Source organism: Molothrus aeneus, chromosome 10 (assembly GCF_037042795.1).
Source record: "Molothrus aeneus isolate 106 chromosome 10, BPBGC_Maene_1.0, whole genome shotgun sequence".
In the NCBI taxonomy this organism is placed as follows: Eukaryota; Metazoa; Chordata; class Aves; order Passeriformes; family Icteridae; genus Molothrus; species Molothrus aeneus.
The window spans coordinates 23358707-23502885 of NC_089655.1; positions in this window are offsets into that span (position 1 = coordinate 23358707).

Genomic DNA, 144179 nt, shown 5'->3' on the forward strand with positions numbered 1-144179 from the left:
CAGCCTGGCCTTGGGCCCTTCAGGGGTCCAGGGGCAGCCACAGCTGCTCTGGGAATTCTATCCCAGCTCCCCACAGCCCTCCCAGCCAGGAATTCCTTCCCAAGATCCTCCCATCCCTGTCGGGCAGTGTGAAGCCATTCCCTGCGTCCTGTCCCCCCATTCCCTCAGAGATTGTCTCTTTCCATCTTTCTCACAGCCTCCCTTAGGTTTCCCCCTTCCCATTCTTTGCTGCCTCCCAATCAAGGCACAGAAGAGAATTTTCCTCACCTGCAGTGGGAAAATCACCCACAGTTTTGCCGTGATTCCAGCAAAGCCTCATTCTCCCCTTCCTGCCAATAACAGGGAGCTTTTTCCCCTCAACCCCCAGTCTGGGTGGTCTCAAACCTTCCTGTAGGAAAATCCCTCCCTTCTTTGGGAGTTTTTCCTTCTGCCAAGTCCCATCCATGAGCAGGTATTGGGTGTTCTGCTGCAAGAAGCAGCTCAGGGCTGTTCTTCAGCTCAGTTTGAGTCAAGCAGAGCTTGCCCAGCTGTGGAAATGCCAAGGGAATTTCCACAAGAGCTCGGAAAAGACAGAACTGGGGTGTGGTAACACCTCCCCTTCCTTTGGGATTTTGAGATTGTGGCACGTGGGTGAGGAATTCAGGCACTGCTTTTGGAAGGAGCCAGCTTTGGTTCAGCTCCTGGCATTAGCACAAAAAGAAAAGAAAGGAGATAGGATGGGATCACCAGAAAACATCCCAGCTCTGTGCTTCCTGCAGGAGAGTGCAGTTCCCTGGATTTGACTGAGCAGATCAATGAAGAAAATATAAAAAGAAAATATAAAGAAAATATATTAAAAAAAAGAGAATAAAGAATATATAAAATAAATATAGAAAGAATAGATAAAGAAGATATATATATATATAAATATATAAAGAATATATGATATAAAGAATATATAAAGAAAATATAAACCCTGAATTTCTATTGCAGCACTCACCTGAAATCCAGCAGAATCCTGTTCAGAACTGCCTGTCTGGCATGGGTCAACCCCAAAGCTGCATGTTTTTCTGGAAATAAAAAGCAAATATAAAAAACTGGTAAATGAGGAGATCTCCGTGGTCTGATTTTGTCTTTCTGAGACAAAATTCCAAGGCTTGTGTGCTCCACCTGGAGAAACAGAGGGGATCAGAGCTGATTTAAAAGTTCTGGCTCTGCAGAGGCTTTGGGAAGGCAGCAAAGTCAGTTCTTCAATTTCAGATGTTCATGTGGGTAAAGATTTCCCTTCCACCTCCAAGAACAAATTAAACGAGGGTTAAAATCCCAAAATAACAGAATTAAGGTCAGGAAAGAACTTAAGGTGGAGAGAAACCTTTTACAAAGACATGAAGGGGACAAGGGGGATGGTTTCAAACTGCCAGAGGGCAGGGATAGATGGGATTTTGGGAAGGAATTTTTGGCTCCAAGGGCAGGGATAAATGGGATTTCAGGAAGGAATTCTTGGCTCCAAGGGCAGGGATAAATGGGATTTCAGGAAGGAATTCTTGGCTGTAAAGGCAGGCATAAATGGGATATTGGGAAAGAGGATAAATGGGATTTTGGGAAGGAATTCTTGGCTGTGAGGACAAGGATAAATTGGCTATTGGGAGGAAGGATAAATGGGATTTTGGGAGGGAAGTCTTCGCTGGGAGGAGCAGAGATAAATGGAATATTGGGAAGGAATTCGTGACTGTGAGGGCAGGAATAAATGTGATATTGGGAAGGAATTCTTGGCTTTGAGGAACAGAGATAAATGGGATTTCAGGAAGGAATTCTAGGCTGTAAAGGCAGGGATAAACAGGATATTCAGGATATTGGGAAGGAGAATAAATGGGATATTGGGAAGGAATTCTTGGCTATGAAGAGCAGGGAGAAATGGGATATTGAGAAGGAGGATAAATAGGATTTTGGGAAGGAATTCTTGGCTATGAGGATGGGAAGGCCCTGACACATCAACCCCTGTCCTTCATCTATTTCAGAACCCAAAAGTTTGGTTTCCCTGAGTGCTGATAAGCACTGAGACCTTTTGTGACTCTCAGAGAATTTTCCCACTTCCTTTTAATCTCCACCAAGCCCGAAGTTTCGTGTAACCCGTTTTAAATGTGTCACCAGAGAGTTTATTTAGCTACAGGCAGCGTTTTCATGACGGGGTTTGGTTTTTCTTCCAAGCTGATAAAAATGGAATTAGCAGGTATTAGCAACTAAATTAGTCAGGAGGCATTCATGACAAAGGAACCTGCTCAGGTTCACTGAAGCAGATATAATTCTCATCACAGGTAAAGTTTTTTTTTTTTTTTTTTCAATAAGTTGTTTGTTTGCATTGCTTTTCAGGTATTATTTCTTAAGAAATTAATTCTTCTTAAGCACAGCTCAATGAACTCAAGAACCTGCCTCAGACTTTTGTTCCTCCCCATCCTCTCCCTTGACTCCCAGGTAAAATGTCTGCATTCCCTGGAGAGTTTTCCATTCAGCCTCCAGAACAGCATCGTTCCCAAAGCCTCCAGAGAAAAAGGAGTTATGGAGCAGCAGCTGTGGATAGAGCAGGTTCAGGCTGGTGGAATTCGTGCTCTGCTGAATTTCTTACAAATTCTGGGAAAACAGCGACTTTGCACATCACAGCACTGCAGCAGGAGTTGTAAAAAACTGGTGCTGAACCGGGGTATGAATTGGTTTTCCCAAAAGCTGCGCTTGGTCTCAGCTTTGCTGGTTCAGCTATCACCAGATGAAGCAGCATTCAAATAATCCGTAGTCAGGATGGGAAAATGCACAGAATTCCACCCAAATTTAAGGACAGAGATAATGAATTCCTTTGGTTGTGACACTTCTATCTTCAAATCTTCTGTACAATACCATGAAAGTGAGACCATCTTAACAGTAAATGAGCTGGAGGGCAACTCTAAACTGGGAATGACACATTCATATTTTTCCTTCAAGCTTTTAAGCATCTCCACTAATAACTAAAATATTTCTGAAATGGGCTGACCTTTACATTCTGTTGGGGGAAAAAAAAAAGCTTCTTTTCTTTTGGGAAATGCCTCCCTCCACTGAATCATTTCCAAGGCTCCAGGCAACTCTCATATCAAATATTCTGTTGTTACAACTGTTTCTATCATTTTATAAGTGGACTCTGAGAGAAATTAGCCCTAATGGATAAATTAAAATATTCCAAGAAACTCTTGCAATTTATGTAATAAAACACAAGTAGAATTTGTGAGTTATTTGATCCAGGCCTTCAGCCTTGAGTGATTTCTGTCATGGGACTGAAAAAAGCTCAATGGGAAGGTCCCAAGCCCTGAGTGATTGGGTTATGAACACCCTCAGAGAAATTATTTGAGGGTTTTTATCTGCATTTCAGCTGCAGCAGTCATTGAAATATTTGTCCAAGATAGCTGAGAATGATGATTAAAATAGACAGAACGTTCATCAATGTTTACCAGATAAATATTTCGCAGATCAACAGAACTGAAATGTCAAATGCTGACAGATCTGTTCTTTTCAGTGCAGTATCTTGGATTTGACCTAATGAAAGGATGTGACAATTCAGTGAATGAGGATGATAACAAATTAATGTATTTATTGTCATTATTAGTGAAAAATGTGGGAATGAAAACAAGAACTTCCTTTGATTTAATTACATTTCACTGCATTAACTGTGAAATCATCAGCCCATTGGTTCTCTGAGTGAAATATTTTAGTTCATTTGAGGCTGGCTAAGTGTTGGAGATAAAATATTCTATTTTAAATGCTGTCTTTGGCCTCTATAATCCGGAGGGTTGATTAGTGGCAATCAATAATGAGTTACCTGGTCATGGTCCGAATGCTCAGGGTGATCCCTGGAACCTGGAAGACAAATGAAATAATTCCATGAGTTAGAGAAAGCTGTGAAAAGTTTGTCTTTACAAAACAAAAGAGGACATGAATAGAGCGCTGAATTCTTGGATAAACAGAAGCAAAGCAGCAGAAAATGTTTTTTAAAAAATAATAATCAACAGGATATTTGGACTGAGATCTTCAGCCACTCTGAGGAGCACCAGAGGCTGGACCAAGCCCAGTTCATCCAACAAGGCTGCTCCAGTCTGAGCCCTGGAAATTGGGCTCCAGAGTTTGTTCATTCTTCCCATGAACAGGGATGTGTTCATTCTTCCCATGAACGTGGATTTCTGAACCAGCCTGAACACGCAAGTGCAGCATTTCATGCCTGCTCTGGGATACCCTGGCAGCTGAGACTTGCCCATGGTTTTGTGCACCAGAGCTGCTTCCCTGCCTTTCACACCAGTGGCTTATTCATATTTATCTGCTTTTATCTCTCCACTTCTCCCCTTGCTTCCCAGATTAAATTGTGACTAAACTCTTAAAACATGATCAGAACCTGCCTTTATCACCAAGATTTCCCATGCAGGTTCTTCTCTGTGACCATCCCCAGTCTCTACAAAATCTACAAAGGAGAGATTTTATTCCAGGTGTTTAACCCCTGATTTTTAATACCACAGTGCCCGCTTAATAGAGCAAAACCAGAACCATCCAGTGACAATCTGGGTCTGCCAGCCAGGCCTCCTAAAACCTCGTTAGCTTCTCTCCCAGGAAATCTGGGAGCTGGCACCTGCTGCAGGAGCAGCTGTTCCCCCCTGTCCTACAGATGGCTGTGGAAAAGGAAATCAAATCCCCGCTGCCCTCAGACCTTTCATGGAAACTCTGCAAAATCCTGAGCTGCCTGGGAGCCTCTCCAGGACCAGGCTGGCCTTTGTGGGGACACCAAATTTCCAGGAGGGGACAAATCCCAGCTATGGGTCACAGGTGGCATCCACAGCTCCTGCCCTGGAGCCAAACCCAACCTTCCTGAGGGCCAGAACATCCCAAAAATAGAAATAAAAATAATCTTACAAACAAAAATAAAAATATTCTTAAAAATAAAAATAATCCTTAAAAAAAGAAAAATAAAATTATTTAAAAAAAAACCCAAAAAATAAAAATAATTTAAAAAATTAAAATAATTTAAAAAATAAAAATATTAAAACCCCAAAAATAAAAATAGTCTTAAAAATAAAAATAAAAATAAAAATAATCCTAAAAAAATTAAAAATAAAATTATTAAAAAAACCAAAAAATAAAAATAATTTAAAAATAAAAATAATTAAAAAATAAAAATATTATAACCCAAAGAATAAAAATAAAAATAATCTTAAAAAAACAAAAATTAAAATAATTTTAGAAATAAAAATAAGGATATTAAAAAACCCCCAAAATAAAAATAATTAAAAAAATAAAAATAATTAAAACTAAAAATAATTTAAAAAATTATTTAAAACATAAAAATAATTTTTAAAAACCAAAAATAAAATTAAAACCCAAATTTAATTTAAATTTTAAAAATTAATTTAAATATCATAAGAATAAAAATATCATCTATATGATATCACCTATTTCTACACATAGCACATAGACAGAACTCTTTAAATAGGTTTCATATTCTCCATATGAAATAATTTATACAAACAGAGGATATCTGTGTAAACTATCTATAGAAATAGTTTCTATAAGGACAGAATTTCTGTGTAAACTATAAAAATAGTTTCTATAAAGAGAGAAACACTAAACTATTTAGGGTGTATAAGTGTGTATATAGATATATAAATAGAATAAACTATATTTAGATTGTGTAGAGAGAACTTTCTAAATATACACTGAATTTAAGTATGTGAAAATAGAAGACTTAAGCAGGAAAGCTGGTTTATAAAAAGAATTCCACAGTAAAGCACTTCAGTGAGCCAGCAGCAGCTCAGGGGTACCTGGGAGCGTGAGGCTGCTGCAAGTTCAGTGCTGAGAAAAGCAGCGTGGGCAGGTTGGAATCTGGGGATTCACTGGGGCAGCACAGCACAGGTTGGTTTAACCCCACCTGCAAGGTGTCAGAGTGTTCTGCATGCGCTGCACCTCCAAAAGAGCCAGGATTGTCAGGTTCCTGTGATGGATCTAAGCGTCAAAAATCCATCATTTGTGGATTCATCTGTTCAGAGATCCGTTCCACCCCAGATTACAAGCACCAAAGTGACCACACCAGGAGATTCTGCTCAGCTTCTGGCAGATTCCTCTTTTAAAGAGCTGGGAAAACAAGTGGTGGCTGCTGCTGTGGTGGGAACAGATGTCTGCCATGCACCCCTGCACATCCTAACAGGAAAACCTGGATTTGTCAGCAGTGATGGATCATCCCTGTGCTGCTCCCCAAACGTGCCTCTCTCACAGCTCTGGAAGAGTGGCCTTGAAACTCTGAAACCTTTAGCAGCTGAGACCATTCCCTGCATGATGGAGTGGCTTTTTCCCAAGATGATCTTCTTCCAGGTGAGGGAAGAGGAGCTGCCTGTCCCTGCTCCTCCCAGCTCTCCCATATCAAGACAATTTCCCCTTGCCAAAGTTCAGACACCACAGGACAAACTCAGTCTCTCAATCCCCTTGTCCATCTCCTTGTCACTCCTACTTTTAAATCCTAGAAAAATTATGCAGCGGGACAAAGGGTGGATAAGAAGGGGAGAAACAAATAAAATAAGCATGCAAAATAGGAATCATTGTAGCAAAATAAAATCACAGAGTCACAGACTGGTTTGGGTTGGGAGGGATCTTAAAGCTCATGCAGTTCATTAAAGCTCATTAAAGCAAGGTCTCCATAACTAAATAGAGCTGGGCTAAGTGTGGATATGAGCTAAATTACTTGGGGAGATAAAAGAAATCCAGGGCATCCCCAGGGACACCTTCCACTGTCTTAAGGTGCCCCAAACCCTGTCCAACCTGGCCTTGGCCACTTCCAGGCATGGGACAGCCACAGTTTCCCTGGGAATTCCATTCCAGGGCCTCCCCACCCTCCCAGGGAACAACTTCCTCCAAACATCCCATCTAATTAAGCTCCAAAATTAACACCCAGAACTTCAGATTTCCATGAAGAACTCCTTAAAGGCCTCCCAAAAGCCAGGATCTCATTGACCAGAGCAGCATTTGGTTCATGCTCAGCACTGTTAAGCCTCAGCAATTCCTTTGTCCTTGCCTGGGCAGCTCAGCACTCATTAAATCAAGGTCTCCATAACTAAATGGACCTGGGCTAAGTGTGGATATGAGCTAAATTACTTGGGGGAGATAGAAGAAATCCAGGAAAAAGCAGATAATTGGACCTAAGTCCCACATGGATGTATTACAGCCCTAAACATTCAGATCCTTCCTTCTCCTTAAAAAAAACAAAACAACAAACAAAACAAAAAAACCCAAAAAACCCCAAATAGGACATCCAAAGCTGTTTATTCCATTTCTGTATAGATTTTTGTGGTGGGAGAATTCTCAGCTGTATTTAACCCAGCTTTTCCAAGGTCATGAAGCTGCCTTACAATTATTAGGTTGGAGGTGGTGTTTGTTTTTATTTAAAGTGGTTTAAATAATCGGAATAAACCTGAGTGGGGATGTGGAACATCCTCTCCAAAGCCCTGTCCTGCGTGACAGAGAGCATCCTGCTGCCACCTGGGTGCAGGACAGAGATTGCAAGGTGAATTTCCAGTGGATTTTTATAGGAAACCCAGTTTATATTGGTCCATGTTGCCTATATTTCACCCAGCTCTTCCTTCCTGGGTTAAATTGGAGCCATTCCAAATGAAGCAATAAAAGGAGCCACTTTTCCCCAAGAATTAGAAATTAAGAGCCAGATGAAACAACAGACAGTGTTTTTATCAAAATGTGCATTTTCCAATCAAGCTGGCAATTGGAGAGGGGCACTGGAGGGTTCAACACTAACGAGGCTGAATGAAAGAAGGAAAAAAATCCAATTTCTGAAGGTCCCATAATATTTTGCCCACTTGCCTTATCCCTCCCTTGCAAATGAGAGTAGAATTGATGCAATTTTGCCAACAATTGCTCTCCACACTGGGCAGAAATGCTTCCCTACAGAAACAGAGGCCATGCTTGCCCCTACAATGCAATTTTAATTTCACTTCTAGTGAAATTCCAGATGGATGGATGGGGCTCCAGCCCCTCTCTGTGGATGTGGCCCCTGGGGACGAGGTTTGATTTGGTGTTAATTTGTCCAGCTGCTCATTGATGGTTGGATTTGATGATCTTAAAGCTCTTTTCCAACCTGAATATTTCCATAATTCTATCTTTTCATACCTTAAATTGTCCTAAAATTCCCCAGAACCAGAGTTAATCCCTAAAGATTAAGAAAATGTCCTAGAAATGGATGAAAAAAGAAGAAAAATAATCAGAAGAAAAATAATTCTATAGAATAAACTCCAAACCTCCAGCAATTTCTGAGTGGGAGAATTCCTGAACAAAAATCTGTATTGAATATTAGCAGGTGAGTGATGTTGATTATAAGAGAAAAAAACCAAAAACCTTTTGATATCTTTTATGAGGTTTTCAACCTGTGTGCATTTTTTAACTCGAGTAAGAAGACATTATTTTAAAATATACATACAGACAAAAAAAAAAAAAATCAGGTTGGAATTTAAATAAAATCTCAACTTAGGGAGCAATAATTCAGGTGAAGCAGAAAAGTTTCCAGCTGAAATCAGCTGCCCTTTCCTCCAGGCAGAGCTCTCCATGCCCACGGAGTTTCACATCAGCTGGAGTCCTTTGGCAGCTCTTCCCCCACAATTACAGATCTGAGGCTCTGGCCATGGCCAGGGACAGCCATGGCAGGCTCCTGGTGTTATTCCTGTGTCATTCCAGCCATTGTGCAGATATTTTTAGTCTCAAATTTGTCACAGTCCTTCACCTGCAGGAAGAAAATGCCCTAAATGTAGTACAACCCAAATAGTGTCAAAAGCACCCGTTTTTTTTGAGTTGTTGGTGATCCTAAAATAACCTTGTGCAAATATAAAATGGAATTAGTTTTCCATATTGGGAAGGTAACAAAAAGGTGGCTGAGCCAAATTTGTAGACTTTTCCCAGAAGTTCATCTTTGTGTTCTAATTAAGTCTGAGGTGCCACATAATACAAAATATTTTTAAAATTTGATTCTAGAGATTTAGAACATCAGGACTTCTGCAAACTTGGAAACAAGCTCTGATGGCATCTCCTGGGACAGAAAAGACAATAAGTTTGTGGGTTTGACTAGTTTATATCCCAAATTATTCTGAAGTAATTGTATTTGGGAATTGGGATAGAATCTTCCCATTTTAAGGGAAATTTCCCAACCATTCAATATCAGGTGCATTTTACAGTTACTCCTCATGTCCAAAGATAATGCCAACAGAAATTCAGGAGGATGCTCAGCTGAACCCTGACAGGGAGGAGCAGGAGAGGCCTTGCCATTGGATTTTCTAATCTCCTTCCCTCCTTTCTGACAGCCAATCCAGCTCCTTTTTGTCCTGATAAAGGTGCTCAAGACTTTGTCTTTGCCAGCTCTCTCTCCCCTGACCCAATTCTTTTATCTGCAGGAGCAGCTTTCCATCACTGCTCACTTCCCTGGTCATGCACCTGTATTTTATATTGCAAATTTTATATTTTATACTTCTTATCTTATATTATATTATCTATATTTTAAATTATTTCATATTTTATTTTTATATTTTATATTTAGTATTATTATATATTTTATATATTTTATTTTGTGATTCCTCACTAAATTCTCACTCCTGCTGAATCCACTACTTGAGCAAGACTTGATTTTAATTCCCTGAAACAAAAAAAATTCCCTGAAATCCTCCAGCTGCATTCAAACACAAGGCATGGAAAAGAGTCATAAAAATCAGGGGAAAGAAACCAAATATTCCTCCTGACATCTCAGGCCCATCCTGACTGCACAAGCAAACAGTTCATGCCTCAAGACTTCAGCTTTGTCTCTAAGCCAGGGTGGAGGCTGGAGCTTGTTCCCTTGTCCATCAGTCCTGATTTCCAGAGACACACTCGGACCTGGCAATTTGTGTCCTTTCAAGGGCTTGGAGTAACCATTGAACAGAAACCTTCCCTAAAAAACCCCAAACAAAGCAAAAAAAAAACCCAAACAAATATTTCTGCAGAACAAAAAGAAAGTCAGGGCAAAGGTATCACCAAAACAAACCTCACTTAGAAGATATGCATCCATGGGAACCATTTAAATGGAATTTCCTGTAGCCTCTTCAAAGAACAGCTTCTAAATTTGTTTCTGTGTTGGACATGGGCTGTGAGGTCTCTTGGTTCTGTTGGTTTCTATAAGAGAAGGGAATTTATTTTGACTATTTTAATTTTAAAAGAAGGGAATTAATTTTAACTATTTAATCTTAAAAGAAGGGAATTTATTTTGACTATTGTAATTTTAAAAGAAGGGAATCTATTTTGACTATTTTAATTTTAAAAGAAGGGAATTTATTTTAACCTCTGGGGCTTGCATGTCTGGTCAAGCGATGTCAAAACTGAGGCACAAAAGTCCTGGATTTTTTCATGTGCCAACAAGTTTTCCCATGATGCCCAATGTTATCAAAATCCTCATTTCTTATCAGTATTCCTCCTCAGATCCCTTTTGATTGTAATTACATTATTAATTATAATAAAAGTGAGTAGTGAACTACAGCAGTATCATCCTGAAGAAATCCTTCAAATTAGGCTTGTAACAAATTCCCCCCTTTTTAATTATGAAGGGATTTACCAGGAGTTCAGAAACCCTTTACCTGTTTTATTTCAAACCTGATCAGAGTAAGACTTAATCCTCCAAAAATTCTGCTGCAAGCTGGCATCTGCTGTGATTCTGGATGTGCTTCATCAAAGAACAAAGCCAGAACTACAATGGAATGGCAAATGTAACAACTCTGGAAATATTTCTGATGCTTCACAGTGCTTCCCAAGCCCCAGCAAAGACAAACAGATGTTTCCCCACAACTGGAATTAAATCAGCAACCTCACAATGAATATTTTGGAGCATTTCTTTGTGCTTATTAAAGATTTGTACCAAATCTCTCCATTCTGCTGTCTCTGGTTTTGCTGCTTTGGGAGATGTCTCCAGGGGTGCTCCAAGGAGGAAATTTCTTGTCCCTTTCAGGAGCAAATCTCAGTGAAACTGAATTCCCTTGGCTCACTCATGGCTGCCCTTACAGGCCATCCATCCTCTGCTGTCCATCTGTCCATCCATCCTCTGCTGTCCATAGGCCAACCCTCCAACTTTCATTAAATGGATCCAACTGATCAGCTTGGGAGGCTTTGCCAAGAAGAAAAATGGCTTTTTCTTTTCCTTTCAAGATTCATCACCTCAAACAGAAATGCTCTATTGCGGAGCCTGACATCCACTTTTGTACCAAATTCAAAGTAAAAGGCTTTCTATGGGGTTTCTTAGGGGATTAAAAGACACACAATGCTCCTCTGTCTGTAGCCTCCCCATCATTTGGATCTTATCTCTCCCATCCCAGTATGAAAAGACTTCCCAAGTGGATGAAGAGCAGATGGCAGATGATTCTCCCAACTGGAGATGCCTGGATTTGATTTGTCACTCACTGAACAAAGCACTTCTGTGCCCCCATGAATAACCTGTGTGGTTTGGAGATTTTCTGGTGGTGTTTGGGCAACAGCTGCTGGTAAACAGAGTAAAAGCTTTGATCAAATATTTGGGGTTGTTTGGGGTTTATTTTAGTCATCAATGACTTCACTCCATTGCTGCTGCTGTCCCCAAGGTGTGTTCTGGTGCACAGCTCCACTGCAGCTGGGAAATCTTGGCTGGACACTGTCACAGACACATTTTCTGAAAAATCCTTTCCTGAGGCTTTTTCCTCCTGAGAAGCTGAGAGGCCTCAGGAACCAAATGTAACCAATGGTTATCTGCTGCTGTGGGATGCAACAGGTGCAGCTGGGATTGGTCTCATGGGGTTGTTTCTAATTAATGGCCAATCACAGCCCAGACTGTCACAGTCAGTCACAAGCTTTTGTTATCATTCTTTCTTTTTCTATTCTTAGCCAGCCTTTTGAGGAAATCCTTTCTTCTATTCTTTCAGTATAGTTTTAATATCATATATATCATAAAATAATAAATCAGCCTTCTGAAACACGGAGTCAGATCCTCGTCTCTTCCCTCATCCTGGGACCCCTGTGAACACGGTCACAGTTTCCCATTTCTAACACCTTCCTGAATTCCATTTTCTCTGTTCCATTAGGAAATGTCTGAAACCAGCACCCTGTGGGTTGAGAACCTCCTGCTGTGTTCCCTCATGATGTAGAGGTCATAAATCCTGGAGTATCCTGAACTGGAAGGGACTCAAAGGATCATTTATGTCCAGCTCCTGGCCCTGCACAGGACAATCCCAAAATCCCACCCTGTGCCTGAGGGCCTTGTCCAAACCCTTCCTGAACCCCCATTCTCATATAACCCCCATTTATATATCTGTTAATTTAATTTCTAGATCTGATAATAAATCTACCCATTATTATCTGATAATAATGCAGTGAATGCACAGGGAGATTTATCTGGCACTCTATATATCAAGATAAGAAATCCAGAAACCATCAGGACACCAGGAACTCAACTCACACCCTGTGCATGGCGGAACTGTGGTTCCATCACAAATTTCCTGCCATTTCAAAGCTCCTGGGATGACAAAATTAACAATTTTTTTTTGTAAGTAACTTCTCAAGCAGCACATTTTGGGGTGTTGAGGTTGGTGGTCATGAGAATTATCCCTTTCCCCCCCAGATTGTCCTACTCTTTCCAGCTTAGCAAAAAGATTCATTGTCACAAGTGCTCCACTCTGAGCAAAAACTTTGCAAATCCTTGACACAGCATCGATCACTTCTCCAGGCTTTTCTGCCATCAGAGCAGATGTCTAAAGCACGGAACCCATGCAGGGAGCCCTCAGAAGTTTCTATTGTTTCCACTGCCTGAGGGGCAGATATTTAAATTTTCTTAATATTGAGCCAACTTCATTCTTATCACAGTCGCACAAAACCACCACATCATTCAATAGATGTTGTCTGATCTAATTAATTCCATAAAAAGGCAGATTCTATTAGGAAAAAAAAAAATACAAATCTAGCCTTAATAGATGGCCAAATGGCTACAAACCACATTAGGCTGAAGGAATCTGATCCCATCTGTGATGGGAGGTGTGTGGAATAATACAGCCTGGACGCAAAGCATATTGAACAGAGCAAAACCCAGCCCAGAAGAGATTTACAGCCTCTAATCCACGCAAAAATCTGCTAAAATAGATCAGCTCTATCACATAACACCACTTTCATCTGGTGGCCAGGAGCCCTGCACCGCTTGGGCTCATTTAGCAGATCAGCCCCGTTCTGTTCCTGATTTCATGCAGGGATGATTAAGGATGAAAACTATCACAGGCACTTGGCAACAGCAAGAAATAAATAAATAAAAAAGCTTTGCTCCCTTTGGCTTTACCTATTTGCTCCAGAATTTAAAAACCAACAGGATTGAATTAGTCATGGACGATAATTGTTTTCTGGGGAAAAGAGAAAAAGGGAAAAAAATCCTCTGTGAGAGCTTTGGGGGTTTAGATTTTAGAAGTATTCCAAGACAGCAAAGTAAATTAAGCTTTAAGAGGCTGTGAGGGACCCACTGTCAGGAGATGTCACATCCACACTAAAATTAGTTTCTGTTGAGACTTTTTTCTTATTTGAGAGTGGTCCAAAGCTGCAAGTGGAGCAACGGGGAGAAGAAGTGCATTAATCAAACAGGATTTGGCACAATTACCTAAGCCACTTAAGGTATTTTTTATATATTCTATTGCAGCCAAAGCACCAGAGAGCCCCATCAGATGGAGTAAACAGCTGCTGGGCTGAGGATTATGGACTGCATTTTCTAAATTTACAGAGCTCAGACACCAGTGTGAGTCACCAGGGCTTGACTTTGAGCTTAAACCAAAGCCTCACCTGTCCCCAAAAATGAACCCAGAGCCCCCCTAGGGAATGGTGCTGCACAAGGAGCTCCTGCCAAACCCCACAGCAGAGAGAGGTTGGACAGGGAGGCAAAAACAGACAAAGCACCAGGATTGCTTTGAATTCTGTGAGTTAATAAACAGCAGAGGAGGTTTATTCCAGATATTTGGAGTTGGATGTGCCCAGATGTGGGCAAAGGAGGCTGAGAGGGGGTGAGCGTCTAAAACTGCCTGGCAGGAGGCTGGAGCTGAGTGGGGTCAGGCTCTTGAACAAGGGACGGGATGAGAGGAAATGGCCTCAGGTTGCACCAGGGGAGGTTTAGTTTGGATATTTGGAAAAATCTATTCAGTAGAAGGGCTGGGACAGGGCAGTGGCGGAGGGAAATGTGGTGGCATTCACAGGGGTCCCAGGATGAGGAGAGAGACGAGGATCTGACTCCATGCTTCAGAAGGCTGATTTATTATTTTATGATATATATGATATTAAAACTATACTAAAAGAACAGAAGGAAGGATTTCGTCAGAAGGCTTGAAAGGAATAGAAAGGAATGGAATGATAATAAAATCTTGTGACTGACCAGAGAGTCCGAGCCAGCTGGACTGTGATTGGCCATTAATTAGAAACAACCACATGAGACCAATCACAGATGCACCTGTTGCATTCCACAGCAGCAGATAACCATTGGTTACATTTTGTTCCTGAGGCCTCTCAGCTTCTCAGGAGGAAAAATCCTGAGGAAAGGATTTTTCAGAAAATCTCATGGCTACAGGGAAATCCCTAGAGATTTCAGGTGGATGTGGCACCTGGGGACGTGGGGCAGGGCTGGGGCATGGCTGGACTTGATCTTAGAGGGCTTTTCCAACCTAAATTACCCCTTATTTATTACTTGTTACCCCTAAATTACCCCAGATCTACCCCTTAGGGTAATGGGGTAGATTTGCTGTGTTACAGCACCTTGGATTCACCCCCAGCTCCCACTCAAAACCATCCCAGTTTCAGGCCCTGGCATCACCCAGCCCTGATGCCAAGGTGGAATAATGAAATATTCATCCCAGGCCCATTGTATCGCACATTTCTAGTGTGAAACAAACTGCAATATTTACAATAGTTTTCAAATCTGGATCTCTGGAATCCTTCTGTCTCGCTGTTTAATCAGAACATTTCAGAGAGGAGAAAATCAGAAGGCTCTAAGGTCTCATGCCTGTGTAGTTTCATTTATTTAAAAATTAATCATAGACTGAAGGAAAGAACAGTAGTCCATTCCCACAAGAACTGACTTCAATTCTGCTGCCTTAAAATTACTTTGTTGCAATCTTTCCTTTTAATAAAATATTCACAGTGATTTAAGGGTGACTGATGGCAGTGAGAGAGATTTATTACTATTATTTTTATTAGTATTATTATTATTTCATTGTTATCAAATTAAAGGCCACTTTCAGAGAGAAAAGTTCTTATTCAGCTGTGCTACTGCAGGTTTCCTGTGTTTATTTAGAAAACACAAGCTATAAACTCTGTAACAAGAGTATTTTAATTTATTTAATATCTATTCTCCCTGAACTATGAATAACAAACCCTGCAAACAGCAAAGACAAGAATTCAATGAGCAAAAAAACCATTTTTCACCGGCTTTTGTGCACAGGGACACTGGTTCTGGTGGAAAGCCTTCAGAGATGACTTCCATAAAAACAAAAGTCCTGCTATGTGCAGAGCTCTTGTGTTTGGGAGCATCATCCCATCCTGGATTCACATCCTTCTCCCTAAATTTGTGCTCTGAGAACTGCAGTGCACAAAAATGTCTCCTCTGGATGTATTTTGGGTAGGGTGGAAGGATGTGCTGCTTTCCCCCCCTACCCGTTTTCAATTTTTTAAGCCATCCTGGAGAATATAAACAGCAAGAAATCCTAAAATGACATCAGCTTTGTCAAGGAAAAATGAAAATAAATAAATGAAGGGTTCCAAATGTCCCCTCCCAGCTCCTGAAGTTACAGAGACTCACCGAAATCTTTGCTGCTTAGAAAACTTTCTCCTTTTCACGGCTGTGAGGAAAAAACTGGGAAGCATCTACTGCAAAAGAGCTGCAGAGACATCGTCTGGACCCTTGAAAACAGGAATAGTCTCAGAATTATAAATATAAGCCAGGTTCTTGTAGCCTGACCTACCTAAAGCTTCACTTGGAGGATGTCAGGGTACAAGTGGAAGCAAAATGAAGTTTTCCAAGAGAGATTCGGGAGCGGCAGCTGATCCCTGCTGTTATCCCAAGGAGGAAGAGGAAAAGGTCATGACAAACCCTGGGGTAGCTCCAGAAATCCTCACTCAGCTCCAGACAGCAAAAATCTGCTTAAAATTGGAAATATTTGTGGTTTTAAGTAGTAATACCTCATAATACCTTACAGATTTTTACATCCATATCTTCCCTTTTTCCCAAAGACCCCAGTCCATCATTTTGATAAAAATTCACCCCCAGTAGCTTCTCCTGAACTTCTCCACACACGTGGCCATAAATAAGGCAAACTTCCCCCAGCCTCTTCAGATGGCCTTGCAGAGCAAGCTGGAGATTGCTGAAAGCTGCTTTAAATTATAACAATTATGTCATTAAAGATGGGAATTCATAGCTCTTAATTGCTCTTAAAACCAGAAGAGCTGAAATCAGAATTTTCTGAAACATTTCTTCTACAGATGCCAAGTGTGTTACAGTTCATGGGTTTATTTTTCCATAGTTAAAATGTTGGATCAGGAGCAGTAAATAATGAGGTTTTCCAAAGAACCTAAAATTCTCTGTGCTCCCTAAATAAAGGTGGGCAGCACCCATTGACCCATTGGCTTGACTAACAGGTAAAATAAAAAATAATGATTTTTTTTTAGAAAATTATATTTTTTAGAAATGCTCCATGGCTCAAATGTGCCCAGAATCAGAAGTCAGCAGCCCCACAACGAGCACTAGCAATGCTTTCCCCACCTAACAGAAAATTCAAATATAAAACATGCACATGATGAGCTCTCAGCGTGGAGTGAAAGGAATTTCCAGAGACATCTACTGAAGAATAATTTGAAGAACACTTTCTTGTGTGAGCAACACGCTGTTGGAAGGAATTATTTATGCAAGGCAGGATGTGAGACTGACATATTATTATTAAACAAAAAGTTGCCGTCAAAATAAATGTATTAAAGCCTCTTGAAATGCAAGAACAGCAGGCACAGATCAGATGGGCCCATAAAACCCATTTATAAATCAGCAGCCAGGGATGAGGGGGGAATTCTACATTGTTCTAACAAATTGTGATCAATCCCTGGACGTGCAAACACGACCTGCTCCAAGGCTGGAAGCTGGAATGGATTAGGAGAGGTGGAAGCTGGAGAATAAAGAGCTTCTCTTTATCTTCCCACATTGTGGAGAAATGAATTAGGCATTGATAAGAACAGTCCTGAGAACCAAATAAATTCACATTGCATCTGTATTGAGGGTGAAGTGAATGCTGCTCCTTCCTCAAATGTCAATCTTTTAACAAAATGTTCAATTATCCCCATGAAAGAATCATAAGGCAGAGCTTGAGGTGACCTTACCCTTCCTGATCTTTTGAACTGGATAAGAAAAAAAGCATTTAAGTAATGTACAATTGCATTAGGAGGAGGTGTGGATAACCAAAATCCACAAGGGGCAAGTGGCACATACACAGCTGCAAAATAATTCCAAATAGACCCTTCCATGCCTGGACTGAGCAGCAATCCATGATTTCTGCTGAGGGATACATTATTTGCCATCACCCACGAGTGACTTTGGGGTTATTTGCACCCAAAGTACAATTAACTTACACTGAATTCAAGTGACTCATTGGTTTTAATTCATTTCATTTTGTCAGAAAGGCTGGGACATGGCTTTAAGCAGTTTTTTCTGTCCCCTTACATGAAATATCTTCCACTTGTCTCGACTTTCCTTCCCTTTCTGGCTTGCTTTCTGTCACTGGGGATTGTTGGGTAGATCCAGGGAGCTTTGAACCCTAATATTAAATGTTAATAATAAACGAATAAAGTGTTGCACCTCTACATTGAAATCGTACTTTATATAGGGAATTACAAACAACTGTGAGGGTGGATTAGGTGTGTTCTAAGGTGACTGTAGGTCAAACTCATGTCAGAAATGAGAAGATAGATTGGGTATTAGGTGGAATATTGGGAAGGAATTGTTCCCTGGAGGGTGGGCAGGGGCTGGGATGGGATTCCCAGAGCAGCTGGGGCTGCCCCTGGATCCCTGGCAGTGCCCAAGGCCAGGCTGGGCACTGGGGCTGGGAGCACCTGGGACAGGGGAAGGTGTCCCTGCCATGGCAGGGGTGGGGCTGGATGGGATCTGGGGTCCCTTCCAACCCAAACCATTCTATGATTCTATGAAAATTCTGCTTTTACTCCATCTGTTTAAGTTTAGGTTCTATTTTGATGTTTTTCCCAGTTATTTCTGCATAGGAAGGCTGAAGTTTTCAACCAAATCCTGGTTAAAACAACCAATGACCGCCTCTTCAAATACTCCCAATGTCAGAGGAGAACACAGGGGAGGGGGAAGAAGCTCTGGGGCCATTTTGCATTTCAGTCACATCCCCACCACCCTCTCTGCTCTGCCTGTGGAACAAGATCCTCTCTGCCTTTCCCACCCCCAGGGCTCCCAGAGCCACCGTTTGGGTTTCCAGCAAACCCAGACTCAGCAGCCTGAGCGATTTCATCTCTGAGCAGCACAGAAAAGAGCAGCTATGTCTGCATTTATTTTTGTTTGCTCATCCCACCATCTCTTCATTCCAGACTTGTCACCACAACTTGTCACTTCCTTCCTTTCAGTTCCTTGGGACACGACAAGTGACACATGGTAAATGATGGCAAACCTAGACACAAATATCCTCCAGCAGCAGACTATTCAAATTTCTGGAGCTCTCAAGATTTGATTTTTTTTTTTTTTTTTTTTGGAGTTAAATGTCAATTCTGAACTTAAAGCTACATCCCAGTTGGATAAATGTGATCTTAAAAAAAAACCATAAAAACATTATTTCAGGAGCATAAACCTACATGCAAGAATGCCTAAAACTGCCCACTGTTTAATCTGGTCTTGTTTGTAAAATACATTTAGGAAAAGATGTGGCCAAAAAAACAACCCACCTCCTTAACAACAAATTACTCAAGAAACTTTAGCTAATTGTTAGTTTTGAGGATGTGAGTGTTAATTACAGGTTTTATAGATGTGAATGGTGCAAGGAACAAACAGGGCTGTGCTCACCATGCTCATGGAAATACAGACAAGTAATAAATAAAAATAGAACCTTTTTCTAATGGAGAAATCCTCACTCTCCCATTTCCCCAGGAGAGGAACTTTCCAAATAAACACCCTCAGAACATCAACATCCACCCAACATCATCCTTGTTACACTCCTTACTCTGAAAATGCAAAATCAGTGTGTTTAATTATAAATATTTAGCCTATCAGACTGTTGCTCAATTAAATAGTTGAAAAAAAATTAAATATTCAAAAATTATAGCTGAACTTGTTGTTTTATTCCCTTCTCACTGCATGACAAAATGCACTTTATAATTACACCACAACTGTAATTTTTCTGTGCTTTCCCAGAACACCATTAGGAGTTTATCCATGGGTATGACACAAGGAATTTATTATCAATAAAAAAGAAAAAAAACAAGGAAAAAAAAAGAAAAAAAGAATAAAAAAGAGAAAAAAAAGAGAAAAAAGAGAAAAAAGAGAAAAAAGAGGAAAAAGAGGAAAAAGAGGAAAAAGAGGAAAAAAGAGGAAAAAAGAGGAAAAAAGAGGAAAAAAGAGGAAAAAAAGAGGAAAAAGAGAAAAAAAGAGAAAAAAAGAGGAAAAAAAAAAGAGAAAAAAGAAAAAAAATTAAATCAAACGCCACCAGATTTACTTGCACAAAAAAGAGGAATCCTCAGAGAGGTGGTAAGAAAAAACAAACAACAAATACTTTTGAGTGCCTGTTTCTCAACTTTCCCCCCCTTTTTTTATGGGATACACAACACAAGGAAAATACAGGGAGGAACAGTGCAGAAATTGAGATTATTTCCCTGTTCATGTTGAATAAGTGCTCCAAAATGACCTCTGGGCTGTGCCTAAAGTGAGCAAAGCTCTCTGGTGCGCTGAGCTGATGTGCCAAGCAAAGGAGCAGGGTTAATCTCTGCTGGCAAGGGCCCATTTCCAGCCCCCTGAGGTTCCCATTGCCAGGGACAGCTCTGCAGGGGTGGCAGACATTTAATCCCTTTGAGAACAGCTAAAAACAAAGTCTCCTTACCTTGCTGAGTGCTGCACACCAGCTCTGCTAATCCTTTACCAAAGTGAAATCTTTAGAGGCCAAATTATAAATTAGCAGAACACAGCAATTTGTTGTCTTATTATCAAAAAGTAATGGCAGGATTAAAAAAAAAAAAATCAATTTTGAGAGGGCTCTTTTCTGTGTCTGACTTGCCAATATTGCAAAACTGTAATTTCTCTTGTGGAAAATCTATTTATTGTGAAAATGCTACTGTATGCATTGGCTGCTTTTCCAGGAATTATATCCAGTCTTTTGCATAAACTGCTGTCATTTTGCAGAAGCAACAGTGTCTAGTGGTGAATCAAACCTGGTGAAACCTCTTCCTCCCCATCCTTTAACACTTAAGTGCTTTAAGAAGTTAATTATTACAGTCAGTTATTTAAAATAATGATGTATTACAGCCCTACAGAGAGAGTTTGTACCTAAACCCAAGGATTTCAAAACTTCTAAATATGTAGATGAACAATCTGACCCACAAAATCCCCACACTGCCCATAAATATTTGAACTTTCGAGGCCACTCAAGTTTTCTTTCTGAGCCCTTGTCTTTATTTCAGGGTTGCTTTTCTCTGCAGAAGAGGAAAGTGAAGTTCACGTGGAGAAAATCTCTCTCCTGGGGGTGCTCTATAATGAATGACTTGGCTTCTCTCTGCAAGTGCTTGTACTATTTTGAGACATGGAGATCTATTGGGGTGGTTACCAGCAGTTCCTTTTGTTGCAATTTCTGAAATGAAGCTTCTCATGTTTCAGGGAATAATTGATTTTTTTTTTTAATAGCTTTCCTGTAGCTGTATAACTAGTTTTATTCTGGCTTTTTTTTTTTTTTTTTCCCTTTGGTTCCTTTTTTCCTCCTCTCAGATGCTTAATTATGTTTTGGAATAGTACACAAAATCAAATTACCCAGCTGCTAGAGAGGTGGTTTCCTGGTATCCATCAGCATTCACAAAAGAGAAGAATGTTTTCATAATTTTCTCACAGACTCTCCAGTCATCTTTGTTTTTCTCCATTATCTTATTATTAAAATTGTCCTTTCAAAAACTGCAAAATCTTAGATTTATACAACATAAAATATTAGTTTTATCAGGATTAAAACTTTGTCTGCATTACCTTCCTTTGTGATCAGGTCCTTGCCAGGCCTCAGTGCTGTAGATTAATATAAATAATATTATTTCTATTCCTCTGAAGCACAGGAGGCTTCAGAGCGACTTGATAAAACCTCCAGACATCAAACCCATAATTTTGTGTCTTCACTGCAAATCTTCAGGCTGATGTTGCTGTACACACCAATGAGCTCTAACATACATTTAATATCAATTCAAATAATGCATTCACAGCACTCAGCACCTCCCAGAGCTCTTCCCTTTCAACAAAAAGCTGCAAAAACCCCCAAAGAGGACTTTAAAGCAACACATACCTTGTTTCTGCAGGTATTTTGAGCAGGACACAGGAGTGGGTATAGAAACCTGCCCATCCTCCTCTCTGCTGATTCTTCTCCCTCCCAGGGAGGGTTTTTATCAGCATCATCTGCTGGGGAATTGGTTTAAAATGTGGTTTAAAATGTGACAAACTGTGCAGGGGCTGTCCTGGATGTCACCAGCAGGGTCTCGGTGTGGTGCTGTTCCAGAGGGAGCCATTCCAGAGGGAATTGGGGTTTACAATAAGCATGGAGGCATTGAGGCTGGGAAAGAGCTCCAAGGCCACCCTGAACATCCCCAGTGCCACATCCCCGTGGCTCTGAGACCCCTCCAGGGCTGGTGACCCCACCAGGGCCCTGGGCAGCTGTGCCAGTGCTCAGCATTCCTTTCCATGAAGAATTTTCCCCCAGTATCCAGTCTGACCCTCCCCATGCCCAGGTTTTCATTCCCCCACACATGGATAACAAACAAGCAGAGAAATCACCACCTCAGTGCTTTAAAACAAAACTGAGCCAAATCCCAGACATGAGGGTGCAGATTGACACAGCCATGCCACAAACTCTCCAAATGAAAGCACAGTTGATGGCTGAAATCCCCCTGGACTACCAGAGGCAGATTTTGGGTAATATTCCTGACATCACTGCTATTGTTTCTCCCTATAATGCACTGACCTAGATCTGTTGGTGTAATTTTTCAGCTCCTAATACTGCTAATATTACTTTTAGACAGTGGTTTCAGGGCCCTTTGGAGATGAGTTCTTCAAAGCTGGAGCTTAATCCATTCTTTATTAGCTTCTGTAAAGTGATTACTTCTTCAGGGCTGCATGGAAGCACTTAAAGGAAATGAGCATCCTGCTCCCAAACATCACTGCCCCACTTCCGAGGCATTTACTGGAATTTTAACACTTTGGGCTTGACTGATGGGCACATAAAACAAGAGGAGACACGAGCAGAGAGGTTTCCCATGGTAAATGTGTTGACACTGTGACATTTTTCCAGCGCAGTCCCGGGATGTGACAGGTGCTCAGGGACTGATGGCCCATGACGGGCGAGCTGGAGGTCACTGCAGCTGCTGAGATGTCATTTTATTGTTTGCTTCCAAATGAAAAATCACTCCCTGCATGCACTTCATGGAGCCCTGGTGCAAGGAGGGGCTGGGGAAAAGCCACATCCCAGTTTGCCTCCCAATGCTCCTTCCACAGACAAAAAAAAAAGAGGGAGATCCAAATTTGTCAGGCTGCAATTAATGGGGAATTTTTCCTGTGTCCACGTGAATTGATTCTGCTAATTCCATGAAAACCGTGCTTATTAACACCAGGATGGTTTCAAGAAATACTTCTTTAAATAGCTACAGGAAACAAGAACTCTCTGTTGTCATGGAGAAGTGGCTGCTCCCAAGGCAGAGCCTGGCTGCCAACCTGACCACAGCTCTGTCATCTCACACAGCAGACCCAGAATAAGAAAGCAAACAGGTAAAAAAAAAAAAAAAAAGTAAAAAATCCAATTAATTCCCAAGCCAAAAAATGTGAATAAAACAATGAAATAACTCCTGGATGTTAAATGTTATCAATATCTGTGTATCAGTCCAAAGCAATGGAAGATCGTGGCATTATTTGGGTTGGAAGGGACCTTAAAAATCATCCAGGGACACCTCCCACTGTGCCAGGCAGCTCCAATCCCCATCCAACCTGGCCTTGGGCACTGCCAGGGATCCAGGGGCAGCCACAGCTTCTCTGGGAGTCTGTGCCAGGGCCTGAGAACAGCAGGAAACTGAGATTTATAAAAGCAGTTTTAAAGCTGGACAAACTTTTGAACCCATTTATCAAAGTTTTTGTAGTTCCCATCCCAAGGTGAGACAATAATAAATAGATAAAAAGTTAATTGCCTTCCCTTTAGCTTTTTTTAAGGAAAAAAACAAAATTATAGAGAATTTTTAAAGGAAAAGTTGGCATTGGGCAATCACTCTTGCAAAACCTTTCTAATTAATCATTCCAGCCTCCCATTCTTCACAGGAATGGGGAATATCCACGTACAGAGGCAAGACACTCATTTTAATAAAAGAAAATACCACATGCACAGGAATGCAGGGAGCTGGGTCTCCAAATCCTTTCATTTTAGGATAAAAACAGGGGACAAAGCTGCTGGGGAGCTGACAACAGCTTTGTGGGGACAGGGATGTGGGCAGGGTGCCCGGGGCTCACCCCATGCGGAAGGCAGAGCTCACCTGAGCTCTGAAAAATTGAAAAGAACTTAAAAATTAAAGAATTAAATTAATTTCTTCAGAATTATTATTTAAAAATTTAAAAATATTTTTTAAAAATTTAAAATTTAACAATTATTTTAAAATTAAATAATTAAAAAATCCCTCTGGGATTTTTTTTTCATTCAATATCTTTGAAATTGAACTTGCACAGTTCAGCAAACTCTCTGCTCTTGCCCTCTGTGGCTCCAGTTTTATGTGGCTCTGACTCTAAAATAATAATTGCAATCCCACACAGAAGTACTGTCTAATCTGGCAATCACAAAACAGAACCCAAACATTTTCCACTTCCAGCTTGACCAGAAATAATTTAAAGTTCTGTGAGAAATTCATTTCACTTCCACAGGCCTCAGTTTGGGACAGCATCACATTTATCCCTCAAATGTCAAATTCCCTCTCTGTATCTTCTGCTGAGTATAACAAAAAAAAAAAAAAAAACTACAAAAAAACCCCAACAAAAACCATCAAGGAGAAGGAAATCCTAATTGAAAATCCAACATCGTTGGTAATTTTTATGAATTTCCTCTGTTTTGGCAGCAAAGCCAAATAACGCATCATTTAATTTTAAACAACCTACTTTATTTTGGGGTAATTTGGGGTAGTTTTACCAGCAGGGACAACACCCCATTCCCTAGGACACAGCCTGAATGATGGCACAAAGGAGGAAAAGAAGGATTTTGCTGCTGCTGAATGCCTCAGGAGGGCTGGGGAGCTTCCATCTCAATTAAACTGCATTCCCACCTCCTCCTGCCTCACCAGGGAGTTCCACAGTGGAAAACTGGGAAGTTTTCCCCACCAGCCACTGAGGGACAGCAGCGGTGGATGAGCTGGGTGAGCCCTGGATTTATTTCCTTTTGGAAGGAAGCAGCACTTGTCCCTGCTCCAAGTTTCTCTCTCTCTCCAAAACATTTTGTTCCTCAGCAAAGCCCTTGGGGGGACTGGAGGCAACATCCATCAAAGCCTGACAATCCTACAACACCCAAACCTGGTCAAAATTGATGGAGAAGAGCAGCTTTTGTCTGTGCTAAGGTGACAATCGCCTTCAGCCCCAGAGCAGCGTCTGCTCTGAGTGCTCCTGAGCATCCGCTTGGGGTGAAATCTGAATATTTGAAACCTCCACAATTCCACGCCCCTGCCAGAAGATGAGGTTGGCTCCATTGAGAGCTTCCATGCTGGGAGCAAATCTGGTGGAAATGAAACAAGCTCTAAGCAGAGGAGGCTTTGTGCTAACAGCAACTTCTTCATCTAAAAATAAACTAAAAATCAGTGATATTTGGCCAGGGTTTGCCACGCTGTGCCTGCACGTTTCTTTCCATCTCTCCCAGCTGGATGTGGCTTTTCTGGTGCATTGTGTCAATCCTAACCCCACAAAAAGCACATCTCACAGAAGATCTAAAACTTCATTACAGAAATGGTGACTTCTGTGAGTCCTGTCACAAACTCTGTGCCACCAGAAAAAGGCAAAGTGCTCACAACATGAGGCAGTGCATCCAAGGATGTATTACCTGATTAACAAATGCATGGATGTTCCATTAATATCTACTAACATCTATGAATATCTATGAATATCTACTAATATAATCTATGAATATCTATGAATATCTATGTAGATATACATAGATATTCAAATATCTACCAATATCTACCAATATCTACCAATATCTACCAATATCTAATCTACCAATATCTACCAATAAATATCGACCAATATCGACCAATACCATCTATTGATATCTGCTAATATAATCTAATATCTACTAATATCTACTAATATAATCCATTAATGTCTACTAATATCTATTGATATCTACTAAGATCTATTGATATCATCTATTAATATCTACTAATATCTATTGATATCTACTAGTATCTATTAACATCTACTTTTGACAACAAAGTTAAGCCTAAAGAACAGCATTTTAGATGAGTTTGGTTCACAAGGGTGAAGCCCTTCCCGTGCCACATCACAAACCCCAAAGTGCAATTTTTATTGAATGTATCAACCCCGTAACAAAACCTAAAACCCATTGCCAGCAAATACCCATGCACAGCAAATCCAGCCCCATGTGTGGAACAGGCTGAGCCAGAAAATGGGGGCTTTTATAGGATCAGAGAGTGTTCTAAATGAGACGACACACTGATGAAAAGAGATGGTGTTTTCCCTGAAGTATTCCAATTCAATTTAAAATGGATTAGAGAGCACTCTGGGTGTAAGTGCTGCGCTTTGGGTGGCAATGATATTTCAGCTTTGTATACAAAATATTCCATCCCATCTCCTCGTGCTTATAAAGGCTCCAGAGCAGCCTCTGCTATCCACACTGCTATTAAAGCTGCTTCTTCTGATACATTAAAGAGTGGAAATGCTCTTTGGGGATAATCCTTCGTGTGCTCTTTGCCCCTTCAAAGTGCAGACAGAACCAGAGACAGACAAGAGCTCCAGGAAACACAAAGGATGTGGCTGCAATGGGTATCTACCAAAAATTAGCGCAAGAATTTTACTTAACAACTTATTTGGCATCTCAAAGAAGCCAAACTCCTCTTGCACGGATTCCAGATAATTTGTGAGGCTGTAATTTTGTTTTCCTTTACATAATCATGTGTATCCACGTATCCAGCCATTTCTTACTAAAAAAGGTTTTTGATTGAACACGGAGAAAAGAGAGATCCCAATGGAGATCCAGATTTCCTCAGTCCCCAGCACAGCAGGTCCTGTCCCAAGAAAATCTTATCAACCCTCCCAAAGAGAGCAATGCTGGCTTTGCCACCTAATGCACATAAACATTAATTAATAGAATCCTGGAATGGTTTGGGTTGGAAGGGACCTTAAAGCTCATCCTGTTCCACCTCTGCCATGGCAGGGACACCTTCACTATCCCAGGCTGCTCCAAACCCCACTTCTGGCCTTGGACACTTCCAGGGATGGAGCAGCCACAGCTGCTCTGGGAATTCTATTCCAGGGCCTCACCAACCTCAGCAGGAAACAATTCCTTCCCAAATTCATTGTCTTTTTCATAATTAAAAAAACGTAGAAACTGAGTTTAAACCAAATTTTGGTCCCTCACCCATGAGTCTTGATTTATGTTTACTGACTATTACAAAGCACCATCTCTTCAGGAGGTCTTTATCAAATAAAATCAAATTCTTGATACTTTATTGGACCCTAACTGTCAGGAAAAAAAAAAAAAGAAAAGAATAAAAGTTTAAAATAGCAAGTCAGGAAGATCAATGGAAAACTAAATGATATGCTGAAAATAGGACAGTGAGGTTTAGTTTTATTTTAAATTATCACACTGGGATTGAGAAGATGGAGTGCACATATTTTAATGGCTTTTGACTGACAGTTTCCAGGTGGGGAAGCTCCAAGCACCTTAAGAAATAATTCAATGATTCAGTCACTGAACTACTGCAGTCAAGACATCCTTTTAGTAGAGAAAATTTTATGTTAAGTTCTAAAAAAATCACAGAGCAAAAGGAAAAGTTTCATTCTTCCAGGAGATTTGTTTCAAGCATCCTTCATGTCTCTTCTGACCTGGGGCAAACCCATTTTTTTCCTGAGATGCTGCAGTGCTCAAGTCTAAAGAACTTCCAGGAATGCTCAGAAGTTGGGAATTTCTGTGGTTTGGTTGGAAAAGGTTTGGTGCATGATGGTAACTGGGCCCCTACTGACTGTTCTGGTGGGTGTTTGTGGGGATTTTTATTTCAGAAAATGAGAAATCAAATAGCCAGAAATGCTGGCTTTGATTGCTCCTTTCCCCCTTTTTAATTTTTATAACTGGAATTAAGAACACTTTTAGCTCCTCCACTGAACAGTTTAAACACGGTCACTCATCCATTTCCCTTCTGTGCTTTCACAGAATTCTGCTGGGTAGGAAAGGACCTTGTAAAGTATTTTATTATATCTAGAGAATTAACAGGGACTGAAACAAATTTTTCCAAGGAAAGAGGGAACGATGATGTCATAAATACTAAAATACAGGTCAGAAAGGTGTTTAAAAGTGGATTTGTTGAGGAAAAAATCACCCTTAGCATGGAAACCAGAACATCAGCATTAAATAACGTCCCTACTCAATATATTTTACATCCCTTGTCTCTTCCACACAACAATCTGAAGTCCTGACAGCTCCAATCTTTTATTTCATTTGCTCCTGACCTTTCTGATAATGCTGCCTGTTATTTCCTGTATTTGTTCCATGAATATACAACAACATTGTCCTGAAAAAATTGTGTTTGGCCCTCTCGGGGGTGTGAACATTGAATTGAGACAGAACTCCTCCAAGGGGTTTTCCTAGCAATGAGTGGGCTGCATTTTCTAGTTACAGATTTCTGCATTCAGCTCCAAAATGGGATTTTCATTGAAAAAAAAAAAAAAAAAGACTTACAGGTGGATCCCTGCAATCCAGCCTTCCCAAATCCTCCTTCTGCTGGCACCAAGAGCATGGCCATTCTCACCTCAATCCCAGCCCTTCTGCCCAGAGGGAATGATGCCTCAGGCTTTAACTTTTCTATTTTTCACATTCTGTGCTGCTTTAGTGTGTGGGTCTGAGCTTCACATGAGGGGATGGTGAGCTCTGTGCACAGAGCAGGGAGACAAAACAATTCCTGCTCCAGCTGGGCACCAAGGACAAATGATCCAAATCTCAGCCCAGGAGCACAAACCCCGTGGGCTGGAGAGAGAAAAACAAGCAGGGTGGGACTGCAGGGGCTAAAGCTGGGATGGGACAATGAACTGCAAGGTGCAAATGGAGCAGAACTGATCCAAGGCAGAGACCCCAGGAGCGCTCGTGCATTTTGGGGCCATTTTGGTTCATCCTGGGTGCAGCCCTGGCTGGGCTCTGGTGCTGCCCAAGGTGGATCCATGGAGGAGATCCTTGGAATGAATCCCTGCTTTATTCTGGAGCTCTGCCCAGCCTCTGCTCCAGGGCAGCCTGCACAGGGCATCACCAGCACAACTCACACTTCCCACAGATTTGGGAGTTTTCATTATATTTCATTTTCATGCTCAAGTCCTCATTAATCTCCTTATTCCATCTCAGCACATCCCACCTGTAACTCCATTCCCCTGTCTCCAAAAATTGCTGATGTCTCAAACCTCACCTCCACTTCCACATCATTTTTAAGCTCTCAATTTTATCTTTGGAAGGATGCCAAACTTCAGCCAGAACATGCATTTCTTACCAATCCCAAGTGGTAAGAAACTTCCTCAATTTTTCCCAGCCACACTTTTTAAAATTGACTTATTTTAAAATCACTTTTTATTTCAAACATAGCAGGAAAACAGAATTGAGGGAACACAAATGACCCTGTCCATGGCTGAAGGGGTGAACCACGACACATAACAAAAAAGATCTTTAAATGCAAACATTCCTCTCTCTTAAGGACTTATTTGGGGCTGATTCTGTCATAATGGCAGAATTTTAAGTGCAGAGACAGCAGAGATAGACCAGGAAAAAGCAATCTTCCAACCCCGTGTCATATTTTAACATGTTTTATGGTGCTTATATTAAATATAATCATTCTTATAAGACAAGTCATGGCTCAAGCCTCATCCAAAGGGATGCTGCCCTTCCTATTTCCATCAGTTTTGTCAGGGAACAAAAGGTTTGGCTCCAGAAAACCCTCGCTGGCTGCTCCTCTATTCAATAATGGTCTTTTCCCTGGTCAGCTTTAATTAAATGGACACAAAAGAAGGGTCAGGATTGACTTAAGAAAGCAGAAATATTCACCTGAAAGGAACTTGAGAATGAAAAGTGCATTAAAAAGTTGGGTATGAAACATGAAACAGGCTTTGTCGCTCCTTTCATTGCTCCTCGTTCCCCTCAAAGTGTTTTATAGAAGTTGGTTTTTCACAGCCGCCTTCAGAAGAGGATTTCACTGAAGGGTCTGACCACAGACGTTTCTAATGGAAAACTAAGCTATTTTCACTTTTCCTGATTTCTGCAGCTGGGCTTTATAACTTTTTTATAAAGACATCTCAGGAAGAAATATAAAAAAAAAAACTCCCAACACTACGCAAGTAAAAGTTTTCAGAAGTATTTTCTACTGAACTTGTTCAAGTAATAAATAAATGATATAGAGATGTGGATTTTTTTTTCAACTTTTTCTGATCCCCCATAAGATATTTAGGGGTTTTTGACTGATTATTTACTGTGGAGAGTGGGATGAAATGGTTCAGCTTTTCTTTTCTCTTTAAACCATCTTCTCCCTACTCCAGATAAATATTTGCTCCACCAAGACATCCAGAGATCTCCAGGATATTGGTTGGCATTAGTGGGATCTCCATGAAAGAAACTTTGTGGAGGATAAGGACGCAGAGCAACGAATCCATAGATTTAGGGAAAAAAATTAAACAATTTGGAAAGGCTTACCACAATGGACCAGCTGATGAAAAGCCCAGCACAGCTCTGAAAAGTAAAAACGTGCCTGATTTACATTTATATTGGGCTTTTTCTTTGCAATTGTTTTTGTATTCCTCCTCATCCATTCCAGGGCTGTGTTTTATTATTATCTATAAAGAAATAATAAAATATGGTGACTACTTTATATTAAAAAAAAGAGAAAGAAATACATAGGGTCTGGCAAGAAAATCTGTTTGCTTCAAGTGGTGAGGAAATAAATAAAATCTTAAAACTGAAAATCTCGGCTAGCTTCAAAATCTTGCCAAGTCCTTGCCCAGAGTGGGATTGTAGGAAAACAACACTGAATTCCAGCAGAGTGGGACAAATTGGGATTTGTTTTTAAAGAACTCTCCTGGTCCCTTGGGATGGGGACCCTACAATCCAAGGGACACACTGGAGGCACTGCCCAGGCAGGAAAAAGATAATATAATTTAATATTAATATATTAAAAGACATTTCTATATATAAAATATATATTAAAATATATAAATATAAATATGTTATATACAGATAAAATAGTTATATATTTATGAAAATAAACATATATAAGACATTTATATATATTTATATATTATATAAATATATATAAAAATAAACACATCTATAGAGAGCATATATATGTGTATATATACACATATATTATATTGTATATATTTTATATACACTATAATAGACAATATATTGTATGTGTATATACATACACACATTGTATATATTGTCTTTATATATATTTTATATATATTTATAATTTTTTAAAATATTTTTTATATAACAAAGACATTTCTCAATTTTAGAACCATATTAGAAATATTCCCAAAATCTCTCCTCCTCCCTGTCATCCCTCATTACCAGGCAGGTCCTGCCTGTGTGGGACACCCTGGATGCCCAAGTGCCTGCAATGGGATATTTCCTGCTGGAATGAAACCTGGATTGGGATTAAATCTGCCATCATTAAATCTTAGAAAAAGCTCTCTCACAGGAAACCAACTCACAGGTCCCCAAATTTTGGGGTAATTTTAAAACCAGCCTCCTTTAAAACCTCCCCTTATCATGGCAACACCTGTGTTAACCCCACAACTATTGCTGAGCAAAGGATGACTGCAAGAAACCTTTTATGTTTAAATTTAATATTTCACAGCTTGTTTTCAAGGTGGAAAGCATCATCTACAAGATGGAGCAAAAACCAGCTTTTCAGGCTTGATTTCCTCTGTCACACTTAAGGGCTTTGCTGGTGTTAAGTATCACAAGGGCTTAAAAAAAGCCCAGCTCCTGCTGCCAACACCACATTAAGTGTTCAAGCAAGCTGGAATTTACTGCTTTGGAACATATGGCTGTGAAAATAGGAGGGTGAAAAGGGCTTCCAATGTTTAGGAAAAGCAGTTTTATGTCATAACACGAGGAAATAAATACAGGCCAAAATTCCTAGAGGAAAAAAAAATCCCCAAATATTTATGGGAGCTCTGTGACTTAGGTGGTTACATATGCAAAATGTCTCTTGTTTCTTAAAGAAAACTAAAATTAAGCCTTCCAACCTGTGGGAAGGCAACTGAGTTTTGTTATTGGATCACTAAAAGGACAGCATATCCTTGGGGAATTCCACTACAACAGAGCTCAACTCACAAAATTCCAGGTGAATTCCAGCAAAGCTTGGATCACATCAGCAGGTTGATGTGGGGCTCCCAATTATTCATCTCTGATAATGACAGCTTGGTATTTATTTTGCAGAAGGGTTTGAGGGAGGGCTTTGCCAGGGGCTGCACGGACAGGCTGGGAAATGCAAATGGATCTTGGAATGTAATTATTGCAGTTGGAGCCCCTCTCACTCTGCATTGTTCACAAATTAGCTGCAGTGCCACAACTTTTAATGACCTCTTCACTTGCGTGGGAATAATTCCTGCAGCAGCCCTTTTTAGTTGCTGTAATTAAAGTAATTTAAAAGTTTTAACTAGAAAGTGCACTCAAGGCACAGGAACTGATAAAGGGAAATGTGGCTTCAAGAGCTCTTTTTTCCCCACCCCGTGCAGAGCTCCCACTGTGTCAGAAAATTACAGAATGTCCATCTTTCTGTTTGGCTCCACAACAAAGCATTTCCACCTCCTCACTCCTTGCTTTTCATATTTTTATTTTTGAATCCGGATGCTTTAATGGGGGAAGAAATGAAATCTGTTGCTGTGACCATGTGCCAGTATTAAATGGGAACAGAGGGCTGGAAGAAAGTTTGGAGCACAAGGAAGCCAAGAAACCACAGAGGGCCCTTCCCCTGCCTCAAAACCTGCAGCGTTTGTGGGCTCCAAAGTTATTTTTGCCTTTTGAGCCTTATGCATCTCTAATTAGTTTTTAATGCTGTGTTTGTTAACAGCCCATTCCTGCTGTTAATTTGCATATTGATTTTTTTCTATATAAAGATTATTCCAAGATTCCATGGATGAGCTTTACTCTCATATTTGTTCGATTGGGCCATGGAAAACATGAAAAGTGCTAAGTTTTAAAGATACTGAAGCAAAGGAAAAGACAAGAGCCAGGAATGATTCTCCAAGTCTAATTCTTTACACACACTATGGGAATGGGATATTCCTGAATCCTGACATTGGTACAGAAATCACACAGCCTGAATATCCTGAGAGGACCACTCCAAAAAAACTAAATTTCGATTTTTTGTGATGCTCCCTGCGGTCACCGACCACCCTCCAAATGATATTGATCAATTCCAACCACAAACCACTCTGAAACACTTTCAAGACACAAACTCGACTTAATTAACAAACAAAACACCAATATCCTAAAGGAGTTCTAGCGCTGGGTATGCCTATTGAAAAATATAAATTCAAACTCTTAATAAAATATTTACCAGCATAATTCATGACATTCCACTGCAGCCTACCTAAAATCCACGGGCAGTTATTGTTCCCAAGGAGAGCAGGAGGTGAGGCTGGGCTGACTTTTTGGCTTTTCAGTGTGTGCCTGTGAATAATCCCTCCAGTTTCAGTATTCTGCAGGTGCAGAGACACCGCCAGCGTCGTTTTTAATAAAACATTCCATTGTAAATCAAGAAACACTCATACACACGCCATAAACTGGGGGGGAAAAGGAAGAATAACATTTCAAAAGCCAAAGAGGCCATAAAAACTGGGTTTTACTGCAGGTGGTTGACCCTGGTTCAAGTTTAATTCACTCCAGAGAGGAACTTCTTTGGGAAGCAGCGTTTCATCCTGTTCTGTCTGGGCCTTGGCAATTCAGGGCTTGTTCTGCACTTTAAATAACAATTCCTCAGCCTCTCCATACAAACAATTAAAGTGCATTCATTAGGAGATTACTGCCCTATTAAAGCCATCAACCTCTGGCTGATAAATAATCAGTCTAACTAGTGCACTCGCCTCGTGGTTATAATTAAATCAGTTTGCAGTTGGTGGCGACCATTAAATAAAGTTAATGATGATATTCTTTTATTGGTTGGAGGCAATAATATATAACAAACATCAGGCAAGAGGGTATTTGGCCCTGCAATCAGAATTTGGGTAATTTTACTTTTGATTTTAAAAATTTCGGTACTAAGACTTAGCCTAGGTTGGCAGAGATAGAACAGGCAGAGACTCCTAGAATTTTTTGGGTTTAAAGGGAGCTTAAAGATCACCTCATGCCACCCCCTGCCAGGGTCAGGGACACCTTCAATATCCACATTTTAAATTTGGAAACATCGGACAATTTATCAATCAACAAAAATTGCTGTGCCAACAAAAAGCTGCTGTATTGATCCACAGTCTGTCCTCTAAATCACCTCAATAAAATCACGTAATGGGGAGAGAGTTCCTTGTTTCCATGGTGGTTTGAATTTCTAATTTTTTTGTTAAAAATCAATAAAAAAATTCAAGTTAACCTCATGGTTGGGGTTCCATTCCAGCTGGACCACAGCCCCACATCCCATATTAACTTGGGATTTTACTCCACTTGTTGTCTGCAGGACTTTTGTCACTTGCAGGGAACATCTCCCTGTGCACCTGCCACATGAACAACTCCATTTTCCCCTTAAACTCCTGTTAACTAAAACCTGTCAAAGAAAGCACCTGCATGCAGAAATATGGATTGGTTTGCCAAAAAAAAACAGCCTCAAAATCCTGTTTCTTTTGGATTAAATGTTTTTTTTTTTCAAGCTGAACAAAAAGCATCTTTCTTTTTGAGCGATATTTCTGTGTTGGGTAATTCTGCCTTTTGATTTTCAATAATATTGATTGAGCCATGGCACAGAAGAAGGTTCTGAAAGCTTTTCATTGCTCCCATTCCCATTCCATGGATTAAACTGCCTGTCCCACACCACACTCAAATATCTTCTGTATTTCAGAGCACAGTTTATGAGATTTCTCATATTTATTGCTCCAATTATCTCAGGCAGTAAACAGAGATGGTGCAGAATTCTGAAACTCAAAACTTAGGGACTCATGGAATTATTTAGACTGGAAAAGACTTTCAAGATCAAGAAGTCCCAGCATAAACTGTGTCCCCAAGGACCACATCCAAATATTTTTAAAATTCCTCCAGGTATGGTGGCTCCACCTCTGCCCTGCATAGCCTGTTCCAAGCCTTAACAATATTTTCAGGGAAGAAGGTTTTCCTAGTAATTCCCTAATTTCAGTGATTTCACCTCTTCCCAAGGCTGTGATCTCTATTTTTAAAGCTGTTCCTCTGTCACCACCTACAGAGATATTTTAGGGTGAAGAACCACAGAAGTTTTGATAAGAGCCATCACATGAATCAACACCCAAGGAAAGGAAAACTCAGACTATCAATATTTACAGCTCTTGAAAGGCCACTGTCAGGTTTTTATTTGGGAATTTGATGCATGCTGGGGGAAATAATAAACAAGAGAGAGCAACAATAAAGAAAAGGAGAAGTTAAAGTGCTTGGAGAGATCAATTCTCAAAGCAAGACAATGAAGTGGATGCAACATGAAATTAAAGTGGTAGCAAATCTCTCTGAGATTAGAAAGGAGCCTGGTGGACAGATGGATTGGGCAATCATTTGATAGGAATCAGTTTAGAACAAGATAAAACAGAAAAGGAGGAAAGGAAAGGGATGTTTTGAGTCTGACAGGAGCAGGTTTAGGGACAGGGAGGTACCAGCTGACTTTGGTGTTTATTTGGTGGCAATTGTTTCACCAGAGTGACACAGGAACAGAAAAGAGCTGAAAAAAGAGCTTGAAAAGGCAGGAAAAGAGGTGAAATTCAGAAGATGTAGGAGAAATCAATGCCCTGCTCCATGAGGAGCCATTTAAAAGGCAAACAGGGAAATCAAACGGTGAAAGAGTTGAAGTAGAGAAAGAGGAACCTGCAGAAAAATGGGAAGCAAAGGAAGTGAGAAACTTTTTTCCCTAGACAAGCCAAACCAAATAGAACTCATCTGCAATTAATAAATAATTAATTAGTCTGTGCTCCCCCCAGATCTGGCAGATGTGAACTTCCCTATGGAAGCAGCCACAATTCATACAAACCACCACGTGCCTCATTTAGGATCAGCTGGGAATCTGGGACTGGGAAATTTGCAGGCAGTGCCTTGCTGCAGGTTTGGGGTTGGGGATTTTAGTACCAAGTGCTGACATTTCCAAAAGCAAGGAGTTCAGGATAATATTGAGTTTGCATCTACAAAGTGGAGAAGTGTATTCCCAGTTTCACTTGCAGTGTTCAACCCCACAGCTCTTCCCAGTGAACAGAATATTCCAGGGGCAAATCCATGTTCCAATTTCATTCCTTTATCAACATATACATCATCAAGCAGTAACTGATGCACTATCAATGTTGATGAACTTTTGCAGTAATTGATGCACTAACCTGTTATTATATTTTTAAAATAATGACCTGACTTTTTTCCCCCTTGGAGACAAAATGCCAAAGCCACATCTCCACTTGCACCACTCTTAATTTCAAAGCAAAACTCTTTTCCATGTCACCTAAATATATCCATCATTTCTCTGCAAGCCTCCATAATCCCTTGCCAATAACACCTCCAATTTCATTTAGTACATCCTTCCCAGAAACTCCTGATGTTTTAAATCCCCAATCACTTTTCTCACTCAGCCATGTCTCCCTTATTCCAATAATTTCATACTTATGCTAAAACATCTGTAACTCCCATTCAGCAACTCGTTGTAGAAGATAGGCAGCTTTTCCCTCTTAGCTCTGCTTTGATTAACATCCTTTGCAGAGGTATTTTCCTCTGAACATTGTTAACCACTGGATAAATTACCTTGGGATTTAGGCAGCGACATCCAAATCTCTCTCCACCCTCATTACTCCAGCTAACAGAAGATGTGGAGCCATTTTTCAGTTTAGAACGCAGCTGATTTTTCCCCTGAGCTTGTGAAAGGCAGGCCCTTCATAAATATTATTCTGATTTTTCAGTTTGGTTCTTTTCCTGGATTTTTTTTTCCCTGAAATCACACCCTGCCCATGGCTGGAGGAACATCTACAGCATCTCCTTGGTGCTTCCATGAACACCATTCCTAACAATCTCACAGGGAGCCCCAGGGAAAATCTCAGGGTCTCTTGTGCTGAGCTGAAATTGAAGAAAAGTCCCAAGAACCTGAGAGTATTTTCCAGCTCTGCTCTTCCTGAGCATCCACTGCTCCATGTAGGAATCACACTCTGATTCTGGAACTTCTGGCAGGAATTTCCAGCTGCACGCTTCACAAGCACTGCTGAACACATCCTGCTTTCACAGCCAATGACGTGAGGTTTTACAGATTTAATACACATCTTATTTTATATCTGGCTACTTTGCAACATTAGAACAAATCCAATTATAAATAAAAGCTTTCAAACATGTTTTAGGACATGATTAGCAAACAACCTTACCTAGTGCAGGGTTTCAGCTGAAAAACGTGGAGAGGAGATATCTTGGACATATATTCTTGTTTGCTTTGTTTCCACTGGATTTATTTCCCTTTTCTCTACAGCTCTGAAAGGGCTGGAAAGGAACCTCAAGTACTCAGCCACTGAGGAAAAAAAAAAAAGTCTAAAGCTTAACACAGTTGTCCACTTAAAAATAGAAACTCCAGGCTGAGGAGCCCTTTTTATGCCTTCCTGGGTCACTCCCTCCTAAACTTTTGGTGATGCTCAGGCCCCTTTTCCTCAGGTGAACCAGCCCAGAGGGATTGTCTTGATTGCAGATTAGTGGCAGCCTGAGAGGCAGGCTCTTACTCACAGGAGCAGTGAGTTATGTTGTGAGTAAGCCAAGAGCCCTGTGGGTAACAGAGCAATTTTGGAGAACTCAGCTCCTGGTGGGTGCACAGGACTTCTCACCTTCCCAACAGCATATTTAATGTCCATGGAGAAGATAAAAAAAGCTGTATAATGGACAAACTCCCCCCAGAACCCCCCAAAACTTTCAGTAATTTAAATTCTGATTTTAATTTCAAATGTGGAGAAGGTCAAGTCACTAATTTGGAAGTTACAGTGGGATTTGAGTAAGGAAACTATGGCAGGTAACCTGCCAGGAATGGGAGCTCACACCTAATGGGTTACATATTAAATTGAATTTTAAAATAATATCAAGGATACTGTCATCCAATGTGTCACTGTAGAGTCAAGTCTAAAAATAACATTGCTTTAAAGAAATGCAGTAATTCTTTAATACTCCCAGTAATAATTATGTCATTATAAAAGTTATCAATTTTATCCTGCTGGATTAAAACTCACACAGTGCTTTTGAAGCTGGTGGTGTCAGAGGCACCAAAAATTGATGTAAGTGCACACAAGCAAAACACTTTGGGCAGCAGGAATGGAAAACACTGATCAAAATTTGGTACAAACATGATCAAAACCTTCCCACTTCTGATAAAGGACTCTGCTCCAACATGGAAAACCTAACACTCCAATCCTACTTTAAAGCATGGAATGAAAATACTGTACAAGGATATTTCTGGTCTTGCTGACCTTTTTCAAGTCTTTTGGACTCCTAAAAATTTCCTGCTGCTGCTGCTGCGTCATGACATGATCACAATGTCCTTCCTCTCCTCTGAGCATCTCCTGTGGGGTTTGGACTTCTGTCCCACACAAACAGCAGAGCTTTTGGAGAACACTTTCTGGCCTGGAGGATCTTTAACCATAAACAGAGGAGATTCTGTGGACTTTCCATGGGCTCAGTGAACATTCCCCAGCTGCTGCAAATACTGAGTGCATCACAACCCAGTGTGCAAGCTGGTCCTGAATCCTTTTTCCCCATTAGGAATCCCACAGAGCTGGGATGGCACTGCAGGAAAAGCAGCTGAAAAGAGGCACAAAGACGTCCAATGTTTGTTTCAACACCAGGGGAAAGCAAAACCCTTCAAAGGAGCTGGAGGATTTCAAATGAGTGGTCAAAATGCTGGAAGTGTTTGAAGAGAGAACTGAGCAAACATTGACTCTTCTGTGAGCTAACACCGAAATCCTGCTGGGGTTTGGAGCTGCCTGTTTAGAGCCAGGCAAAAATGATTCCTGTAACACATAAGGCACACGGGCTTCTTGTTAATTTGGTCTTCTCCTTCTCACCTAATTTTTGACACAATAATAAAATACAGATGCCAACAGAGACTGTGCTTTCTGACTTAGAGTAGATTGAAATGGTTCAAAAGTCTTGTTTGCTTGTGGCTTTTGCAGAAAATTGAAGTGCTCACAGCAAAAATAAACCTCAGAAGATTTTGTCACTGTTATGGTTGGGTTTTTTTCTTGGCTGATTGTACAGCTAATCAAAGTGTTCTCATACCACAAGAAACTTCTTATTTTCCATGATGTGATTGAATGAATTCGTTGCTCAGTTTTTTATGGACAAACCCCAGAGAGATTTTTCCATCCTGAGTGAGTTTGACTTGAGTGGATGGAAAGTTCTTGACTTGGGAGAAGCACGAAGCCCAAAAGGTCACCCCTGCCCACTGTAAGGTCTGACCATCACCAAATGACCACATTTGAGCTCCACATTTCCTAAAAGGCTTCTGTGGGATGAAGTTAGGATCAATTAGGATCACCCCTCAGGAAGCAGCACTCTTCATTCCAGTCATGACACAGAGTTCTGTTCCCCAAGGCCACCCCACATCCAATCCCAACTCATCCCTGTGAGGGCACTGCAGGACACACAGTGGGGACAGCTATTTCAGGAAGTAAATATGGAAGCTGAACAAGATGCCCTCACTGCTCCTCTTGTCCACACCCATCAGTTGGTTTATGCAAATCCTATGGAAAACCTGGAGGAGGGAGGACAAAATCAAAAGTGCTGACTCAGCGAACAGGCTTGTCAAAGGCACCCAGCACCTAAAAGCTGAAATTTGATTGTTGGAGTGCTCTTTTTGTGCCCATGATTTTAAACATATGGGATTTTGTCAGTATGTGCTCTGATTGGGTTCTTGGAAGGCTTCAGAAAATTCAATTTTATTGCCACGTATTTGAAAAAAGATTAAATAGTCTTCAACACCCTGCTATAAAACAAAGAGCTCTGGATATTTCCTGGGGCTATTTTGAATGGGTTAGTTAAGAACCATAATGCAGAGATTTTGTTCTTTGCTCAAACATCATCCATCTAGCTGGAAAAAGGAAGGGAACTTGGCATTTCTTGCCTTGTGGCCATTGACACTGGCTCTCAAGATACCTGGGCCATTGGCTCTATTGTCATGGAGCTGCTGACATGGCAGGAAAACCACATTATGCAGGATTTAGCAAGGGAACATTGGCAATCGTCAGGGGGAGATGTATTTTCTGCTCCTAGGGTTATGTAAGGCCTTTTATCTCTCTGTATGTAAATGTTCATCCCAAGACACTCTTATCCCATCAGATGTGTTGCTGATAAGATCTGTTTGAAGAGAGGGATGGAGATGGCCCAGTTAATGAACTGTTGTCAGAGGTAGGTGGGTTATTTTTGGGGACCACTCTGGAAAGAAAGTCTTAATCCGCCTCTTACCCACATATAGTCAATATATTCAGGAAAACTTTGCCTTGACAGCTCATGCTTTGCTTGAACTTTCTGTTTGGCACTCATGAAATGATCCTGACTCTTTGCAAAGTGTTTGAGCTCCAGGGAAAACCAAGAGTGAAACCCAAACCAAGAGAGAAATCCAACCCAAGACTGAAGCCCAAACCAAGAGAGAAACCCAACCCAAGATTAAAGCCCAAACCAAGAGAGAAACCCAAACCAAGACTGAAGCCGAAACCAAGAGAGAAACCTAAACCAAGAGAGAAACCTAAACCAAGAGAGAAACCTAAACCAAGAGAGAAGCCCGAACCAAGTCCCCTCCTTTCTCATGGCCTTGTTGAGTGCTGCAAGGTTCCAGTCAATGTTGTCCAGTGATGGGACCAGGGGGAATGGCTTTGAGCTGGATGGTGGATTTAGATGGGATTTTGGGAAGGAATTCCTCCCTGTGAAGGTGGGAAGGCCCTGGCCCTGCCCAGAGAAGCTGTGGCTGCTCTTGGATCCCTGGAAGTGTCCAAGGCCAGGTTGGACAGGGCTTAGAGCAGCCTGGGGTAGTGGAAAGTGTCCCTGCACATGGCAGGGTGTTGGAATTAGATGACCCAAACCATTCTATAATTCTCTGTTGGGGATAATGACATTTCTCCAGTTATTTTAAATTATTATTTTCTTCCTGCTTTACACCAAACATAAAAGTGCTGTCTGTAGTGTCAGTCCATCCTTTCTGACACTGCCTCTCTCACAGCACCTTCACCCCACAGCAGATCCCAGAGTGGCTGTGGCACTGACATGATTGATGAACTGTATCACCAGTCACTGGGTAATATTTAACATATTTCAGAACATCTGTCCAGTTAATGTGGTTTGCAAGAGAGCTTTCTGTCTTCTCCACAATGCAGTGACTCCCCAATTAATAAAAGGGAGCTAATTTTGGAATGCTTGGAATGAACAATTAGAAGCTCCATAAAGGCGTTTCTCTGTATGGCATTAAATATAGCAAGAATTAATTTGCTGGAGTAGTTAAAATGTACGTGACAGGATTTTAGTGGGAAAAAAAACATTCATGTAATGCAAATAAAAATCTAATCTGAAGAGTGGGAATAAAGCAGAATTTATGGTTGGGGACTGTGCTCACCACACACAAACAGTGTACTTGCAAAAGGGGTCTCAATTAAATACACTATATAAAATTAGACCAGCAGGGGGTTTGCTGTAAGCCACATAAAGCACGTTTAAATGCATCAAAACTCATTAAAAAGCTGTATAATTACAGTTAACTAGCAGGGGAAAAAATTTTAAAAAGAGAGTCTAGACAGAAAGAATAGGATGTTAAAACAAGGAGATGAAGTGGCTGTGACTGGACAGAAAGGAAAAAATAGGTCATGGGAGCAGAAAAATGAGCCTACAGGGGATCAGAATAATGGAAAATACCTGAGTGTCTCAGAGGTGGGAAGCACACCCAAATGGAACAGTGACACATCTGGGATTTTTCTCAAGGTGTCACTGCATTATTCTGGTCTCCTTCAGTGTTTTCTTGATCCCTCTGGGCACAGTGACAAGAGCAGCCCCACCAGTAGCAGTGAGAGCTCACAGTACCGGGCAGGAGCTGAGCCCAGGGACCTCCTGAGCTCCCTTCCACCCTCGGTTATTTTATGGTCCTGCACATCCCAGCAGGATCCTTCCCCAGCTGGTTCATCTCAGCTGGGCTGGGGGAACACCCTCCAGAGGAGCTCAGCCATCTGGTGGGACCCAGGACAGCCTTGGTCTGTGGAATTCATCCTCCCTCCATGGGATGTGGCCATGGCTCCCATGGAGGGAGGATGAATTCTTCAGTTTATGACCAAAAGCACAAGAGCTGTAGGACAACCCCCGGGCATGACATAGCAGTAACTTACCCATCTATTGATCCAGAGACCCTAAAACTGTCACCACTGGTTTCATCCCTAGGTCCCATCACAGACTTACACCATCACTGAGGTTGGGAAAGCCCTCCCAGACCATCAAATCCAGCCTGTGACCGACCCCTGCCTCATCACCAGTCCAGAGCACTGAGTGCCAGGTCCAGGCATTCCTTGCACACCTCTAGGGGTGGGAACTCCAAACCTCCCTGCGTTGCCCCTTCCAGTGTTTAACAACATTTTTCCATGAAGAAATGCTTCCTGATGGCCAGGAAGAGTCCCTCTACTTGCAAAAAACACACCTAAATCAAGGCTGTCACCTGCTGACCTACATCTGATGGCCCATCCAGTTCTGCACCGTGAAGAGACTGAGGCTCCTTCAGATATAAAACCACCCTGGCCTCAGGAGCCTGAGTTTCCCTGCCAGTTCCTTGGTTTCTCAGCAGGCTGAGTTATAGACTTGTCACAGATTGTGCATGGCAGCTCTGTGTTAAATGCACCAGAATAAAAACCAGAGCTGCCTTTGTGCAGGGCTCTCTCGTGCTGCCGTGGGGCTCACACGTGCACGGCGCTCACAGCAGCTCTCAAGGTCACTCCAGCCTCCTGCCTCGCTGGCAAAGATGAATTTGAGTTCTGTTCCTGCTCCAAACTCATTTTTCCCTTAGTTAACTCCATGCTTTTACTTAGTTCTATCTTTCTGGTCCAGCAGCCGATTCCAAATTTAATCAAACCTCTCATGTAGATCTCATTTTCTTCTATTTATCTACATTACTGGATTGCTCTCCCTTTTCTTCCCTTTTGCCCAAGACCCAGCACCAACATCTCGAGATTCTTAGTGCACAATTTTAAATTCACATCTTCAGGCAAAATGTTTCTCAATGATGTAAAAAATTATTCCAGAGAGCATTCCCAAGGCAAACTGTCACATTTCCTCTGATCGGCAGTGCAGCATCAAACACCCTCAAAGACACTCAATTTTCCTGGAGATTCCAGCAGGCAACAGCAATTCCTGGGTTAAAAGAACCTTCTAGTTCTGCCTCCAAGGCTCTCATCCTGCAGTCCATGGATATCTCCATCAATAATTCCCCAGTGCTGCTCGGGATCTAATGAGAAGAGCTGTGCAGGACAACTCATCTTCCCGATTGGATTGCAGGGAGGGCAGGACTTGGCCATTCATTTTTGGGGATTTCAGGCCTGAGCTGTAAGCAGTTCTCTGCCCGCAGTGATTTTCCCCTCCTCACTGCCTGCATTATTAAATAACCCAGAGCAATCCATGTGTTTTCCCCGGTGGATGGACTCGGAGTCGCATGGCACTTCAGGAGAGGACATCAGTTAAGGGGGATGCACCAGGACTTACTCTGAATTTATGAAACTGAGGGTCTATTCCTCATTACAGCTCTCAGTAAATCATCCTCCTCTTGCTTTTCCTTGGAAACTGCTTCAGCTGCTGCCTGTATTTCCATTCTTTTATGTGCTTAAAACCTTTTAGAAGGCACTGCACCAGTAAAAACACAATAAACCAAAAGAAGTTGTGCCTCAAAAATACATGAAATAGAAAAGATTCACAAGAGACTCTGAGATCTTTGTATGTGGACCAAAAGATGCAGTTTTCCACAAGATTTGCCTAAAAATTTTCAAATTTATTTATTTTTCTTTAGGAAGATGGTTTGCAAAAGTTGGTGACTCTGATGGTCTATTACATAAGAAGATATTTTCACACTTGAGGGAAAGATCTCTCTGACCTAGCAGAGCTTCTAATCACATTTCACAGTTAGCAGAGCTGGTCTGAGACTGGGTCCTTGAGAGGGAAACTGAGGTAATGGGGACATCAGATTCCCTCCTGTTATCACAATGAATAGAAAGGAGCCCACCTGTTCTGCAGGACAAACTGATTTTTAACAGTTTTACACAACCTGGAAGCAGAAACCTGTGATTTTCAGAAATCAAAATATCTTTGAATTATAACTGTTGTTTTAATTCCCTTTTGCCAAAGGGAAACTTGGGTGGGGATGTGTCCAGGCAAATCTTGCTCCCTCCTCTTTACCTGCTGTGCCTTCCTCAGCACTGCCAGGCTGAAAATCTGTAATTCCCCAGGTTTAATGCTGAGCCAGGTTGGTTCCTTTCCTTCCTGTGTGTTTTCCTGAAGCCAGAGCAGTTCGTACCAGTCATGCACTCACCTCTTTTGGGCTGGAGCAAACACACATGGAAAAAGGGAAAAGGCAGTTGAGCACTCATTATTCCATGGATGTGCTGGCCCTACAGTGTCCCAGACACGTTTTATGAAAAATCCTTTTGCTAGGATCTTTTCTCCTGAGAAGCTGAGAGGCCTCAGAAAGGAAATGTAACCAATGGTTATCTGCTGCTGTGGAATGCAGCAGGTGCATCTGGGATTGGTCTCATGTGGTTGTTTTTAATTAATGGCCAATCACAGCCCAGCTGGCTCAGACTCTCTGGTCAGTCACAGGATTTTATTATCATTCCATTCCTTTTCTTTCTTTGCAAGCCTTCTGATGAAATATTTTTCTTCTATTCTTTTAGTATAATTTTAATGTATCATTTTCTTTTAATATAATATATATCATAAAATAATAAATCAGCCTTCTGAGACAGAGTCAAGATTCTCATCTCTTCCCTTGTCCTGGGACCCCTGTGAACACCACCACACTACAGGAGCACCTCTGCACTTGGATGGGAGCTGCCACCCAGAGCCCGAGCTGTGCACAGGTTTAAACCTTGTTTCACATGCACAATTGGCCTCAGAAATTATTCCCTGAGCATCCCTTTGCACAGGGGTCCTGCCCTCAACTTTTAGACCTTGTTTGTTCTAAATGATGAGGGAAGCACCTGCTTACCTCGGACTCCTTCCTCTCCAGCAGCTGGCACACCCCTCTCCACCTGGATTTTAATGGCTCTCCATTTTCAGCCTTTCTTGCACCTTGGATGGGGAAAAGCAGGCTGGCTAGGACAGTTCCAGTGGCACCAGCACGAGCCTTTGTAGAAACAGCGCTAAGAGGAAATTGGAAAAGTAAAGCTGGAGAGAACAATCCTATTTAAAAAGTATTTTAGAATCTCTGGGTCAAAAAAAAAAAAAAAAAAAAAAGAGGAAAAGAGAAAGAAAAACTTCACAGATTCTTTCTATTTTATCTGAAAAAAAGAGACCTACTAGTTTTCATTTCAGTTCTGTGTCTTTTAAGCACATTAAGAAGTAATAATTTGCTTATGTCCTAAAGACATTTTGACAGTTCCTTGGCTTCCTCCTCACTGTTCTCTCCAACTGTCTGTCCTTCTTTTCTTCTCCATGCAATGGGGAGTGACCTCTTGGCCAAAGGAGGGTCACCCTCACAAAGGACTCCAGCTTCAGCAGAGACTGTTCCAGCAGGGCTGGTGTTATTTAAAACCTCAGCCCTGGTCAGCAAACGTCTCGCCTGCCCTTGCTCAGTGAAGGCTGCACATGGCCAAGGTCTGACAGGCTCAGGTTGCCACCAGGTCACAGAACGTTGTCCTTCACATCTCACTGGGCTGGAGGAGCTGTTGGGAAGTTTTCCAAATGTAACTGAGATGTAGCATGAATAATAAAGGGAAAAGGAGTTAAAGTAAATTATAACAGAGAGGTACCCAAAACAGAAAAGGAAGAAATCCCCACCCTGGCCATCATTGAAAGTCCTTTCCCCATCCCTCTTCACAAAGACTGGAGCTGTGGACCCTTGGACTCAGAAGAATGTTGGGGGAGCATGACACCAAATAAAAGAAAGTTTTCTTATAAATTAACTTGGAGTGTTTTGTTGTTAAGGCTTTCCTGTATCAATTTTGAAGTTTTGGCATTATTAGAACTGGACTAATAGCTGTGTCTTGAAATATAAAAGGGACGTAATATCATTGGTAAAGTCAACACTGCCCTCCAGCCACCTCTGCAAATAACAACACAGAGATGAAAAGCACTTTTTGAGTTTAATTATTTACCCCTCGACAATAAATATCTACTACACCAAATCACCTCCGCCACGGAGCAAATAAGGGGAGATGTAATGTGAGACAATGACAGGACAAAAATCATATTGGACACAAACGGAATAAATTATTCAGGCTATCCTAGAGAAAATGAGGATGGCAGGTTAGCCACGGGATATCGACCACCCTTGGCAGGTGATGGCTTTTATTGGATGTGATAAAGGAGAGGCTACGGGTGAAGAGCCGCAGGACGAGCGATTCCCTGATCGTTCTGAAAATTGACAGAGAGATTCCTCATGTCTCAGCTGCAGAATGGGGTACTTAACATTTGGAGGGCCATTTGATGACATTCATGAGATGATAACGACTCTGTGGCAGTATTGACCTAGACTGGATGTGGAGTGCTGACCTAGAGGTACAAAACTTTAGAAGGCATTGCTGTCACCTCAGCCATTGCCACCAAACTTCAGCACCACTTAAACTCCTTCCCCTGATTTCCACATGAGGAGGATCCTGCTCTCCACAGGAGAGCAAAAGAGGCCAGAATTAGTCTCCCTGTGTTAAAACTTTGATTTAAAGAGGAGCAGATCTAAGCCAACATGAGAGTATCCATCATTGCCTCCTCCTCTGTGCCCATTTTCCATGACCTTGCTCTGTGCCCTGTGGGGCAGAGCTGATGGAGTGACCCCCCCCAAGCTGACAAATTTTATGATCTGCTCTCCTTGCACCTTTTGTTGCTGACAGGATGAGAAGTAAAATAAAATATGTGGTCTAATTAAATCTCAGTATTATTATATTAATAAAGAGGGACAATCTCTGGCAAGAGCAAATCAAGAACAATCTCCAGTGATCTGCTGGATAGAATGAAAGAGATAAAATGAGATGAGGCCTCTTGCTCCAGAAAAACCTCATTTTACCCAGATTTTTGGGACTCTGCAACACTCCTTTGTACAATAAAATTAAAGCTGGCCATTTGGAAGGAAAGGACTGTATGGGACACCCAAAAAAAATCCTAATAATGTGAAACCACAATCACTTGGGTTTACTCCTTTTTGGGATATCCTTAATCCTTATTCCAGTTCCAGGGACTGCCTGGGCAGTTATGAACTGGTTTGCATCACTGGCCTAACTGGTTTAACTGGAGCTGGGGCTGCTTTGCTGATGGCAGCACTTGGGAACAACTTCTAAAGCAAAAAGTCTGGAAAACCCCACATCCACAGAACTTTTCCTGCACTTTTGGCACAGGGCAGAGCTGCCAAGCACAGACCACGTCCCTTCAACCTAACATAAAAACCCAATACTAAAATACTCATTACTAAAGAATTGAATAATTAATAATATTTACGTTTCTGTATTACATAGTTACTTCCCTCTGTCACACAAAACATCAATTTCCATGTGCCTTTCACTGAAAACCACTAATGCAATTTTAAGGAATACCCAAAGCAGAGTTTTTGGCACAAGATTCTTTTTTCCTATCTTTTGAAAATGGTCGTGGAATTATTGTCACAGACTGTATTTGTTTTTGGATAAGTATTTTGATCAGACTGCAGATTTAATTTACATGCTACACATTATTTGGCCATCTGGCCTCTTCCAGAATAACATCAGAACAGATTTTTAAATCATTAGGAATATTAAAATCATAAAAGCAGTAAAAATATTTATTATTGTCAAGGACGAGTCTTGAGTCATTCTTATTCCCCTTCTTGTTTTTTTTGCAATGTACTAAAAATTAAAACCAGGGTTTTAAAATTGTTATTAGTGGTTTATAATATATAAATTAATTGTTATTTATTATAATGTATAATTTTAATGTTAGATGTTATTGAATCTACAATTTTAAGCAAATGTAAGAATTTTTAGATAACATTCTAAGAAAAATTAATTAAAGAAACAACAAAAAAATGCTGCCATATCATCTTTTAGGATTTAAAACCTCACATAACTATCACATCATGCTTTACATGACCTTCTGTGTTAAACATGAGCTGAAAGTGCAGCTGTGAGGGCATTTTTGGGGGTATAAATCCCCTGTAGACCCCTGGATTGCACAGAATTGCTGCCACAAATTCCTTCAGGGCAGGTGTGACTCCATCCATGCCATTGTGAGAAATGACTCGACAGCAAAATCACTTGTGAAAGAAGAAAATTATCCATATTTTTTTGAAGTGAACCAAAACAGGGAGATTTTCCTCATTTCTCAATGGAAACTCCTCACACAATTGCTGTGGCAGCAGAATTATTTCTGCTTTAATAGACTGTGAAGGTCTTGCTTAATTTAGTGTAAATATTTATTGCTTTTAAATGAGAAGTGCACCCTAATATTTTACAATTTGTGATTTTTCTGAAATGACAGTTTATAAAAAATGGATGGGAATGTTTCATTTGCTGAAGAAAATCAATCTATGAGTTCGTTTGAATATTAAAAATTCATATTTACCCCTCCTCTTGACAAAAAGTGGCTTTTCCCATTTGCGTTTTAGCAGGAGCAGTTCTGTTCCAAGCACAAAATCTTCCCAGCCACAGCTTGATAAGTGAGGCATTATTTCAGTGAGGATGGTGGGGTTATATCCATCTGAAAATCCCTCTGAGGGAGGGGAAAATCAGGACTCTGGGCACAGCTCAGTGGTTGCTCAGTCAGCTGGAGCTCATCAAGCCATGACTTTCCCTCCCTCACTTATTCCCCCTCTGAGCCAGGGCTGGGACACGTTTTCCTCTCCTCCCTTACCAGGGCTGGGTTTGATATCAGTTGGCTTTGGAGTGTTACAGCAAGCAGGAGGGCTCCTTCCAGTGAGGTCAAAAAGGGACTTTTCTGAGATGCTTTTTTGGGTTATTTTTAATGCTTCCAATTCCAGCGGCAATCTACATGAGGAGGCATGTTTGCTGAGAGAAAGATTTTAGAGGAGGCATTGAAAATTCCAGATTCGCCTCTAAAAATGTTGTCAAATCTTATTTTTTTTTCTTACAAAAAGTAGGTTTTCAGTTTGAAAAATTTAGAAAAATCTTATTCAATGCAAAGTTGGTTGATGATCTTCACCAATACTCCATCCTTGCACGCGGAGTAGATTTTAGTTAATTTAGGATATTGATGAAGAAATTCTTTAGCAAGACAGTGATGAAGCCTCATCATAGATTATCAGGAGAAGTTGTGGCTGCCCCTGGATCCCTGGAAGTATCCAAGCCCAGGCTGCACAGGGATAGAGGAAAATGTGGAATGGGATGAGCTTTGAACCCTTTGACCCAAACCATTCTGTGATGATTGTATTTCAATAAGAATCACAAGTTAAACAAGTGGGTGGATAAACTAATCCCAATTCACTTGAGAAAGATATTAAATTTGGGAAAAGCTGACTTCTGATTTAATTTGTTTCCTCATTACCAGCCCTTCCAGCTCTGTAAGGTCTTTCAGTGCCAAGAGCTTCTTTTCAATTAAAACCCAGGCAGTGGTGGGACAACACACTGCCAGGTACACAGTCACTATCAGAATTATCTAATTAGGTATTTTGTTACTAATTCAATTCAGGTTTTAATTCTTTGACCCTACCCCAGAATGCTCAAGCACCTCCAGTCTAAAAGTATTAATATATATAATAATAATATATACATTTATATATATATATATAATATATAAAATAATTATGACCCTTGTTTTGTATTAGGTTCGTTTTTAAAGATGCCATCAGATTTTTCTCTAGAGCAGCTCTTATTTTTTTCTGTCACTTTAAACCTGTGTTGGTTGAAACAGGTTTTCTGCATTAAGCAGTGCTAAACAGCTACTAAATAACTATTAGTTATATTAAATTAGACTAATTATTTTATTAAATAGGTTAAAGGTAGTTTAACTAAATAACTATTAGTTATTTAATATAACTAAATAACTATTAGTAATATTAAATTAGACTAATTATTTTATTAAATAGGTTAAAGGTAGTTTAACTAAATAACTATTAGTTATTTAATATAACTAAATAACTATTAGTTATATTAAATTAGACTATTTTATTAAATAGGTTAAAGGTAGTTTAACTAAATAACTATTAGTTATTTAATATAAATAAAACACTATTAGTTATATTAAATTAGACTATTAATTTTATTAAATAGGTTAAAGGTAGTTTAACCTGAGTCACTCTGTAAAGAAATTCTTATGAGGAGTGAGCTGAACAGTGAGGGACAAAGCTGCAGGAATGGCACATCCATAGCAAGAACCATAAAATTCTTTGTCAATTAAAAGCAACATGTCAATTAAAAAAACTACTCCAATGAGAACCACCCAAACTCAACTTCCAGTACATCCTCAACAAGGATGCAAATTCTGTGAGTCTCATTCTTTCCTTATCATCAGCCCCCAAGCCAAGACACGCTTGAAAGGGGGCAATTTTAGAGTCACAGAGCAGAAAGAAATCAAGAAAAACCCTCCACAATCCACTTTCCTCCTGCCCTGGAGGGAACCTGTGTGGCTGGAGGGGTTTATTCCCTAATCCCCTGGCCCTGCTGATGCTCTCCTAGATCCTGGGGAGATCAGCAGCTTCACCCCAGCTCTCAGCTGTGCCCAGCCCTGGAGCTGCCAGCCCTGCTCAGGTGAGGAGCAGAACTGCCATTCCTGACAGCAGAGCTCTTCCAAGCTCCTTTGTGTCCCCCTGGCTGGCTGTCAGTGCTGTCTGTACCCAGTCCTGACTGATGACAGACAGCTGGAACCACACAATCAGCAAGGGGGGGTTCTGGAGGATGGATGTTGCCTCAAAAGCTTGTGACAGTGTCTGCAGGGACACAGGTGACAAGCATATCCTCACTTTCCCCCTCTATCACTGCATAATTATTAATTTTCAATCATTAACCTCTTGTCCACCTCCAGACCACCAATTTTAAAGAAGGATTAGAAGCAGAGATCCCAATTTCTGACACATCTTTGCTGCTGCAAAGGCTGTAACCACAGCTCTGGGTAATTTTTATAGCAAACAAGTTCAGCCCTCAGCTGGCACAGACACAACCCTGTTGTACTTGCCAGTGGTTTACTGCATTCCAGCAGCTCAGCCCCTCTCCCACACACCAAATTCCAAGATATTACCTGGAAAACAACCTGCTTGTAATGTTCTGGAGCACTTTAGAGCTGGGTGGAGTGACCCTGCTGGGATGGGAACTCAAAGTCACGTTGCCAAAGGCAAATGGAGCGTGAAACCCTGTGTAAAATGGGGCTGGTGGGAAAGGTCCTGCAGGGGAACAGTGATCCTTCTAACCTTGTTAAAACTGTGATCCCTTCACAAGGATCTGCCCAGAGCAGGCATCCAGATTTTGGCACACTCTGCAGCATGTGGAACACTGGAGTCATGCCTCAGATGGGAAAAGCAGCAGGAAGCATCAGGGGCGTGTTCAGGTGTCATTTTTGGCTTCAGAGGATTCCTTTGGGCTGCTCCACGTGGATGATCTCCTCCATGACCTGCAGATCCCCCACAGAGCAGAGCCCAAGCAGCTTTTTTGTGCAGTTAACCCTCCTGGCTGCAGCCACCTGAGGCTCTCACTCCTCCCCCTTTCACCCACAGCTCTCCAGCTAAACTCACCTGAAAAAACACAACACAAAGCTTAGAATCAACAAAACAGAGACAAAATGTTGTGTCCCGTGCTTTACAGATACAAACCACATTCCAAAACCTGAAATATGACCTGCTTTTATTGAAATCTTTAGGAGCAACACATTGCTCTGCAGGTTTAATTTGATTTACTGCTGGCTATTCCAAACTAGGGTTATCCAGCACGACCACAGCAATTCCAGCTTCCAGTTCCTGGGGAAGAATCCCAGCCCTGGAGTTGGATCAATGACCTCATCTCCCTTCATTACAGATTGATCTTGGCCCTCTGGTATTGATGCAGCTGACAAGGCAATGGCATTATGGAGCTGACACAATGGAGCCTCCACATCTAAATTCACATGTGTCCTGCCTTGTCAGTTGTCCCATTACAAATCTTCTTTGGCAGGGGATAAGGGGAAAGGGCTATTTATAATTTAGCCATGAAATTTTAATTATGGGCTGAAATCAGCTGGGGTTAGAAATCAGGTTTGGTTGTGGATTGCGTGTGAGAGAGAGGCTGAAAGCAGAAGGGGCTTGACATTGAAGAGGCATTGCTTTATCTGGTTAATAAATCAGGTAATTATTGGATTTTCAAATAAACACCTCTTTGTGGGGATAAGCCTCGTTTAAAGAACATCTGAGATAGGTCAGCAAGGTTTCACCTTTCCCACACCCATAAAAATTACTGGCATTTGCTTTATGGTTAATCAAAAATAAATCAGCTGGAAATCATTCCTCACCTCAGTTTTGCATTTTCACTTGTGCAAAGGTCACGCAAATCCTGATGAAATGAAGGAAAATATTTACTCCACTTGCCCACTCTCCCCTGGGCACAGCAAACTCCACCCAAGGAGCCTCCCTTGCAGTGCAGGTGCCTGAACAGAACCCCTTCCCTTGGGAATTCAGGACTTTAATCTCAATTGTACATTCTCAAGACCTTCACACGAGTTTCAATATGACTTTCAAACTACTTGAAGACAGACCCTTCAAACCAGCAGGCAGCTCTGAGTAACTGTGTTAGACATAAATAGGTTCTTTTAAGCAGAGGATATAGGAGCATTTTGTGTTATAGATTCTGAGCAATTTGAAGGCAGGATTAAAGCAATAATACAGGCCACAGATCGTTAATGCAAATGCCCAAGTTTGCAATTCTGGACACAGCCCTGGGCTCAGACATCAGTATTCACAAAGAGGACTTCACAAACAGAGCAGCATACTAATAAAAAAAAAGAAAAAAAAGGAAAAAAAATCACTCTGCAGAACCACAGCTGCTCAATATAGATCATCTTTCCATTTGAATTTGTATCATCATCTTTCCAAGTCAAATTGACTAATACCAGGGTGCCTTATCCAAGGGCCATGTGGTCCAATCAAAGATCAATTTAAAGTGTGTTGGAAGAGATTGATTCATTTAATTCATGGACATCAGAAGCTTTAAGCTCCTCTCCCCTCGCCAAGGCATGACTGCAGCCTCATCCCAGCCACAGAGACACACAGACAGTGCCCAGAGGATGCAGATTAACTGCAATGAGCATTTATGAACTCACCTGGAAGCAGAAGGCAGAGATAAATCTCCCAGAGCTCATCCTCCCTTCAGTGTCTCACTGTGCCAGCCAGGCTGAAACCTCCCCGAGCCATTGGGGCCTCCCAACCTTTCTGGGGATGAGATCCCCCAGATTTGCAGGTGCCTGCTGATAAATTCACCTGCAGTTCTGGTTTATCATCACTTTATGGGTGCTCACACCCAGCTCAAAGCACCAAAAAGGGTTTTGGTTGTTCATGTCCTGCTCAGCCCCAAGGAATTGGATCCACCAAGGCCCAAACCAGACGCTGTGGTCAGGAGAACAAACTGAGGCACAAAATGAAAACAAGAGCTTCCAACCAGTTGTATGCAGATTGAATCACCTCCAGATTATTAAATCAGGTGCATTTTCTCACCCTGATGGCCTGCCAGCATCATGGATTGTCACGAATCCCTCAGGAAAGGTTATGGATCTCCATCCTGCAAAGTCAAGGAGAACTTCCATTTGGGCAGGCCAGCTTCTCTCTTGTTTATGGTCTGCAAAAAGGTTAGAAAACTGTCTGAAAAATGAAGGATATGAATGAAGGATAGAAAAATGTCTGAAATTACATTTATAGGGGATTTATAGCGCATCAGAAATGCTCTCAGCTGAAACCTGAAAGGAGAGAGGTGCAGCAGCACAATCAGTGAACACCTCTGACAATGCCAAGAGCTTGGGTCACGTTAGAGCACCATAAAAACACCTCTGTCCCATGAAACTCATAAAAACTCACAGGTTTTAACAAATAAATATGTTAAAAGACACATGGCACATCCTTCACCTTCAGAATCCCCAGGTGTCTGTGTCCAGAGGGCCTGGAGAAGAGCTGTTCTCCCTCTTTCCCCTCTGGTGTCTCCTGTTCACCTCCTGCACAGAAATAAAACCCAAACCAACCAAGGACAAAGGCAGAACCAGGAGAGAGAAGAATTTCCAGCTTGATTGAAAATTCCAGTCGAGCCAAACCAGAACACAGATGGCCTGAGCCATCCAATGGCCTCAGGTACCCCTTATATCAGGATTTTACTCCCACTTGCTGGATTTTAAGCTGAAATTAATGTATTCTGCAAATGGATCTCTTCCTGATTTTGTTTAGGATGTTTTTTTTTTCCCAGAGTTTGCATTTTTCAAGTGTTTCATGCAGAAATTTGACTCTGATACCAACCCCAGGGCTCCTCTGGGCCAAGTTGGTCTTTCCCTTTCCGGTTCCACTGTTTCAGAAGAATTAAAACTCTTACAAATGTACTTTCAAAATCTTAAAACATAATTTCAGGTTATTTTTATCCACCTTCATAATGCAAAAAAATCCCTCCAGAGGAAAATCTAATAAAAAATGGAAAAATAAACATTAGGATTACTCAATACTCTCAGAGCAATGCTTTGGCTGAAGAGCTGATTTAAAAACCCAAATTAGTTAATGTTTGATTATGAAATCAATAATATAATCATATCTTTCTGGCACTGCATTTAGCTGAGATTTTTCTTATTGCTTTGTTTATTTTTCCACTCCAATACCTTTTGCAAATTAGTTATAATTAAGATAAAGCAGTGATGGCAGAAGCACCACAGAATGTGGTGATTCCATTAATTTGGGCAGCACAAATCAGATTGTGGAGAAACTCATCTAAACAACCTGCAAAATCCCTAAACTCCTAAATTTTCCTTTTCAAGGGTGTTTGCAGGGCAATGCATTCTGATTTAGTGAAATTTAGTATTTCTGCACCTTCTATTCAGACACCTGAACACACTGTGCACAGTTCTATTTCATCTTTGGTAGGAAATTCAGACTTCTTTACATATAAATATATTTACAGTGATTGACTAGAACAGCCTAAGTGCCTAAATTCCCCTGAGATTTCACTTCTTGTCATAATAAAGTGAGGGCAGACCAATCCAGTCTCTGAAGGTATGCCAGGATATAAAAAACCCAGATTTTCTCAATGTGGGGAGCACAATTCTGGGTTTGTAATGAGTGGGAGATGTAACAGTCCCTACAAAACACCTTTCTCAGCAGTTTTCCCAGCTTATTTTACTCTCTGATTTACCTTTTGGCCAGAATTCCAACCTCACCTCTCCAGTTTCCTGAGCTGGAGGTGGGTTTCCAACAGAAAAATATCATCTCACCTTGATTATGTGGGACTAAATGTCCCACTTGGGACTAGAGTGAGGATTTTCATCTTGGATTTATGGCCAAACCAGGCTTAGGTGGGCTCAGGCTTTTGAACAAACAAAGAGATTTTTGTAATCTGAAGAGAGGGGGAAAAAATAACCAAGAATTGAGCGGTGACTGCACTGTTTTCAGTGGGGTTTGTGCTGTGAAGCTTTTATTTAGACAACAGATATCAAAATGCTTCAAAGAAATCCCCAGCAAAGGGAGCAGAAATTGGCTTTCTAATGGCTGATTTTCTCCACCCTGAGAAGGTAAAATATCACCCAGCAAAACAAACAAGACAAGCATTTTATGAAACAGAGCAGAGGTTTCCCCTAATGCAGGAATCAGGGATTAAATTTCCTGCCTGGCAATACACAGGAGGTCAGGAAAGATGTTTATAATGGCATTTTCTTGCTTAAAAATCTATGAGAACAACGTATTGCTGTGTCAGGTTCAGCCTCTACTCTGCTCTGTTTCTTTCCAGTTTGACCTCTTAATCCCATCCATCTCAGCACTGAGTTAATATCTTCCTAAATCCACTGGAGTTCTCCTTCAAGTGTGCTGAAATCAGGGAGAATTTTTTGCTTCAGGTACAAGCTGGACCTAAGGCTTTCATTTAAAAAAACCAAAACATAGATTGGTTTTTTTTTTTAGAATATGTATATTTAAATGTATAATATTTAAGTACTTCAGTTTGAGAACCCTAATTCCCAGTAAATAAGATGATTTACCTTGCTATTAATCTTTTTTTTGGTCTTGTAATACTGACAGTAAACATAACCAATGATCAAAACCCAATCAGTTTTCAAAATGAAGCAAATTAATTCATGCACACAGGACCTAATACCATGAATAAACCCCAGCAGTAGGGGGACTGGATGCAGAATTTAGTAGGACAAAATTTAGTAGGATCCCGATGCAATCATCAGGATCTCTCCTTTATTTTGGGTTTTTTAAGCTTTGTTCTGTCCCCAAAGCTAAATTTCCTTGGTATTTTTGGAGAAGGGAAAGATTTTGCTGTCTCCATGTCCCAGTAAAAGAAATTTCTCTTCAAGCAAAAGGTCTCTGAGCTCGCTTGGTTTAACTGGGCCCCACACCTGGACCAGGAGGACACCCTTGTACAAACAACAGTGAATCCAAAGAAAACCCCACTGGGAAGATGAAGATGCTAGAATAGAAAACACCAAAAGCCTTTGCAGTGGGATAGGAACTGTCAGAAAACATTGCTGACTATCCCGAGTCCTACATTTGAAACACAAAAGTAAATATTGGCCTAGTTACATTTTAAAATATTTATCTCAATTATTATTTGCAGATTAAAAAAAAAAAAAGATAAAAAGTGAAAGCTCAGCTAAGCACCACGATCAGCAGTGGATCTCAAACCTAATCATGAGTGAGTTGTTAGCAGAGGACATTAATTGTGGATCCTGTTTGTGAATTCCTAATCACCTTGCAGCATTTTTCCTAATGCTGGGAAGCACATTAGGATGGGCTAGGCTTTCTAATAATCCACATTATTTATTGATGCTCTATTTGTGCTCCTAAATACTTGGAGACATTTCAAGCCAGCCAGAATCTTTGCAAAGCCTGATCAACTGACACAAGCCCAGGGAAGCTCTCCAGCCTTTAATTATCATTAAGGCTGGAAGAGACCTCCAAGATCATCAAATCCAACCTTTGACTGAATATCCCCATTCCCACTAAATCATATCCCAGACAGCTACAATGCATTTTCTGAACACTTCCAGGGATGGTGATTCCAGCACTGCTCCAGGCAGCCTCTTCCAGTGCTTAACCACTCCTCCAGGGAAGAGATTTTCCCTAAAATCCAATTTGAACCTCCCCAGCCCAACTTGAGGCCATTTGTTTTGCTGTGTTTTCAAAAGGGAATATAATACATCAAAAAAAACCCCAAAAAACAAAACAAAACAAAACAAAAAACCACCAACCAAAACCAAAACCAAATCCAACCCAAACAAATTCCATATTATTTATCCAGGTATGTGATATCAATTCAGATTTCTGTATTTCAGACTCTGTTAAAAGAAGTAAAAATAGCCACCTTGGCAGAATTTAGAAGAATAAAGAGATAAAGAAATAAAGAAAGACAAATGTGAATATTATTCAATGACACTGATAAGATCCTGGGCAGTTCTATTATTGCACTTACAAAATTAGAAGCCCATAAAATGTTTATTTAGGATGAACTCTGAGCTGTAGACTCTGATGGAGGTGAAATTCTATTAGCAGTTAATAACCTTAAATTAATGTTAGTGAGTGAGGATTTGGGAATTTTTAGTGGTCAACACTCAAAGGACTTGAAAAAACCACAGAGGAATTGTTACATTTTATGAGGATGATGAAGGCCCAAATTTAAAGGTCAGGTTCAATTTGCTGCTCAGTGAGAAGTTTCTTTGTAAGGCCCAGAATTTTGGGGTTGGACACCTAATGCCTCATAAAATCAGAAACTTCCCTGTCCTCCTCATCTCTAGAAATGAAGAATAGACTAAAAGTGGAATCTGGGTAAGGAAGCTGAACAGAAATGTTTTGTATGTCATAAAGAACCCAAACTCTTCAGCAGTGATGATTGTTGCTAGAAATGTGACTTCCATGAGCCTGAAACGTCCCAAATTTTGACAAAAAGCACAAGACTGGCAAGACAACAGCTGCTGGTTCACAGTTTGCTATTTTAGAGCCAGACTCAAATCTTGGTAAATGCATTCCCTGTTTCTCTCTGCTAGGATTCATTAATTTTGGGGGGAAATATCGTGGCTTGTAATATTATTATAAATCACACATTTTACTCTCCCAGCACTGAGACAGAAGCAGAGCTTGCTAATTATGTGCCACAACAAAGATTATAATGAATGCTCTCATTAACTATTCCTTTATGTTTGATAAACTAATAAATAATTCCTTCCCCAGCCATTATAAAATCATTTGTCACAAAGACCCTTCATGCACTCACAAGCCCCTCCAGGTAAGTTTTCATTCTGTATTTTTAATCATCTCTGGGTCATGATGGACTTCTCCCGACTCAGACACGTTTGCTCCTTTTTCCATTGCCATTCTGCACCAAGAGCTGCAGCTGCAACTGGACTATTTGGATTTTGTTGGGAGTTTTGGGGCATTCTCACTGCCCAGAGAGAGCCAGCTGCTCATCCCCTTTTTCTCCCGGGGGAGTCGCCTCTCTCCTGCCAGGTGTGGAGATGCTCTGGAGGTGTCCCAGCGCAGTAGCCAGGCTGAGAGTAGACACCAGGCCCAGGATATGGCTGATGTTCCTTTTGTCTGATGGGGGAGCTGGGAAGGGGCTCAGCCTGGAGAAAAGGGGGACCAGGGAGGGCCTTGTGGCTCTGCACAGCTCCTGACAGGAGGGGACAGCCGGGGGGATTTGGGATCTTATCCCAGGGAACAGGGACAGGAGGAGAGGGAATGGCCTCAGGCTGGGCCAGGGGAGCTCAGTTGGACATCAGCAGGAATTTCTCCATGGAAAGGGTGAATGAACATTGGAACAGGCTGGCCAGGACTGTCTGGAGTGCCCATGCCTGGAGGCATCCAAGGAATTCCTGGATGTGGCACTCGGAGCTCTGGGATGGGGACAAGGTGGGGATGGGTTACAGGTTGGACTCCATGATCCTGGAGGGCTTTTCCACCCTCAGTGATCTGGGGATTCTTGCTCTCTGCAATCCCTGAAGGGAGGCTGGAGCCAGGTGAGGTTGGTCTTTTCTCCCAAGGAACGAGCAACAGGACAAGAGGAAATGGCTTCAAGCTGCACCAGGGAAGGTTTTTTATAGTTCAGAAAATGTCTTCGCTGAAGGGGCTGTCCAGCTCTGGCACAGCTGCCCAGGGCAGTGGGAGAGTCTCCATCCCTGGGGGGATTTAAAGCCGTGTGGATGTGGCACTTGGGGACGTGGGTTAGTGGTGGCTTTGAGGAATGGTTGGACTCAATGATCTTATGGGTCTTTTCCCACTTACACCATCCTGTGGTTCCTCCTCCCAGCAGCAGCCCCTTCCCTCAGCTCCCTCCCATTCCAGGGGTCCATGTTGGCAGGAGCCATGGGGAAGAGCCCCAAATCCCACCCCAGCTGTCCCCTGAGCCATCCCCACCCTGTCACCCAGCCGGGAGCCACCGTTACCCCAAGAGCTGCCGCTGCTGCTGCTTGCAGGGATTTCACCCAGAGCTCAAAGAAAGATGGAGAAATTTCCTTCCCATTCTGCTTCCTTTTCATTTCAGACAGGAGCAAATGTGACAAATGCACTGCAGGAGAACAACAGGATCTGCCTCATTCGAATGCCTCTCCTCCCTGCGAGAGCAAAGATAGCTCAGCCCAAGCACCAAGGCTGGTGTGAAATCAATCCCAGCCACCGTGTACAGGGGAAATTTGAAATACAAATAGCAATGTTCTCCAGCTATTATAAACGTTGGGGTTTTCCCTACAAGCAGTGCTGGCTTATCTGTATTATTACCACAAAGCTTTTTGGAGTTATGTGTGTAACAGCAGCCACAACAACTTGTTCCTTAAAAAAAAAAAAAAAAGAAAACAAACAGTGATGCAGCACTGTGAGAGCAGCTTAAACAGCAAAATTACAAATGAATCCACTTCTCACGTGTGTTACAGGAGCCATCAGGGTCTGAGCATGCCTCAGAGCTGAGGGCTGGGTAAGCAAAGCAGAAAATCCATGATGATAGGAGTGATGATTGTGTTTATTTGCACGTGAGTAGCAGGTGAGATTCCCTGTCATGCTCCACGAAGCAGGAATGCAAAGCACTGCTTAACCTGTGGATATTTAAATAGGCTGCATCCCCAGAGCTTGCACAGTGCATGAAACACCTTAACAGCACAGCAATCCTGCTTTGGCAAGCACCTCAGTAGAGTTTTGAATGCCTCAGACAGGTCATGCCAGTCTAGATCCATGATCCAGGCCAGAAATCAGCCAAAAAATTATAATTAAGGGAGCTCTGACTCTGAACACACCCACCCTAGAGAAGCTTATCTCCAGTATAATGGGATTAAGCACTCACCACTTGTGTTTCTAGGAGTTCCACCCGTAGCTTGCAGGGCTTCCCCAGGAGGGTTTGAGTCTAATGATGTGATGTTCATTAAATCAGTCACAATCTGAGCAATGCCCCCACCAGAGTCAGTACAGAGCCAAACAAATGGTGTCATTTAGCCTGAGAGAAGGAGGGAAAATGTGGAGATTGAGGTAGACTCATCATTTTAGCCATAATAAATCCCAGAAAAAGCTGAGTTGGAAGGGATCCTCAAGGATCATCGAGTCCAACTCCTGGCCCTCACAGACAAAACCAAAGAAAATGTTATATGGGAAATGGCTAAGTCCCTCTTCCTAAATCACAGCCACGGACTGCAAATGGGACAGGGATAAAATACAGAAATACAGCTTTTACCAGCTCTCAATCAACCCAAATACAGTGTATTTGCAAAAGGAAAAAAAATGCATTTGTATTTTGTACCAGAATTTTGTTCAATAAAAGTTACATTTCCACCATGGGCTTGATACAAATCCTGGTGAAGTCACTGACAATGAGCCCCTTGGCCTGCCTGGACTACAGTCACTCCAGTGACCTGACTGGATTTTGGGATTTTTGACCAACAACTACAGCAACTCTTTCCCCTGGCAAACAGCTCCACCAGTTTTCCTGCCATTTTCCTAAGTACAAATTTCCTTTGGGAGTTTGAACTCCAGAATTCAACACCCTTGAGTAACTGCAGCTCCCAAATGCAAGGCAGTCCCCACGCAGAATTGCAGGGCATGGATTTGCTCCTCTCCTTCCAATGGTTTAATGGTGCCCACTCTCCCCTTGGGCTCTCGACCCTTAGAGATATTTTTTATCACAGATCCCTTCCTTGTGTGGGGTTTGCCAAGGTCACAAATCCCACTGCCCAGCTTTTCATGGTGCAGAATCCAGATTTAAACCTCTAACCATGGACCAAGTGTTAAATCTGAAAAGGGTGTGAAATATCCTGAACTAGCTCCTAAATACAGAAACCACACCATCAGAGGGTGGGAATGCAGCCATGAGGGAATGGTATCGGAGAACATTCAGTTCTACATTGTTAAACATTGAGCATTTAACAATTTAACATTGTTAAACATTGAACATTTTTAAAATAACATGTCCCAAAGAAAAATACATTTGTTATAGCCAAGAACAAAAAGCTTTAGCAGATTGTAGCTGAATTTACCAATACTTAAAAACAAACCCCCAAATTAATTAAAATCTCAACCTAGAGCTTAAAGACTGTGCTCCTCCTTAATTATACATACAAAAAATCCAAGGGAGGCTGATAAAAGCAAAATATTTCTCACCTTTTCACTCCAGCTTCCCCAGCCACAGGGCAAGCCCTGACTCCTCTCAGAAGCTGAATTTCAGTCCTGACCATCCCATTTCCAAGGACACTTTGCAGCCTTGTCCAGCTTTTTTCCTCTCATCCTGTGGTGATTTACTGGGATAAACTGCAATTTATACACTTGAATATCAGGGGCTTTCACAGGCGAACTTCAAGGTCCTTTAGTGGCCACCTCAGGGCCTGGAGGCTTCTTTAAGCTGGTTTAGTGTCCTCAGCCTGGCTGAATATTTCTCCTTCTCACCCAGCAGAGCTGGGGACTGGAAGTGAAAAGAGATGTACTTGTGAAGATTAAAATCTCCTTTACAAATTGAGTGTATTAAGCATCTGTGCTACTTGGCCGCCTGGTGCATCAATTCCAACATAAAATAGTGTTCACTGCTCTACAAGCTTTTTATCTCTCCCAGCTCCCTGTGCTCTGGGTGAATCACATGGGCAAGAATTGGAACTGGCCTTTCAGACAGGGAGTTAAGCAGCTCTTAAATCAGACAAGCACGATGGCCAGGCAAGGCAATTTACCTTTTTTATGTCATTTTAAGCAACAAAACCAATTCTGCTCTTCGAGGAGCGCCTCTGGATCTGGACATTATGGATCTGATCATGGTTCCTGTCCCAGCACTGCAGTGCTGTGGGTATTTATTTACTCTGGTTTCATATTTGTGCCATTTTGGCTCATTCCCACCTCCAGAGGCTGAGCTGTGATCCCTTGGAGGTTCTGACTTTTAGACAGGTGAAGGGGAGGACTCTGCTCCAGGACAATTCTGATTGGGCTGAAATAGATGAGAAGCTGGATTTTCACACTTCATTAGCGACCGCTGTTCTTCTTTTTCAGTTACAGCACCACAAATTTGCCCATTTTTTGGAAGTTCAAACATAGCTCAAAGCTAACAAATGATCTTAGAGTGATGCACATATTGAACAACTCTGTTGTGAACATCCACTGTATGTTGAGGAGCCAAATTCTTCCCTGAAACACTGATAATAACTGAATTTACCTTCACAGGCTGATCATGGTGGTTACAAATTTCAATTTTAAATGCCTTCATTCCACTGAAAAGTAAGAATCAGATACAAAATGTGACATTGGAATAGAGGTGTTGTGACTAAAGTGTTCTACAAGAGAGTATTAGAAAAGTCAAGATCCCTAAAAGGGCTTCAGGTAAATAAAAATATATGAACTTACATGATTTGAATAGTAGAATCACAGGATGGTCTGGGTTGCAAGGGACCTTAAAAATCATCCAGTTCCACCCCCTGCCATGGCAGGGACACCTTCCACCATCCCAGGTTGCTTCAAGCCTTTTCCAACCTGGCCTTGGGCACTGCCAGGGATCCAGGGATCCAGCCACAGCTTCTCTGGGAATTCTGTCCCAGCTCCTCACCCACCACCCTCCCAGGGAGGAATTTCTTCCCAAATATCCCATCTAAACGTGCTCCCTTTCAATTTAAATCCATTTCCTCTTGTGCAGTCACTCCAGGCCCTTGTGGTGCGCCATGATCACAACAAACTGGGAAAGAGAAGATGAATGAATCACCAAACTTCAATAATATTTAATAATAAACCAAATATTTTTCACAAAAAATTATTAACTGCAACACATTTCTGTAGATCAATAAACTGCTGCCACTCAGTGAGGAATTTAATTTTGTATTAGAACCTTCATGTCTTCTGCAAATGAAAGCATCAACACAACCCTCCAGAATTTCAGTGCTGCACCACAACAAACCCCTCTGGACCAAACTCTAGCATCACAGTCAAGGAGATTAAATTTTTCCAGGCCATGGGAATGGCTCCTGCTGGTTTGCCCTTTTTTAATCAAAGCTGCTGCTGTGCAAGGTGAGGCTGTGGAGTGCAGCTGACCCTGGAGACAGAATTCTCCCTGCCCTGGGCACTGAGCTGATATTTTGCTGTTTCTGTTGGAGGGAGGAGGAGGAATCCCCATCCTCCCCGTGTGAACCTGACTAAAACCAAGGAATGCAGCTTGTGTTATGAGAAACATCACCTCAGGAGAGCCTTGTTCTACCTCAACATTAACACAAGAAAATGAACAAGTTCAGTGGGGGTTTCTCACCAAAAACAACTCTCCATAAATCCCTGGGAGGTCAGTACTACCCAAAAGCCTGGCTCCAGCATTCCCTGCCTGAGGATCTGCTCCCATGGCCAAATTACTCCAAAACAGGTTTAAAATCTGGGGTTGCCTCAGTTCTGCACCACAGTTAAGCTCCTATTTCTCCTGTTCTATCAGTCTCCCCAAATATTCAGTGACCCTCAATTTTACTGTTTTCTCTTTCTTACAATACTCTGCTTCCAATTTCTTTTGTTTTCTGCCTCACCATTAGGTCTCTTCAGCAATTTATAGCCCTAAAGTTCACTATATATTACAAAGAAATGACCTTTCATTGTAGTGGTTGCTCCCTGTTCCATTTACACCTCTGCTTCCAGCTGCCTTAGGATTCAGAATTTTCCTCCTTTTATTGCTTGGGTGACTCCTGTGTGTCTCTATCACTCTTAAGAAAATAATAATCTGTTTTATAACCTTGCTTCAGCAAAGCTTTATTTATTACAGCACACTGAACCACAGGTATCCACAATTCCACAGGGAAAAGAAGCTTACCTGGTATGACAGCACAGTGTCTCCCTGTATTCTGATGCAAGTAAAATTCAGAGTAAATAAAATAAACTTATTTTAGGCTGCACAGAAGGAGATTAAAAGGAAAAGAGGTGAAAATGTCAAAATCAAACTGGCAAACATGTTGTAGTCATGATCACATCAATGCAATCAGACTTAGAGAACTTTTAAATTAAGGTTTTAGACATAGTGATGCTTTTATTCCTGCGGCATCAATGGCAGGGAATGATCCCTCAGTGTTCCTGCAGGAGATGGGCAGGTGAGTTTTCCCCAGATGTGGTTGCAGGGGTAAATACAACACAGCCAAGCAGCTGAATAACTTCATTTTTAGCATCACTGAAAACATATTTGATAATACAGCTGAGTATCCACTCAAACATTTTGCAGCCTAGCCTCTGCTCACTGGGATTTCCAATTTCAAAAATGCAATCAAATTAAAAAAAAAAGGACCCAAGAAATTGACTTTATACCTGCAGACAGAAACGCATCTTCCAGTTCCTTTTACCATGGAATGTAGGAGCTCCATACACTTTTTTTTTTTTTCCTTAATATCCCTCCTCCCTAAGTTCCAGATTTGTGGGATTAAACATATGACAGCCTTTGCTTGGAGTTTACATCACTAGGAAAGATTTTCCAAGGCTGTGGAGAAAATGGAGATTAGTCCTGCCTTGCTCTGCTTTTGTTCCAGACACATTTGGAGCACGCAGGGGAGGAGGAAGCGCTCCAAGGCAGTGCCAGGAAGGCTTAGCCCCATTTCACACCACTTAATCACAGATTACAAATGGCAGGGGACAAGAAATCAACTCTTTTCCCATTCCCAAACATTCTGGAGTTTGTTTCTAAGCGTGTTTTTCTCTGAGGAGGAAATAGCTAATTTAACATGCTTATTAAGACAAAGGGATGAGCTCTATCCTGTTTTTAATTGGGTTATATCAAACCTAGATGGAAGGGATGTGTTTGTGTGGTTTTTACTGCAGAGCAATTAATTTAATTTACCATTTCCATTCTGCTCGTTATTAAATCCACTACAATTTAATACCTAAATTAATTAATACCTAAACAACCGTGCAACAAAAAGTAAAAAGTCCATGAAGTTCAAGAGTAAATAGCAGGGATGTGGACTCCACTAATCATGGAATTCTTGTAGCATTAGCTGCTGTTCCACTGCAAGAGTGCACAAACACAACATATGGGCCATAGAGTGCTGCACATCCCAGTGCAGAGCTCCCAGGGGCAGGCAAAGAGGAATTTAAATCTTCACAGCCACTCTAAAAATCATGGAATGGTGAGGACTGGGAGGGACCTTAAAGCTCATCCAGCTGCCATGGCAGGGACACCTCCCACTGTCCCAGGTGCTCCAACTCCAGTGTCCAGCCTGGCCTTGGGCACTGCCAGGGATCCAGGGGCAGCCCCAGCTGCTCTGGGAAACGTCTCCAACCACCCCCCAGCACCTCACAGGAAGGTGCAAAACTTCTCAGCACCTGTCCTAAAACTACTTTCCACCTTCTGCTAATGCTGCACATCCAGATTGCATAAAAGTTGAGGAATGGAAAATAAATTCTGATCTTTTTCATACCTTTACGGATGGAATTAGGTTTGAACACAGGCAAGGAAATGTAGTTCTTTGAATTCTGGCAGTTCCTGGCACTCAGTGAAATGCAGAATGCTGAAGAGAAGGAATGGGAACAATTCCTTACAGAGAGTGAGGTTCAGAGCTGAGTTACGGGTCAAGGTAAAATTGCTGCCTCACAAAAGCTCCATTCACCAGGAGCAGAGCGTGAGAAATTGCTGCTGTGAGATGAATGCATTCCTCCCATCAGATGATTAATAAAAAGATAATGACTCCTTCAAAAAGGCAAACGGTTTGATATTATTATTTTTGCCTGTGTCACACCAGAGCAAGTGGGCAAAGAAAAAAAATCCTTACCAAGGCAGAACACTGAATTCTTCCCCCGAATAAAAGTTCAAATACCATTAAGTAACCCATTGTACAGATGAAAAAGGCCCAATTGAGACTAAGAATAAATACCTGGAATTCCCTCTCCTGCTCTTCGTTTTGGAGACATGAAAAGCCATCACACTCGAGGCAAAGTAATGAGTTGCTGTCGCTTTTTTGTGCGGTTTAAATGCTCGAAGCACTTCATGGATTTTATGGTGCCATAATACAAAATTTGCAAATACATAGAACACTATTAGCATTGGGAAGAGATTTTAAATGCTAACATTTAAGCTTAGTTCAGAAGTCCTAGGAACAAGCACAAAAACTTGTGAATGGCAATAGATAAATTTTACAGCAGAATAAATACAGGTTTTGATAATTAATAACTTCCTAATTTGTTTTAGAGAAGATTAATGTTAAATAATCCATAATTTTTCTTTTTTGGAGGGATGTACACCTGTTTGGACTAGCCTGCTTGATTTATTTTTAGCCCATAATGGATTTATTTGCATTACATATAAATAAAATAACACAGCCACATCTGTAGGAGATAGATTGTCACTAAGTCACGATGTGACAGTGGCACTTCCAAAAACGTCCCCACCTCCTGCAAGCTTTACTGGCGTGCCACAGCGAAAGGTTAAAAATACCAATAAATAATGATTCCGGAATTATCACAGCACTGAAAACACATCACTTTGGCATGACAAAACCATAATTCATGGCAAAATTACTCTGGTGAGCAGGAGGTGAGCACCCTTTGGTTCAGGTTGTTTTTTCTATTCCCAAAGGTTTCTCTGCTGTCCCCTCTTGCAGATTTGTCTCAGTCTTTTGGGCAGAGCCAAGCTGAGACCTTGGATTAAAGCCAAGCTGCCCAATTTCATGGCACCTGATGCCTCAGGATTTGAGCTTTTCTATTTCCATCTCTCTGTAGCCCTGCAGTTCTTTAGTGTGTAACTCTGAGCTCCACACCCAGTGCCAGCTGCTGCTTTCCCATTTTGGGCAGACACAACAATTCCTCTCCAGGCCTGGCAATCAAGGACACCTCAGTGCCTCAGGGCCCAGAGATGGAAACCAAAGTGACTTGGGGCAGCAAACTGGGGCTCAATGACTTCATGACCTGAAGCTGGAATTGGAGGATGAGCCCCAAAATGCAAATGGCTCAAAGTTATAAAAGTGTGAAACCCGTGAGCCGTGGGGCATTTTGGGTTGGTCTGCCCTGGATGTACCTGAAGGGCCTTCAATAAACAGAACTGCTTCTATTCCTTTAACTCTGTCTGCCCTCTGGTTTTAGGGAGCCCCAAAAGCCCTCCCACCCAGCTGCCCTGTAGGCAGGGACACATTTGGTGGTTGGATTCCCTGGGATTGGATCTCTGGCAGCCCTGGCGGCTCTGGTGCTCCCAACGTTTGCATTTCCCTCCCCATTATTTGCTACAAACCCAGCCAAGAGCTCACACAACAAAAATCCATCAGAATAACTTCTCCAGCAGCCATTCCAAGTGCCAGCTTCACCAGCAGTGCTTCAACTTGTGCTTTGATGCTTTTTCCATCTTATCTCTCATATATATATTTATATATACACACATTTGTTTTTCCCCAGGATCTATCAAAACTCCCTTTACAGCCAGAGGAAATATTCCTCTAAACTCCCAGCTAAATTTTAAAAAGCCTTAAAGTAGCAATTAGACTGAACCTAAATCAATTGGCAGTTTATCACTTGTATATAAAGTGGCCTCCCCATGATTTTTTTATGCAAAGACATTGCTCTGTTTAGAACTTTGCTGTGGCTGCTCTGAAAATCTTCACTACAGATCTACAAGTGTGGGCTTTTAAAATTTTCTGTCTTATCAAAAAGAAGATGGAGGTGGCATTAGTAACACAATTAGCACTCAACTTGTTTCAAGCTGTTAATGCTCAGCTTATTTTTTAGTTCTTTTTATTCTCACCTCACCTGCAGCTACGTAAATAAAATCCAGACAATTTCCACAACACAGACACTGAAATGTGAGCTCTGCTTTCAGCAGGATTGGAGATAATTAAAAACAACTCAGCTCTCAGCACTTTCAAGTTCAGTTTGGGAAGGGATGCTCTTCCAGCTCGAGATTTGCTGCTGATTTTAAAACACTGAACCATCAAACTCCAATTTAACTCCAACAACAAAATAATGAGTGGGGGGGCGGGACAGGGAGCTCTGAGGTGGAACTCAAAGCAGCAGTGCCTTTGGAGATGGGATGAAATGGAACTGAGTCCCTGGCTGTGCCATGGTTCACAAAACAAAATCATGGGCAGCCTTTTTGTTGGAGTGAAAAAGAGAAGAAAGAGCTTTTTTCCCTCCCAATTAAATTATTGCCAGAAAATATTTCCTTGCTGACAAAGTGTGTCCTTGTAAAGAAAAGAAAAGCTCTGTGCCAGTAACAAATGAGAATCTATATGGAATTTCTGATACAGAACAAATTCACTTAACCTGGAGGAAGAAGGGTTTCTAATAGACAATCAGCATATTCATAAAGGAACTGGGGTACTTTTAAAATAACCCTAAATGCCAACAAATCTCAGAGCAGGAATGCTGTGTGTTAAATCAAAAGTCTGGTTTGGGGAACTGATATTAATTGGGGGTGATTTTTCTTGATATTAATTGGGGTTTTTTTCCTTCCTTTTAATTATGGGGTGAAGTTTGGACACACAGAGATTGAACATTTGCCTAAACCTTATAATTCCACAGTAATTCTTGAGGAAGTTTATATTGCCCTGTGTTAGAGGGCTTTAAATGAATGCCTTCATTACAGGACTGGTTAATAGGATGGACATCAACAACAACAAAATCAGCACCACCAGGGCACAAACCATTAATACAAACAACAAGAATCAATCTGTCTGTGTGATACATCCATCCTTGTGCCCACCAAAATGGAAATCTGGCCCTGAATTAAAGATGAGGTCGGGAGAGTCAGAGAGTCTTGACAGATTCTGGAGCATTAACTCTTGCTATAAATGCAGCTGTCATGCCTGACAGCCATTTAACCAGGCAGAAATTCCCAAATAAATTGGTGCCCGTGCTGGGAGCTGCTCCCCCTCTCCCACAGCTGAGGGCTGACCTTTGCAGAGCACCACAAATTACCAGGAATATTCAACACTCAGTTTTATGATGCTGTTACTGACACACCATCCCCAGTAAAGATTCATGTCCTACACACCAGAAGCTGAATAAAGTTTACCTGGAAAAAGCTGAAGTGCCTCGAGGAGTGCAGCTCTGGAGAAATCAACAACATCCCACCTCCTGATGTTCCATTCATTACAAGTATAATATAGATGATAATTATAAAAGAGGATTTTCTTTTGTACTCCTGTACTCCTTTTAATTAGGGGCCATAACCCTCTTCCTGCTGTATGCACGCCTTGTGTTTTTCTGTCGCCAATATTAATTATTTCATTATAAAAAAGAGCAGCCCAAGCTTTGAAGGCAATGAGGTAGAGATCCAAAGGTGGACTGTGGGACAGGATGCACAAATCATCAAAAGCTGAATAAACTCAACTGTAAAAACTGTGGCATCCAGCGTGCAGCACTTGTTAGACCTGAAAGGGTATATTCAAACTGCTTCATGCTTGGAAAAATGCTGCCTAATTAATCAGGAGCACATCAAGCTAAGGCAGTGAGCAAAGTCAGTAATTGTGTTGCTGTTAGGAAAGCAGTGCATTGTTTGCTGGGCCTTACTCAGTCATTGGGGATCAGCCCTTTGTTCCCCACATGAGAAAGGTGACACAGGACAAGAGAAATGAAGGAAGCAAAACGTGGAAGCAGGATGGCTTTGGGGTTTACCTTTGTGAGCTGGGGTGGGAATGAGCCCTGAGAATCAGAGAAGGAGGAAATGAGGAGGTTCTTTGGACTCCAGACAGGGGCAGAGACATGAACCAACAATCCTGGCCATAATCATCATTTTCATCCATACATTTCCCTTCAGGGGAATCCCATCACCTTCAGGTGATGACTCAGGTTTGAGCTTTCCTATGTTTCCCATTCTGTGCTGCTTTAGTGTGTGGGTCTGAGCTTCACATGAGGGGATGCTGAGCTCTGTGCACAGAGCAGGGAGACAAAACAATTCCTGCTCCAGCTGGGCACCAAGGACAAATGATCCAAATCTCAGCCCCAAGAGCACAAACCCCGTGGGCTGGAGAGAGAAAAACAAGCAGGGTGGGACTGCAGGGGCTAAAGCTGGGATGGGACAATGAACTGCAAGGTGCAAATGGAGCAGAACTGATCCCAGGCAGAGACCCCGGGAGCGCTCGTGCATTTTGGGGCCATTTTGGTTCATCTTGGGTGCAGCCCTGGCTGGGCTGTGGTGCTGCCCAAGGTGGATCCATGGAGGAGATCCTTGGAATGAATCCCTGCTCTATTCTGGAGCTCTGCCCAGCCTCTGCTCCAGGGCAGCCTGCACAGGGCATCAGAGGCTCACAGAGAACCCTAAAAGGATTTTCTTCCCCAGCACTGCTGTCTCTACACTGAAACACTTGCACCAACACCCTGCTTTGTAATTTAATGATTAATATTATTTCTATGGTGCGTTATTATTAAAGAGGACACTTGGAGGAAAGAAATTTTCCAGTTAGGATTGGGATTTTTTTCCTAGTGTTTATATGTTCAACTGAGCAGGCAACAAAGCAAAGTCACTTAGGATACATCCAACACTACTCAGTAGAAATATGTAGGAGCAAATACTCAAATACTTTAACTGTGACTACACAAATCCTACACCTTATCCTTATTTATCTGACTGGCAGATGACCCAAAGATGAAACTTCACAGCATTTGTGCACAGAAAGTTCATTGAAAAGTCGTTTTTCTGTCTTTATCTGTTATTTATAAGTGACTTCCAGTGCTGGGAACCACAGTGTGGGCAGTGTTCCACAGATCAGCCCCCCAGCTGATTTAATGCACTCAAAAGTGCAAACAAACAAGCAGAATCCTGGTTTTGCAGATTTAAGTCTTTGAGTAATGCCTACGGCTTGCTGAAAATCCTTTTTTATTGGAAATTGAATATGTCAGCTCAGCCATCACTTTAATTTGTTTTAAAAGATTTATTAGGGTTTGATGGTTTTCCTCTTGCTTGATTTTCATGTGTTTTCCTGATGAAATTAAAATCATTGGAGCTTCCACTAGAGAAGAACTTCATCAATGTGTCAGGAGGAGCACGATTTTAATAAAGCACTTCGGGAAAGTTTCCTGAGGAAACATTTTTTAAACTTCTGAGGAGGCCCAGGGAGCTCATGGGGCTGCAGAAAGGCAAAGCACAGCACTAACAAGCCACAGAGCTGAGCTTTGCACTCTGTATTTACTGGAGAGCTGTTCTGAGCTCTGCTTCTCTTTAGCAGCGCGGTCACAGCTCTCCCCTGTTCCTCGTGCACACGCAGGCCCTGGTGTAAAATCTGAGCATTAACAGCTTCTCCTGACCGCCTTCAGGAGGGTGCTCCAGCCCTCCCTGTCACTGAAATATTCAGGCACCTGCAATAAACCCGTGACTCATCACTGATGCTGCTGTTCAGGACAGGAACACAGGGCAGCCTCCAGCTGTGTCTTTTTCAGGAGACTTTTCCAGCTGTGGCACCTGGATGTCACCCAGATGGGGATGGGGGACCTTGAGCTCCCTGTGCCAGTGGTTCGGTGTCAAATTTTCCTTTCCAGCTTTTTTTAGGAGTAATTTTAGCATGTCCCTTATCTTTTAAGGTGTTTTTTACCTTTCAGCGGCACCCACCATCATCATTTCACCCCCGAGAGCCAGCACAGGTCTCTCATGGAACTCTCAACATTCAGCACCATGGAGAGTTAACAGAGCACCCTGAAAAATCCCAGGGAATGCCAATTAAATATTGGGAAGGAATTCTGCCCCGGGAGGGTGGGCAGGCCCTGGCTGCCCCTGGATCCCTGGAAGTGTTGGGATGGGGCTTGGAGCAACCTGGGACAGTGGAAAAGGTCCCTGCCCATGGTAGGAGGTGGAACAAGAGCCTTTAGGTCCCTTCCGACTTTCAAGAACATCAACTCCAACCGTGCTTCAAAATATAATTTTCAAAAATCTAAATGGAGAACAGCTAAAAATATCTAGGAATTAAAGGTATTTTAATAACCCCAGAAATCAAAGTTCGTGATCATCTTTCATGAAGCTTGACATAAAATACACTCTATGTAAATATATAAATAACCCTATAAATACACCCTATATAAATGTATAAATAACCCTATAAATACACACCATATAAATATAAAAATATATGCACCCTATATAAATGTATAAATAACCCTATAAATACACATCATATAAATATATAAATAAATGCAGCCTATATAAATGTATAAATAACCCTATAAATACACCCTATATAAATATATAAATAAATACACCCTATATAAATATATAAATAACCCTATAAATACACATCATATAAATATATAAATAAATACACCCTATATAAATATATAAATAAACACACCCTATATAAATATATAAATAAACACACCCTATATAAATATATAAAAACCCTATAAATACACCCTATATAAATGGATAAATAATCCTATAAATACACGCTAAATAAATAAATAAATAAATACACCCTATATAAATATATAAATAACCCTTTAAATACACCCTATATAAATATATAAATAACCCTATAAATACACCCTATATAAATATGTATATGTTTCAAAATGTTCAACTTTGGTGCTCAGCTGTAATAAAATACAACTCCATGTGCTCTCCAGGTACCACAGGAAATAAAATCTGTACCTGCAAAGGAATTCCACTTTGATTTAGAAAATTGTCTGCCCCTCACAAATTACACTCTGCCAGCAGAAACATTTAAAAAATAAATTTGAAATATCCTCCCAGTCAGTTAAAATAATTTAAAGTGAACATTTGGGAAAAGCTGTGGGACAGGCACAGGAAAACACTACAAGGGAGCCCCATCCAACATGGAAATGAGACACCAAAAAGCAAATTCTGTCAGGTCTGCATTGCCAAGCTTTCCTCAGAAGATCCAGCCCAAATTAATATTCAGAAAGAGGGAAAAAGGAGCCAAGAAATACAAAGTGATGGATTTAGGGGAGGAGAGTCTGAACCATCCAGGTCCCTTTTGAGTTTCAATGTGAATTGTAGCAAAGCAGGAAAGTTATGGGAATCATTTCCAGCAGCTGAAGCAGAGCTCTGTTTGCTGGAAAAGCAGTTGAAACTTTAGGATATTCAAGCAGGATGAAAAATAATACAGAAAATATTAGAATACATTAAATAAAGCCCTGATTCTGTCCTGAAACCTCGTGCTCAGGAGCATCCCATTGGACTGGTGGCCTTTGGAAAGAGGCAATAAGAGCCATTATTGACATGGAAAACTTTCTAAAGCAGCATTGTTTGCCTTGGACACAAGGGAAATAAGAAATAAATAAAAAGCCCAGACTTACAACAGCCAAGGGGTGGTGGAATCCTGTTCTCCAGTGTCCTGATGTAAAAACTCAGGAACAGCATGAGGGTACAAAGCAGGCAAGAGGATTTCTTCAATACAAGACTGAGTTAGATACCTGAAATCCCCACCACAAAGGTTTCACAGAGGCTGGGAAAAAAAACCAGACAGTATTCCAGCTGTTAAAAACACCTGTATTCCTTTACAGACCATGAGGGCAGGCAAAGCTACGGTATTAATTTAAAAAACCAAAAAACAGATATTAAAATTAATTTCTAACCTGTTAGAAGCAGCTATTTCTGAGAGCACAAATGATGTCATCTTGCTGAACAGCTGGGATGTGTGACAGGAATTTGGGGCTTTCTCCATGTCAAGGCAGAGAGGGGACAGGGTCTGGAGCCCAGCAGGGCAGGGGCTGAGGCTCACTCAGTGCTCCCTGCCAGCCCCTCAGCTGGGATTAGTGGTTTGGAAGCTTCTGGTAGTAGTACAGATCCCAAGTTTGGTGCTGCTCCTTTCTGAAGCAGCCTGTGGGCACCAGAAATCGATTTTCACCCATCTGAGGCCACCCCGGTGTGAGCTGTGGTGAGGATGAACAACCTGGGGGCAACAGGAGCTGTAGGAGAGAAAATTCAGCCCAAGGCTCACATGGACCAACACCAGGGAACCAATCTCTGAATTTAAACTCCCCAGATTTAAACCAAGGGTTCTGGATAGGAAGAAAGAGCAGCTTCAAAAGGCCCAAGCTGCAGAATGAGCAGAGGGACACGGAGAAGCCACCAGGGAGGACCGGGGTGGAGAAGGGAAGAACAACAGGTACTGGGACTGGAGTTTTAAAAGAGCTTCAAACCCCTGTGGACACTACAGGTTTTGGCCTATTTCTCTCTCCAAAAGGGATTTCACTAACCTTAAATCAGTCCCAAATATTCACGAAAAATTTGGTTGTTAGGCTGGCTCTGGGCTCTGCCTAAACCCTGTGAGCAACACCTGCATCTCTGCATTGCTGGAGCCACCAGCAGGGTCCTGGCACAATCTTTAGGTCTCTCCTTCCTCCCTTTCCAGTTCAATTCCCATTCCAGTTCTGTTCATCCCCTCACTTTTTCTGTTCCCTGCGCTATGACCATGCCCTGCCTCCACACAGGAGCTCAGGTCTCCCTCCAGATAAAAAATAATAAAAAGCTCATTTATCCATTCTGCCCATTTTTAAAAGTCTGAAAGTATTTAACGTTTATAAGAACATTCTTAGCTTCAAATAAGATAAGGAAACACATGAATTTGGTGTAAATGCTGATCACTTTGTGATAAGGAAAAGATGGAATAGGCTACAAAATTATTTTCTCTGTTATTGGATCATTGTGCAATTGATTAATTTGGAGGCACGGATTGAGATTTCTCTTATCTCTTATTGATGTGGTAGCTGCAGTATTTCAAATGAACAAACTAGACTTCCAATTCACATTAAAAAAAAGCGGATTTTTTAACCATCTCATGCATGATACTGTGTATTTTTACCTCCATTTCTGGCTGGATATGAAAATTGGCAACTTGTCCTGTTTTGAGCTTCTCTGGTGGACAAAAGGATGAATTTTCTTCTCCAGCACAGCCAAATCCAAATGTGCAGGCTGGGGTTTTGCCAGATGACAATGAACTCCCAGCTTGTGTTGAACAGAGCTCCCAGATTGATTATTAAATGATTTCTGAAAGGCAAAGGGATGCTGTTGGGACTGACCTAAATAGGAAGTGTCAGTGTTGATAAATTCTTCAGCAAATGTAGAACAGGTGAAGGCTCACATTTCAGTAATGATGTGCATTCCCAGCCACCACAAATAATTGGGAACTGCTTTTTGTGTTTGTGCCCTGCTCAAAGCAATTGCTGGAACAGCAGTTAAGGTGTGAACATATTTTATATTAATTTAGCTCCCTGTCCCACTCCCCTGCATCCTGCCAAAGCTGTGGTTCCTCCACTCCCTTGATCTTCAGTCCTAAAGATGCAACAGCAGCTCTGACATTGATCAAAGTTTCTGGATTCCCATCCAAGCCAGCCCAAATGCAATAAGCAAAGTCCAGCCAGGATCTGGGAGATGGAGACATTCTTGAATTTTGAGGTGAAATAACTTATGGAAAGCTTGGTGTTCTTTCACACATTCTGCATTTTTCTATGGTTTGAATGTCCTGTCCACTGGCTCAACACATTGTAATGGCAATAACCCAGAATATAAAAGGGTTTCAATAAAAAACAGGGTAGAAAGAAAACATTTCTAAAGCTTTTCTTTTCCTGTTAAGGAATAGTTTTCCATCAAGTGCTTTTCCCTTTTTCTGGACACAAAGGGAGATACTCATCCCTGCCTCTAAAACACCATTTACAAGAGCTTGCAGTGCCAGGACAAGAGGGATTGGCTTCCAACTGCCAGAGGGCAGGGATGGCTGGGAATTTGGGAAGGAATTCCTCCCTGGCAGGGTGGGGAGGGCTGGCACAGGTGCCCAGAGCAGCTGGGGCTGCCCCTGGATCCCTGGCAGTGCCCAAGGCCAGGCTGGACACTGGGAATTGGAGCAGCCTGGGATGGTGGAAGGGGTCCCAACAAGGTGATCCTGAATGTCCCTTCAAACCATTCCATGGTTCTGTGATGCCCACTCTGTGATCCCCAGGGACAGCAGCAGTTTATTCCTGATGCTCTCAGCCTGCCTAATTCTCTCTCATTCAGGAATTCATTCCCAGAGCTTTTTTAAGGAAAAATAAACTTCTATGAACATAAATCCTGCACCAGTGTTGCAAAGGGGGGTGGGGGGGATGTAAGGTTAATTATTATTAATACGATCTCCCCATTATCCAAAATTAAGTTTTATCCCAGCTAATCTAAAGGAGGGTGAAATTAAAGCAGCTTGAGTAGGCTCAGGAGCTGCTGCAGCCTCACCTGGCAGGTCTCTGTCCCACCTTTCCCATCTCTCCAGGGGAAATTTCCCATTTAACCCATGATTAACCCCCTGGGCAGCCTCCTTGTGGATCACAGGGACAGTGACACTAAGAGGGCTCAAGATTACACCCTAGAGCAGCACAGCTTGCACTCTCCTGTCAAAAGGCCCCTCCCAGGGCGCTCCGAGCACTCAGAGGTGATGATGGGAATCACCAAATTCCACGAGAACTCCTGAGCCTCCCCTCAGAGCCCCGGCCCTGTTTTAAGTTGCCAAGGGCTCCTTAGCATTTTGTGCAGTTACACACCTACCTATGAGCTCCAGAAAATTCACTCAGAGCCTTTCTGCTTTCAACCCTGTTGATGCTGTGGCTGCAACAGGAATCTGAGGGCTGGGATTTGTAATCTCATTTTGGAGCTGGAATCCCTGGGCCAGAATGCAAAATATCCTCTGTTAGACCTTACCTCTACGACTGTATATAATACTACATATTATATTGATAAATAGAAATATATTCATATTTATAAATATAAATACATATTTATATTTAAATATAAATATATTTATTGTGATATTTTTAAGAGATCATCCATCTCTCTGCATCAGAATTTCCATGGTGATTTTTTCCTGGATGTAAATATTTTTTTTCTGCCAATCTTCTTCAATGCACACTCATAATTCTTACCTTTATGATGTTGCTGTTACATGAACATTAATTTGATTATATCAGGCTAATAAACAGCATTATTGGCTGCACAGTTCCTCATGTTATTCTGATAAATTAAGCTCTAGCTCATTAGGACAATAATTTCTAAAAATCAATATTTGGATGGTTTACAGACAAGGAGCTCTGAATTGACTTAGTTGCCTCAATAAATAATTTATCACCAAATATTTCTAATAAACTACACTCCCAACTCTCCTGAAGTACATTATCCAGGCTTCCATTTAAATATATGCAAAATATTAACCCAAATATCCAGGCATTCAAATCTCAACCTCGTCAGAAATGAGCTGGACACTTCTGCTGTCACCTGCAAAGCTTGGCCTCAGAGCTCACAAAACATCTCTGTGAGTTCAAAATATTTGGATTTATTTGTCTTTCACTGAGAAGGGTGAGTCCAAAAAGTCCTGGGTGATAAAGAACAGCCCCTGAATCAGCTTTGTGCTTGATGTAATCCAGATTTATGAAAAATTCCATCCGACCAAGGAGACATGAGGAGCTGAAGAGTTGCTGTGGTGGAGGAAAGGTTTCTCCAGAAAAACCATTTCCATCCCAGCTCTCACTTTGCCTGGGCTCTGGGCACAAGGATTAAAGCAGCATGGCAATGCTCCAGATAAACTTTCTGGGAAAATTAGGAGTTCTTTCCATCAATATTGGATTTTTTTCTCTCATATTTTAGCTTGGACTCGGTTCTGTTAATTTTGCTACACACGCTCGCAGCCCTTGATTTGGGCAGCCCGTGTACGGATGCCAAAAATCAGGAGAAAATCCTCTGCAATCCTCAAATGACAAAAGCCAGTGGTGCAGGACAGCACTAAACAGCAGCACTTGGCTTTTGGCTCTGCCTTCTCAAACAAGATCCAAAACACAAACAAGAATTTGGAACAAAACTCCAAAACTCAGACACCGCCCTCAAAAGCGCCCAGAGACACAACAGATGACTTTGACATTGACAACCAACAAAGAACTCTTTCATTTTCTTTTTTTTTTTTTTTTTCATGATTCTCCCCAAAATTAAAGCTATTTTTTTCCAGCAGGGTGTCAGCTGTAAGCATGAAATCCATGGCATGAGGGATGGTTTGCTCAGTGCTGAGATTGCTCAAGAAGAGCTCAGAATGACCCTCCTGGTGGCGGCAAAGTCGGTGTCAGCTTGAATTACAAGTTACATAAATCCCAGTTACACAAGTTATAACCCTTCAGAGCTGCTCCAACTCGTGCACTGAATTATTTGGCCAAGTTTCCCTTTCTGTTTGCAAATCAGACTGGGTTCATTCCATGCTTTTTTTTTATTTTTTTGCCCGCTCTGCCAAGTTTCCCACTTTTCCCCTCTCTGTTTCCAGGAAGAAGCACTGACCAAAAATCCAGCCCAGAAATTCTCCATGAATATTCCTAGTCTGGAGAATTAGAAATTCTTTTCCTCCCAGGAACTCTCCATGAATATTCCTAGTCTGCAGAAAACAGGATGAGGCTGAAAGAAAATATCTAGAATAACACTGGGTGGGTTAATTGGGTCAAATAACTAATCTAACCCTCCATATGCAACCATTTCTTCTAAAATCCAATCCCATTTTCTGGGAAAAAAAAAACCCTCATTAAACTACTCCTTAAATCTGTGTTCAATGTATATTTAACTACAAGAGGGCAGGAGTTTTAGCAGAGCATCTCCACATAAGTTGGCCTAAATACCTCTAATATCTGCATTTTACTCAGTAATTAACATAATTTACACTATGGAGCTTATTTGCTTTCCAAAAATCAACCCCTCTGCTCTGATATGTTCCTGAGGAAAAAAGTGAAAAAAAAAAAGATAAAATCTATTTCCAAAGACTTTTATAGAGTAAAATCATTTAGTTGCTGGATGGATTTAGCTGCCCTGCTGTGAGGTCAAACCTAGGAGGCAGATAATGTCCTGATGGGTTTACAGCTCCTTTCTTTAAGCATTCTCCTCCACTGCCCTTATTTCACCATGAAAAGGGAATTTAATTTAACTACTCCCAACCTCAGCCTCTGGGCACGCAGGTTTGCTTTAAAGAGAAAAATTACATGTACAGTTTATAAAGAAAACGTGCAAAATAGGAAAATACAGAAAGGTGACGTGTTTTAAAATCTAGACACAGAGAAATAATAATAATAATAATAATAATAATAATAATAATAATAATAATAATAATAATAATAATAATAATAATAATATTGATAATATTGATAATAATGATAATGAAAATTAATAATAATAATAGTAATAATAACATTTATAATAATGAAAGTGAATAATAATAATAATAATAATAATAATAATAATAATAATAATAATAGGAATGAAGCGCAATCTGTTGAAAATTCCTGGGTTTGTAACTGAGTCACAGTGCTCAGGTTTCTCCTCTCAAAGCAAAGCCTCACATCCCTGCCACGCCCTCTCCCCAGCCTTCAATCACTGCTGTCACCTTCCTTCTGTGACTTCTGTCACCTTCCCTGGTGCCTCCCTGCCCTTCCCAGGTGCAGGGATGGAGAGAGCCCAGGCTGCTCCAGCTGTGGGCACAGCCAGGTTTGGAGAGTGACAAATGATGTTCTGTGCCTTGTTCCCACTGACTTCTCCCGATTCAGTTCTGTGGAAAGGTCATTTTTTGTGTAAGACACCAGAATTTCACAGCAGATCCCTGTTTTCTACACGACTCTGGCACATGTCTTCACCTCAATACCTCAGAGCAGGTAAGGAGTGAGAAATAACCTGCTCATCCCTGCAGGGTGACAAAGCTCCTTTCCTGGGGGCTGGAACGACATTCAGCTCCCACAGCAGCCAAATCCCCAACCAGGAAACAAAGCAAGATGCAATTTTGTTTTGTTCAATGATATTTTTCATCATCATCATCATTTAATTTCAATTAATTCAGTATTGTAATATTTTCAGTAATTCAATATTTAAATTCAATTAATTTTGATTAATGAATCAATTATTATCATTAAAATAATGATAATATTTTCATTCAGTATTTTAATATTTTAAGCAATTGAATATTTTTATTCAAATAATAATAATAATAATGAGGATAATAATAATGAAGATTATTATTATTATTATTATTATTATTATTATTATTATTATTATTATTATTATTATTATTATTATTATTATTATTATTATTATTTCAAGGCCATTAATTCAGTTACAGCCAGTTTAAAAGAGGGGCTCCAAATTAACGAACACATCACATTTCGCTCAATCTAGCACATGGCTGCATTTACTTGTAGGGAAAAATATTCTGATTATTTTCCAGCAGTGTGAATCCCTTTGTCACCTCTAATAAACAAGTACAATTTGAAGTTCCACAGGTTGTCAAGGAGGGGCTGTATCTGCATCAGGGAGATAACACACCTTGACTCCAGCAGAGCAAGGGGGTGCCCAGCACTCCATGGCACATTTGTGAGGGGGAAATAGAGCATGCAACTAATCCTCCAGAGTGCTGGTATTTTATTTGAGGAGATTTACTCCATGCTCTGTTTCACCCATCCAAAACCAGTTATTTTAATTCAAGACATTTGTGCCTCAGCTTTTTTTTTTTCCCCCTATTAGGATTTGGTGCTTTTAATTTGGAAAAAAAAAAAAAGATTTTTTTCTGTTTTTTCTTATGCCTAATTGGGATGGCTGAAATGCAAGGATTTTTGTGTACAAACTGCAACTGTCAATGAGTTTTTGGGTTAAATTAAAACAATACAGAGCGTCCTCTGAAGGCAGAGTCAGAGGGTTCACAAGAGCCCAGAAGAAATCTGTCTCCTTGTTGCTAACAAACTCTATTTTATTGTTTAGGGGCAAGGAAAGGAGGGCTCAGCAGTTTGAGTCACCACTGATGTGATATTAACATCCTGTCCATCCTGGGCCTGAGGCAAAATCCACTAAAATCAGAAGAAATTCCATCAGCTCCAAGAGGTTTTCTATCAGACCCTACCTCAGCAATTCTCAGGGTGAGATCTGGGCTGTGGATAATGGGAAAGGTCTCATTGACTTCAAGGGAAGTAGAATTGCTCCTTCTGCAGTTAATGGGCAAAAAAAAAAAAAAAAAAAAAAAGTTCTGTTCTGTTTTCCTGCTTATTGTGTGAGGAGAAATTCTGGGAATGACACCTCTGATCCATTATTTACCTTCTGTGATGTTTTATATTAAAAGGACACGGGAAAACAATATATAATATATATATAATCTGTTCTCTATTCTCTGTGTTTTTGAGGGTATGAGAACAGTGTTACCTTTGAACTGGTTCAGATTTGGGGTGCGTTTTTTCCCTGCTTTTCTTTTAGCAATGCCATTCACCAGTGGCCTGCACCCAGGAGCTCACAGCCAGTGATGTACAGCCCCTGCCACAAAGGTTTATTTGCTCTTCAGCTCCATTTGTTGAACAAGATCAGAGTTCTTGCTTTGTTAGGACTTTTTTTTTTTGGGATGTGTTGCGAGGAGCCGGATGTCAAAAAACCCAACCTGAGAATTAAGTCCCGTTGCTGTCAGAGCTAAAATATGTTATTATGCCTGTACTGCATGTGTCTGTGACTGATTTAAATGATGCCTTCCACAGACTGCTTAAACCAAATTTAAATCTCTATTTATAGTGTGTAATCAGCTGTCTGGCACAAGCCTCCCTGTGGAGACATTCCCATCTTTTCTGGTGCTTCTATGGCTATTCCCAGAATGTCACCGCATCCAAAACACGCTCCATGAATGAAGCTGCAGCCAAAGGAAATTCAATTTCCCTTCAGTACACACTGCAGAAGTATTTAGGCAAAATGCTCTTCAGAGACCATTTCCCCTGTCGTCTGAAAAACCCTTGTGTGGCATCTGACACTTGAGAAAACAAACAGAGCCAGGCAGGACAAAGCCAGATCTTCCCAAAATGAGCCCTTTTGGCCAAGAGCTTTCTCAAGAGATGGGCTAGGGAAAGGGAAAATTGCTTCAGACTCACAGGGACAGGCTGGGATCAGTTATTGGGAAGGAATTGTTCCCTGGGAGGGTGGGGAGGGCTGGGATGGGATTCCCAGAGGCTGCCCCTGGATCCCTGGAACTGTCCACGGCCAGGCTGGACATTGGGGCTTGGAGCAGCTGGGACAGTGGGAGGTGTCCCTGCCGTGGCAGGGGTGGGATGGGATGGGCTTTAAGCTCCCTTCCAACCCAAAAAGCTCCATTATTCTATGACCAAATGTATTTGGTCTGTGTGACCTAATGAGATTTTTATTTCAGCCCACACCAGCACTTTTTAGCTGTTCCTACTCACCCAATACCTTTATACCACACAAGAACAGCCATGGAAAGACTTCCTAAAAGCTTCAGAAAAACTTCCTAAAAGCTTCAGAACCTGCTGCTTTTTGCTTGCTCTCACCTCCAGCAGCAGAAGCTCCTCTGCCTTCCCACCCCAAGAATTTGCCAGGTTTATGGCTCCAGATTGTCCAAGAACAGGGCATTTCCAATAATGACAGCAGCCTGAATGACTCTGATGTGCTGCCTCAGATTGCACCAAAATCCAAAAAAAAAAAAAAAAAAAAGTGAGGAACCTCTTTGGAGACATTTCTCCCAATAACCCCAAGTGCAGGACTTGGACTTGCTCAAACACCAAACTAAAAGACACCAAACTAAAAACTCAGCTCATACTAAAGCTTCATAATATCACCACCAAGGACATGTTTGTACCTCATTCTGGCTACAAAATCATGTTCTGTTCTTCTACTGCACTTCACAACAAATGCAGCCTTCAGAAAGTTCAAAAGCAAAACCCAACTTCCTTTCTAATTTGAATCCTGCTGCCACAGAGCAGGAGCAGATGTGCAAATGTTTGTTTACTCGGTTCTTGATAGTAGGCATTTGCCAGCAGATGCATGAAATTAATTTCTGCCCTAGTATTAAAAATCATTTCCTCCATTTAAATGTCTCCTTGATAAAGAAACAGGATCATGAAGTGGTTCAGTTGATGAAGCAGCACAAATAGAAACAATAGTTCCTATTTTAGAAGTGCTATTTCTATTTGCTTAGATTGCACAGGGTGTCTTGCAGGAAAACAAATAATTATTTTTCTAGTCTTCCATCCAAACATTTTCCTTTGGAATGTGCTTTCAAGACCAGCATAGAAAAAGATGCATTTTTAACTGCAAGAGAAGGAATTTTCATGTCAGGTGGGTTTCACACAGTCAAAGGAAAAGGTAGGAATTCATGTCCTTGTTTTTCCCTCATTCTTCATTTTTGGGGAGCACAGGGAAGTTGCAAAAGAACATTTTATTCCCAGAGTATTTTTATTTTGGGCTCAAGGACGTGTCCACAGGAAGCCTTTGAGGCTGACAGGGAGAAAGCGAGGGGAGTTTGTGCTGGAACCAACGCCCCTCTTGGGCTCCTGGTTGTTCTTTTGGAATTTCCAATTCTGCAATGGGATTCCAGAGAATTCCTGATGCTCACATGCCTGTACTCCATGGATTGCCAAATTCCTGATCCTACACCTTCTGCATTTCATAATGAAGCTCAATAAATGAATAAGTAAATAAAGTAAATAAATAAAGGGCTACACCATGGCATTACCTCCTATAAATCCAATATTTTTAAGCAGAGCTGCCCCAGAAACTGAGAAATAAAAAAAAGTGGATTTAATCTTCACACATGCCTGACTCATCCAGCCTCTGGATTGTCCCTGGGCACAGGCAGAGGTGTCACCTGTGGGCAGGTGGCCTCGTTGCAGCCACCAGCCCCAGTAATTCCCATGGAAGCTGTTCCCAGAGCAGGAGGGGAGCACCAGGCTGGACAATTATTTCATGGATTAAACATGGACTAGGATCAGCATGAAAAAATCTCCTGGAATTTCTGAAATAATAGATCAAATTTGGTTCATTTTATCGTTACAAGCCTGTAATAACTTTACTATTATAAATAATAAGTAAATAAATAATTAAAATGCTTTGTTTTCTGCAATCATCCTTTAACCCTCAGGAAAGTGTTATTTCATAAGTGGCTCAAGGAGGTAGGAATTGCAGAACTGGAGCAAACAGGATAGTTGGAAAATGATGGTCTGAACTGCACTCTAAATTGGTTACTTTGAATTTTTGCAAAGCCCCCACACCTCTGTTTGGGAATGCACCTCCCATCCCAGCTGCATTTCACTCCACACAGAAGCTGGGGCTCATTTATTTGCTTAATTTCAAGTGGCAGAGGAGCAGTAACCCATCAGTCAGAGGAATGTTCCCATCCGGGAGAGTCACCTGCAAATCCATCGATTATCCCTGAGCTGGCACCGAGGCAGTGACGTTGACATATGGCCGTGTCACCCAGGCACTGGGACCACTGAGCAGGAATACTGTAAAACAGGAGAGCTTTGGGACAGCCTGAGCCTGCTTTTCACAGTCTCTGGGTTCACTGTGCCCAAAACAACCAAAATAATCCAAAACAACAAGCAAAGAACCAAAAAAACAACAACCAGACCAAACTACAGCCCAACAAAGCAAACCACACCAAACCAAACCACAACAAAGCAAACCACAACAAAGCAAACCACCACAAACCAAAACCACCACAAACCAAAACCACCACAAACCACGCCGCAACAAATCAAACCACAACAAACCAAAGCACCACAAAACACCACAAACCAAACCAGTGCAAACCAAAACCACGCCAAACCACACCACAACAAATCAAACCACAAATCAAACCACCACAAACCAAACCACCACAAACCAAACCACCACAAACCACACCAAACCACGCCACAACAAATCAAACCACCACAAACCACCACAAACCACCACAAACCAAAGCACCACAAACCAAACCCCCACAAACGCAAGAAAAGGAAAATTAAAGTACAACTTGTTGCACAGCTTTTCCAAGTTGTGATCACAAAATTATTCCAGTTGGAAAAGACTTCTAAAATCATCAGGTTCCCCACTAACCTGCTTTCCTAAACACCACATCCACAGATTTTGTGAACACTTCCAGGAATGGTGACTCCAATCCTCCCTGGGCAGCCTGTTCCAAATTCTTGACCCTTTTGGTGAAGGAACTTTTCCTAATATCCAATCTAAACCTCCTCTGGAGCAAACTTTAGGCTGTTTCCTCTGCTTACCTGGGAGAAAAAACCAATTCCCACCTGGCCACAATTTCTTTTCAGGGAGTTTTAAGGAGCAAATAACTTTGTGAGATTCCACCTCAATTCCATAAATACAACCAGAGCCCCACCACACAGAGCTCCTCTCAGGAGAAGACCCCAGAGCACTTAATTAATTACTGAATGAATTTAAGCTCCACATTTGAAGACACTTTTTATCTGGGTCCCATTTCTGGTGGCTGTTCCTGGATCACTGGATCCATCCTGGATCACTGGATGCCATCCTATGGTGACACCATGGAGTAATAAATAAATATTCCCCTAAAAATATCCCTGCTGCTCCATGCTGATGCTTTCACTCTTCCAGACAAATACCCTGGGAGGGTGGCAGCTCAGAAATCCAGAATATTCTGGCTTGTCCTGCCCTGTGATGGCTGGAATCAGGAGCCAAAGCTGGTCCTTGCAATGACAGCTGCAGGAAAGGCTGACACAAGGTCTGCTGTAAACAAATTAAAAATTACTTCACTTGCCTACGTTTTATCTCAGGTGAATCTCTGCAGTGCTTATATTAAAATCCTGCTTCGGAATCCAGTGTTAATTAAGGAATTAAGGATGGCAAGGCTGATTTTATGGCATGGTTTACTCCTGGGTGATTGTGCTGGGAGGTGAGCTCCACCTGCCACGTTTTACGGCCTTGTGAAAGGCTGCCTTCCGTTCCTCATTGCTTTTACAACAAGATCATAATGAATTCTTCTTTATGTATTTCAAATTATTTGCTTGATAACAAAGTGGTTTTATTATTTGCCACATTAGCATAAGGTGCTGTCAGCTGGAGTTCAGCTGTGGTTAGGGACATATTTGCACTGGTAGCAAATTAAAGAACTCCAGATAAAAAAAAAAAAACCAACAACCTACAAAAGTACAGCAGCAACATTCATCACAAATTTCGAAACAGAGAGGATTTTGGAATGCAGAAAATTCAGCTTGGGGAAGGAGGATATGGATTGGTGAGCATTGCTTATGAGATCCACAGGGTACAGAGGCACTGGGGAGGCAGGGGGGTCAAAATGATGGATTTTAGGCAGAAAATGTGATTTGGACAATGCTCCAGGCACAGGGTGGGATTGTTGGGGTGTCCTGGGCAGGCCCAGCAGCTGGACTGGATGATTCCTGGGCTCCCTTCCTTGATTCTGTGAATTTTGGGAATTCGGGGACCAAATCTGTGTGATATTTCTTATTATGAGCATTTTGTCCTGAAGAACCAAAGAGAAACACTCATTAATGGAATAAAATGAGCTCCAAAGCACATGAAGACTCAGTTCCCAGTTAAATCCCAATCCCAGCTGAACTGTGCAAGGACATTCTCAAAATTAGTGATAAAGGCAAAGGAGGAAGAACATAAAATAATATTGCTTTTACTAAAAACATTATTCACTCTACTGGTATGCCTGTACATGGGCATAATAAATACATTAAACATGAATAATTTATCAGGATGTGTTTGCAGTAATGTGCATGCCTGGGAATATTGGTAATATTTTTAAATTCCTGTGATGCATTTGAAGCACAACAGGACAAATGCAGCCATTACCCATCTCACACACCATAAAAACATCTAAACTCACCTTCCTCTTCTAAAAATAGACAGAGAAAGCAGGAGTGACAGCAGGTGAGTTCTGGAAGGGAGCAAGAGGTGGGCAGGAATTAGGAATTACAGACTCTCCTGGGACAGGGCATGGGCTGAACTGGAGGATGAGAGGGATGCAGTTGTACAAATGATCCCCTGCACAAACTGAGCCAAGCTTGTGGCAGGGACTGTTTAATCTTCCTTTTGTAACTCCATCCTTGACCACAATGTGTGCTAGGGGTGATGTCCCAGAGGTCCACACAACCAAAGACCCCTGGGATCATTGAAGTTGGAAAATATCTCCAACCTTTGACCGAATACAATCCCCAAGTGCCACGTCCACTCACTCTTGGAACACTTCCAGGGATTCCACTATGGGAATAAATTAATAAAATATAAAAATAAATAAAAAGCCCATTCTTTACTCACATTACTCCTTTTTTATCCAGTTTTACAGCCCTGGGTGTGACTCCCATTGGCCAGGAGCTCTCTTGCCAATCCCTTTATTGGTCAGTAACAAGCTGTTATCCTGTTTTTATTGGTCACTCCAACCCCGGTGTGTACCTGCTGAAAAGTTGTTTGTGAGAGAAAGTTTTCATTTTTCTAAGGGTGCACAAACAGTTTATCCAGGTGCTGCTTGTTTTTCCCCAGGAATGGATTGTTGTGTCAATGAACTGCTCACACCAGGATTGCTTCCACATGGGAAGTGCACAGGGGTCACCTTGGCTTAGCAGAAATGACAGACCAGCCAGAGCAGGCCTGATTTTATATTTTTCTTTGTAATTTTTCTACCTTACTGCAACATTCCACCATCGCCACATGGACGTGCCCAGCCTTGCATTAACTGGAAATGGTGCCCATGTCCAGTGCCTGGCAGGATTAGCTCAGGCTGTGCCTGTGGCCTCTCAGTGCCACCTCAGCAGGAGGAACATTAACAGGAACATCGCTCCTAATGCCTTGAACAAACCTCCAGCCTCGTGTGCCACGGGCTGAGCAATCACAGGGGAGCAGCAAATGGATCTGCTGGATATCAACTCAGAGAGGGGCAGAGGAACAAATGGCTGGGAAGGGCTGGGGATGCTGCAGAGCCTGCAAAGACAATCAGAGGATTTGTGGTGAACGTTAATTAGTCACAAGCTGGAGATGAGCATTCCCATCAGTCTCAGGGAGCCATTTCCTTCCCTTCAAGTGCTGCTGCCTGCCCTTCACAGAAACCCCTTTCCACAGGCAGCAGGACCAGAGGTGCCCTTTCAGCCTGACACATCTGTGCTCTTTCTGCTCCTTGTTTAGCTTTGTTAGGGTGAGCCTGTGCCCACAAATTTGGCCATCCAAGAGGGGGTTCTCTTGTGCATTCCCACTCTGCCCACTGCAACCATCAGCACCTCAGGACAGGGATGGCTTCTTCCACCACACTGATTTAAACTGTGATTTTCAGGGTATAACTTTCAGGAAGAGCCTACATGGAGCTGCTGGAGAGAGGCCAGAGGAGGCCAAGGAGCTGCTGCAGGGCTGGAGCCCCTCTGGAGCCAGGCTGGGGCACCTGGGGGGGCTCACCTGGAGAGGAGCAGCTCCAGGGAGAGCTCAGAGCCCCTGGCAGGGCCTGAAGGGGCTCCAGGAGAGCTGGAGAGGGACTGGGGACAAGGATGGAGGGACAGGAGCCAGGGAATGGCTCCCAGTGCCAGAGGGCAGGGATGGGTGGGAGATTGGGAATTGGGAATTGTTCCCTGGGAGGGTGAGGAGCCACCAGCACCAGTTTCTGACTTAAGTGGACCTGTAAGACAAATTTCCAGTGTAAGTGGACCTGCAAGACAACTTTTTGGTGTAGTCAGGCCATCAGCTGATGAGGGTAAGATATGAGAGCCCTGCCAGCACCTCACCCTGGCATGGAATAGAAATAAGATCCCACATTTGCTCTAAAGCACTGGAAATGCACATTCTGATTATCCCTGCAGCCAGGGCAGGGAAGGAGCCGTGTGCAGGGGGAAATCCCAGCTGTGGATTTATCTCTGAGCTGAATTCCCGGGCAGGGGGATGCCAGAACTCCAGACACTCTTTCAGGACTCACTGCAGCTGTAGCTCACCCTTGAGAAGCTGATGGTGCCGAGGAGGCACCACAGACACCAACCTTCAGAATTGCTTACCCAGTTTTGCCAGTCCCCTCGGTCACATCCACTGGCAGCTCCTCTTTAGCACAATGTTTTTTTGAACAAAATCCAATTCCATCCCCTAAACAGCCCTCATCCTCTTCTTTTAGGCACATCACTTCATTAGACTCTAAATATCATCATTCAAAGGTCACAAAGAAAATCCAAATCCCATTTCTAGGAGTGTTATAAGAGGCATATTGTTAAAAAAAATAAAATTAAAATTGTGATCTGGACAGATTTCAGCCTGAAGTTCACAGAGGGAAAAGTCTTCTCCCATTTACAAGATCAAGTACAAAGAGGTGTTCCCATTTTAAAAGAGCAAGATCCATACATTCTTTATATAGCACAAATCAATGCCTCATGACTAGATAATGGTCCAATAACTTTGTCTCCTGAAGGACTGCTGAGGATCAAATGGATACAATTAAGTGGAAAATATAAGTACTTACAGGAAGGGTTGAAAATGGATTAAATCATAAACCTCCCCTAATGGCTGGTGAAACACTCTGAGCAAACCCACCGAGGTCACAGCAGTTTCCTTGTTGGAAATCTCCTGTAGCTGCTTGGGGAAAGCAGTAATTTAAATTTATGGGAAGATAAAACATCCCACAGTCGCTGCAACTCTCAAAAGACAGAAAAATCAAACAATGATGCATCTCAGAGCAGGAACTCTCAACACCAACCCAAATCCTCAGCTTAGAAGGGTTTCCTGCAAAACTATCCAGAAAAACCTTTCCCAGAACCACCTTCACCTGTCCTGGCTGTCACCTCTGTGTCCTTGCAAACACCAGCTTGGGGGAATGATGGAAAGGTCTGATTATTGAATTATTATTATTATTATTATTATTATTATTATTATTATTATTATTATTATTATTATTATTATTATTATTAATAATAATAATAATAATAATAATAATAATAATAATAATAATAGCACAAAAATGAATGGTGGAAAGGCCTGGTTCTCAAATTATTATTATTACTACTAATAATAATAATAGCACAAGAATGAAATGGTGGAAAGGCCTGGTTCTTGAAAGTTCTTAAATTATTATAATAATAATATTATTATTATTATTATTATTATTATTATTATTATTATTATTAACAATAACAATAATAACAATAATAACAATAATAACAATAATAACAATAATAACAATAACAATAACAATAACAATAATAATAGCATGAGGATGAATGTTATAAAGGCCTGGTTGTTAAAGGAAAATTATAATTAAAAACTACCAGCTACTTAATAGGGAAGGAATTTTCCAGAAATAAATGAGGCATGAGCATTCTTCATTAGATAAAACACCATTGAACTTTTTCAAAGATTATTGGGTTTTTTTTCCTCTAGTATTAATGAGGGGGGAAAAAAAGTTGATGAATTTCAACAATTCTGCACTTTGCATTTATAAGGTAAAATTGCTCAGGTACCAGATTGATTGGACTTCTCTGATCCAATCTGTCTTCATGTAATGCCAAAAAAACCCCAGCAAATAAAATTATTACAGGAGCAACTTCACCTCCTGCAGCATAAATTCCTCTTAAATATTTTAAGATCAGAATTTGTTCAATTAGCAAAATATTTGGAGGGGACAAGGGAGATGCATCTGCTGCCACCGAGTTTCCTGTCACAACACAAAACACGCCAGAAAAGAAAATAGAAATTTTGGGTCACTTTTTAGGTTTTCAGCTTCTCTCTGACAAAGCCTTTCCCCAGCTGTGGAACAGATTCTGTGTCTACAAGGAAATCTCAGGTGTTATTTTTGTTAATCATCATCTTCCTGTGCCATCTTTGCATCTGAACCACCTCCTTTCAAGGATTTCTCTGGAACCTCAAGTCTAACCCAAATTTTCCCCATACAGCTGACTGGGAAACCTCTCAATGAGGTCAGATGGGAGAGAAACACAGCCAGGAAAAAAGAAAAAGAAAAAACCAAACCCAAACCCAACTCACCACCATCTGTTTGCAATTGGATTAATAAACAAATCACTGAAGAACCCTCGCAAATAAAAAAAAAATAAAATTCTCAATTATTAGGTTGAGGGCATGTTTTTCAAATTAACCTTGCAAATTGAAGCAGTAATAAAACACTGAGATGCATGTAAAGCCTCTCTAGTTCCTCAATCAGGAGACGTGTTTAAATTGATTTTAGGATATACATCAGCTCCAGTAAGCATAAGCTGAACAATTCTTTCTCTTCCCAGCAATAGGTGTGAAATGTTCCATCAGAAAACCTGCAAAATGGCTCTGAATTCCTCCCCTCCCTGCAGCTCTGCCAGGAAAATAACCTCACTCAGGAGGATCTCTCAAGCATCTTCTTCACTTGCCCTGGATCCCACCCAGCTGCACACTCAGAAATAAGTGTCCTTTCAGCCTCTAAATATTTGGGGTGTTTAATGAAATGATTAACAAACAGAACTGAAAGGAGAAACCACTCCATTCATGCCAGAGGGATTTATAGATATATATATATATATTTTTTTTTTAACACATTAGACTGAATGAAAGGACTAAATAAAAACTGGAAATTGAACCTCGGCAAATCTTCCAGCACACCTAAAAATTACTTCTTTCCAATATAAAGGCACTGTGAGCCTGGAGTTGCTAAGGCTCGTGATTGGTTTCTTATATATTTCCTTACATATTTCTGGTTTCCAGAAGCACTTTTACCTCAGCAATCACAGAACCATTTGCTCTTCCCATAAAGCAGTTGCCTACCTGTGCTCACCCGCTGGTTCAATTTTCCAGCTCGGAATCAGAGATAATGTTTTCCACTCCAGCCATTTGGAGCTGTTGCCTCAGCTCTGAGAGCAGCCTGGAAGGTTGCAGAACAGATGTAAAAACAGAATTAAAACCCATGCTGAACAAACACCTGGAGGTGTCTGAGCCTGCTTTTTTACTGGCTGCAGGTATCCCAGACTCCCAGCTCTGAACTTCTCATTGCACTGCAGTGAAACCCTTTTATGGCAGTGTTTTTGGGAAATCTAATCATTATTTCATAAGGAAATTACTGATTCTGCCTTGGAGTTTCCCGACTTTCTCTGCCCATCTATTTATCAATATAAACCATCACATATTTCAACAGGAGTTGGGTTGACATTCAGACACTCATCCATTCCCTTCCCTTCTGTGGAATAAACTCATTTTCTTAGCAACAATTACTGGAAGGGAAAATCAATGTCTTACGCTCAATTCTTGGGTTTCGAGTGCCTGGAATATCAGAACACTCTTCCAGTTATTTCTATTTTCTAATCCAGCAAGTAGAATTCGATATCTTAATTTTATTTTTTTTTTGTAACTTATTTGCATTAGAAAAGAGATCAGTTCTGCTCCTCAGTGAATTTGTGGCACTCAGGCTCAAAAGGAAAGTTCATAGGTTTGGGTGCTTTGCAGCCTACACAATTCCATAGCTCATATAGCCCAAATCATAATTACTGTCTTCTACAGAATTCACACCACACATCCCTCCTTAAAAAAAAAAGGGTCAAATAATCATTTCCTTATCCTTATTATTCAACTCTTTGTTTCTTCCTTAGTTTTATATACACAGCCCAACTCTTGGATGCATGGTTCTAACTATCCCACAATAACAAACTGATTTTAAACCTGTCTCAAATTTCCAAATTAGTTTTTTATTCAAAGTATTTGATCTAAAATTTACACAAAAAATATTAGAAACACCATTCTCTGAGACAGATTTATATTATGTAAAAGAAATTCAAAGATACTTTAAAAAGTCACAACTGGCAGAAATTATCCACCAATGGCTCCAAGAGGAGCACACTGATTTTCTTTTAGCAGGAATTTAAGTGTGGTTAAGAATCTGGAATAGAATTCTGAAGTTTTTTTTTTAATGTCCCCAGAATAAGCCTGTGATAATCCCTTTATCTAAATCAGATCTGCCTTTGCTCTCTTTGATGCCAGCCCCACAGTCTGTTCCACTGGGGGTTAGCTCCAGACACTGGGCCAGCTCCTTAACTCCCATTTATCCATAACAGAACTCAAGTAGAAATTAATAATTATTACAACTGCAGGGTTCCAGACACAGGAATTGTACAAGTCACTCTGCATTTGGGAAGATGAGGACAAGCCCTGCAAGCCAGTTGAGGCTCCCAGCTGGCAGGGAAGAATAATAAAATGATAGAAAAGTACCTGCCAAGTACTTCCCAGGAATCAGGTAGCAAAACTCAACTTAAAAATGGGGTTGGGCAAAAGATTTTCCTCCCATTCCTTAGAGAAATCAAGGATAGGGAGGGCTCACGGGACATTGTTTTCCTGCAAAGGTTTGTTTCCACAAGAGGAGAGTGACATTTCATTGAAAGGGAGACTTCAGGGTTCAATTTTTATAAAAAAACAAAATGTTTGTTTCCATGGGCAGTAAAATCCAGAGCATTGTCAACACCTCTACAGAACCCCACACAGATATTTGATATTTTCCTCGTGCTCAATGTACTGGTTTCATGAATTTTTTTGTTTCACCTCTCTTAAAATGACCAGAGGTCTTGCCTTTGACACCAGTGACAAACAGCTTTTTCTCCTCCTGTGGCAAAAACACATTGGGTTTAAATTCACTTTGAATGAGGCAAACAAATACTTTTAATTTACTGAGTGTTCATTACATTTCTTGTCTGCTTAGCCATCATACACTATTGGAAGGAAAATTATTTATAAATTCCTTGGACACTGTTTTGTCTTTTAGGCAAAGGCTTCTCCTTTTCTTTCAGACCTCACCTGTGTAGTTTTTTGGCTGGAACAAATTCCAGTTTTGAAAACCACAGTATCTAATTCTGCCAAGATGTTGCTGAGTTATACAAGAAGTGAATAAAGCTCAGCAAGACTTAAGGAAATCCTGGCTAAACTGTTCAAACTGAAACCCAACTTTTCCAGTCCGCAGTGAGTTTAGGACTATCTGTAGGAGATAATTATAAAATTACAGAGTTCTGCCTGGGTCACCCCTGTGGCACATATCAGGGGTTAAATATGGTTTCCTTGAAATCAAATCAGTAATTTTATGACTGAAGAGAGAACACTGAGATTTTTATCTCCATTTTATCTACAATTATTAAACTATGGTCTTGTCCATGTCTGAAACCCAATAAATGGTAAAGGGGAGGAAGAGCAGTGATAGGAAGTGCAATCTTGGCGTTATCAAACTCCAGAATTCCTTTCCTTTGCAATTTTATTTGTGTGTTCTTAACCTGTAGGTTATAGCAAGAAAGGGCTAAAAGGAAAATGTGGGATTATGGAAATGTAATAACTGGGAGAGCAGACCAAGAGAGATGGCAAAAGCTGAGGAAATAACATCATTGGATCATTTTGGCTCTAACTTTATAAAGCCAAAGCAGGCACAAGAACTCGTGCCATCCTAATAAAACCAGAAATACCCAGTTTGTAATTCCTCTGACGCCTCAGGTTTGAGCTTTTCTGTGTTTCACATTCTGTGCTGCTTTAGTGTGTGGGTCTGAGCTTCACATGAGGGGATGCTGAGCTCTGTGCACAGAGCAGGGAGACAAAACAATTCCTGCTCCAGCTGGGCACCAAGGACAAATGATCCAAATCTCAGCCCAGGAGCACAAACCCCGTGGGCTGGAGAGAGAAAAACAAGCAGGGTGGGACTGCAGGGGCTAAAGCTGGAATGGGACAATGAACTGCAAGGTGCAAATGGAGCAGAACTGATCCAAGGCAGAGACCCCGGGAGCGCTCGTGCATTTTGGGGCCATTTTGGTTCATCTTGGGTGCAGCCCTGGCTGGGCTCTGGTGCTGCCCAAGGTGGATCCATGGAGGAGATGCTTGGAATAAATCCCTGCTTTGTTCTGGAGCTCTGCCCAGCCTCTGCTCCAGGGCAGCCTGCACAGGGCATCACCAGGAGCCTCTCATTCACCAACACCCCCCTATTCCTCCATCAGAACCTTTTCAGCATCAGGATATTTTGTCAAATTGGGGTGAATCAGAACTTTTTGTGCCACTGAGCCATTCTCATCTTTACTCCTTAACTCTGCCCAGCCTCTGCTCCAGGTCAGCCTCCTCAAGGCATCACCCCATGGCCTCCCTTGGAAGCCACCAGCAAATGCCACTCAAAGCTCTCCTCACATCCCATCCCAGTGTCTCTCTGCAGAGCAGGAAGCTCTGCTAATAAGTCATGAAGGTTCTGTAATTCATTATGTTGTCATTATCATTTGTAATCTTGTCCCTAATTAGGTATCAGTGGGTTTCCTTGGAGAACATATGATTGAGCCTGAAATTGCTGCACATTCTCAGCAGCATATGCCTGCAACTGGAGCACTGCTCGGTCGTGTTTCTCAAGTGTCTATTTAATACATGGACGGGTTTGGGGCTGGTATTTTTTCATGCAGGAGTGTCTGCCAGGGAGGGTGTGCTTATTACTGAGTGTGGGCTTAATGTCTGACAGGTCTGGGGTTATTAATATCCAGCTGGATCCTTCCTTGCATCAACTGGCACATGGAGATGGGCCCAGCTGCTGGTCAGACCTGGGCAGGAGGGAGCCCAGAGCAAGGCTGGCGAGGAAAACCGTTCTTTAGCCTCATGCTTTAATTAAACTGACCTCTGCTGCAGTTAATCCATGCATAAATCAGTCTGTAAAAACCATGGAATATCCTGAGGGGAAAGGGACATCGCCCAGGGATGATCCCAGCTCCTGGCCCTGCACAGACCCAGCAATCCCACCCTGGACATTCCCTAGGGATGGGATCCCAATTCTCCTGGAGCTCTGGGACATTCCCTGGGCAGTGCCCACCACCCTCTGGGGAAAGAACATCTCCTGATACCCAAACCTCCCTGGTATTTAAGCAGAGGAACCAGCAGACATTTCCATCATGGCACAGCCCAGGTGCGTTCAGTGCTGCCTTCCATGCGTGTATTTCTATTTATTTGTGCACAGATCTTTGCATCCCCTCTCCTGTACAAGCACTGTCACCTCTCAACAAAATCAGGGATTAACACCCTCTCCATGTTCTCCACAGCTGCTGCATGAAAAAAAAAGAAAAGTGAAATGAGAATTGAATTAATTTTCACTTAAATGAAAGTGTCCCACTGGCCAGCAGCCACCAGCAGCTCCAGTGGCCCCACTGGAGCACACAAATTTATTTTTAGCAGAAATTTAAGTAAAAAGTGAATAAAACTCCCTGCGATATTGATAATTTTCACACTAATGGCAATGGTTTATCTGTCATCCTTAAAACAGTGACAAAAACCCAGTCAAAAGTGCTCAGTGAGCATTCCCAGGTGAGGATTTAGAGGGAAAACAGTCCTTTCCCAAAGCCCAGAAGCAGCTGACACCAAGGGCATCTCCTCAATAGAAGTGAGCAGTGAAGGATCCCTTCTCTCCCTGCTCTTCTTCCAGGGGAGCCACGAGATGGCAGAACTGAAGTGGGGTGTGAAAAAAATTTATATTTTTCTCATATTGGAGCAAGAATTGCTGAAATAATTAATACTCTAATTACCTGCATATTTATATTTTTATTTATATTTATAATCATATTTCTATTATATTGTATTTGTATTTTATTGGTATTTATTTTTATTTATATTTTATTGGTGTTTATTTTTATTTCTATTTCATTGGTGTTTATTTATATTTATATTTATATTTATATTTATATTTATATTTATATTTATATTTATATTTATATTTATATTTATATTTATATTTATATTTATTATCAGTTCCTGGCATGACACTGGCTCATTCTCCCACTTGCACTCAGACCCTTTATCTCATCCATCTCCCAGGCAGAGTTTCTAAAAGTTTCCACATCCTTTCTGTCTTATCTTTCCTTTCAGACAGTCGTGATAAAGTTTTTAAAAATAACTTGAAACGTCTTCTAAAATTCAAATGAAACCAAGAGATACATCTCATTACCCAGGATTGCTATTGACAAAAATAACCCTCTATCACAGGGCTTCTATCTCCCATCTCAGAGCCTGATCCTGAGCCACCAAAGCAAAAAAAAAAGGAGTTGCATAAAAAGGAAATATCAGACTCCTACTTGTGAAATGAGAGTTCTCAACAGTTATGATAACGGTCCCTAAAGAGATCCATTGTAGACAGAAATTCAAAAGAATCTAAATCTCTGAATTTTAAGTATATTTAACCTTTCGCAACTTTAAATATATTTGACTTAGTGGTGTCTTTTTGCCATGGAAGTTGCTAAATTAAAAATGCTGCCCTTAAAATCACAAACCCTAAAAGTTGCCTGGGCCTGGATGCTGAAAATCAGCAAATTTCTCCAGGATTTTGAAAGTTGGTTTGGTTTTTTTGTTGCACCAAAACGCAGAAGCCTAAAGAGACCTTTGCAAAAAAAAAAATCCCCCCCCAAAAATACCTCCAATCCTTATGTTTATGAAAGTTGGACCTTGATATTTTGCTACTGCAAATCTTGAGCAATAAAGAAAAAGAGAGCAGCAAAAAGTTATGCTGGAGAATTTTAAGCTTTCTTTTTATGGTCACAGGGGCCAGCAGTAGATATTTGTAATAAAGGAGCATGTTTGAAGAGATATGGATTAAATTAAAACTTTGGCTCAAAAGTGAAGTTCTCAGCTTCATTACCAGGACTCAGAAATATTGATTAATAGAAGTTTGAGCTCCCCTGAGTTTCCTGTCATGAGACAAAACACCTGCTTTTTTCCCCCTCCAAAATTATGTCTGTCCAGCTGTTTTCATTCTACCTCCAAGGAAGCTGCTTTTGATGATGGGAGCTATAATTTGATAATTCATAGAGATTTTACAATACTCCTGAGGCCCTTGAATTCCTCTTGGAGACATTTGACAAATTATGCCATACCCAGTGTGAGTTCCTTGTCAGGAAAATGCCATAAAAAAAATAAAAATACTAATACAACATCCACAGCTGATCCATCTAATTGGCCATTTGGTGGAACTTCTTTAGGTTTGCATATTCTTGTAAAGTTCAGCATTTAAACAATGTAGGATCACCATTTTATATATAATTAGTGGTGAATAAACAATGCATACACACAATACCATGGAGTGGATTGGGTTGGAAGGGACCTTCAAATTCAATTTTTCCAAGGGTGCCTTGGGTTGGAAATGCAAGCTGTGGCTGGGGTGTGTGTTCAATTCCCACCTGTCAGAGCTGGGGCAGTTCTCTGCTGCTCTTTGGGCAGTTTTCTTTATCTCTCCCACAGCCAATCCTCCTCCAGGAGATCTCTGCTGTTCATGGGCCATTCATTATTAATTATCTCCTGTCCATGGCCAGTGAGTGTCCCTGCATGGCTGATCCAATCCCATCATCCCATGGGGAGATGCTCCGCCCAGGGGAGGAGCCAAGCATTCCTACCTGGGTACAATCTGAGCTTTGGGACAGCACAGCAGCCTCTGCCCCCTGCACTGCCAGAGGAGCAGCTTCCCGCTGCCCTGCATTGCCAGAGGAGCAGCTTCCCACTGCCCTGCATTCCCAGAGGAGCAGCTTCCCGCTGCCCTGCATTCCCAGAGGAGCAGCTTCCTGCTGCCATGCATTGCCAGAGGAGCAGCTTCCCGCTGCCCTGCATTCCCAGAGGAGCAGCTTCCTGCTGCCCTGCATTGCCAGAGGAGCAGCTTCCTGCTGCCCTGCATTCCCAGAGGAGCAGCTTCTGCTGCCCTGCATTGCCAGAGGAGCAGCTTCTGCTGCCCTGCATTGCCAGAGGAGCAGCTTCCTGCTGCCCTGCATTCCCAGAGGAGCAGCTTCTGCTGCCCTGCATTCCCAGAGGAGCAGCTTCCTGCTGCCCTGCACTGCCAGAGGAGCAGCTTCCTGCTGCCCTGCATTGCCAGAGGGAGCCCAGGCCCATCTCCAGCAGCCCTGGAGCTGCAGAGGAAAACTCCCCCCTTGTGCAGGATCCCTGCTCCAGCAGAGCCACAGCTGGCACTGCAGGAGGGCTGAGCCCCCATGGGATGGGGCTGTGCCACCCCCTGACACACAGGGGACAGGGCCTGCTCTCACTCTGGCAGTGGTTTGTTTTCTATTACTGCATTTTTATATTAATTTTCCTAACAAAAAACTGTTATCCCTACCTCCATATCTTTGCCTGAGAGCCCCTTAATTTCAAAATTGTAATAATTCAGAGGGAGGGAGGGGGTTTACATTTTCCATTTCAGGAGAGGCTCCTGCCTTCCTTAGCAGCCACCTGGCTTTTCAAACCAAGACACAGGGACACTTTCCACTAACCCAGGTTGCTCCAAGCCCCAGGAAGGGCCAGGAATAACCACATTTCCTTGTGGACACACAACACCAAGCTGCCTTCTCTACAGAGTACCTGAAATCAGGATTTAGCCCTCCCAGGCTCTGGGATTTTTCCCAGAGGGGCACATGGGAGAAGCCTCTGGAACACGTGAGGCTGCTCTGCTCTGTAACAGAGAGATCTTGGGTACGTTCTATCAAGAAATCAATAGAGCTGATAAAACACACTAAAAGGGTAAACACATTTTGTTCTCCGTGTTCACTGTTGGTGTTGGCACATCAGAGCGTTTTTGTCAGCAATGAAATGCCAGCAGACAGGGATGGGAGGTTGTGTGAGTTCACCATGTGCTGCCACAGAGCTCTCAGCTGTGGAAAGATGAAAATTTCCTCTGTGGAAGGAAAAAAAATAAAAAAAACCACCCCAAACACGTTCCAGCAGCTGTGTTAAGCACTGCCCATCATCAGCCACAGAGACGAGCAGCAACTCCTTCCCAAGGTGCATTTAAGAGCTGCCTCTTGGAAGGAAATTTGCTTTTGACAGCCAGCCAAAGGATTCCCACTTAACCTCTGCATCCCAGCATGGATGGAATTACAGGGGCTCATCCAGAGGCCACCGCTCCATCCAGAGGGGAGGGATGAGGGGCAGAGGGGATCAGCAGTGCTGGAAGCAGGACAGGGACGTGGCAGGTGAGTGACAAGCATTAGCAGCAGGCAATATTGCCCTTTTCCCCACTCACATGGGATAAACCAAAAAGATTTTCAGGCTGAATTTGCTGAATTCTACCTGAATTCTACCTGAATTCTACCTGAATTCTACCTGGCACTGCTGCCCCAAAAATGGCTGAGGCCCTTCTCAGCTTCCAACACACTCCAGGTTTAGACTCTTCCTAATCTATGGGGTGAAAGGAGAGAAAATCAAATTTTCTCTCTTCTTTCTTTTCCTAATCAAAACTAAGTTTTCACCCAAGCCAGGAAAATTAACCAAAGCCAAGATAACTTTTAAATTCAGCATTTCTGAAGCCAGGTCTCTTGACTCAGGGAGCATGTTGGTTTAATCCAAATTGCTGCTGATAAAAACCCAGGTGTAATGAGATGATGAGATGAACCACCCTGCACTGCTGTGCTCTGGGGAATCCCATCAAAACCGGGGAATGGCACCATTTCTTTCCCCCTGTGAATGCATTATAAAAACAATTTCATAACACATAGAACAAACAAAGGACTATTGGTGACTGTTTGACACAACATTTTTACCCAACTTTGTAAGCACCCCAGTTTTGCATTCTCTGGGGCAGGAACAATGAACTCCCCGGAGTTTTGTGGAATTGCAGAAATTCCTCTGACACATTTTCAAGGAATTTTTTACAACAGATAGAGAACAGACCTCTTATCCTACCACTCAACTTCTCAGTTGATTCCCACAAATCACCAAAGAATACAAACAGTGCCATGTGCTGATGACAAAGAGCAAAAAAACTCTAGCAGATACACCCATGAGTAACCTCCTACTCATCCCAAATATTACTCCCTGTTGCACTGGAAAACCATTTGGAAATCACCATATTTCCTCTTTTTATTATGGATTTCATTGTCCAAATGTTTAGGGATTTTCACACCTGAAATAATAACAAAAAAAGGCTGCAGAGACACAACAGCAAAATTCAACTTCAGCTAAAAATAAACGTAGTAGGGGATAAAAATAGGCCAGGATGGAGATCCCAGCATTCTTCCAAGTCCTCAGCTTGAACTGGTCAATAGAGTTTTCCATTTTCACAAATCAAGTTAAAAGTGATGTCTCTAAACTCTCCAGCAGAAAGTTTGTGCTCCTTTTCATTTCCTTTGGATGGAAAGGGTTATGAATGATTTTGAAAGTCTGATTTTTCTTACTCTGTGTCTTAAAATAAGGGATTTAAATGTTCTTTTTTTCCTCCCCCTAAAATATAACAACCAAGAGCAAATTCTGTCTAATTGGGACAGAGCTGCTTTTCACTTGTGACTGCCTTGTGACATTTCTGAGAAGTTAATTTGAACCCAGAAAGCCAATTTACATTGATAAATCCCTGGCATTATCTTTCTCTACTGGGGGTTTGTTTTTTCTTTTTTTTTTCTTTTTTTTTTTTTTTAGAAAAGCATTTAAAATACTGTCAAAAAGCCCATTAGTAGAAGTGTGTCTAACCTTAACTCCCTCAGCTTTAAAAATGTGTCAGACAAAGAAAAATGGAGAAGGAAAATAGAGATTTTTGGTTAGATCCGGGCCCTTAAAATCATGGAATCACAGAATGGTTTGGAAGGGACCTTAAAGCTCATTCAGTTCCTGCTCCAGGGACACTTTTCACCATCCCAGGCTGCTCCAAGCCCCATCCAACCTGGCCTTGGGCACTGCCAGGGATCCAGGGGCAGCCCCAGCTGCTCTGGGCACCTGTGCCAGGGCCTGCCCAGGAGGGAATTCCTTCCCAAATTCCCACCCATCCCTGCCCTCTGGCATTGGGAAGCCACTCCCTGTGTCCTGTCACACTCTGATGTCCCATATTTCCCATATTCCCACACACAACAGTGACATATCTCATATGAACAAAACCTAGAGTGGAAACTGCTGATTAAATGCAAACCATCCCTCTGATGTGCAATAAATTCCATTCCCTTGGAGAAATCTCATGAGGATAAAACGGGTTTGAAAAGTGCCCTAAATCTTACACAAAAAGGACAAAAATTTGCTCCTTCTTTTCACCATCCCTAATTCTGAACGTGGAGATGTTCTCCATGGAATACAAAAGCCAAGCATCCCTCTATGCACAGCATTAGTGAGATGCATCAAAAAAAGGAAGCATTAACATAATTAAAAATAAGCACCCGTCCTATTTGTGTTTATTAAGGCAAAATGCAATTATCAGAGGCAGGCTGTGCTGGAAGCTGCCTTTGCACAGAGACGAGCCCAGCATTGCAAAGAGCCCAGCTCCACACCAGATTTATGTGCCCATTTGTAAACATTTTGTCGAGATCATTTCCAGCCGTCGTCACTTTCCGCGGCGCTGAAACGCGGTTTAATTAAATTCCGGGGATTTACAAACAATTGCCATCGGTTTGGAATCTGCTTAGCAGCCAAGTGTTTGGTGTGTCATTGTCATTTTTTGGGAGCCATGGAGTGTAAATTCATGAGGGGTGAAGATTGAGGGGGGATAACTTATCTCAGAGAAGGGAAAGTGTTAGGCACACTGGTGGAGTAATTGATACAGGGATGAAGGGAAGGAATTTTGTCACCATCTGGGGAGATTTCCACTCCTACAGCTGCCCAAACCAACCAGAAGAGGCTTAATTGTTGTACATTTCGACAGGTGGTCAATGTCCACTCCAAAAGGATGAAAGCTGGATCATGGAAATCATGGAATCACAGAATGGTTGGGGTTGGAAAGGACTTGAAAACCCACCCAGTGCCACCCCTGCCATGGCAGGGACACCTCGCACTGTCCCAGGCTGCTCCAGCCTGGCCTTGGGCACTGCCAGGGATCCAGGGGCAGGCACAGCTGCTCTGGGCACCCTGTGCCAGGCCCTCCCCACCCTCACAGCCAGGAATTCCTCCCCAAATCCCATGTAAATCTCTCCTCTTTCACTTGAAAACCATTGCCCCTTTCCCCATCACTATCTGCCCAAGTCAAAAGTCACTTTCCCTTTGTCCCTGCAGCAACAGCTCCCGAGCAGTGACATTCACTGGAGGAATAAAAGCTTTTCTGTGGCTATTTCCAGGCCTGAAGAGGTTTCCCTCTGCCCTCACGTCCCCTCTCCAGGTTTTCAGGAGGATAACAAGGTCAGTTCTTGCAGGGCACAACTCCTGCCCTCCAGCTCTCCTCAGATGAACAGGATTAAACCACCCTGAACTCCTGCCTCTCAAGCCTGACTCCTTTCCCCTCTAAACTCTCAATTTTAAGCATAATTCTTGGAGCAATAAAGGTATCTGATATTGATTAGAAGCTGCTTTTCTGATTGTGTTCAAATACCATAAAGCCTGGATAGTCCTGAGCTTGGATGTTCAGAAGCACAATGGAAGTCTGAGAAGCGTTCCAAAAGGAGCTGGGTGTTAATCCCAGAGCTGGGAAGCCAAAGAGAAGCCCCAGAAGGAGCAAATTACTATGGAAGCAAAGGGTATAAACATTGGATCAAGCTTTTCTTCTCAGAAGTCACAGCCCAGAGAGGGGGTGATGAGATAAGGAATTCTGTTACAGCCTTGAGAGACAGAGGAGAGAGCAGCAGAGGAGATAAGGGTAAAGACTGAAGCAAAGGTGAAAAATGTAAAGAAGATTTGTTTTAACCACACAGGAAATCATCAAATAGGACTTGGATTTAATCGCCTCAGCATTACAAACTAAATCCGTGGAGTTTTTAAAAGAATAATAGTTTAGAAAGGAACATTCATCAGGCTTCTCAGTCTTTCTGAATGACTGTGCATGAATTCCCAAAAACCAGACCCTGTCATTCCCTAAAGCCTCCCAGAACAGTCATTTCCACTCATTTTTATGGATCCTGGGCTTATTGGTCAGTGCTTTGGATTTCCAGCAATACAGTTCCAAACGAGATGTTCTCTGCAGGCAGCTCAGGTGTTTCCTGGATTTTCAGGAATTTCTGAGGATGCCACTTCTCTTTTGGGTCCCAGCTGCCCAGGGGGATGTGGCACACACAGAATCTGCTGGGCAGGCAGATTTGGGGGCATGGTTCATGTGCCCATAAAGATTTCCTGGATTTTATTATTTAAAGTTTTATGTTGAACTGCCTTTCAAAACAGACATACATTTTTAACAGGTCAACATCCTTGGCCACTGAAGAGATTCCAGTTGCTTATATTCATTAATTTGATTATGAGCATTGCAAGTTTATTAAACACTAATTGCTATTAAGACTTCCATGATGAAACACTAACAATTTATTGATATTAGATACAGATCTTAGAGGAAATCATGAGAGATTTTGCATCCACCAAAGTCAATGGAAAAAAAGAAATTTTAGATATAAAAGTAATACTGAGACAGCTCTTTAAGCTACCACTCAACCTGAGAAAGTTTGATGGCATCAGTTCAGACCAGAAATGTCAAGAAGGCAATCAGGCACAGCAAAGGGAGAGCCAGGACAGGGTCAGTGGGTACAGATAGAAAAACAGATTTGGGAGTTGTCAGCAAAAATGCGACACTAAAACCTGTGAGCATCAACAATAGTGCCCTAAAGAAGGAATAAATACAGGAGAGAAGAGCAAGCAAAGTGATATCTCTATGGCTATGAGCAATTTGGGACACTCTGGAAACAAAGGGACAGATATCAGAGTGTCAGGGTAAGAACCTGAGGAAGGCCAACATATTACAGACTTAATAAAAAAAATAAAAATCAGAAAATGCATCAATCTCAGTGCCCACAGCAGTGAATGGACTAGAAAAAAAACCACAAGGTGCAATTCACAGCCATGGCAATATTGAAGAGGGAGCAGCCTGTAACCTACAGACAATATCCGGAAAGAGTTGTCGTGTATTTGAACAAAATAAAATTCATCTACAAATATGACACACACTTTGAGATTTTTTTTTTCCTTTTCATGGCTGTGGGGCTGTTGCCAAATTCCCCCAGCAGCTCTGAGAGAGAGGCTCTTGTGCAGTTTTGGGCATGAAGGAAAGGGGAATGAGGTTTCGTTATTCACTGTGAGAGACATTGGAGAGCCACAGGACTCTGGGCTTGCTGTGACACTGCCCCAGCTGCACTCAAGAAATGTGGTTTAGTCTGGACTAAACCTCCTGCACCCACTGGGTTTTCCAAGGAAAACCATCTTTTTCCACAGCAAGAAGGACTGGACAGGCCTGGGGACCCTGGGCTGGGCTGGCTGCCCCCAAAATTCTGCAGGTGACTGGAGCTGGTACTGAATAATCAGGTTTTTCACTAAGGAAGGAATTAGGTTTTAGTACTGAGCCTGAGGATTTCTTCCTTATCAAAAGTAATTAAAATGCTATCTTTAAAAAAAAAATGAATTTATAGCAAGCTGGAGATGTTTTAAAGCTGCAGAAACTTAAGGGGGGGGGGGGAAGAAAGCAAATGGAAGATGAATGTTTTGAATTAAAAATTGGTAATTTTGAAGCTGTCTGCACTTCCAAAATCAATAATTACCAAAAGAGTGAGATTGTGATAAACTCAGAGTGTCTCTTTTATTTACGGAGGGGCTGAAATAGAAGCCAGAGCCTTTGGAGCAGCAACCTGCTGCTTTCCTGCCCCTGGGAGTGGCTGCACCAGGCTCTGGAGAGGGAACCCGAGCTGGAGTCTGGTGCTGAGTGTGGACACAGCATGGTAAATGGAATAAAATCCATTCCATGCTAAATGGACACATGCAACCAAACCAAAACGTTTATCCCAAGTTGTTTTTACTGCAGACAAGGGTTATCACAGCCTGCCCAGGGCTGCTCCAGCACAAACCTCAAGCACTCCAATCCTACCCCAAATTTCATTTTTCTTCCAATGGCTCCCACACCCTTGAGACGCCACCAGACTTCTCCACAACTTGGATTCATTTAACTGACTGAAAATCCATGGATTATTATGGAATTACAAAGCAGAACAAGTTGTAACTCTGATCCTGGAAGGGACGTGAAACGTTGCACAAAGATTTCCCATAAAACCAACATATATTTTACTCTTTTAGGAACACAGTTAAAAGGTTGCACAAAGTTAACAGAGTCTCCTCAATTTTCCAGCTGAATTCCAACCTGTTCTGGAGTGATTTGAAGCACAGCATATGATTTCTAGCAGATATGATTAGCTTCGAAACTCTGCATAAACTGTCAGAAGGTCAGAGAAGGATAAAAGCTGACAGTAAGAGGCTCAAGGAAATGAAGGTAGATACATCAAACAATCTGTTTAACACCAATGAGGCAGAGGTGTCGCCTCTTCTCTGCAGTGGAAGTTCATTCTACACAGGAAAACACCAATTTTTGAGACTCAAGGGCAGCAAATTTTGCTCAGATGGAAAATAGGGAAAGGAGGAAGAGAAGGCACTAAAGCAGTTGGGAGTAATTATAGTGGCAATTACAGTAATTCTGCAACATGCAGAGCACTCCCAGCTCCACCATCCCCATCTCAGGAATCCCAGGATTTCTGTCCATAGAATAAACACATCTGCAGTGAAAACCCTAAAAATTCCTCCTCAAATTTAGCAGGTCATAAATCACTCCCATTCCCAGGCCACAGCTCTCTGTTTAGGCTTTGTTAACACAGGGACCGAAAGTCAAATATCTCCTGGTCAAAAGATCTCAAGAATTCCCAAAAAAACCTTCTCTAGCTCTTAATCTATTCCAAACTTGAACTATTTCCATAAAATCCAGAATTGCCATGAAATCTTTAAGTTTGCAGCTGAAGGCTGAGGTCCAAAGCCACAGTGGGACCATCTCAGACTGGTCCAGCAGCTCTGGAGATTTCACCCCTCACTCTGCCCTGCCTTTTGCCCTGTAGCACCTTCTCCAATAAAACCAATTTTACTGAGAAATCCATCACAGATGTGATGCTACCATGAGGAGTCCTGGGGATGTTACTCATTTCCTACAATTTCTGTAACATTTGAGGCCTTTAGAGAAGAAACTGCTTAAAGAATCTTGAAGGTTTGTGAAAAAACCTCTGATATCATGAAGTTCAACCTTTGACCATCATACCCACAAAACCCTATCATGAGTGTCACATCTACTCAGTTTTTTGACACTTATTCAGACAACAAAAGAAGTTATCTTCAGGCCAAGCTGCCTTCAGAATTCTCCCCTTTACTCTGGAGAGTATTGTTGAGTCAACTACAAGTTCATGTCACAAATCTTGTGTATTATTCTCTTCCATCACCAAGTCCTTCACAACAACACGCATTGTTATGAAATGAGAGGAGGAAGAAGATCCTGCCACAAAAATCTCCCCCAGGTCAGGGTAAAGAGGAAGTTGGGATGCAGAGAAAACTCAGAGTCCCACTTTGCTCTGACAAGTCAAAACCGAACAAACAGAAAAACCCAGATGAAGAATAATTTCTGTTGGCAAAACACTTGTATTTATTCCATTGTTAATACATAAGGAGGGATTTATTTGCTAGATTTGAATTTGATTTGAGAGCATTCAAAGCAAAGCACGCTGAATAATTTAAACCTTAATGTATTTCCCTGAATGGAACATGCTCTCATGAGAGGGGAGCAAAGGAATCAGTTTACATCGCACAAATGGACACTGGTAAAGAAAGATTTCCCTAAACACTGCACATCAATACAATTTACCATCTCTGGCTTTATAGGAACTACTATAAATCTGCTTTTCATATTTTGGCTAATGTAAAACTCTTGTAGCTGAGCCATAATGGTGTTCAATTCTTATGCCTGAATGATTTGAATGGTTGGAAGGAAACAAGGAGCATCCAACATATGGATGGGGAAAGGGAAGACGAGTTCAAACAACAAATCAAAACTTGGAGAGAATCTTAAAGTAGTTCTCAGATACTCTGAGATTCTGAATTTAGTCCTAAAGTTCTTCAAATCTAATCGATAGCATCAGCATGCAAACGAAAATACTGTCACTATTGATGAGGGTGATGGCTAACAAGCAATATTCTCCTTGGGTCCTCACTGCATGAAAACTGAAGCCAGAAATTACACAGACAAAGGCCTGCTAGTCTGAAATGGCAGAAATGTTGGCTTCTAGAGTCTTTATGTAAAACTAGAGGGGCATCAGGGCAAGAGATGAATTTTACATGTCAGGACAGTAAATAAAGCTCAGCCAAAGGAAAGAAAACCCTTTGCTCTGGTTAGCAAGTCTGAAGTTTGACAGGGCTGACACGATGGGAGAGGGAGTCAAAAGCATCAGTGAGTCTCTGCTGGAAATTTGAGGGCTCTCAGGTTTGATTTCCCAGATGCCAGAGCTCAGGAGTGGGGCACAGCCAGCATTTCTAACGTGCAGCACAATCTCTCTCACCTGGAGGAGCACAGTTTGATTTGGGAACGAAAGCACTCAGACATTTCATTATTCCAAATAATATAATTGATGTGAGATGCAAATTAGTTCATTTGTGGCTTCCATTGAAGCAAAAGTGCAGCCAAGTGTTTGGACAAGGAGCCAAGGGACAGCAGCAGCACAGCCGTCACAACAAAACCTTCCTTGGTTCAGGACACCCCTGGGGGGCAGCCAAATTAGGGGCCAGTGGTCAAAGAAGATGCAAAAGAGAGCAAAAACTGACAAGGCCTGGATCAAATCTCTTCAAGTTCCCTGCAGGGAACCTGCTTGGAAAGGGTTGCTGGAAATGTCATCTGCCTTATTAGAATGAAATGAGTCTTTGTGAGCAGCTCTGGGAAAGGGCAGGGAGGTGGGGGATCCTCGGTGTGAGCCCGACACGGCCGGGATCCCTGGGAAACGGGGCAGGAATGGGCTCTGCACCCAGGGAATGTCCCACAGGGAACCCCAAACCTGCCACCCGGAGGGGATGCACACAGAGACAAAAGGGCAGCACCAAATTCCATCCCCTGGGAGGAACAGGAGGAAAATTAAAGTTGTAAAGAGAGAAAATCCTCCTGGAGGAAATGGCTTGGGATGGCTCAGCTGGGAGGGTGTTGAGGGGAGCTGCTCTGTCACAGACAGAATTTTTCTCCTGAGAAGCTGAGAGGCCTCAGAAATGAAATGTAACCGATGGTGATCTGCTGCTGTGGAATGCAACAGGTGCATCTGGGATTGGGCTCATGTGGTTGTTTCTAATTAATGGCCAATCACAGCCCAGCTGGCTCCGACTCTCTGGTCAGTCACAAGATTTTATTATCATTCCATTCCTTTCTATTCCTTGCCAGCCTTCTGATTAAATCCTTCCTTCTATTCTTTTGGTATAGTTTTAGTACATAATTTTCTTCTAATATAATATATATCATAAAATAATAAATCAGCCTTCTGAAACATGGAGTCAAGATTCTCCTCTCTTCCCTTGTCCTGGGACCCCTGTGAACACCACCACACTGCTCCTCATCAGCTGTAAATTTAGGATATTCCTTTGTAGCAGTTATATCCCTAAAGTGCACAGGTAAATCCTACAAATTTAGGATAAAAAATTAGCTGTAAATTTAGGATATTCCTTCATAGCAGTTATATCCCTAAAGTGCACAGGTAAATCCTACAAATGCCTCCCTCATTGCACAGATATTCTTAAAACACCCAAACCCTGATTTATTACAGGATAGCTTAATTCCAGGAGAAATTTTGCATTTATTGATGGAAACCACAAAGAGAAATAAGACAGAGAAGAGCAGCAGCAACTAAAAGAAAATGCAGATTTTTATCACCCAACAAGTTCTTATGTTCTATCCCATGCACTCACCGCCGAAAATTCAGAATATCCCAAGGTTAAGAGGAGGCACTTAAAGCCCTTCTCCCTCCTGTCACAAGAATTCAGCTTTTCTTCCAGATAAATCAAAAGGACATAAACCCACAGGGGAGGTTCCCTCTCTCATCCTTTTTTCTTTTATTTATTTTTAATTCTGCCTTTCAAGTAGCTTTTGGTATTGTTTCTTGAAACATCCATTACCCTTCAGGTCTAAAAGTGATAAGAAAACTTTTCAACATCCTGATTTATCATTCACGGTTGAAATTCCTCCAAAGGGAAAGAGTGGGAAATCAAAGAGGTCTTTTAAATAAATTAAATGCAGGTATGTATTTTGAAAGAAGATAAAAAGCATTCCTTGGGGAAATGCTGGAGTTAAGTGTATTATTTTCCTTTTAAAATTCACTTTTTAAAAATTTTCTTAGGTATCTTCTATTGTTTCTCTGTAAAGAAATTATGGAAATTTTACTTTGCTTTCAAAGGAGAGAAATTAGGAGCACGTTGGTCTTTCCATCCAAATTGGATATTTTACCTATATCACCTCTTTTGGCCAAAATTGCTCTTGCAAATCAAGGGCAGATATGGCAGTTCTGGTTAAGCTCCACCAATAATAATTAAAACTTTGGTGAGGTTGGAATCAGTGGTGTCTGCATGCACATATTTTCAATTTTAGTAATTAGACAGTAAAATTTCTGACAGATTTTTTAATTAGAAGCAGACCTCAGAAACCAAATTTCATGAACAGGACAAATAAATTTTATAGGAAAAATGTGAATTAAAGTGATGCAATCCAAACCTCTATGTGCAAGGCCATTCTATGACTTTATGCAGCAATTGATCTGCATCCAACCCCATTTCTTATAGAACATTCTCATCTAAGAAACAGAAACCAAAGATTCACCACAAACGACCCAAAACTCTCACACAAACAATGCATATTCTCAGACATTTTAATATCCAATTTTAAGGAGCTCTGCTTAAAATTTCAATTTTTACAAAATTCCCAGTCTTATTTAGACTGCCCATTTACACACAAGGAGGTAATTCTCATATTTTTGGAGGCACACACACTTCATTATCCCATTTAAAAATGAAATTACAATTACTTTCTACCCAACGCCTGCCAGTCCACTTTCTGCTTAGAAAATATCCTTCAGGTTTGCTGTGTTTTGTTTCATTTTTCGACCACCCAAAGCAGGTGGTCAAAAATTTATTATTTCCCAGGCACAGGGTGCTCTGGGCTCTGATTGGCATCGTTTGCCATTTGTTGTCGCTCTGTGGCCGTCAGTCCGTCCCTCTGCTCCCTCCTGGGCTGCTCTAACACCTCTTCCCTCCTTCCTCCTGCTGCCCACGCGGCACCAGCCCAACGTTGACTTGAAATGAGGGAAAACAGAAGGAAAATCAAGATTTGCAACTGCTGAGGGAAGCTGCGTGTGTGAGTCCAAGCTGAGACACAGCCAGGTAGGGTTGGTCTTTCCTGCCAGGGAATGAGAAGTAAAACAAGAGGAAAAGCTGTGCCAGGAGAGCTTTAGGTTGGATATTAAGGGAAATTTCTGCACTGAAAGAGGTGTCAGGCATTGGAAGGGCAGTGGTGGGGTCACCATCCCTGTGAGGGCTCAGAAATGTGTGGGGTTAGTGCAGGAGCTGGAAATGTTTGGGTTGGACTCGATCTGAGAGGGTTTTTGCAGCCTAAACAATCCATGAGTCTCTTTGCTGACTGTTGTCCATCTCAATTTGCCCCCTCACTGTTCTCACTTTTCATTTTCCAGCTTTGCAAAATGACCTTTTCATACATTTTGTCAGAGGCCACAGATATAAAATTGTCAAAACAATCCAAGAGCTGAAAAATCAGACCAGCACGTTACCTCACAGAGCTGCAGCTGCAAATTCCTCCTGTGCCTGCAAAGCCCAAAACCTCCTTTCCACTCTGTTTATATTTGGTGAGCAGCATCTGAGCAGTTTCATCTCCATTGGTACCCCCTTCAGGCAAATAAGTATGTGCATATACATGTATTTGTCTGTCTATATGCATTTATTCATACAGATCCATATTTTAATAGCATTATTTCCCGGTTTACATCACAACCACAATGCTAAGCTGCATTTTAGTTGCTTTTCCACAATTTCCCAGGGTCACAACACACTAAACGTGTCCTGGAGAAAAGCTATTTTTCTCTCACCAGGGCACCATCTCCTGCTCTGTCCTTTCAACCTTTTCACTTCTCCAGATAACAACTAAAACTTCCAGCTTTATTACAGCTCCTGATGCTCTGTGAGCCTGTCTTCAAGGCTAAAACAGATGGAGATTTTTTATTTTTGTTCTTTTAGATATCACTTCTATCTGAAGGTGCTTAAAGTATATTGCCCCAAGGTGAGTGCAGAACTTATCCAGACCCTTCAGGGTTTTCCCTCAAGGCTTGAGGTAGTTTTGCCCCACAGTAGAAAAAGTGCAGGATTTCACTTTATTTTCGTACTGATAAGAAAAAGAAAACTGCCCTCAAAGTAGGAGAAATAAATCTGAAACTTTTCAGCTGTTGGAAAGAGGTACAGCCAACACAGCTGAATAAACTGAGCATTGCTATCAGGTGCTATCACCTCGTTTATTTTAATCATAAAATCCCAAAATGGTTTGGGTTGGAAGGACCTTAAAGATCATCTATTCCCAACCCCCTGCCATGGCAGGGACACCTCCCACTGTCCCAGGTGCTCCCAGCCCATCCAGCCTGGCCTTGGGCACTGCCAGGGATCCAGGGGCAGCCCCAGCTGCTCTGGGAATCTGTGCTGCCATCACAGGGAACAATTCCATCCCTATCTCCAACCTAAATTACTCCTCTTTTGGTTAAATCCATTCCCCCTTTCCCCATGACATGTTTCTGATGAACAGCCCCTCTCCAGCTTCCCTCTCAGCCCCTTCAGGCCCTGGAAGGTTGCTCTGCAATTCCACACAACCTCCTCTTCTCCAGGCAGGTAAAAACCACAAATTCGTAAGTGAAGGTGGTCAGCAGAGCTAACTCCACAAACTCCCATGTGAAAGAAGCTCCCCAAAAAACTGTGAGCGCTTGTGATGGTGTTCACAGGGGTTTTTTGGATTGGGGAAGAGACGAGAATGTTGACTCCATGTTTCAGAAGGCTTGATTTATTATTTTATTATATGCATTACATTAAAACTATACTAAAAGAATAGAAGAAAAGTTTCATCAGAAGGCAAGCCAAGAATAGAAAGGAATGATAACAAAAGCTTCTGTCTCGGACAGAGAGTCCAAGCCAGCTCACTGTGATTGGCCATTAATTAGAAACAACCACACGAGACCAATCCCAGATGCACCTGTTGCATTCCACAGCAGCAGATAACCATTGGTTACATTTTGTTCCTGAGGCCTCTCAGCTTCTCAGGAGGAAAAATCCTAAGGAAAGGATTTTCCATAAAAGTTTTCTGCGGCAAGTACTGAATTGCCACGAACTGTGCTTTAAAAAACAGCTTTAAGCACCCATTTACAAACAAATCTTTTAGTCACTGACTTGGAGTTGTTCTAGGAGTGATAATGGAGCGACAGAGGACGCGGCTTTGGGGCTGGGAGAGTGATAGGGAAGGAAATGGAAGAGCAGGTCCTGTGTTATTCCCCAAACTAAATGAGATCAGTAATGATAAACCCTGCCTTGGAGCAGAGAGGTGCCAGGACAGAGAGAAGAGGGGAATGAGAGAAATGTGATTGGGGTCACCTCCACTTAACCTCTGCCAGGGAGGAAAACACAAGTGGAACAGAAAGCTGTTAAAAAGCAGCAGCAAATCAGGAGAGTGATTCCACTTGATAAAGTTGCCTAAAGGTCAATGCTCAGAGCCAAAATAAATCAGATGGGAGCAAAAGCTTTTCCAGTGAGCTCAGACACATCCAGATGTGACAGAAGGGGCTGCCCTGGTGCTGGGTGTTTGCGCTGCCATCCCTCCAGAGCAGCAGCTCTGCCATTTCCCTGTCCTTTGGGACTGACAGGAGGAGAATGGGAATGGCTGGGGGCATCCCTGGGGCTTGGAAGGGATTTGCACCTGCACTGCACCACTGAGGTCTTCACACCAATAATCGTTATTAGACAAAGCCATAATATTTCAAAAGAAATAAAAAATAAACACTCATCCTAATTTCCTTCCAGAGCATAAGATTTTGCCAGGAATGGGGGGGAGTTGGTATCAATCTAGGACACCCAAAGAGTTTTCCCTGCCTTTAAAGAAAGGTGGATGAGTCAGAAAGTAAAGTCTCACCCAGCCTAACTGTTCCTGACATTACTAAATATAAGTACGTGGATAAACTTTATTTTAAAATTAGTCCTCATTCCAGGAGAGGAGGAACCCCTCTAGAAAGGATATTCATGCCCTGAGAAAAATAATCACTATCAGTTTGAACAGAAGGATTATTGGAAGATTTAGTTTTTTAGAAAATGGACATGTTAGAATTAAAAAAATAAATTGTGAGCATGGGCTTTAATCTGTTCCCATGGAAAAATTACTATTACAGTCAATAATAAAAAAAAATCCAAATTAAGTCCAGATTTCAATATGCCATTTAAAAAAAACCCCATGCAACCATCTCTGAATCCATCAGCCCTTCTCCCAAATCCCTGAGCAATCCCATCACCAGAGCCACTGCACTGGGATGTTGAGAAGTCAGTTCCAGGCAGATTCCTGGTTTTGTTTAACTGGATTGTGCCAAATTGTTTAGAAAAATTTGATAGCAATTCATTAAATTGGAGCAGCTTCATTTTGAGAGTGGGTTTTATAGCACAATATTGCATTGGACTGCAAAGATAGATTAGCTTGAAATTTGTTCTGTAATTAATTCCCTGGAGAGAAATCCATTTGCATGCAAAAAGAAGGGGACTTAATTAATGGCCAAATATATTTAAATTGATATATCAGCTCCTCACAGACAATTGGAGCTTCATTCCTTATTGAAAGCCAGCACAGAACTGAGGAGCTTTTATACAATGGCAAAGGAAGAAAAGTGAGTAAAGACTGATCCTTTTGTTGGGATTCCAGTAATTCCCTGGATGTGGAATAATTGAGATTGATACTGATTATAATGGAAATTAGACTGGATGGGGCTTGGAGCAACCTGGTCCAGTGAAAATTTCCCTGCCCATGGAGGGACTTGGATCAAGGTGATCTTTAAGGTCCCTTCCAACCCAAACCATTCCATGATTCCATGATTTTCAGTAATTACCCAGTCACAAAAGGAAGGCATAAGTTAAAAATTAATAATAATTAATGTTAAAGACACAGAAGGTAAATTCAGGTAGGTGGAGTTGAACTGTGTACTACTGGAGCTCCTAAACACAAGGAATCAGCAATCCAGCCAGGGAATCTTCTCATCTCCCACAGAAATTCTGTACAAAGTTGAATTTTTGGGGATTTAGGGGTACAAGGAATCAGCAATCCAGCCAGGCAATCTTCTCATCTCCCACAGAAATTCTGTACAAAGTTGAATTTTTGGGGATTTAGCGATGTCCTGAGAAAGCCACAGATGGGAATGTCCCCTTGGAGACTCCACTAAAATTGGCATTCACAGAATGCACAGGAATTGTAAAAGTTTTAGGACTGACAAACGTGGGATTTGGGGACATCATAAAAATATGGAATCCTTTCCATGAATGATGTTCCAAACACACAGAGACCTCCCTAAAATTGAGCTAAAATTCCTGACAGAGCCCAAGCACACACAGCAGCTTCCAACCCATGGAACAATTGGTGTGAAGAAAAGTTTTCCTGGCACAATCTGTGCTCGTGGCTGATAAAATCCAGCATTTCCTTCTCCTGGGTCAGCCTGGGTCCTTTGGGAAACCTTATTTTTGATTGAAATAAATGAAAAGCATCACCTCGAAACCCACAAGATTTCTGTGGCCATAACAAATCTCTCACATCGTCTAAAATTCCTCTGGAGAGCAGGAACCAGGGTATCTTCCACCACTTCAGCCTAAATGGGCTCTAATATTTCAATATCTCCAAACCCTGCACCATCATGTTTTTCCTGGATATCTACAAATAAATATCACTAGGCCAGGTAGCAGAAAAGATAACACTGGCCTCACACTTCCCCAAAAATTATCAGTGTGGGAAGTTGCAAACACGTTTTTAATGAACATTTTTATTGCCTCCACAAGTGCAATAAAATATCAACAATGGATGCCCAGGAGACCAAACATCTGGGTTTGTTCCCTTTTTTAAAGAGCCAGTGATTAAAAAAGTGCATTTGAGTCATAAACACGTAGAATTTCTATTTAGGGATGTAGAAACACAGACATTTTCAAGAATGAAGAGTGAAGGAACTTCAATTCCTTGAAAAACTCTAAATAAATCAAATTATCAGGTTGCTTTTAGAGAGAAAAACCACAGAAATTCAGGCACTTCCACTAGTGGGCTTATATAAATATATATATATATATTTATAGCTCCTTGGACAATCAAAAATATTAATTTCATTCTAATATTCAGGAAGAAAATTCAGGAAGAAAAACTGACAGGGAATCTTGATAAAAATTTTCTGTGGAGGAATTTTTCATTGCTTTCATTCAGCAACGAAAACTGCTTGATTAGAAAACACAAAGTAAATATTCCGGCTAATTTTGTACAGCGCCATCCCTCAATCAATTTTCCAGATAAATCCTATAGAATTTACATTATTATCACACACCCCACTATCTTTTGAGTGGTCTTGATGACGATGTTGATGTTTATCACTGAGCACCAGCAGATAAAAGAAGTTATATTTTGAAATTAAAGCAGAAAATTACTTGACATGGCCTCAATATTTCTACAATTGTTGAGAACCAGGCTTCAAACCACAACAAGCACATAACAAATCAAATTAGGGGAACAAATTCACTCAAAGCACCGAGGCAGAAAAGAAATAAGTTTGAAAATCACATTCCCTATGGCATCTCCCCCTGTTCCTGATATTGTTGTATTCCTACAAAAGCCTGAAAGTGTTCTCATGTCCAGTGGATGTTTCCTTCCCTGGAAGACACAATTTTGAGCAGGATGACACAAAAGATGCTGCAGATTGTGTCAGGGAGGAGCTATAGTGGTAAAAGGGGAGATTTTCAAATAAGTTCAACAAAAAAGGAGCTGTGAGAGTTGGAAATTTTGCCATGGGAGATATCCCTGCTTTGATTTTTTTATTATTTCTGGGAATATTGCAGCCTGCTGGAATTAAAAAAGGAACGAAACTTAAACAGCATAGTAGCACATAGAATTATTTGTAAAGAATTTTAATAGCAGCTAATAAGACCTTTGAAACAAATGCTTCTTCCTTTACCATGGCACAAATTTGGAAAGGACTGGGGAGGTTTGTTCACTTCTATGTTTCCATGAGGATTCTCATTGAAATGTGGTGATAAACACCCTCAGACCAGCTGGAAGGAGAGCCCAAACTCCAGAATTTATAAATATAGCACAGAGCCCATGGACTGACAGCAATGACCTTAGTGGGGGGATTTTTTTAGGCCTGGAGACAGGCTGGGAGAGAGAGCTGGGATTGTCCAGCCTGGAAAAGAGAAGAATCCAAGGATCTCTTAGAGTGGCCTCCAGGACCTCAGAACAGAGCTTGTAAAAAACAGAGAGACTTTCCCATGAGGAGATAGTGACAGGAAAGAGGAACCTTTTTACACTAAATGAGGATTTAGGTTGGATATTTTGTAGGAATTCTTCCCTGTGAGAGTGGTGAGGGGCTGGGAGGGGATTCCCAGAGAAGCTGAGGCCACCCTGGATCCCTGGAAGTGTCCAAGGCCAGGCTGGACAGGGCTTGGAACAGCCTGGGATGGTGGGACCACAGCAGGGGGGTTGGAATGAGTACAACTTCCAGAGTTAAACATTTCCCTGAGCTTCCCCTAAGTCTCCTTTTCCCTAACACAAGGCCGGAGCCATTCATCCACTCTGTCGCTTGGAATGTCTCTCCTCAATAATTAACGCAAATACTTAACTTTCAAAGATGTTTGCATGTCATTCCTTGTCACATGAATTGTAGAGTGAGGTGCTTGCAGGGGTGTGTTTGAAGGCTGCTGCTGAGCAGCTTCCAGCAGCCATGAATAAGAGATGGGAGCTTTCATATTTCGTTAAATACAGGCAGGGTTTGCAGCCCTGGCAAGGGAGGGTGCACTGGGGCTGCTCCTGCAGTCAATGCTCACTTTGAACAGGACTTGAAGCCAATTGGGCTGAGACAGCAGAGCCCAGGGTCTGTCTGGGCAGCCTCATCCATAGAGAGGGAGCACAGAGAAATATCCAGCTTGGAAAAGATCTCCCAGACTGAGTCCAAGCTGTGATTGATCCCCGCCGCAGCACTGAGTGCCCTGTCCAGGGATGGGCACTCCAAACCTCCCTGGACAGTCTGCTCCAATGTTTATTCACCCTTTCCATGGGGAAATTCCTGCTGCTGTCCACCCTGAGGCCGTTCCCTCTCCTCCTGTCCCTGTTCCCTGGGATAAGATCCCAAATCCCCCCGGCTGTCCCCTCCTGGCAGGAGCTGTGCAGAGCCACAAGGTCCCCCCGATCCTCCTTTTCTCCAGGCTGAGCCCCTTCCCAGCTCCCTCAGCCCCTTCCCCAGCTCCATTCTCTGCCCTGGACACTCTCTAACACATAATAACCACCTAAATTATAAAGCTCTTTTTTTTTGTGTGGTAATCTAAGCTGAAGGCCTTTGTTGACCTAGAGTTAGAAATAAGCCCTGCCTGTGGTCTGTTACTGAATAAACCAACTTAAAACTAGATTAGTGTAGAAAGTTTTATCACACCTACTTCCTTTACCAGCAGCTATAAAATTAGTATTTGTTGGCAGGCCAGTGGGCTGACTTTAATCTGCTCACATCAATGCACTTTGCATCTCCCTTCCCATTCTCCAAGGAGCCATTCCCTGGTTTACATCCCAGTAAACCCCTGCATTACACAAGGCCTGCAAAACTCAGGGCTGTGGGCTCTGTCCATCTTCCCTGCAGCCCCAGAGCTCCTGGGTGCCCACCTGGATGTGCCTGGCTCTGTAATTCCACATCCTCTCTGCTTCAGGGCGGGTTTTATTCACTTGGTACCTCTGGTGTTTACGAGCTGGCATTTGGCCACTCCTTGCACTTCCAGCTTGAGCTAAATGAGAAAAGTTTTCCAGCACTTTGAGCAGTTCCAGCTTGACCTAAATGGGAAAAGTTTCCCTTCCACAGAGACTGCTGTGGGGTTTGATCTCCTTGGAAAATCCGAGTTTCCAGTCTCGGATGGAAAATGGTACCAGGATTCTGTAAAATCTAGAGACTCAACACATCCACAGTCTGTGCCAGGGGCATGTCACAGCACAGCAGGGACATTTGGAAAGGACAAAGGGAGTTTTCAGGAACGTTTGCATTGACATACCACATAATTTCTCCATCAGTGAGCACACAGTAAGCTCAGGTGTGTAGAAACAGTGTGAGGAGAAAATGCCTGCACTGAACACACCATGAGGACACTGGGAGGAGGGAGGTGGATACTCCAGGATGCTGTGCTTGCATCCATGGATACAGCACTCTCCAAAGGTCCTCCTGAGGACTTAAGTATTAGTTTTTATATTTTTCCAAATTCTGTGCTGCTTTAGTGTGTGGGTCTGAGCTTCACATCAGGGGATGGTGAGCTCTGTGCACAGAGCAGGGAGACAAAACAATTCCTGCTCCAGCTGGGCACCAAGGACAAATGATCCAAATCTCAGCCCAAGAGCACAAACCCCGTGGGCTGGAGAGAGAAAAACAAGCAGGGTGGGACTGCAGGGGCTAAAGCTGGGATGGGACAATGAACTGCAAGACGCAAATGGAGCAGAACTGATCCAAGGCAGAGACCCCGGGAGCGCTCGTGCATTTTGGGGCCATTTTGGTTCATCTTGGGTGCAGCCCTGGCTGGGCTCTGGTGCTGCCCAAGGTGGATCCATGGAGGAGATGCTTGGAATGAATCCCTGCTTTATTCTGGAGCTCTGCCCAGCCTCTGCTCCAGGGCAGCCTGCACAAGGCCTCCCTGCCATTCCTTCCCTCAATCCCTCAGCTTCCAGACATCACCTCAAACTGGGATGTACAGTGGGATCACCCAGAGCTGGCCCCCACTGTCCCTAAAGAATCCCATCCCAGTTCTCACATCCCTCTCCCACTTCCCAGAAAAGCTTTTTTGTCTCTTCTCATGAACTTTCTAACCAGCATTTGGTTACCTTTAAATAGAAAATGCCCAGAGCACGCAGCTCAGCTTTTCCTCCAGGCACATCTGCCCTGGAAATTGCAGAGTAAAAGAAGTGCAAAGCTGGAAAGATGCAATTATTCACCAGGGAAGTGTTTGAAGCCAAAAAGATCTGGATGCACGTTGGTTTGATATCACTAAATGACGAGGCAATTTTTAATATGAATTGTGAATCATCCTCACATGGGCCTCCTGACTTAATTTCCCTTTTGTTTAAGCAGTGCTCATTTCAAGCAAGTGAGTCATGAGGTGAGGTCTGGCTTTGAGGCAGGAGAAAACTCCCCACTGCAGCTCCTATCCTCAGGATCAAAGGGAAGGATCTGCTTTCCCGGTTAACTCAAGGCTGAACAGAATTTTCTTGTATGCAATTAAGTGGATGATAAATTGCTACTGATCTGTGAAGAGGCAAAAGACAAAGGTCTATTATCATAATTGACAGCGGAAGAAACTAGTTTTGATTCCTAAGTCTTAGCTGCCCAATCAAAGCTTGAAATGGAGGGGAAATGCCTCCTATTAATTGATGGACATGGGAATTATCATTTATCTGCATGATTTACCTGCATCAGTGCCCTGTGCCTGGCTAGGCCATGCTCCACCTGCTTTACCCTAAAAAAAACCCCACTAATTTTTCTCAACGCCTTCATTTCCATCTGATACAGCCCAATAGAGGATCCACTGGAATGAAATGTAGCATCCAGGTGTGGAATTCTGCATGTTCTCATACAGAAAAGAAAAAACACCTCCATCAGTACAAGGTGAGGTTTCCCTTTAGGGTTTTTAAAACAGAACGTGCAACTGTACGTTAAGAAAAGGAAACACAACTTCCTCTTTCGGCCAAAATAAAAAAAAAAAAAAAAAAAAAAAAAAAAAAAAAAAAATAATAATAATAGTAGTAGTAGTAGTAGCAGTAGTTAATAATAAATAATCGAAATAAATCTATTAAATTATAAAATAAATAACAAAAATAATAAAAAATTAATAATAAAAATAAGTAAATAATAAAAACCCAAATATTCCAGAGCAGCTGGTGAAAAACTCAAAATAAAACCCGCTGCCTGAAAAAAAAAAACCAAATAAATAAATAAATAAACCCCTGGTTAGCACAGAAAGCAGCTCTGCAAAGTCCATTTTCCACACACAGTCACACATCCACTCCTCAGCCCCTCCAGCTGCCAATTCTCAGGTCTTTGCCTTCTTTCCCTGCTCTTAGGAGACAGCAGCCAGATGGCCAGAAGTGAATCTGGGAGGGGGGATGGCAGTGCCAGCCCAGCCTGAGCTCCAGGCTGGCAGCAGATGCTGCCTGTCACAGAGCTGGGGGCCCAACCAGCACAAATCTTGCAGGAAAGCACGGGGTAACTGGGAAAAGATGGCATTTTGTGGAAGAAAATGCAAAGGCACCCTGTTTTTCTTGCACTCTCCTGATAGCGCCATGAAATCAAACCCAGGCACATCAATATTTGGCTCGTAAGGCAGAGCTAAAGGGGAAATTAAGGATGGGAATTACAGTTTTAGGTCAAATTCCACAGGAAAAAATATAAATGGGGCAGGACAATATTTTTAATTGACACAAGTAACTCACACATATCTGCTTCCAGCTGCTCTCCACTCTGGAATAACTCACGGCTTTAGGCTGGGCTTAATTTTCCCCTGCTGGGCAGGGATGGGCTCTTCTCCCAGGCAAGTGACAGGATGAGAGGACAATTCCTTTAGTTTTACCTCCAATACTTCATTTCTGTAACATTCCCCATGCTATTCATGGAATCACAGAATGGTTTGGGTTGGAAGGGACGTTAAAGTTCATCTCATTCCATCCCCACCTTCCACTGTCCCATCCCCATCCAAGCTGGAATATTCACAGGAAAGATCCAAGCAGGTAGAAATTACTAAAGAAAATAGAATAGGATTCAGAAATCCCTAAAGAGAGATTTCCTTCATAATTTTTCCCATTAAAAAACCCCAAAACTTAAACCATACTTGAACCCAGACAAATTATTCTGGGAATAGCATCTGATCCACACTTAATTATGAATCAATTAAGATTCACAAGGCTCACTCCTTCCTTTTGAAGGCTGTTTTCCAGAATTACCAGTATTACCCATAGAAGGACATGATAAATAGTGTAAGCAGAAATTCACCTGGCAAGTTATTCAAATAAAAAGGAAGTCACTAGACCATGGTTACAACCTGCCAGGAAATGACAGGATTTAATAATAATAATAATAAAATAATAATAATAATAATAATACATTTACAATCTCCTCCTTCAGGGGCAGTGCTCCCAGAGCCCATTCCTACCCCCTTCCCTCATGACACTCCCCTATCCAAATCAGAGCTAAATTCCCATTTTTAGGGAATTCACCTGCAATTCCTGCAAAGAGGAATCCTTGAAGAAACAATTTAGGAGCTGATAACAGAACAGGAATGTGTTTGCCAAGGCATTTCTCCTGCTAAAAGAGGCAGAATCCATCATAATTCCAGAGCTTCCAACAGCTCCATCCATCGCTGCTCCTGCTAAAAATCCCATTTTCCCCCAAGATCTTTCACTACAGGTGGCAAAAGGGGTGGGTGGGGGTAAAAATGAGTTCCCAGCACCAGCAGGGCTGGAAGTTCCCACTCTCCATGGAAATTCATGGCTGCTCTATCCACGAGGAAGGGATTCAGTGGCACAAATGTCCCTGAATTGGTACCAAAAAGCCCCGATTGGTTTAATTCTGCACTTTTGCACACTTCAGTGGCGTCTGTTGGGCTGCCAGGCTCCCAGACCTCCTCCTGCCCTCGTTCCTCACAGTCAGGTGCGTGCTTTAAAGCTGAATATTTCATCTGAAGCTTTAATAGCCAAACCCTGCTCCAGATGTTAATGTTTTCCTTGGGAACACCCCCAGAATTTTGGAGCCATTTCATGGAGAAAGGTCTCTCTGCATCTGCACACCAGCCAGAGCAATTAGGGACGCAGAGCCAGCGCCGTATTAAAACGAAAGATTGTAATTAAACAAATGGATTTCAGCCCTCAGGAAACTAAATTACCATGGAGACAGACAACAGGAAAACAAACCTCCACAGCCCCTTTTGCAGATGGGCACTGGTATTTTATCAGTTGGTGCAAAATGCTGTGGAGGCTCTCAGCAACGTTACCTTTCTTTCAATAATGACATTATCATGTAGGCTTGTCACCCCCAAGGTTTTCCTTCTCCATCCATCATTAATGTTTGAACCCTCCCCATCACTTTCCTTCTCTGATATAACCCCAGACCTCTGCCCTTTCTCCAGCACCACCTTGATTTCTGCAGCCTTTGGTGCCCAAAGCCACCAAGGCTTTGTAGTTATGCAGTTATGTGTTGTGTGGTAGCTATTTGTAGTTAATTAACTTTGTAATAACGATGTTCTGTTCTGATGTTCTGTTTTCCCTCCTGTCCCCACTGAAACCGCAGCCACCAGCACTGAGATTTTCCTTGAAAAGGCTTGGAAGAGCCACCCTCAGCCTCCCCATCCTTTGGAATCATCCCCTGTGGGTGTTTGGAGTCAGCAACTCCATTGTGCCTCAGCGCTGAACCAAAATACAGGAAAAACCCCTAAATTTGGGATATACAAGACAACACCTGCTAGGCAGTAACAACCAACTTTGGAGGAGCCCTTTGAGATCATTCACCCCCTCTCTTGAGGAAAACCTGCTCAGATCCCCTCACAACGTTATTACAAAGTTAATTAACTACAAATATCTGCCACACAACACATAACTACATAAATATTCCAAACCTGAACACTTGGGGCAAAACACTGACCTGCCAAAACCCTCAGCACAGCCACTCTTTGCACTCCAGCCTGTTGTCATGGGCTGATTAACTTTTCAAGGAGGTATTAATGGTCCAGCCTCTTGATTTTTCACTTTTCAGCTCTGTTGCCTCTCAGCCTTGTAAGCCTATTATTGGATTGCTTCAAAACCTATTTACCTCTGAAGCCTCAAAATCCCAGCTGTCAGGCAGGAAAAGACATTTAGCAATTAATTTAATCCTGGCCAAGACATCTGTCGAGGCAAAGGGCAGAATATAGAGATGTTTAATATTCCCATTCCAGCATTATCAGAAATATAAAACACAGGTTGCAACACTGCTGAAGTTATCAGTCTAAATACATTTAGCATTTAATGAAGGCTGTGCCAGGCACAGCTTCCAAAGGTTCTCCTCCACTCTATTAAAAACAGTGCTTTTTTACCCAGAGGGAAATACCTTGTTTGATACATGGGTGTACAGAAGAGGCCACAGCCCAAACCACCATTTTCTGGTGTTGTTTTTACCAGTAACACTCAGACTTGCAGTGCTCTTTGACAAAGAACCAAAATGCTGTGGCTTTACAGCATTTCCAGGCTCTGAAATAACTCACTTTCATCACTTCCCCAATTTTAAGCAATTCCAACAAACTCTAGCACTGGCAGCCATCAGAGCAAGAGGCAAGGCTACCTCTCTGGAATTTTTAGCATTGAACTGGACTTCCCTCTCCACCCTTTGAAATTTCAAGGCTGGAAATTCACAGCAATTCCCTTGCAACTGTCCTGAAAGCATCATATCCCAGCTCTGTGTTGGGAATTCTTGGATTTCTGTCTTCCGTCCCAGCCCTGAAGCTGGTGGGCTCTGTCAGATCTGTTATTCCTGATCTCATTTTAAATACAAATACAAATCATCTGGACTTCCCTGGCTCCAGACAGGACTGAGGCAGAGCAGGTGGTCCCTCCACGCTCCTGCCTGTCCTTTTCCAGCTCCAATGTGCATTTGACCATGCCCTGCACGAAACTCAGCTTGGGAAAGGAGTTTGGAGAAAGCCTATTTAATTTCCCAGGCAGCACTGCAGGAATAACCCAGTGTTCCAGAGAGGAATCACAGCTTCCCTCTGATACACTTGGAGGGGCAGAGCAGAAATGAAATGAAGGGTCTGGCTTAAACCTGTGTTAAAACTTTGGTCAGTATTTGCTTTAAATATCTTTTTGTGTTGCAAAAACCCTTGTATTACATAATTAACGTTTATATATATATATATATATATATACACATATACACACACACGTATATATATGTACACACATATATATATACATATATATAAGCGTATATATATACATATATAAATGTGTATATATATGTATATATATAACGTTTATATATATATAAAACATATATATATATGTATATATAACGTTTATATCTATATATATAAAGCATATATATATGTAACTTATGTTTTATATATATATAACTTATGTTTTATATATATATAACTTATTTTATATATATATCTATATATACATATATATCTATATTTACATATATATGTAACTTATTTTATATATATATATATATATATATATATATATATATAAACTTATTAAATGGCCTTGGGATGTTATATTTGTGAATATCATCACCTTTTAAAGTGAGAGATTGACTGAGAAGTGTCCCTGCCTCCATCAGGTGACTTTCCTCTTTGGTGACACTGTTGAGGACAGAGGAGGACTCCACACTCATCAGCTTGAAAAAAATTGAGGAGTTCCACTGTGGTATTTTCAGTGAGACCCCCACTGAAGGGAGGGAATGATGAATCTGACTCCATGTTCTTAGAAGGCTAATTTATTATTTTATGATGTTATATTATAACATCATAAAATAATAAATTTTACAAAGAATGCTATACTAAAACTATACTAAACTATACTAAAGAATACAGAAAGGATACAGACAGAAGGCTAAAATATAATAATGAAAAACTCATTACTCTCGCCAGAGCCCAGACACAGCTGGATGGTGATTGGTGATTAAGTAAAAACAATCCACATGAAACCAATGAATCAATCTCCAACCACATTCCAAAGCAGCAAAACACAGGAGAAGCAAAAGAGATAATTGGTTTCCTTTTTCTCTGAGGCTTCTCAGCTTCCCAGGAGAGAAATCCTGGCGAAAGGATTTCCCCAGAAAATATGACACCCCTCAGCTCAGCTTTCAACCTACAGCAGCTCCCCTCCCACCCCTCTTTTTGCCCCAAGAAAATCGGTTCAGGAAAACATCCATCCCCAGCAGCTGCCACATTTAGCTTTGCCATGACAGAATATCCACAGGTTTTCCTGGGAATGGCACCCAGCAGGATCCAGCCCCACTCCCTCTGGGGATTCCTGGTGCAGCCCAGGGCCCCCCCATCCATCAGCCCCTGGCTGCCCTGGGTGCCTGCAGCCAGCCCCACCTTCTGCCCCTTTGCTGCAGTGACAGACGGAGCTGCCAGGGGCTCCCTGGGCCTTCAGAGGGAGCAGGACCCTTCGAGCAGCTGCCTTTTTTGAATGCTGAGCTAAGTTCAGTTTGGTTTTGTTTCTTTCCCTCACTGTGTAATAGACTCTTTAGTTTTCTGCCACAGATGTCCCTCCTTGAGAAGGAACACACCAAGGACAGGAGCTGGCATGAGCAGGAGGGTAAAGTTTGATCTGAAAGGATGTTTTCAAGTCTCATTATCTAAAAAACCTTTATTCATTCAAAAACCACTTTCAAAAGCACCATTACTGAAAATATTTTACACCTGCATTACTAGCTGAGAAGACAGTAGGGTTTATATTCAAACACCTGAAAATGGCTGCAGTTTCTCTCGGTATTTTCCTTTGTCACAATCACTGGAGTTTTCCAGGGAAGTCACAGAATCACAGAATCACAGAAATTCTAGGTTGGAAGAGACCTTTAAGATCATCGAGTCCAACCCATGTTCTAATACCTCAACTAGATCATGGCACCAAGTGCCACATCCAGTCTTTTTTTAAACTCTTCGAGGGATGGTGACTCCACGACCTCCCTGGGTAGATGATTCCAGTATTTGACTACTCTTTCTGTAAAATACTTCCTCCTTATTTCTAGCTTAAGGAGTCAACACTGACCCACCCATTGTCACCTCAGCCTTGCCCAGTCACAAAATGCTTTTGGCTGGATGGAGCCTTTGGGAGCTGTCACATCACCCTGTCCAAGCAGGACTGGGAAAGAGCCAGAGGGATCGGGATGGGATCCATGTGTGGACACCTGCAGGAAGTGAAGGCTGCAGTCACAACTCCTTTTCCTGCTTTTCAAAGAGTTTCCTTTGTTTAGACCTTCAGACATGGCTGGAGAATTGTTCCTCATGTTGTAAGCCAGCTCAGTGAGGGTTTTTTTGCTGGAATTTGGGAATATTTCCTATTAGTCGTGTATATTTATCTCAGACCACTGGAAGCCATTACACACACACAGATATTTCCATGTGGGCACTTCACTCTTCTCAGTTTCAGATCTGTTTTATGGTGCTTTTTATAGCAAAACCAGAAATCAATTCCATCCTAGTTCACTTTCTACATTAGAGATAGGAGCTGGCCTTACAGGAATTAATCTGGATTTTTTCACTAAAAATAAAACACTTCCCATTCCTACACTACCCAGGAAAGAAATATGCTCACCTGCAAATCCACCAGATGCAGAGGAAAGAGAGATAAGGCACGACTCAATCTTAATTTTGATGAAAGATTCAGATTTGCTCTGCATTTCATAAACAGAAGGCCCTGGGAAATCCTAGCAGTGCTCCAGGTTAGGGAGGAGAGGAGCAGAGGGGAAAGTATGAGCTCAGACTGGGCTCTGAAAATATGAACATCAAAAGCAAATTCTCTCACAGAAAGTGATGCTTCAAGGATGACAGAGAATCTTCAAAAGCCATCGAATTGCTCCACAAAATTACACCAAGCAAAGTCATTCTTTGTTCACTGTTCATTTTCCACACACAAAATTCTCTCCCTGGCACCAAGAGCAACAAATCTCACTTGTCCAACCACAGCAGAGCTCAAAAACTGGAAGGGCAACAAACCCCTTGTGTTTGGTCAGAATGAACAGGCACAAGGATTTACAAATCAGTGTTAGAAAGGTTTTTAGTTCTGCATTTCCAGATGTATTGGCTGCCAGGATAGGTTGGTATTCACAGTGCTCAGTCCTGACCCGGCTGGGAAAGGGAATATCGTTTATTATAAGAAATCTAAGTGCAGAAATATGTAGAAAAGTGCAACATTTTCATCCTCACCCACTATTTCTTCACTTGGACTTTCGCCCTGTACATTTTTCTGGCTGGCTCCACAGGTTCATGTTCCTTTTTTGCCGTAGGAGATGCAACACCCACAGGCTTCACTATTCCCACACTCCAAACCAGCAACACTTTCACAAATGACTCCATCTGGGAGATCATTTCTTATTTTGAAACCAATTCTGAAGCCAGTGTTGGAAAAATCTTTCAAGAGCAGATTCTGTCGAGGCATTTATTGGTGAAATTAAATAATGATACTCTGTTCATCTCACAGTGTTTTGATTAATTGTGTACCTGGGTAATTGCATGTTTAGATGATTGCTATCAATCATGATTGAAAAGACTAAAAGTATTTTCCTGTCTCCATCAAACCTACAGAAAATACATTGCTACCAATGAAGCATTTCCACCCCAGCTTCTATTATCCATAATAGTGATTATTTTATCTCTTTCTGTCCTAAAAACAAAGCACATATATTTTATTTCTATCTCTCTGAATTATTTTTACATCTTTAAAGGCAAAAAGGAGAATTTTATTTCCCTGTGCCCTAACTGGTGATTCCAGCTCTGCTTTCCTGCCTCAAAAACTCACACAGCTCATCCTGCTCTGTACATGGGTGTGGGTCAGGCACTGTAAACTCCATTTTCCGTCTCATTTCACCCCCAAATTAATTGTAAATACCCCACATCAACTCCTGCTATGTCCCTGCCTGCACGTGGAACCTCAGGAGAGGGGCTCAGAGGGATTCACAGCATCCATTCCCACCCAAGGATCTTCCTGGGGCTACTGAGATGCACAAACAAAAGACTCCGGGTGATCTGAATTCTCCTCTCTTGGCTGGGATTTACACTGGCTCGGGGAGTGCTAAAAACCACAGGAATTTACAAGCCAAATTAGTATTCCTGTGATCGTGGTGTGCAGCAGTTTTAATGGACTGCCTGATTTCCCCAAAATGAGACCAATTATTTTCACAGGTATCTTTCATCACAATCTACCCAAGCTAATAAATCCCCACTTCCCAACTAAACCAACCTTTCATTTACCACAGCTTCTGAAGGGCTCTCTATCTATTTTTATTTGAAACTATGATTTCTATTTTCAAGAGCCATCATTTGTTTTAGGCGTTTTCCTTTCAGGCAATTATTGCAATTTGATCCTGGATGTAAAATGTTAACATTCAATAAGACCTTTCCTAAATGGGTAATTTATGCTGGTTTATTCAGTTTGTAAAACTGTACAGAAGCTGAGGAACAAGTCATTTATGTAAAGTGGTAAAATTTAGGCTGCTGTTAGCAGGAGGTTATGGAGCAAATAAATCTTAAAAAAAAAAAAAAATCTAAAAACCACATTTCTGGAATTCACAGAGATCAAGAGGCTGGATTTAAAAGAAAAATTACAGATGTAATCTTGTAATTCTCCAAGAAATTTCTAGTGAGCAGGACTATGAAACAGCATAAAGTTCATAAAAAAGGGTGGGAATTACTCTGCTGTCCCAAATTTCTGGAAAAATCAACAAAAACTGAGCTATCTGCTGGGCCGTGGAACTTTTTGAGGCTTGTTTCCTTCTGGCTTTCCAATCCTACCAAGAAATCCCCAGGGAGAAGAGGATAAATGTGACACCCCGACAACTCCATCCAGGAGAGGATCCTTCAACAAGGAATATTCTGATTTACCAGCACAGCCCCAAAATCCTCCAGCTCCCGTGTGCAGCTGGCAGGAACACAAATATTGCAGTTGTCACGTTTGGAAACATACCCGTGTTTTGGGAGAGTAAATTGGGCATAATTAGCATTAAAAATAACGTGAGGTGATGCTAACATCAGGCAATTATCCCTTTGAACAGCTGTTAAATAGTGTTAATTGGCTGCTATGGACTCCAGCTTCCCAGGTTTTCCAAACCAACGCTTCCATAAACACGCAGCAATTACCCAAAAACTGACACAGGGAGGAACAGAAATGTCAGAAACGCTGCTTGGAACCAGGGGCTTGAATTTAAGATTCCAGGCTGCAGCTGTAAAACCGATTTGGTTTGGCCAGCTGAGCCAAGGTAAGGAGGGAAAATAATAACACTAATAGGGGAGCACATCCCCGTGACACTAAAAAATCCTTGGAAAGCCTCAGGATGGCTGGCAGGTCCTTGTATCCCATAAATCTGTCATCACCACTGACACATATTTGAGCAAAAAGTCATGAACACAAACAAAAATTGATTTGTTGAACACAGAGGCATCACAGATTAAGTGTTGAAGTTTCTGAAATAATGGCTAAAAAAAAAAAAAACAAAAACCACAACAGGGAGAATCAAGACCAGAGGTTGGTGCTCGTAGGTGGTTCCCAGTTCTGCTCATTCCCATGGAATTTCCTCCACTTCCTACCCCCAAACTTTCCCTTCACAGATATTTAGGTACCAATTACAAACCCTGAGTGTAGCTGAGCATTTAAAATCAAATCAAGCTGCATTAAGACTTTCCAGGTCTTCAAAAAGCAACAATAATTTGAATATTTTTATAGGAAAAAGCAAGTGGAAAAGCAGGAAAAATTTGCAACGAAAAAGAAAAGGAGCAAAAGGAGCTTGACTGTAAAAACCCATTTTTGTCTGGCTCATTTAAGGTAATTTCAGTACAATCAGCATTTCTGTTGCAATTCAGACACTTCCAGCAAATTAATCCTCCAAAGCCCAAATGAAATAACGCACAGAGAAATAATATCACTCCAATTAATAGCAAGGGGATTTTAAAAATAATTTCTATGTGGACTTTATGACTCATTACTGCAGTCAGGTGTGGAACCCCAATCTTACAGGCAAAACCTTTTTTTAGTGCTACCAAAACCTGCATGGTGACCACAAAAAAGTAAATACATAAAAATCTGAGGAGACTCTTGAATTTTAACCAGATATCCCAAGAAATTATAATGTAAAAGGAAAAAAACAATTAAATCTTCCTTCATAAACTTATTTTTCTCACTTTGTTTTTGCCTAAAACCATTAAATATTGGCCAGAACAAACTACAGGCCCAGAGGAAAGCTTCTGGGCTTGTCTTCAGTGATGCCATTGGTGAATTGATTTTTTGATGAAGTTTTATTATTCATGGAGTGACAGGACACAGGCAATGGCTCCCACTGCCAGAGGGAAGGGACTGATGGGATATTGGGAAGAAATTCCCCCCTGTGAGGGTGGGGAGGTCCTGGCAGAGGGTGCCCAGAGAAGCTGTGGCTGCCCCATCCTTGGAAGAGTCCAAGTGTCCAACTTCCTGATTTATTCCCCCTGAAATCCCCATCAGATCAAGGAATTAAGCACCCAGAGACGAGCTTTGCAGGTAAATTCTGCAAATTCTGTGAATTCTATTTACAAACGATTCCTCCATGATTTTTGCGGAGCCAGCGCCCTCTCACAAATATTTGCAGCAGCTCCCCCAAACCCCGGCTCCTATCAGGTCCTTACAGCTACTGATGGGTTTGGGATTGCTTTTCCAGCAGCCAGAGCTGAATTTTAAGCAGGAATTAGTGGAAAAAGCCACAAACAAAGCCACAGCAATAAAGGCTTGTGTATATTCATTTTTCACCCGCGTGTCTCTGATTTATGACCAACCAAGGTGATTTAGCCTAATACCAATTTTGCAAGGCAGTATCAGACAATAAAGCTTTGCCATTTCACTCTGCCCTGATGTATAATCCAGTAACAATCACTGGAGACTTGAAATCACCTTTTCACCCAGCAATTTCAATACAAGCCAGGAGATTTGCCTGTGACTGATGTCCCACACAGCAGGAATTCCTCATGAGGACACTCTTAATAGCTGGGTGAACATATTTGGTTGGAAATAAGCCTTCAGCCCCTGACTGATTCAGTCGTGGTGCCATTTGAGTAAAGCACTTCATTTCTCCCCCCTCCATTGATGGATTTCTTCTCACATTCTGCTTTCTCCCCTCGTTTCCAAAAAGAGCTTTTCCATCACCATGAAATCTGCATGAACATCTTCACCTCTGCTGGTCATTTCTGCGACCCTTGCTGAAGGTTTCGTGGAGATGAACGACTTGTGCAAGGGAAATGTTTTATTCATGTTTGAAAATGACCCAGATGAAACCTAAAATAATAATTCAGCCCTCTATGTTTTTAAAGGAGGAGGTTACAGCTTGGATTTAACTGGAAAGTTTTTAATAATTGCTGGTGACAAATCCTTTGCTCATTGTAGCCTATTTATAACTTGTCTATAGATAGGGCTGGACTCAAATGCTCTTATTTTAATAGCCATGAAGGTGTAAGAAATGTCACTTTTGAGCTTTCTCCTGAAGTCTTCATTGTCCTTGAATCTATATGCACATAAAATCTACATGTACATAAGGCAGGGAAACGGATTAACAGTTTCTCTGCTGTAAAATCAGTGATTATTTCTCCTGGGAGGCACCCAAATATTTGAGTGACATCAGCCAGACTGGCCCAAGGAGGAATCTCCACAATGCCAACCATGGGAAGGACTTAAAGACATCCCCAAGATCATTTTCTTTCCAGTCATTCCATTATCTTTTCCAGCTTTTAATGTACAGCTGCCCTGTGAATGAAAACCCAATATCCTTACTGCAGAACTAGAAAATAATTACAAAATATTAACAAGGAATCTCTTTTCCTTCTGTTAGCACCACATTCCAGAGCAAAGCTAAGCAGGAAAACAAAACTTCTTCCCACATTTTTAGTGGAGGAATTTACCTGGGGTTCCCAAAACTATCTTCCCTTTAAAGCAAATATTAACATAAATATTACTGGTCCTTTTGGGCCAGTACTTTCTTAGTCACAAGAGATTCAGATTCTAAATTTAATCTAGGATTATTGGGGTTTTTTTAACCAAAAAAGCTCTTATTTAATAATTTTTTTGGTGTAAAAATATAACATGAGACACACAAGACTCAGACCACAGATAAGAGCCCCCTCCTAAAGCCATTTAGTAAGAAAACATTTCTAACACATGTATTGGCAAAATGGGACAAAATATGTCATTCACACTTCATTTCCCTTTGGAAGGAAACAAAAATATTAAGGCTTTTTTATTGCTGCTTGCATTATGATGAAAAACTGCATTTTCTTACATTCCTGGTGATAGAGGCAAAAGAAGGAGCTCCCCACCTATGGAAAAGCCACTGGGATCACATCAAATTTGAGTTTCTGTTACCCTCACAGGCACTTCCCCACTTAGGGAAGATGCTGGGCAGTTTTCATAATGCCCAATTATTGTACTATCAATAAAGTCACTCCTATACATACACACATAAAAGACTAAGCTGATGTTCCAGCTCCTTCAGAGTAGCATAATTATCCCAAGATTGATTTCATTGTGACATCCAAAAAGCCCCCAGAAGTCCCTCTATTTATAGCAGAGCATCCATTACCACCAGACACGGGGCCTATTTTCAGACTCATCTTTTATTGTGACTTCCCTTGCAGAAAAACAAACAACAACCAAAAAAAAAAAAAAAGGCACCACAGAAATGCAGCAAATAACTCAATCAGAGCAGCCTCACTGTAAATGATCTCTCCAGAAACATTTGCTACTCACTCATAAAAATATCTCTGCAATCAACAGCTCAGTATTTGTCAGAAGTCTGTAAACATCCCCATTCCAGCGTTTTTAGAGCTCCTGGTTGATGTTCTTCAGTTTGGATAAGCTACATAAAAAATCAGGCTAAATCCTACTTGCTAATGAAGTTTATTATGGGGGAAAAAAAAGGCTAAGAATTGAAGTAAAAATATAGTGGGGTGAGAAGGAATTCCACTATAATATCAAAAAAGTGGCACTAATTAATGAAAGGGTAACAACTAAATCTTCTAAAACCTTCTAAACCCTAAAATACACTAAAAATCTTCTAAAGAATATCAATACCCAGCAATTCTTGAGCCATAGCTGTTACTTTCATGCCATTAAACAGTAACACTTGTTTTAGCTGACATTTAATTTTGTTCAGGCAGTAGCAGCTCAGTTATTCAGGTGCTAACAGCAGTTGGAAAAATTTAAGATGTGAAGTTTATTCCAAGGTATTGGAGTCCTGTTTGTCTCAATTTAGGAAAATTGCCAAATTTATCACACCTTAAGGGGCTGTGCCAAAGTCAAACAGCTTCATCCTGAAATTTCCACAAATTCATCTTGAGCTGCAAAAATATTTGACCCTGAATTTTCTCTTCTCATGATCAATGGTGGAGAACAGAGCTCCCAAACTCTTCCACTGAAGAGATGTTGGAATTTCAAAGGAATAAAAGAGCCGGCCAAACCCATAGGAGCCATCTCACATCCTTGAGCTCCCTTGCCTCCCTTCCACGTGAAACCCAGGGAAAATAGCACTTCCCAATTTATCCCCAAAGATCAAGTGGGAAGATGATTGGCAAGATTTTCTAGGGCATCCAGCTGATATTCGAGGGTGGAAACGTCTCTTGGATAAATCTGAACATGTGCTGCTCACCAGGGGAGGAAAAACGTCCCTCAAAGTGCTTTTATAGGAGTTCAAGTGTGAGACAGCCCTTCCCTCTCAATATCCCACCTAATTTGATGGCAAATTGTCTTCAGAACTCAGTGATTATTGAGTAGTTAACTTTTACTGACTTGGGTTTCTTAATGAAGTGAGAAATCTTTAAGCAGAAGGTCTTTGGATCCCCAGTGAGCCATTCCGGATATTTCCGAGCTCATTCCATCACCTTGGCCATCTCCACAGAAACACAAACGGGGCAGCCCGTCCCCATGGATCATCCTCTGTCACAGAGCCCAGCAAGCCCACGAGCCCTGCTTGGCTCCAAATCTGTTCCTGGGAGAACTTTGAGCGCCAGAGCTCCCAGCGAGCCCCGGCGCCTCAGGCAGGTTGGATAAATAAACAGCAATGTCAAAACAATGACAAAATCATTAAATGCCACCCAGGACGCGAATCTGCTCTTCCTGAACAGGCTCAGACCCAGGCACCAGCACCAGCTGAGCTTTTCTCTCCAGCTTTTCAGCCCATGCCTCTCCACCAGAGGGATTTTTTAAAGGTGTTTGTAAATTGTTTCTCAAGGTGCGTTATTTATAAAGTTCTGTCAATTGTTTCTCCGGGGATGTTTGTAAAGTTTTGCACGTGAGGTAATCTCTCAATGTACAAAGCCACGTTTTTAAATTAAAAAACGTTCAAGGTTCCCAGTAAAATTTCACAGTTTTGGATTTTGCCTGACAAAAGGTAAGGCTCGGTCCAAAGAAAAGAAAAATTTTCAAGAACATCCCTGAAAAATCAATTAATTAGAAATTAGCAATTAAAATTAGTCATCCAAATATTTACCTTGTCACAATTCCAGCAAGAGGGAAAACCCCCTGGATTTCAGAAAAGTGGTACCATTCCATTGAGATGCACAACAAAATTCCACTTTATCCCTACAAAAAGCTCATTTTAACATGGGTTTTATATCAGGGTTTGTCAGCACAGAGACACTGAGATATAAATCCAAATTAACTGGAAATATCAAGTTAAAGGGGATTAGTTAAAATTGCCTTAACAGCTATGAGGCCTCTCAGACATTCAGAATCAACAAAGCTTTATTTCAGTTTTGCTTAATTCATCTCTAAGGCCAATTTAAGACTTGAATTCTCAAGCTCTGGTTGTCTACAATTCAAAACTCAATTCAAATAACCCATTTGAAAAATCCACTTGGATTATTTTTCCCAGCTATGCCCACAAAACAAAGCCTAAGAAGCCCTGATAAATTCCTTGGAAGACTGCTAAATAGGAATCACTGCCCCTCATTTCAGGAGCAATCCCCTCAGTCTCACCATCACTGAAAAAATTCATTATTATAATTAGATTTAGCACTAAAATTCCATGGTAAAATACACCAAATGCCCTCTGACAGCTCTTATGTCTCCTCTACTGCTTCACAGGAACAGATCATTACCTTTTTTAATGTAAAAATCATAGTTTCTGTGAATACAGCACTAATACCAGACTCAACTGCTGTAATTTCTGTTAATTAGATTTCTCTTGACCTAAATGAAACCACAGCAGAAATCCATCTGTTCCTCTGCTCCAATGCCACAAAATTCCCATTTTAGCCTTTTTACCTTTCTAAATATTTATTGACATCCAAATGCCAGTGTGAGCTCCCCCCTACAGCCCAGTTTGGTGACTTCAGGTGGTGACAGCTTTTAATCAGACAGATCTAAACTGATATCAAAAGTAAGGGGGAAGGAGAGATAAGGATGTTCCCTCTCCCTGTGTCCTTGGGGAGTCATCACCTGGAGCACTGAGCTGCATTTTGGACATCCCAGTTTGTTAAAATACAGAGTGGATGGAGAAAAACCTGAAGAAAGCCACCAAAACTGGGTAGAAATGAGTGGTGGCAGTGGGGACACAGGCTGGCAGTGCTGGGCTAAGGGCTGGACTCGAGAGGGCTTTTCCAGCCTAAAGAGTTCCGTAATTCCAGGACTTTTGGCTCTAGAGATCAGAGAGACCTGAATGGAAACACAGGAGTTTCCAAAAAGGCAAAGAGCTGCAAGGATGGGGACAGAAAAAAATACAATTTTAAACCCCCAAAAATATAAAAAAAAAATTAAAAAAAAAAAAAAAAAAAAAAAAAAAAAAAACGAAAGTAACCTAAACCATCTCCTTTGCATCCTGTGGTTGAGAAAAGAATTTTGTATGGCTCAGTTTGGAAAACAAATTCAAATTCCCCTTTGCCACACAGAGGACCTGGACTTTACTTTATTTTACATACCCAAATCTGAATTGCTACTCCAAGCATTTAAATAGCCTTTCCCTCCAAAATTCTTCCTTTCCCAACATCCCTGCTGGGATTTCAGAGCCGTGTGGATGTGTCACTCGGGGGCACTGGTGGGATTGGCAGGGCTGGGGAATGGTTCAGCTCCAAAATCTTGGAGGGCTTTTCCAACCTGAATGATTCCATGATTCAGGAATCAAGGAGAAGTTTCTGGTGGCCCAGCAAGGCCCTGAGCTGACCCCAAGAATTTCTCCCAGCCTGGAAGGAAGATCCCACTCTCCAGCAGCTGCTGCCTTTCACTGCTGTGATTTCTCTTCCGCACATCTGGCAAATTCTTCACCCCCTGCCCAGATTTTTCCTTGGTTCTATCTGCTTTTTTTAGTTTTATTTTTTTTAGATATATCATTTTGCAGTCATTCTTTAAATTTATGGAGAGCACCAAGGGCTCACATCTGTGTTCACAGAAGGCACCCAATGAATTACAGCAGGAACTGCAGTTACTCTATGCAAATTCTCCAATAGATGCAAAATCTCTAATTTTTGACATCTTTTGGTTTTCTGAGAGTGTTCCAGGAAAGGAAATGGGGATCATGTAGACCATTTTTTGGGGAATATGTATTCTACCCAGTCAAACAAGTTCCCTCCAGGTAAAACAATCTGGTTTTTTCTCCCCATTTAAAAGCCACACATGTCCAAGTGTACAGAGTGTTTGCACATCCCAGTTCTGGCTGCTGGAAAAACCAGCTTGTTCCTCCCTCAGAAAAGCCCTCTCCAGTACTTTTATCCCATTTGATCACAAGGAAATTATTAACACGTTCAAAACCTCCTGAAAACACACAAATCTCATCTTTCACCTGAACAGAAGTGTTACAGAAAACATGTAACAATCTTTCTTTAATGTTTCCCAGAACCATGGAATCATTAAGGTTGGAAAAGGGCCTCCAAGATGAAATCCAACCATTAAACCATCACTGCTAAATTATGGCCAAAATCACCACATACACACATTTTTTTTGGACACTTCCAGGGATGGTGACTCCACTCCAAGAAATAATCCCTAATATCCAATGTATCCAAGAAATACAAGGAAGATGCATTCCCTGAATGGGATTGGGTCTTTTTTACTTCACTGCTATCACAGAATTCCAGAAATATTTTGGTTGGGAAAGCCCTCCAGGACCATCAAGTCCAACCTGTTCCCCATCCCCACTTTGTCCCCAGCCCAGAGCCCTCAGTGCCACCTCCAGGGATGGGCACTCCAAACTCCTTCCCATGTTTAACAACCCTTTCCATGCAGAAATTCCTCCTGAATACCATGACTTGGTCTAGTGGAAGGTGTCCCTACCTATGGCCGGGTGTTGGAAGGAGATGAATTTGGAGGTCCCATTCCAACCCAAATTATTCTACAGCAATTCTATGAATTCTAGGATGAAATCTCACATAAAAATGTGTCATCTAAATGTTACTTTGACCTACAGGAACAAAATTTGAAGAAAAATATAGGAAATAAATTAATTTCTGAATATTTTCCCACTCAATCCCGTTTTTCCAGCTGTGAAACCCTTGTTCCACTGAACATATTTCAGTCAGAGTTTGTTCTGTCCAAACACCTTCAGAAGAAAATGTCAATCCAGTGTTCCAACCAGCACACAGGGGGGATTTTGTTGGAGTTTTAATGAATCCAGGGAGGTTTGCTGGGAGGGAAGCAAACACACACCACATCCAGCTGCGCTTTGGGGGGATTTCAGGACTCTTTCACCTACGAACACTGGTCTGGCTGACAAGGTGAGGATGAGCCACAGGTTGGGCTCAGCTTTGGAGATCTTTCCCAACCTTTGTTCTTCCATGATAGAAATGAGACAAAGACACAGATCAAAGACACAGAGCTTCCCCTGGAAGAGCTGCAGATGAGCACAAGTTCCAGTGAAATCCACGCTCCTCTTCCATCAACAGGAGCCTGCTTGACCGCAGCTCCTTCAGTCCTGAGTGACTGCCCCGATACCATTCCCTGTGTCCTCATAAAACCCCATAAGGTGCAAGACTGACACATGACATCATAAATCTTCTGTTTAAAAAGTCCCCATAGCTCAGGGACTTGAAGCTTATTGTGTTTCCTTCACCAGCACAAAGCAAAACCCCATCTTCCATCTTAACATTCAAAATCTATTCCCAGCGAGAAAACAACTTATTAGTAAACAACCAACATTTCCCACAGTGAAAACAATTTATTTCCCACCGAGAAAACAACTTGTGAGCAGAAAGCAGACTGGAAAGGCAATCTGGGCTCTGCAGAGCTGCAGCTCATCAATAACCCCACTTCCAAAACAGGCATTATAACGACCCCTATTAGAGCGAGCATGGGATGGGGCCTTGCATCAAATGCCTAAAATTGCTGTGACTCCCATCCTGGCAGGAAAAACATTTTAAACCTCCTAATGCTCCATGTGTAATCCTGACACACCTGGAAGTCTGGCTTTAGAACCTGGGAAGTGAAGCCTGGCGTGTTTACATCTCCCCGGGAAATGGAGCCATCAAGGACAAATAACAATTTCCATTTTTTATTCCACCAAGATTGCCTGAATAATAGAAAGGCTGCTCTCAGTGCATGATTAAAATTAAGGTGTGGAGCAAAGAGGCGTCCCAAGGTGTGCTATAAAAAGGAGAAATGAAAAGGAGAAAATTAAAGGTGTCGTGCTAACCACGAGTTTACCTTTTGGTGGGGTAAAAATGACTGAAATGAATCTTATAAAACAAATAAAAACATGAAAAAAAAAGGATCAAAGCAGGCGTGGGTTTAAGTTAGATGTCTAGAATTCAACGTTAGAAACTAAAAAATGTTTTGAAATTTAAAAATGACTTAAACTGCCTTTTTGTTGACAGGAGCTTGGCTCACACATGCACACCCTGCATTGCTCCTGGTTCTCCTCCATCGAGGCAATCCATGAGTGTTCCCATGTTTGTGCATCACGATCAAGGATGTTTGCAGAACCATTCATCATTCCATTCCACCCTGTCCAGACTCACTGAGCGTTCCTTGAAGCAAAACAGCTTCAAGAAAGATTTCAAACCAGAGGAGTTTTAAACTTGCAATGCACTGGTACCTTTAAGTAAAGTCACTCAAGAGAGGGGTTGTGATTCATCAAACACAGCATGTTTTCAAAACTCCAAGTCTGTTTTCTTCTATTTTTTTTTTTTTTTTAGGAGGAAGGGAAGGGCTCCTCTTCCTCCCTTAATTTACATTTTGTAGGTCTTGTACCATTGACTTTCTGATGTCCAACAACTGCAAAAGCGCTACCAACAAATTTGAATTCTTTTCCATGGTTTTGTTTACTACCTTTCATAACCACATTAATCAGTGTTCCCTTCATTAGGCATCCCAGTCATCAGCAAACTAAATTACCACCTCCAAATTTAATCCCAGAAATCCCACCATGGCACAGAAACCTTGGTATTCCTTAATCAGGGAAAGGGAAATATTAATGTAATTCTCTGGATGTGGATCACACACAATGACATGGAATCTCAGTTTTCAATGAGTTTTCAATGGTTTTCTTGGAAGAAGTTAATAAAAATAAATAATAAAATCAATACTGCCACTTTTTTCCAGATGCCCGGGGGTGGACACCTTCCAGCCCTGAATTCCCAGCTGGCACAGGGATGACCCAGCAACACAAGGCATTGCCTCCATGGTCTGAGCAGACCCAGATCCCACAGCCCCTCCATTCCCAGCCTGTTTGGCAGAGAAAAGCCAAAAAAAAGTCTCAGCACTGAAGCCAAGCTCCTTCCAGAGCCACGCCAGGAGCTGGGAAGCTTTCATTAGGCATCCCAGTCATCAGCAAACTAAATTAGGACCTCCAAATTTAATCCCAGAAATCCCACCACAGCACAGAAACCTTGGTATTCCTTAATCAGGGAAAGGGAAACATTCATGCCATTCACTGGTTGTGGATCATTCCATGTCATACAACGACATGGAATCTGTTTTCCCACTTGGAAGCAGTTAATAAAAATAAATAACAAAATCAATACTGCCTCCATGGTCTGAGCAGACCCAGATCCCTCAGCCCCACCATTCCCAGCCTCTTTGGCAGGGAAAAGCCAAAAAGAAGTCTCAGCACTGAAGCCAAGCTCCTTCCAGAGCCATGCCAGGAGCTGGGAAGCTTTCAGGCAGGGGTGAGGCAGGAGTGAGGAGCAGGTGCTGCTCAGAGCTGTGATTTATTTCAGGCTGGCAGCTCCTGTTTGCCTCCAACCTGTGCCCTTGATGGATGGGGCCTGGCAGCAGCGGCCAGGGGAGCTCTGGAGGTGACAGCAGCCTGGCCTCAGGGCACGGCTGGGTGATCAACCACAAGGACCCCAGCAGCCTCTGAGCAGAGGCAGGTAGGGAGGCTGGCTGCAGGAAAGGGAAAGAAATCCAAGAAACAAACTGCTTTTACCACAGAGTGTGAATCTACGGCAATTTCCCGCTCCCCATCACCCTCAAATTGATGCTGGGCAAGATCAGGAGGAGGCCCTTTACAATTTCACCTTTTTCCCCATTGCATTTTGTGTTGTGGAGGCTGAGTTTTGTTCTGTGGAATCTCTCAGTGGGACCTCATGCAGGCACAGCTGCCATTAGTGTCACAAGGGGTTCCTGTGCTGCCGTTTGTGGAGAGCAGAGCAGCTCCCCTGGCACAGGGCTTCTTTCAAAGGAAAACCTCCCAGAACCATCCAGCAAAATTACTTGGAATTTTAAAGCCCTCCAGGCAATGATTATAGCCCTGCTGGTCCTTCAGAGGAGCACAAAGGGCTCCATTCTATAAAATATTATTAGTATTTGATAGCTGGCAGCGAGGCAAAGCATTTGTGAACGAGAGGAGACCCAAGCTCCACTTCAAACGAGAGCAGGAGCAGGTGGCTCCTTGGCTGGGCTGTCTCTGGCTTGCAGGGCCAGAAATATTTGTTTTGAAAAGCCTGGAGCTCTCCATTTCCACCCACGCTGAGCGCCTGTGTGCTGAGGGCTTTTATCCCCCCAGCAGGACCATTCCTGGGGCTGCTCCCAGCACCGAGGCTCTCACTGCTAAGTGCAACACTTGACCCAGGCCAGCTTGGAGCAGCAGCAGCAGTGAAGGAGAGCTCTGCACTAAAAATCCCCTTTCCAGCACTATTTTGGCCACAGCTCAGCTTTTCCCAGTTGGATGGGGCAGGTTTCTCTTCCAGGGGTGGGAGGGTGGCAGGGTGGGCAGGAGGGCAGCAGAGGGATGGAGAGTTTATGACAGGGACACGAGGTAAAACTCCTCTTTTTCCACAGAGAACAAGCAACCACAGCTCCCAGTGGCCCTGGAGAGGTGCTGACACCACCTCCTGGGTAAATCACAGCCTGGCCTGTTGTCATGAAAACATTTCCATACAGATAATTGTGGGTTTCAGTACTGAAAGCTGAAGGGGTGAGTTAAAATACATTCAAGCATTAGAAACCAATTTCCCTACACTACAAACTACATGATCAGTGGTGGGAAGAACTTTTCCCTTCCCCTGAAAAAGAAAACAAATCATGTCCCAGCCAATCCAACACAACCATCTAATAAACTTGGCAGCAGCACTTACTTACCCTCCATTTCCATTGTCCCTGTTTTCCCTTCTCTCCCAGCACTACTGGAGTTTTTTTCCTCTACAGCACACAAACATCAATCTCTGTCCCAGCCAGAGTGGGAGCTGTCATTTTGGCCAGTTGTGCTGCCAGGGAGAACAGGCTTTGCTCTGTTTCATTAACCCAGAACTTAAACTCTAAGGAGATTGCTGAGAGCAGAGTGATCAGGGCCGGGAGCAGCAGCAGGAGGTACAGCAGCATCCCTGGCAGAGCCTGTCCTAGCAGGTGAATGATGAAACACTGGAAGAATTCGTGCTGGAGCCTTATGGAAGAGACACAAATGCGTGTTTGGACGACTCTTGTGTAATTACAGCCGAGCTCACACACCCAAACCACACCCAGGATCCAACCCCTGCTCCAAGCACTGCACAGCAACAGCCGGAGGCAACTCCAGCCTCGAGGAGGCCCCAGCCCTTCAATCAGAGACCCCAGGTGCTCACAGACAAAAGGCAAGAGGAGCAGGTGACGTGGAAAAACTCTGAAATGTGGCACAAGCACATCTGAAAAGAAATGCAGAGATTTTGATGGCTGCTGGCTCTGACAGGCCTGGTAGGCCATCGCCCTCTCTCCCCAAGTGCTCAGACCCAGCAAGTGTCCCCAAACCTGGGCAGGAAAAGCAGGAGCTAAATGGAGCAGAGAGGATGGCCAGGGCTCAAATTCACTCGTGGAAAGGCAGAGGACAGGTTTGCAGTCAGGGAGGCACGGGGAGAGATGTTCTGGGCTGTGTATTACAACGTAAATAGATTGCCAACAACTTCCCAATCTCGGCACGGTTCAGAATAAACCTGAGTTAATTAAAGCTGGCAGGACCTCTGAAAGAAATACAGCAGTCACCATCAACAAGTATTTGCTGCAGTCACACATACAGAAATCTTGTTTATTATTCTGCAAGTCTGCCTGCTGAAGCAGACCATGACAGTTTTGGCCAGTGACACAAAGCAGCGTCTGCTCGCTGAGATAGATGCACTGAGCACTGAAAGAATTGTCCTGGAATAACACACTCCTGCTTTTTGCTCGTGGATCCCTCCCACCAGAGCCCAGTTAACCAGTTCTGGCCATTGATTTGGAGATCATTTTTTTATAAAAAAATCCTAGCTATTGCTGTACCTCAAAAGTTGTCTAGCAGAGTGCATGGAATGCATCTGATGCTTTGCAAGGGAGAGGAGGGAATATTTCCCCTATTTTCTTGCCATGCAACTGCTCAGAGTCAAGACTTAAGTCAGTGTGTTCCATGTTGGATTATAAACCTGTCCTAGAAGTGGTTAACTGTTGTCCTTGAAACTGCTTCTTTTTAGGAATATTTTCCTTAGGAATTTGCACAGTGTGGTTACTGCACCACGCATCAACTTACACACATTTGGTAGCTCCCAATTCAGCATCATTTCTTCTCCAGCTCATTTTAACTCCTTTCATTACCACCACACAGACACTGATCTAGGGAATCATGGAATATCCTGAGCTGGGACCCACAAGGTTCAAACTCCAACTCCTGATCCTGCTCAGGGCACCTCAAAAACCACACCCCATGCCTGAGAGTGTTGTAGAAATGAATCTGGGACTTTATGCACCCAGATCACAGCCAAAAAATGCCAAATCCATCATTCCTGAGCCCTTTCTGTGTGGTGGGACTGAGGAGCAGAGGAAAAGCAGGTTCTCCCTCTTCCCACACAGCACCCACAATTCTCAACCCACACACGAGCATCACTGTGGGGCAGAATAAAGATCTATAAAATCCTTTCATCCCACACTAGATGGTTGCAGTGAGTTCTTGAGAGCTGTTTTCACACCAGCCTGGACAGATAGAAACTCTTGACCCTGATTTAGCCCATTTATTTTTAGCTGAAAACAAAAAAGCACCTTAAGAAACAAGGACAATTCAGTTCCCCAGCAGCT